We start from the raw sequence: 140,326 nt of genomic DNA, 5'->3' as shown, positions 1-140,326 counted from the left end.
TTCCAGTCTCGCTCCTCCGCTGACAGGACTTTCATTTGGCCTGAGTGTGTATTTAAAAGTGTTTATGTGCATATTTGACCTTTTAGTGACCCAGCGGCTGTATGGGAAGTTCGACTGATGCCTTGACTTACTTCACTTACCATCTCTATGGTTACTCACAGGGCTGGGTACCATTAAACGACACCAATATGGTATCAAAAGAAAAGTGCAGGTCGAGGTGGTGGAGCTTGGGGCAGGGATTAGGTCCTAGGTTTGATTCCCGGTCGGACTGTTTTCTTTCTGTGGAGTTTGGATGTTCTCCTCGTGTAAGCTTGGGGAGGGACCACTGCTGTGTATAACATCACCATGGGAGTCTGTCCAGCCACTAAATGCTGAAGATCTCACATTACTTTTCTTCTTCACATCTGTCCTTCTCAAAAAGGTGTTCTTTTTATTCACAACATCAAACCTTATGGAATAAATCTGCTTCCTGTTACCTGTTTCATGGGCCCCCTAAAAAATGTGCTTATTCATAAAAAGCAGAAAAAATCTCAAATCGGATAAACTTTACATGCAAATAAAAGCTGTATGTCTTGAAATAAAGTGTGAAAGACATAGTAAAAACTTCACTGTTTCTTAAACTCGTTTCTAGCTGCCGCAAATCCCTCATTTGAGAGCCGCACTTACGCGTCAAAGTTGAGATCCAGCCGTGCACTGTGGTCTTTACAGCGCACCATCAGTGTCTGCCCCAGCCTGGCGAGGAACTGTCCATCCAGGCCCTGTGTCCAGTCACTGAAGACCCGCCTCATGGTCTCATCCAACAGCTGCACCGTCTGAGCGTGAGTGACCAACACCTGCTTATGACTGTCCGTCTGCGGCAGGAACACGGCTTTCTGCAGCACCTGGAGACCACACCAAAGTGTGGACAATTCATTTACAAATCATTTAAAGTCTGGAAACTTAAGTATCCATCCATCCATCCATTTTCTTCCGCTTTATCCGGGGCCGGGTCGCGGGGGCAGCAGTCTCAGCAGAGATGCCCAAACTTCCCGATCCACACACACCTTCTCCAGCTGTTCTGGGGGGACCCCGAGGCGACACCAGGCCAGCTCGGAGACATAGTCCCACCACCGTGTCCTGGGTCTTCCACGAGGCCTTGTCCCACTAGGACATGCCTGGAACACCTCCCGCGGGAGGCGACCAGGAGGCATCCGGAACAGATGCCCGAGCCACCTCAGCTGGCTCCTTTCGACGTGAAGGAGCAGCGACTCTACTCCGAGCTCCTCCCGGGTAGCTGAGCTCCTCACCCGATCTCGGAGGGTGCGCCCAGCCACCCTGCGAAGGAAACTCATTTCGGCCGCTTGTATTCGCGATCTTGTCCTTTCGGTCATTACCCAAATCTCATGACCATAGGTGAGGGTGGGAACGTAGATCGATCGGTAAATCGAGAGCTTTGCCCTCCGACTCAGCTCCCTCTTCACCACGACAGACCGATACAGCGACCGCATCACTGCTGACGCCGCACCGATCCGTCTGTCGATCTCACGCTCCATCCGTCCCTCACTCGTGAACAAGATCCCGAGATACTTGAACTCCTCCACTTGAGGCAAGGACTCCCCACCGACCTGAAGAGGGGAAGCCACCTTTTTCCGGTGGAGAACCATGGCCTTGGATTTGGAGGTGCTGATTCTCATCCCGGCCGCTACACTTAAGTATGTCACACATTTCTATAGGAATTTGTGAAAGAAAGTTGATTCGAACTCTTGATTGTGTAGATTAGAATTCTTCTCTGTTTCCAGGAGAAACTTACATACAGTATCAGGAAACCAAAATCTGAAAACTGCCCTTAAATGCCAGATTTCCTGTGTGCTGTATAGAGCTGCACATTTAACCATTATCAAATTGAAATTGAGGTTTTAGCTACTGCGATTACCTAACCTCTAGGGTCTGAGGGTTGCTTTAACAGACATGTTTGCCAATCAGAATGATCGAGGCTCGCTTCCATTAGCTGCTGATCAGAAGTCACTGCAGAAGAACCATGTTTGTCTGCACTGCTGTCGCTGCAAACAAACTCCATGTGTGTCTCGCTCTGTACAAATTCCAAATTATTCCCATTGCTGTTTTGCTATCTGTGTGCAGGGTTGGGTCAAGGAAATATAATTCCATCATCGTGTTAATCCAATGTGAATTCCGTGTTAATCCAGTGTGAATGCTGTGTTAATGCAGTGTTAATGAAGTGTGAATGCCGTGTTAATGCCGTGTTAATGCAGTGTGAATGCAGTGTGAATGCAGTGTGAATGCAGTGTTAATGCAGTGTGAATGCAGTGTGCATGCAGTGTTAATGCCGTGTTAATACAGTGTGAATGCCGTGTGAATGCCGTGTTAATGCCGCGTTAATGCAGTGTGAATGCCGTGTTAATGCAGTGTGAATGCAGTGTGCATGCCGTGTTAATGCAGTGTGAATGCAGTGCGAATGCAGTGCGAATGCCGTGTGAATGCCGTGTTAATGCAGTGTGAATGCCGTGTTAATGCAGTGTGAATGCCGTGTGAAGGCAGTGTGAATGCCGTGTTAATGCAGTGTGAATGCAGTGTTAATGCCGTGTTAATGCAGTGTGAATGCAGTGTTAATGCCGTGTTAATGCAGTGTGAATGCCATGTTAATGCAGTGTGAATGCAGTGTTAATGCCGTGTTAATGCAGTGTTAATGCAGTGTGAATGCCGTGTGAATGCAGTGTGAATGCCGTGTGAATGCAGTGTGAATGCAGTGTGAATGCCGTGTTAATGCAGTGTGAATGCAGTGTTAATGCAGTGTGAATGCCGTGTTAATGCCGTGTTAATGCAGTGTTAATGCAGTGTTAATGCAGTGTTAATGCAGTGTAAATGCAGTGTGAATGCAGTGTTAATGCAGTGTTACTGCAGTGTTAATGCAGTGTGAATGCCGTGTTAATGCCGTGTGAATGCAGTGTGAATGCAGTGTGAATGCAGTGTGAATGCCGTGTGAATGCCGTGTTAATGCCGTGTTAATGCAGTGTGAATGCAGTGTTAATGCCGTGTTAATGCAGTGTTAATGCAGTGTGAATGCAGTGTGAATGCAGTGTTAATGCCGTGTTAATGCCGTGTTAATGCAGTGTGAATGCCGTGTTAATGCAGTGTGAATGCCGTGTTAATGCAGTGTGAATGCCGTGTTAATGCATTGTCTCACCTCCATGGGCCTCTTCAGGCTCTGCTTCAGGGCTCTGATCCAGTGGGCATGGGCTATGACCCGAGGCATGTAGTATGGGAAACCCCGGGGACCCTGACTCAGCTCCTTATTCACCAATCTAAACTCTCTATTCATAATGCCGTAGACTTGTTCACACTTCTCCTTGATGGTGTTTTCGATGGCCTGGAAAGAACAAACAAGAAGAACTAGAATGGGATCAGAAAAAAAGTTTAGGTACTACTGATATCGAAAAAGCATCGAAAGCACCAAGGGAAAAAAAAATCTTCTCTCTTTGGATCCAAATTTTGATGCTGTTGGTCCAGAGACAGCATGTGACCCATTTTCCCCAATTGTTTTATTTTGCCGCAATGTTTTCCCATTTTCTAACCCCCCCTCCTCATTTTATTACCTCAATTTTTGACCCAATCAAATTTTAGTCTACTTTAAAGTGATAGTCTGTAAGTTCAAAGTGAGGAGGAACAGAGTGAAATTTGAAAGTAAATAATCAAATTCCTCTCCTCTTTAACCAGAAAGCCCTTCTTAGTTTGCAAAATGAGGAGAGCGGGAACAAAGTTTTCAAAACAATCAAGCTCCTCCCCCTTCCTTTCTGATTGAACCTGACAGGCTGGTTCACAGTAAAAGCTTGTCTCATTGGTCAAGCAGGAGGATACTAGACTCTGATTAGTCGCTGAGATCCAGGAAGGAGTGACTTTATAAGAAATTATATATTATTACTTACTTTACAAATGCAAGACCAGGTTCTGACATTTTATAAAAATCTGTGATGCATTTAGACTTCCAGATTATCACTTTAAGTCGACTAAAATTGCATGTGAATTTAGTCGACTAAAACTAAGATTAATTTAGTCAACTTATTATTTTACTATCATCAAATCGAATCATATTCCTCTGCTTAATGAACAAAGCTCAGAGCTGTTCCTTTGGCTGTGAGCTGAAATGATATGAGGCTCTTTCAAAAATGTTTGGATGATTTTAGTCTCTTCTTTTCATTTAGTTTTAGGCTCATTTTAGTCAGCAAAAAAATAGCTTTTACTAAAATTATGACAAAATATTTCAGATGTTTGGATGTTTGGGAAAGAGTAAATACCTTTCGACCTGCCATCGGCCAGAAGGCGTAGAGCAGATGGACGCCTTCCTCCACTCTGTTGACCGGCCTAAAGACCGAATTGATTAGGTTCTGTGCGGTCACTTCCAGGTTCTTTATCAAGGCTTGAAACCTGAAAACGTGCAGAGACAGCATGTTCACAATGAGATTGACTAAAAGACCAATGCTTCAGTTCCATTTTGGCTACACTTTGGTCTGGATTCAGTATTTTTATGTCTTGTTTAGACATAATTTGATTAATCAAGCAATTAAGTTTAACATCTCAATGCCGTACAACAACTAAAGTTGACCAAAGTGCTGTACACGATAAAAATACAATCTAAAAGGTATAGAATCTCATTAAACAAAAAATATGTGTCAGAAAGGACAAGTCAAAGTCCAGACCTAAATCCAATCAAGAATCTGTGGAAAGATCTGAAAACGGCCGTTCACAGCTTGAGCTGTTTTGCAAAGAATAATGGGTAAAAAATCCAGTCTCAAGATGTGCAGGACTGGTAGAGACGAACCCCCACAGACTGGCAGCTGTAATCGCAGCAAAAGGCGGGTCCACAAAATATTAACTCAGGGGGTTTAGATACTTTTGCACATCCCACTTTTCAGTTTTTTACTTATAAAAAAAGTTCTAAATCATGTATACATTTCAATTCACTTTACAATTGTGTGTCACTTAGTGTGTGTCTTTCAAATCAAATTTCAATTAAATCTATTATAGAAAACGCAATCTCAATGGCCGCCGCCTGGGCGCCGCCATGTTTATTTCCCAGACCGACTTTGAAGCTAAGCAGGGAAGTGCCTGGTTAGAACTGGGATGGGAGACCGTTCCTCGGAAGCTAAGCAGGGAAGGGCCTGGTTAGGACTGGGATGGGAGACCGTTTGGGAACACCAGGAAGCCTGGCGACAGTACTGAGTGTGTGCGTGGTTGGTGGTGCTGCTGTCCGAGGACAACCCGCTGTCACAAAAACGCGAGTGCACGAGATCTGACTGCCGTGCGTGTGCGCGCATCCAAACAGGGCGATGTGTGTGTGCGCGCGTGTGTGTGTCTTCGTGCGTGTGTGTATGTATGTGTGCGCGTGCATCCAAACAGGGCGATGTGTGCGTGTGTGTGCGTGTGTGTGCGTGTGTGTGCGTGTGTGTGCGTGTGTGTGCGTGTGTGTATGTGTGTGTGTGTGCGTGCGTGCCCAAAACCTGCTCAAACACGAGCCTCTAATCAAACGCGCTGCTCCGACTTATTTATCCTCCGTGTGAGTAAAAGCGAAAATGAAACTACAACTTAACGAGCGCATGGCCTGCACTGCATTTTCTTTTTTTTTTTCTTTGCTGCTGTACCATTTGTTTTCTATTTTGCTTTGACGTATTGTGAGCCCAGAGGTACATTTAATTCTAAAGCAGCTTTGAAAGCATTGCCAATTTTATTGTAAGGTTATAAATACTGTCTAACGATCATTAGGCTATTTCATTTCAAAACCTACTCATTATTTTTTTTATTGTACACTACCGTGATGCACCAAACCGCGGGTCCTGCACCGTGAACCAAACCGTTAAAGCTGAACCCCTAATATTTATCCATAATTATTCCACTGTCTCTTGAATCCTGTTCCCCGAGTTTAGCGAAAATATTGTCGTAGTTTATAAGAAAGGAGCACGGGTGCATCAAACACTCCAATTGGAGTTTGTTTGAAATTGTTTTTTGCCTTCATTCTTTTACTCATTTGTAGTGGCCATAGTTTTTGGAATGGGTTGGGAACCACTGGTCTACAGCTGAACTGTGTGACGGGTTGGACATTTCTTTGTAATCACTCATAATCTCAGAATATCGAATGTGGAGACTAGCGAGGCCCGGCCGAAGGCCCGGTCTCTGCTAGTATATTTATGTTTGTGGACCACAGCGTGGCAAAATGTTGAAAAGTTAGAGGGGTACGGAAACTTTTTCAACACACTGTGTACATCATACTTCTACACTCAAGTAATATTTTCATCACACACTCTTCTCTTACTGAGGTCATTATTTGGGTGACAACGTTTTACCTTTAGTAAAATCATTTCAAATTAATGTTATTTATTTTATCTCTAATCCCGAATGGATATGCTGTAACTCGGACACGCCTGTGATGTCAGAACATAGCAACAGCATTGTATCCTGATTGTATCACAAGATTGAGTGAAGATTCTATGTCTGTATAATGCGCGGAGTAACAGAATAACTCCAAGTAACAAACATCCATATAGAAGCTGCTAACCCTGTAGTGCACAGCTCTGCAAACATGTTCTAAAATGTGGAAAAGGGTCAATAAAATTATGTTTTCGTTACTCAAGATGGCAGGTGAAGCAATGCCAATGGCGGCCTCTGTCACCTGATATTTTCTTGTTGAGTTATATATTATATATTTTTATTTGATTGATTTATGCTTATTTTCATAATTATCATTATTATTTTATTGTATTTTTTCAGGCAACATAAGACATCGATTAAACTTGTTTTCTACTAACGTAGCCAACATTAGCAAAAGAAGAGCAGCAGCCCATCTTCACTTGCTGCACATTATTAGATGAACCATTCTCCATCGTATATTTTCAGCTATAAATTGGATTACCTTCGTCTTATCTGTAAACACGTATTTTTATTCAGCTCGTGGGACAACAGGCAATCGCAGCACAGTCAGATGGGCTCTACCTGGTGAACTCCTCCCTCCAGGCAGTGTCCTTCACGTCCAGGATGCCTTCGCCCACAGCGTGCAGGCTTCTCAGGCCCTGGTGGAACTTTCTTTCTAAATCCAAACGGTTGCGAGTGAACTCCGGCCCCTCACACCCACCGAAGACGGGGAGGGGTTTCTGCTCACCGTCCACCCAGCGAGCAAACTGATGCTGGCAGTCACACACCTGCTCGGCACACAACAAATGGGTTACTCACGTGTTCCGAATGAATACTGTCTGCTCTGAAGGACAGGTTTACCTCCACCAACACGTTAAACCTTTGAACATACATGTCCACCATCACAAAAATGCTGGTGGAATCCAAAAGCCATGGTTTTGTAGATCTACAGAGAGAAAGGCATCTCGGATTAGTTTTTCCCACTGTTTCATCTGTTTTATCAACGTCATATTTTTAAAAATGAACGGAATCAATGGACTAATGGTAATTACGACGTGCGCTTTATAGTATAGTATAGTTGTATATAGTATAGTTGTATAATAAGGTGCTTCAATTGATCGCTGGCTGCGAAAGAAACCCCAGAGGACAAGAGCTTTACTGAAATGAACTTGACAATCGTTCCTAATTTTATTTTATATATCAGATACTGGAACACAAGTCTAGAGCGCCCTCTAGCGGCTGTCAGTCTGAAAATAACGAACCTGTGAAATGATATATTTTGATATGTAAATTGCACCTGCGTCAAATAAGTCATATACCCAGCCAAATTATGAAAAAAAGGGTAATTTATAGTCCGGAAAATACTGTAACTGATCAGAAACTCACGTTTGTTGTGCAAAAGCCGCGGGAAAGTTGCAGGCTTTTGGAAAAGTTACAATGCCACACTGATTTCGCGGAGTTTGCTTGATTTTGCAATAATAGTTAATACGCTAAACCTGACTGTGACACTAACGTCACACGTCTCAGAAACAACACATCGCTACAGAACTGTCCTCATGAAACAGCTGCTATATTCACCATCATGCTTTCTTCATGGTGCCATAGTTATTTTTTTGTTGGTTTGGTTAGGGAGAGACATTTTCTCTAACCTCCAAAAACATGCTGGTCAGGTCGGCCCACAGTGGCAGCCCGGCTCAGTCGCAGCGGCTCAGGACTAACATCTGAACAATATTTTGTTGTACAATGACAAATAAAGCACTTACTTACTTACTTACATTTTCGCCTTGACACTGTGTTTTGGTGATGACTAAAGTGACGTTTGCTTAACGCAGGTCTGAATCCCTTTTGGACATAAATGGATATAAATGACTTGTTTCTGTTTTCGTTTTCAAGTAGTTTTAGGTCAATATTGCCTCTTGAAAAGTGTTGACGGATGTGGTATGTGTGTGATCTCAAAATGCCAGAGAAAAAGCATGAAATGTCTCCTTTAACTATTAGCTTGCTAAATATTGATTGAAATAAATAAATGAATAGTGTTAGAACATACAGTAGTTGTCAGCAAACTCTACAGAAGGTTTTTCTTACGGGCAATGAATCTGAGAAACCTTCAGATAAATGTCCTTCCAGTCCAAACAACACTGGATGCAGACTGCGAGGGAGTTTTTGCTGGAGACCACATAGCCTTTGAAAATGTGGTCCAGAGAGATGCTCTTCAGGCAGATGTGAATGATTTCATTACTCATCTGCGCCGCAAAGGAAAATACAGGTGCGTCAGTGACAGACACATGGACCTGGCTCTGCCCGGGGGCGTGCGCTGCACCTTGTGGAACAGGCCCGTGATCCTGTCGCTGCTGTTGTAGTGCGGCGAGTGGTTCCAAATGACGCGGATGATATTGATGAGGTGCTTCAGCTTAGGAACCACCTGACTGGGCGTGAGCGTGGCCAGTTCCTCGCACGGCTCCCTCAGTACGGACAGGAACTTCATGTTGGACTCCGCCTGCTCAGAGCACTTCTGCACACACACACGCATACACACACACACACACACACACACACAGACACGCTATCAGTGCTTTTAAAATGATTTTGAAGTAACAGTACTCCTCCTGGACTTGGTTACTCCATCTGTACTGAGTAAAGACTTTTTTGAGCTTTAATCTATGGCATAGTTTAAACCTATTATAGGTATTATTACGCCTTACAAAATAGCTCCCCTTTTTATCCACTAAGAAAATCGACATGTTTAATTTTGCGTAATTATACTTGGATCTTGTAACTGTTGTTCTCACGTAACTGTATTTATATAGGGAAAGCGTGGAAGAGCTCTGTCGCTTCTAACTTCACCTCCGTTTGGCCCCATAGAGGAGAGGAGGAGAGGCTAAATGCAAATAACATCTTTGGTCTTTGGACTGAGAGCACGCGTAAAGACCAGACAGGTACGCATCAACTCGTCTATGCTAAGGTAAGAACATATCACAGTATGGAAGAGCTGTGTGCACTCAGTCATGCAAAAAGATCAAAGATGTTGCTAGCATTTGGCCTCTCCTAGCATATTCCTATAGCTCCAAACGGGGGTGAAGTTGTAAGCGACCAAGCAGCGACCAAGCTCTTCCACGGGTCGGGCACGCACAAAGACCAGACAGGTATGTATAAACTCGCCTAAGCTCAGGAAAGAACATATCTCAGTATGGAGAACTTGTTCCTGAACTGCCACTGCCTGGAGCAGTATTTCACTCCATTCATGCACTTTTGAGTAATCGCCAGGCACCTGTATCTCATGGGCCAGTTCAGAGAAGTGCTGTGCGAAGCGAGATTTGTTGAGCTCCAGGATGCTGTGGATGTGCTTGACTCCTGCATTCTGGAGCTGAAGGCTGAAGTCCGACAGCTTGTCCGAGCGGCTCCTCCACAGCTCGATCTCCTGCAGCAGGCCACCCGAGTCGCTCATTTTGGTTATTTCTTGTTCATTTAGCAGTTTCTTGATCTGGTCAATCCAGTGGATCATGACGGCTTGAAGACACAACATAGTAACATTACTAAGCTACAGTCAGTAAAGGAAATATATTACGATGAAGTTTGATTCTCAAAATGGGGGGTTACAACCCCCTCAGTATTCAAACCTGGCTACTTTAGTCAGATTTGATTCATAATTTTGTCCAAACATGAATTATAAAACATTTAATCTTAGATTAAGACCCCTTGGAAGTGACTGTCTCTCGATCCCCCCAATATTTAACTAAATGTTACCCTAACCCTAACCATCACAAAGGCTGCCAGTGTAAATTTATTCAAATGCAAGTCGAAAATGCTGTATAGATACAGACGGCAACGCGTCATACAAGGAGGAAGAAAACATCTCATGGGAGTCACAATTTGTCCTGAAAAACGGCACTTGTTGCTAACGTTAGCATATGTAGAATGAAGCTAACGTACCTTCCTGGTTAGCATTGTCTGTTTTTTAAGTATTTGTGGGTTGTTGAACCATTTTGCTCCTCTCCAGGTCTCTGTATCTGTATTAATAATTCAGCATTTGTTTAAGTAATTTTCTCTTCTTTAGTTTTCCCCCCTCTGGCTGCTTCGAACATGACCATACAGATGCTCATCATATAATTAGAATATCATGAAAAAGTGCATTTACTTCTGTTATTCAACTATGTTATTAAACTGTGAAACTGATAGACTCATTACATGCAAAGTGAGATATGTAGCCTTTATTTGTTATCATTTTGCTTATTATGGATCACAGCTTGCAAAAAACCCAAATTAAAAATCTCAGAAACATGGACTGTACGCCATATTATCAAAATGATAACAAACAAAGGCTTGACATATGTCACTTTGCATGTAATGAGTCTATATCGTATATTCAGTGGCGTAGCAAGGGTACCAAGGGGCCCCAAGCACGAAGGTCGGTAGAGGGCCCTCTGGTGGCCACTAGGTGTACTGCGCACTGGGACTGAGGACGTCATTTGGGCAGGAGCGGGTCCCCTGACAACTCCCATAATGCAGTTTTCTGCATAAGTTTTCCTCAGAACAGAAGACTGAGACTCTTTAGGTCATTAAGAGAGTTACAATAAACTGGTTTCATTATTAGAAACATAATCTGGTGGCGCCATGAGTAAAAAAGTCTGTCCACTGCTCATGATAAGTTAACATTAGGGAACCATGACTCACTAAAGCAGCAGCAGGATGAGGATGAACAGCGCCACGGAGCGTCGGTGGCGATGTGATGTAACTGCATTACTAAAATCCTTAGGAAAACTGTGTATGTCAAGCGTTTACTGCAGGCTTCTGAATAACAGGTTGGTTCATGGGGCCCTTGACTGTTGGGGGCCCCAGGCAGCTGCTTGCCTTGCCTTATGGCAAGCTACGCCTCTGCATATGTTGAATTACAGAAGTGAATGCACTTTTTCATGATATTCTAATTATATGATGAGCGCCTGTATATGGGCATTTGCAAAGATACCATCTGTATCTATACTGCACACTTGTAATATTGTTTAACATCACAGGAGCTTCTGGTCCTCTGTGGGACCACTGGTGTAGACTTTTTAGAGTGTGATTTTTGTGTGTGACTGCTACAGAATAGTCCTCTGCTTACTCTCCATCCTCTGCACCAGCTTGCGGTCCACGCAGGCCTCTTTGGGGCTGTGCTCAAGGGCCTCCATGGGGACGTACAGTACTGTCCTGCCCGAGTCTTTGTACACTTCATCTGTAGACACATGAGCCACATGTCACACACAGCAGTCCCTGCAACGCTCACGCTGAAGCTGGCCGATGTCAGCACATTAACACAGTACTACAAGTACAAGTAAAAGTAGTCAAATAAGAGCACCCAAGTACTTGGTGATAATACTACAAACTAGGGCTGGGCGAAGATGTTGTTAATTTTCAACGCAGCCTTTTGCTTCAACTTTCCGACACCTGGTCATCTTATAGATATCCAAAGCTGGCTTCAAATATTTCTTTGGGTGGATGCATCTCTGGAGAAGTCCGTCCTTCTGCCTTGCTCAATCACCGGTAAGTTTACGTACAGCTTGTACCTCGCCTGAGAGGTAAACCGTGGCTTCTAAAATTCATGGGGTTACCCACCGCATCCTTTTATAATTGTCTTAACTGTAAAACATCCCTAGCTACTCTATTTAAAGGGACTAGATGGAAGTTGCCATTTTTATACTCGCTACTGCCACCTCAGGTCATACGCATAACGACAGTTTCTATATTAAGCTCGTGCATGACAGTACTTTGGCCTGAAGTAACAACTTTTGAGTGACAGTGCATGATTTTAGCTGCAGTTGGGGTGGAAGGGTATGGGCTCATTCTACATATTAGGACATTGCTGGAGCAAGTAAGGGGTAGAAAAAACATCATTTTAACAATTTTAAACTCCGTCTAGTCCCTTTGACTGGTAAAAAAAAAAGATTTTTCTGAGAAAGGAGAAAGTTACATCACAAACAGTTGCGCTCAGACGATGGACTGGACTGGAGCATCCATGTCCATGTGACCTGACGGCGCCCTCTGTGTCACAGGTAGCGGGTGTGTCCTCGGCTCCACGCTCAAGCCCTGATTATGAATGACTGAAGAACCACTTGCTCTCTTTTTCATCTCGTCTCGTTAACAAAAACTCTGTTTTAGTCACATTGTCATTATTCCATACTGAGATATGTTCTAAACGGTGGCCTGTTCCTTTAAAGACAGGGGCATAACAAAGCAGGTTTATTATAGTCTTTGTTTGGCAATAACAACACTGGCGTGAACCAACAATCAAACTTTCTGGATTGAAATACTATGTCTGTTCATGCTTTGCTAAAATACCAAATGAAATAGGATCCCAGCTTTCATTTCTGCACAGCCCGTCGGACAGGCCGGTAGGACGCCTTGAGATGGTCACCATACACATGAGTTCCTGCCTGTTGGAGACACAAACCTTTCAAGTGGGTCAGAAAAACGTGCATGCTGTTGGTGTAGTCATCTTTCATGTTCTTCTCCCAGTCTGAGCTGTGGAACACCAAAGGGGCATGTATAGCCTCCATGTGTTGGAGCAAACTCTCCTTGGGATCTCCATGCACTGTGCCAAACTGCACCGCTTCGTCAAACGTCTGTGTGCTGATGAAGGCTCCCTGCTCACGGAAGAAATAGGCCATAACATCTGCGCCCTGTACAGACAGAAACAGTTTGGCGGTAAAATACTTTTCTGATTCTCATGCCTTTAGCTACCAAGCTCCGGTTTTATGGAATAAACTCCCAGCTCACGTTAAAGAAGCAGGCACAGTCCCTACATTTAAGACTAGGTGTAATGGACCTAGAGCTTTATTTTGGAGGCTTTATTCTGGATGGTTTCTTAGCGCCTAGTTGGAAGAGGAAAAAGGTTTGTTTTTGTATTATTGTTGGATATTGTTTGTATTGTAAAAAATCACTGTTGTTTGTACTATTTTAGCTTTTACAGTGGAAATGGAAGGTACAAAATAAAACTTAAATGGAAAGGAAAACCACCTATCCGCTCATCTTTCCACATGGCTGCTTTAGTAAAAGCTTTCCCTACGGTGTGATGCTTTGTGGAGCCAGGGTTCGGCTGCGAGCAGCGGTGAACAACGCCACATACACACATGTAACATCGTTACATACAACGTGTGTGCACTGTGGACATTGTGAAGACATCGCTTTCAAATGTTTGTTAAACAGAACCTAGCACTAGCGAAAGGATAATGAAGGCATATTTTGCAAAGTGACAATGAACGTTTAATATTGTGTTGGAAAGAGACTCGTGCGTACCTTCTGGTGCACCAATTGGAAGTTTGGACTCTATGGACTATGGACTTTTTTTTACTCAAATTTTCTATAAGGGATTTTAAAGAAAACTTTTATTGATGAAGTAATATTTGATATCACCGATAATTTGTGATCTTTGGTTAACACAGACTTCCCCATTCATATTTGTTGGATTTGTTGGAATGGATCAGGGAGTGCGAGCGGCTGAACGGCCAATACTCGAAGCTGCTCCAATGAAAAATGGTGATGAACAACTGAAAAAACCTGTAAGGATGAAGTGGAGACTGAAGAGAGGGAATTCCTCTCTCTGTACAAAAAAGGGAAAACGGATGTGTGTGACTCAAGAAATAAATTATAGACTTATATGTCCGAAAAAAGAAATTTGGAAATTGATTGAAGGTTTGACCCCTCCTGGAACCGTCACCTTAACGTGGTGGAGGGGTTTGAGCACCCGAATGATCCTGGGAGCTCTGTTGGCGGGGGCTTCGTGCCCCTGGTAGGGTCTCCCAGGGCAAACAGGTCCTAGGTGACGGGTCAGACAAAGAGCAGTTCAGAAGCCCCTTATGAGAGACCAACAGGCCCGGTTTGAATCGTGAGGCCGTCCTTCCGTAGACCCACCACCTGCAGGATGGATGGATGGATGGATGGATTGAAGGTTTGAAGGTTTGAAGGTTTGAAGGGATCAATGAGAACATTATGAATCTGTTCAATGAAATTTGAAAATTGATTTCCCCATCTGTAGAGATGAGAAGACGAGTAGATGCATGACAAGCTGTGACAAATGATATAATGTCAGTAGCATACAGCAGAGCTGTTGAGGATGAAGAAGACTTGGATGAAGAAGAGAGATGAGCAGAATGCATAAACGTGTAAATACAGTATGCCCATTCTGTGTTTGGTTCAGATACCTCCATATCCAACCGCTCGGATGAAGATTGCACAGCAGCATTAGCTGCCATGACAGCTGAAGCTATTGCAGATTTAGCAGCGAAGTGGATCAAATATGATTTACTACTTGAAGAAGAAAAGAAAATTATTTTCATAAGGCAGCTTGAACAAGAACAGAAAAGGGAGTAAGAGGAACACAAACATGCCTACAAAGGTCGGTGTGGCTGAAAAATTTGAATGAAGAGCTGAATACATGCACACATGATGAACCAAATATGCCTCCTGTAGATCCAAGCGCTCATATCCACCAGCGGACTCAGTTGTAAGGGACTTTGTGACGTCAACGCCTACTCCTTCTTCTGGAACAGGCAAGTGACTTTAAGTTTGAAGGGATATCAAGGGATTTTTGACATAGGGCCTCATTTCCTAATTATCCAGAGTGTTGCTGATTTCTCAAGATATTTTTTTTGTAATTCATGCAGTTCTTATATTTGAAGAGTTTCGTGGCACTAGGCTTGTGCTGGGCTAGCGCATGCCTATGGTATCAGCTAGCCTGCATTAAAAACAGTCTGGCCCGCTCCACAGAGCACCTGAGGCACTTATAACACCAGACTAACCATATAAATGTCTGTGTCGATAGAGCAATTTTTGGAACATAACTGACCTTGCATCACATGAATGATCGCATTTTGAGGGACTATTTTCTAGCTGATCACTCGGCCGCTGCGTAGCTTATACAACCATGAAGCAGATGCTGCTCAAATATAATGTATTTTAAATGCAAAATGGTTAAAATGATTCTATCGACATATGTGATTTGCCTCAGGTGCTCTGTGGAGCGTGTCAGACTGTTTTTAATGCAGGCTAGCTGATATCGTAGAAATGCACTAGCCTTGCATTAGCCTAGCGCCACAAAACTCTTCAAATATAAGAACTGCATGAATTTGAAAAAAATATCTCCAGAAATCAGCAACACTCTGGATAACTAGTGTAAGGATTCTAACGAAATATGAACAAGCCTCTGACTCATGCTTTGCTTACACGCTACACAACAAGAAGACCATGTCACTGAGATGAGCTGATAGACAAATGGTCCACACCATAATCATTCTGAACATAACGCAAAGTACAGATAATATACAAACACATAGACACAAACAACTGACTCACTGATAGGCAGTCACCCTCTCTGCGTAGAGAAGTGCAAGACTAGGATAAAAGGCGACTGTCAACGGAGTTCTGGACTTCACTTCTTCTCTTTCTCTGAAGTCACCAGCTGGTTATACAACTTTGTAACTAGGAACAATGGCAATAAAAGCCTTATCTTTGAGACGACTTCTATCTCCAGTGTATGCTTTGGCTATATCCAAAAACTGTTCTCGCGTGATACAAAAGAACCAGATCCTAACAATTGGTGCCGAAACCCGGATATCTTCGCGAGAGTAGAGGATCACTCTTATTTTTTGAAAATATTTATTGTAAAAAAAAAAAAATTTCCGTCAGTGCTGAGACAGGCCAAACAGGAGCAGACGTGGGAGCCGCAGCCTGAGCACGTGACCACTCAAAGGGGAAAGGCGCCATAGAACAAGGTAAGCAGAAAACCTTTTCTAAATTTCTGCCACGCTCTCGCGTGTTATTTCCCTATATTTGAGTGGCCTCGCTCTTAAGGTTTGGTACTTCCTATTTAAATTTGGACATACACTGATCAAAGGCAAGAGAAAGTGAAAAGATTTTTGCCGTTCCTTCTTACAAGGATTCATTTATTTAGGTAGAAATCCGCAGGGGTCAGGGACCACTATATAAACTTGCGGCGGCTGGTCAAGGACCCGGTCAAGGACCGCAAAAAAGTCGTTACTTAGATAGAAATCCGCAGGGGTCAGGGACCACTATATAAACTTGCGGCGGCTGGTCAAGGACCCGGTCAGGGACCGAAAAAAAGTCGTTAATTACGCGAAATCCGCAGGGGTCAGGGACCACTATATAAACTTGCGGCGGTCACGGACCGTAAAAAGCGGGCTGGTCAGGGACCCGGTCAAGGACCGAAAAAAAGCCACAGGCCTGAGTTTCTAAAAAAAGCGCGCAAAGAAAGACAAAAAAATAAATAAATACAAAAAATATAAAATAAAAATGTTGTTCCGTGCGCAAACACGTCGAGAAAACTAAGTTCCGTGCGCAAACACGTCGAGAAAACTAGGTAAACTAGAAAAAATGAAAACAAAAATACAAAAATACAAAAATATAAAATAAAAATGTTGTTCCGTGCGCAAACACGTCGAGAAAACTAAGTTCCGTGCGCAAACACGTCGAGAAAACTAGGTAAACTAGAAAAAAAGGTGAATAAAAAAAATAAATAAATACAAAAATATAAAATAAAAATGTTGTTCCGTGCGCAAACACGTCGAGAAAACTAGGTAAACTACAAAAAATGTTAATAAAAAAAAAAGTAATAAACAAATAAAAATAAATAATTGTGATTGGTCATGAAACAAGAATCACAGGCAATTGCTTACTTTAAATGTGAACAGGGGGACAGTCTAAATCAACAGGGGGTATGTGCATAAACTAAAACTTAAATGGCTAACTGCACTATAGTGCTATTTGGAATAAGATCTCACTCTGTGGAGGCCTGTGGATTTAAGCTCCATGAGGATCTCACAGGTTAAAAAGGCCATGTCCTCTGACTGTAGGGCCAAGTGACAAAACAATATTGTTGAAAGAGCAACACTAGTAAATAATTGAATATATGAGAATACTAAACTCTGCTGTGAAGTTTTTATCCCAAGGTGCACAGGACACGCTTGTCGAGGAACCAAAGTACAGGGTCCTGGAGTAAATACAGGAAGGAGACTCGGGGATGAGAAGATTGAACAGCCGGAGGTGGTAAGAGCCTCTTGATTATGATTTTGTATTTTAAAATTTAGTACTTATGATATACTTGGTTTTCTTGTGGGGAGGTTGTTTCAGTTTTGCCTTGTGTGTGCTGTTCATTGCAGATTTGTTTGGGTCATAGGGGAATGTTTGGGGCTCTGTTCATGGGACTGTTGGGACTGGAGTGTGGTTTGGCCTTGGTGGTGGTTTCTTGCTTAGCAGTTTTCAAAAACATTTTTTTTCTTTTTTCTTTGGATTAAACTTTGGAAGAAAGGGAACTATATTGGGTATTAATTTAGTTAAAATAACAAATAATAGTAATTGTCTCGTATTTCTGGGGATTGACCATAAGACAGATACATTTTTTGATTGGGATAAGAATTGACAATACATGTTTTGAACTGAATTGAATTAAAAAAGGCCATAGGCACAGTCATTTATAAAAGTATAGAAGACAAACCGCAAATTTACCAGGTAAGACAATTGGAAAATAACAAAGTTAGACATGGGGGTGAGGGAGAGTAGGGTAACTTCCCCATTTTTTCCCCCCTCATTCTGTTACAGATATTGGTGAGATGGAGATCATGAGGCTGGAATTCTTGGACGTGAAAGTCTAGGGTCTACATTACTGATACACAATGTTGCTAAAGTTAATCACACATGATAACGCTGTGCTTTGCTAGAAATAGTTGTAGGTTTGCTTAATTAGATTATTGGGAGGTACACGATGTTTAGTAATAAAAATAATACACTATGTGCTTTGCAAAAAAAAAAAAAAAAAAATACACGCTACATGCTGGCATTGACTGGAACTGAAAGGGTGGCAGAGCTGATTTGGGGGTGGTCAGCATCACGTTAAAGCCACGCCGAGCTATGGAGGTGAAGGTGGAATGTCACTATACATAGGATCACACACAACACAAGCTGAAATTTAGTTAGTTTAGAGTTAATTAAAGGCTAATTTAGACTGTTTAGTTTTAAAACTTAATATTATACTTACTCTTAGGGAGTAAGTAACAGGGGGATTGTAAGGATTCTAACGAAATCTGAACAAGCCTCTGACTCATGCTTTGCTTACACGCTACACAACAAGAAGACCATGTCACTGAGATGAGCTGATAGACAAATGGTCCACACCATAATCATTCTGAACATAACGCAAAGTACAGATAATATACAAACACATAGACACAAACAACTGACTCACTGATAGGCAGTCACCCTCTCTGCGTAGAGAAGTGCAAGACTAGGATAAAAGGCGACTGTCAACGGAGTTCTGGACTTCACTTCTTCTCTTTCTCTGAAGTCACCAGCTGGTTATACAACTTTGTAACTAGGAACAATGGCAATAAAAGCCTTATCTTTGAGACGACTTCTATCTCCAGTGTATGCTTTGGCTATATCCAAAAACTGTTCTCGCGTGATACAAAAGAACCAGATCCTAACACTAGGAAATGAGGCATTATGTTTAAAAATCCTGAAATATCCCTTTAAGAGAGAAAGACACCTTCCCCTCTTTAAAGATTTTGTGTTATTTATTTCTCGTGAAGCTGACATTGCCTGTAACCTTATTACACACACTGCATTCCAAAGGAGTAATGGCCGGTACTTTGTTGACACAAGCCACTTCTGACAAGAGGTCCTTAACGGCTCAAAATGTGCAAAATTGCCTTTGTATTTTTTGCAAGGAACATTCTCCTCCATTGTTTGCATGTAAAAATGTTAAGAATGTATCTGTAATGGAAAGGGCCTTGTGTTACGGGTGCCTCAGACAGGGACATGGTGTTAAGGATTACAAACGTCAACATCTCGGTGAGGATTGCGGAGGATCATGGCATCCTACCATTCTGGAGGTTTCATTCTCCCACTGGGTTTTTGAGTTTTTCCTCATCGTGCTGGAGGGTCTAAGGACGGGGGACACCCACGCAGTTCATCGCCTCCTGCTGCTGACACGTAGTAGAACTTTATGTTTGCCTGGATACTTCATTTGCCTGAACTTTACATTGTCATATTTGTTGCTCTGTTTAATTGCCTTAATGTTCAGCAGCCCTGTGAGGCAACTCCTGGTGTGATATTGGGCTACACAAAATCATTGATTGATTGATTGAGACGATGAAACTACAGATAAATAGCAGTTTATCTGTGTGGGTGTGCAGATGATGTCACAGAATGAGTTATGACCATCCATCCATCAATTTTCTTCCGCTTTATCCGGGGGCAGCAGTCTCAGCAGAGATGCCCAGACTTCCCGATCCACACACACCTCCTCCAGCTGTTCTGGGGGGACCCCGAGGCGTCACCAGGCCAGCTCGGAGACATAGTCCCACCAGCGTGTCCTGGGCCTTCCACGAGGCCTTTTCCCACTAGGACATGCCTGGAACACCTCCCGCGAGTTATGACATTTGTTATATTTTGTCATCATTTGGTTTCTCTCAAGCCCTTGGTGTGGGGCTGGGGGGGGGGGGGTTGAGGGGTGGAAGCACAGGAAGGTCAGGGAAGGGAGGGAGTTCAGCTTCCTGATAGCCTGGTGGATAAATCTCTAAAGCTCTTACAAAGTGGATTCATGCATAGAGCCGTTCACATGCAAACAAACGGCGGTTCCGGGTCATGTCGGACATTGGCACTCATACAGTTTCACACAAGGGCTCAAGGGGCGTAGGAATAAGGGGGGTAGAGAATGGAGAACGTACCTCTGATGGAATGGTGAATTCCACTTTTAGTTCCTTATTAGATCCTATGTAGACCAGCAGAGCAGTTATAGAAGTGTCATCAACGAAAGTATCCAGCGCTTTGTGCTTGTCCTCAGTCCACAGCTCCTCTTTTATGCCAAGGCAGGCCCGCAGGCGGTCTATGAAGAACTGTGAGCGAAGGAGCACAAGACACAAGAAAACTTTCACTCTACCTGACCATTTCTATCATTCACCGCCGATAAAAAAGCTTTATAATGACGTATGTGCACATTTTTGTTCAAAGCAGCCATAGGGGGAAAATAAAAACGACAATTATTTTAGTATAAGAATCAAAAAATGTATCAGTGACAAAAAAAGTGACAATAACGTGATGAAAAAGTGACAAAAATGAAACACTGAAGAAAATGTATGTAAAACTGTATGAAGTGCATGTCTATTACACCCTTCTGTGAAAAATAACTTCAATATTTGGTGGTAACGTTTTCCAGTCATGTCCATTAAATTATACAATGGTGGGTACAGTATCCAAAACATTTACTCGAGTAAAAGTAACTCAAATATGAGTAAAGAGTATTGACCCAAATGAATACTCAAATAAAAGTGAAATAAAGTACTTGAGGAAAAATGTTACTTGAGTACTGTGAGTAACTGTTTGATTTATGTGTCAGTTGTGGCATACATTATAAAAAAAAAAAAAACGATTTTATTACTATTCATTTCTAGTCAGTGATACAAGTCAGCTGACGGCACGAGCTCACTCTAACTCTACACAGGTGCAAAAAGCTTGATTTTAGCATCACTCTAATGTCGGTGTTTACCTGGCGGACAGACGCGCCTTCAGCCATGTTTCCCTCTGTGGCCGTGAGCAGCAACATGAAGAGAAAACCAGGGGAAGGAACAGGAAAGTATCTTCAGGATAACGAACTAATGCTAACGTTAGCCCTGCCGTGCGCGCGTGTATGAGCGTTACCATAGAAACTTTGGTTGCCACGGAAACCATGGTAGCACGTGCAACGATCGTTCGTCTGTCTGTACGTCCCGGGACAGTCCTGAAATCCGAACCTGACACAAATTGTCTCGAAAAAGAACGGGTTAGGGCAACGCATTTAGCAGCGCTGCGTTCAAGGCTTGTGCCCCGTTTGGCCTCGTAGATCTGCGCGAAAAACAAAGAATTGTTTATGGATTTAAACAAACTTCTGTGCCCTGAGATACTGAGATACCGCAGTCCTGAGCTGAGGCGGACTGCGGACAAGCTACAATGACAGCAGGAGCAAGTGTTTGCTAGAAACTTTGCATTTACGGACTCTGACCTGACGTTTATTCCACACATTAATATATATATATATATATATATATATATATATATATATATATATATATATATATATATATATATAGATAGATAGATAGATAGATAGATAGATAGATAGATAGATAGATAGATAGAGATATAGATATATTAATATAGATATATATATATAGCCTATGTTGACGTTTATTCCACACATTAATATTATATATATGTATATATATACCACCGAAACATAACTGAAGTGGCGGATATAAAGAAATCCTACCAATGGCTAGACAGAGCTGGACTAAAGGACATCACAGAGGCTCATCATGGCTGCACAGGAGCAGGCCTTGAGCACCAGACCCCAGGTGTAGACTGTGCAAAGAGGCCAATGAGACAATCCAGCTTTACATAACTGCAGGGTGTAAGATGCTGCAGGGAAAGCTTACATGGAGCGCCATAACCAAGTGGCTGGTATAGTGTACAGGAACATCTGTGCAGAGTATGGGCTGGAAACCCCAAGGTCAAAGTGGGAAACACCTCCAAAGGTGGTCGAGAATGACCGAGCCAAGATCCTGTGGGACTTCCAGATACAGACGGACAGAATGGTAATGAACCAACCGGACATTGTGGTGGTGGACAAAGAGCAGAGGAAAGCCGTTGTGATCGACATAGCAATACCAAGCGACTTCAACATCAGGAAAAAGGAACACGAGAAACTAGAGAAATACCAGGGGCTCAGAGAAGAGCTGGAGAAAATCTGGAGGGTGAAGGCATCAGTGGTGCCCGTGGTCGTTGGGGCACTCGGGGCAGTGACCCCCAAACTGGAGGAGTGGCTCCAGCAGATCCCAGGAAATACATCAGACATCTCGGTCCAGAAAAGTGCAGTTCTAGGAACAGCAAAGATACTGCGCAGAACCCTCAAGCTCCCAGGCCTCTGGTAGAGGACCCGAGCAGGAGGAGAAAGAGACCGCCCGCGGAGGGTGAGGAAGAGTTTTTTTTTTTTTATATATCACAAAGATAGGTTTTTACCATCTAAAGAACATAGCCAGAGTCCGCCCCATTCTCTCTCGGGCCAACACGGAGACGCTAATACATGCTTTTATCACCAGTCGTATCCACTACTGTAATGCCCTGCTTTCTAGTCTTCTTAAAAAGAGGATCTCAGGTCTCATGTCTTAATTGGTCCTTCTTATCTTTCAGAACTGCTTTTACCTTATGAACCTTCACCTTCGCTCCTCTGGCAGGAGCCTCCTAGTTATTCCTAAAGTCAACAAAAAGACTCATGGTGAGGCGTCTTTCCAATATTACGACCCTCGCCTCTGGAACCACCTGAGGAGGAGCTCAGGGCTGCAGAGAACGAAAATGTTTTTAAGAGCAGCTCAAGACCCACCTTTTTAGTTTAGCTGACTAATCTATTTTTGCTAAATCAAATCAAATCAAATTTATTTATATATGTATTTAAAACAACTGTTGTTGACCAAAGTGCTTCACGAAAGGCCTACAGTACAGAATATATATATATATATATATATATATATATATATATATATAAAAAACTCTTCCTCACCCTCCGCGGGCGGTCTCTTTTTCCTCCTGCTCGGGTCCTCTACCAGAGGCCTGGGAGCTTGAGGGTTCTGCGCAGTATCTTTGCTGTTCCTAGAACTGCACTTTTCTGGACCGAGATGTCTGATGTATTTCCTGGGATCTGCTGGAGCCACTCCTCCAGTTTGGGAGTCACTGCCCCGAGTGCCCCAACGACCACGGGCACCACTGATGCCTTCACCCTCCAGGTTTTCTCCAGCTCTTCTCTGAGCCCCTGGTATTTCTCTAGTTTCTCATGTTCCTTTTTCCTGATGTTGAAGTCGCTTGGTATTGCTATGTCGACCACAACGGCTTTCCTCTGCTCTTTGTCCACCACCACAATGTCCGGTTGGTTCGCCATTACCATTTTGTCCGTCTGTATCTGGAAGTCCCACAGGATCTTGGCTCGGTCATTCTCGACCACCTTTGGAGGTGTTTCCCACTTTGACCTTGGGGTTTCCAGCCCATACTCTGCACAGATGTTCCTGTACACTATACCAGCCACTTGGTTATGGGGCTCCATGTAAGCTTTCCCTGCAGCATCTTACACCCTGCAGTTATGTGCTGGATTGTCTCATTGGCCTCTTTGCACAGTCTACACCTGGGGTCATGTCTGGTGTGGTAGATCTGGGCCTCTATTGCTCTGCTGCTCAAGGCCTGCTCCTGTGCAGCCATGATGAGCCTCTGTGCTGTCCTTTAGTCCGGCTCTGTCTAGCCATTGGTAGGATTTCTGTATATCCGCCACTTCAGTTATGTTTCGGTGGTACATGCCGTGTAGGGGCTTGTCCTCCCATGACGGAACCTCCAGCACCTCATCTTCTGTTCCCCATTGTCTGAGACATTCACTGAGCACGTCATCTGTTGGAGCCTTGTCCTTGATGTACTTATGGATCTTGGATGTTTCATCCTGGATAGTGGCTCTCACACTCACTAGTCCTCGGCCTCCTTCCTTACGGCTAGCGTACAGTCTCAGGGTGCTGGATTATATATATATATATATATATATATATATATATATATATATATATATATATATATATATATATATATTTATTTATTTATTTATTTATTTATTTATTTATTTATTTATTTATTTATTTATTTATTTATATAATAATAATAAGAAGAAACAAAACACAATATACAAAACAGCAAAGCACTAACAGCTCAGATTTGGGCAGATATGTGCTAGACAGTGTTAAAAGCTTTAGCATAAAAGTGTGTCTTAAGCAACGATTTAAACTGGTCCAGTGTCTGTGCAGCTCTGATGTGGAGAGGCAGGTCATTGCACAGTTTTGGAGCTGCAACAGAGAAAGCCCTGTCCCCTTTGGTCACATACTTGGAGCGAGGAACCTCTAAAAGCAGCTGATCAGCAGATCTCAGAGCCCGAGCAGGGGCGTGACGTACCAGAAGCTCAGACAAATACAGAGCAGCGCCATGGAGACATTTAAAGACCACAACCTTATCCTATAATACACAGGAAGCCAATGTAGAGCAGCTAACACGGGGGTGATGTGCTGCCGCTTTCTGGTCCCTGTAAGGGGACGAGCAGCTGCGTTTAGCGCCCCCTGGAGGCGATGAATTGAACGCTGACCGAGACCAGTGTACACAGAATTACAATAATCAAGTCGTGACGTTCTAAAAGCATGAATGGCTTTCTCAAAGTCACAGGCAGGTACATAGTTTTTGCTAGGCCTATTTATTTATCTCAACACCATATTATTAATTTAATTGATATTTAACTGTTATTAATATTTATTTTGTATGTATGTACTTTACCTCTCGGTCTTAAAAAAAGTTTGATTTAAAGAGGGGGTATTGTGCTTTTTTCAATCACATGGCACCAGTCTATAGCACACTACAATGATGACTAAACCTTCTGTTGGTCTGTAAATGCAGTAAATTAGAATAACTGCCTTGTATAAAATCGCTCTCTCAAAATGGCTGTAGTGAATGTCTTGAAATAGGCCTCTGTCTCTTTAAGAACCTCTGACCCTTTCCCACACGCCCCCTCCACACGCTGTCTGTGGCATCAGTGGGGAGGGGGCTCTGCTGAGGAGCAGTGGTTGGTTACTCGGCTGGTGACGAAAGCTCGGAGGCGTCTCCAGGAGGTGGGGGCGTTCCTAGGAGGACTCAGGCAAACCTATCCCTAAAATGGCCGCCATCAGAGTTTTTACAGATTACTCAAAAATACGTGAATGTGCCAAGGCAACACTTCAGGCATGTTTTTAATGAGGGAATGACATAATAACAGGATGTAAAGCTTGAAAAAGTCGATATTGCATAATACCCCCCCTTTAAGGCAGTTGACTGAAGTCTACCATCATCCTTTTTTTAGATTTCTATAAAGCTTTTGATTCGGTGGAACACCAATTTATTTTCTCAGTTTTGGAACATCTTGGATTTGGAGTTAAATTCACCAATTTAGTCAGAGGTCTGTATCAGAATATCAGTAGCTGTGTTTTATTATCTAAGGGAACCACTCCCAGGTTCAATATCTATTCCTCAAGGGTGTCCAATTTCGCCGTGTTTATTTATTTTAGTAAGTGAAATGTTATCAATATATTTAAAAAATTGCTGGGATCTTAATAAATTGGACATCTTTGGTACAGAAATAATCATAAGTCAACTAGCGGATGATACGACACTTTTCAAAAAAAAAAAATCACAAACAAATTCCAATTGCTATTGAAAAAATAAAACATTTCTCTGATGCCTCTGGGGTAACGTTAAATTTAAATTCACGACACACCCTTAAAAGAAGTATGCAATATTCCCATTAAATCAGAAATTAAATATTTGGGAACATATATATCTGTAATTCCAATCTCACTATGAACATCCAAATTAAACTTGCTAATAGTAAATCGAAATTAAACATATGGCTTTAGAGGTATCTCTCTATATTTGGTCGTATTTATTTGACAAAAATGGAGAGTCTATTGAGATTAATTTACCCAACCTGTAGTACGCCGGCTTCAAACAACTTAATTAAAGCTATTAATACAATTAACAAGCCACACTACATCAGAAAAAATCAAATGGTCCAAGAAATAAATGATGGGGGCTTGAAAGTAATAGATTTTCAATGCCTTAATGGTACACTGAAAGTAAACTGGTTAAAAGCCTGGCTCAATTCTAATAGTTTTTGGTACTGTATCCCTAAATTTATTTTCAACAAACTAGGTGGTCTAAAATTATCGCTCCTGTCTGATTTTAATATGAATAAATTGCCAATTAAACTGTCAGAGTTCCACAAGCAAGTATGACTGTATTGGAAGCTATCGTATGTGCACAATTATTCACCACATGCGACGATAATGTGGAATAATAGGTACATACTACATAGAAATAAGTCACTGTTTTATGAAGAATTGTTGAATAGGAATATATGGTCTGTTATACACTTGATGAAAACAAATGGTGAATTCCTAAATTATGAAGGCTTTTGTATCAAATACAACTTCAATCCTCCTAAATCTGAATTTACAAAACTGTTGAAGGCGCTGCCAAAAGAATTTATATTTCAAACCCGAAACATCAACACCAACCTATAAATCCACAGCTGGGCACCATATCCATCCATGGAGTATCGCTCACGGATAAGAAATGCTCTAATCAATTCATTAGACAATGCCTTACAGAGACTTTATTCCCTGGGAAAATCAACAAAAACAACATAATTTATAAATTTGATTAAAAAATCCATTAATAAACTAAGGACACTGTACTTAAAACTTCCTATTCAACCAAAAGCCAAAGAGACACACTTTAAAATCATGAATGCTGTTAATCCCTCGAAAGAATTGCTAAAAAAGCATTTTAATATTGATGATAACACATGTACTTTCTGTGAGAACAATATGGAGACAACGGATCTTTTTTTTTTTTAATGTACCAAGACTCAAATATTTTGGAAGAACATACAGGACTGGATACAACGGCAAATTGAAATCCCAATCCCCATCTCAAGAGACAACATAACTTTTGGAACTCTTCTTCAGAACAAGAACAATGGACTGTGTTATAATTTAGTTCTCTGTCTTGCAAAATTCTTTATACATAAACAAAAATTACTTAAATCATCCCCAAACTTTCTTGTGGACTTTGACAGTTATTTAAAATCCCTCAAATATATTAGCACCAATGATAACGAATATATTTATGAATCTGTTTATGAACTCCTGAGTAAGCTACCCAGAACTGTATAACCCCTTTAAGTACATTAACCTCTAACTATACTGCACCTTGTTGTTTTATTTTTATTTTTTATTTTATTTTACTGCTTGTGAACATTGTAATCCGAACAGATCATCAATAGTGCCCTACTTGTTTTGTACATGGAATTGTAAATAAATAAATAAAAAAACAGTAAATACATGTATTCACTGCTCCCGCCCACCAGAGGGCGCTGCAGCGCGGAGCCACACCGGAACAGTCCTGTGCGCATGCTCCGTGAGTGTATGGGGGCCTGCGCTTGTTTAGAGCATAGTTTTGTCCCGTTATTGGAGCCCTTTTCCCCGCTTTGAAGCAGCTCTGAGGCCCGGAAAGCTCCAGCCATGGCCGGGACAGCGCTCAAGAGGCTCATGGCGGAGTACAAGCGTGAGTGTGGCGGGCACCAGGCCCTGTTAGTCCCGCTGTTTGAGTTAGCCCTGCTGGAGCCAGGAGCTAACGCCTGGAAACTTGTGTTTACAGGCTTGAAGTAGCATTTCACTCAAGTACAAGTCAAAAGTAATATGTGTATACGCAGACAAGGGGAGGAAAAATACTTAGTGAATGTACTTGAGCACTTACTGAGAGAAAGTCTCGTCGTAAATTAATCTAACAGTCAAAACATAAATCATATAAGTTTTTCTGTTAACTATGAGTTCACCTTAAAACCAGATTAGAAACATATCTTTACATAAGGGGCAAGTCACACAGACTTTACATTTATTTATGTGTCGGATATTAGTTTACTCGCAGTGGGACAAGGGACTGTTTGTTTTGTTTTTTTAGACTGATGGCCAATATATCGTCTTTAAGATAATATCGAAATTGCTGTCTGGATGATATGTAACTTTACAATATTGAGTTTATGTCCAATGTCCCAAAACCAACAAAAAGTTTCTAAAACACTTCCAGCTCACTGTCACATATTTCTGATGGTTTGCAAAAAATATAGTTTTATCAAGGAAAATGTTGAGATATGAATGTATTGCCAGTTTCTCCCTTCCTTTGTGGATGTTGTTACTTTTAGTGACTTGAAATAAAATATTGTATTCAATTCAACTGCTGTATAGTCCAAACAGCAGCAAGGTTTGAGTGTCTTTAACACTTGACCTTTTGATGAATAGACTGTTCCTGTTTTGTTCTTTTAGTGAGTCAGAAGGTTTGTTTACCTAAAATATTTGTCATCTAGAACCAGAAAACAATATTTACATTTAAAAAAAAAAAAATTGAACTGAAACAACCTAGTCGATAGGTCTATTCGATACCTTTATTCCTTGGATAACAGTAGTATCTAGTAGTGTTTAACGGTACCCAGTCCTGTTGATTTGGTCGGGACAGTGCATGTTAATGAGCACACATGGGACACATGCATGTAAACACGGATTGTAGCCGTGGGCTAATTTCCATCTGTTGTGTCATGTACACAGACACAGAGAGATCATGGAAACTCTAGTTGTGAAGCACAAGCTAACTGCTGCGCCACCGTGCAGTTTCAGTGGATAAATACTTCAAGAAGAGTTACCTGGCAAAGGCTTGCGACTCAAAGAAAATGGTTCCATGGCCCACTTTTGGTCCCTGTTTCAGTGAAGCGGCTGAATGATCAGAATGATCAGAAGTGGTGACTGTGAGTGTGTATGTGAATGTAGTGTACTGCTCACTCAACTACTTTGCTAACTGCTTTATATACAGTTGTGCTCAAAAGTTTAGTTTTCTTTAAAAGAGTATTTCTGTACTTTTTAACATGACATGACCATTATTTATTGAATATGAGACAGTGATACAGTGAATGCTAACACTGAACCCTGGGAATGAATGGAGAAAACAAAGCTATTTTCATGTGAAAGACTAAAAGCTGTGTGTTTTGTTCCAGAGCTGACGCTGAACCCTCCGGAGGGCATCGTGGCAGGTCAGACCCCTCACAACCCTCTCCCCTGTCCACTGTCATGTAGCTCATTGTTGTCATGGTGACCTCTGCTCCTCTGTCTCAGGTCCAGCCAATGAGGAGAACTTCTTTGAGTGGGAGGCTCTTATCATGTAAGTACTACACATTTACTGTACCAGTCCTTTAACGACATCGATACTTTAACAATACTTTTTCCGATATTTGTCGTCTCAGCCAGAAATCAGAACAATAATGTGTGGAAGATCTGCAAATTTACCATAGGTTCATCTCCTATCAGGAAATGTGTAAAAAATGGGAGAAATTGTGTGCAAGAATAAGGAAACATTTTATGGAAAAATGTGAAAACTTGGGGCAAAGTAAAAAAAAGGGGGGGCATCACAACTTGGATCTAAAGAATTATTATGTCAACTCCCCGCCATGAGGACCAAAGAGAAGCGCTTTATTGCCCATATGTCATTAATCATAGTTTGACACCAGTGAAGAGGCAGTTTTATCATGTGGAAACTTTATGAGGGAAAGTAAGTGAAAAATGATGATATTTTAGAAAAACGGGGACAGTGTACAATAAACATTGACCTCAAGGGGAGAGATGCGTTGTACCAGGTCATAGCTCTAGTGCTACTTTCCACCTGTAGTCCCTGGGCAGGCTGATGTTATAATAAAATACATAAAAACATCATGCATACATTGATAATGGCATTTACAGTTTGTGCTTGTTATCAGCTCTGTATGCAACTTATTCCACTGACGTGTGACATGTTAGTGTGACATGGGACGAGGGAGACTTAAATCCACAGCAAAATGTGTTTTGTTTTTGTGTTAACTGTGTTCTTGGGGAAATGTGGTCTAATGTGTCTCATACATGAATCCCATGGCATTTCAGAACATGCTATAGTCTGAAATACCTGAAGAATACTCTTCTCATGAGCAGATTAGGGCTCTACTCCTCCTGTGGAGATATCCTAACCTCTGTCAGCTGGAACGTTTTGACATGTGTGTCCTGCAGGGGGCCCCAGGACACCTGTTTTGAAGGCGGAGTGTTCCCGGCTGTGCTCAGTTTCCCCTCGGATTACCCCCTGAGCCCCCCCAAGATGAGGTTCACCTGTGATATGTTCCACCCCAACAGTGAGTCGTCGCTCACACGCACACACACATACACAAAAACATACACAATAGGGTAAGAGAGATTGTCAGGGATCAATCAAGGCGTGACTAGAGTTGTGGCGTCAGCCTTAGTCAGGTAAGTAATGGTGAAGAACTGAAGAGGGGCTTTCCTCCAGGAGCAGCTCATTACTGTGTCTCTAAGTGTCCGGGCCCTGTGTTCTGACACTAGCAGAGGTGCTTAGCGTGTGCTTAGTGTGTGGCTCCTGTGTGATTAGCCCTTATGGTGTCACACATGATGTCAGTGCAGACACTGTGCTGATTACAGGAGCGGCCTGTCATTATGTCTGAAGACAGGGCTGATACTGTAGTAAAGTGTGTCGCGCCAAGGTCGGGAACAAAATGATGTTTAAAATATCAATCTGTCAAAAAAATAACAAATGAACGTCAGTGCTGTGTTTTAAAATTCAGTGTCACAAAATGCAAGGTTTGAAATGTGTTGCATTTACATTGATTTTGACAGTATATGTTCATGAACACACCACACGGGATTGTAGCCTTATGAGAAAATATTTTGACCTTAGGTCAAACGTGCTGACACAGAGGGTGCTGATCATTGTGACCGTTACCATAGTTACTATCATGGCTGTTTTGAAGGTTGTGTCATAACTTATTTGATATCAAAAGGTACAATGGTTTCAAATTCAGTGTTTAAAAATACAGCCATAAATGTATTATTTTAGTGTAAAAAAAAAATGGGTGCAAACAAATTTCCTGCTGAAACAACATATTACAGCACTGCCAGCACCAACAACAACCACCCCACCCACCAAAAAAAAGACTTCTAATGCTGCAATTACAACAACTACTAGGCCCAGTACAAGCACTACAGTTAGTAGCACAGTATAGTGTAATGTCTGCAATAGCACCAGAGTATTCTAGTAATAGAATTAGTAGTATTTATCATATGACCCAGTGAATCTTTGTCTTTCAGTCTACCCAGACGGGCGCGTGTGCATCTCCATCCTGCATGCTCCCGGAGACGACCCCATGGGCTACGAGAGCAGTGCGGAGCGCTGGAGCCCAGTGCAGAGTGTGGAGAAGATCCTGCTGTCCGTGGTCAGCATGTTAGCAGGTAACACACAGCAACCACTGCTACAAACAAGTTACACATAAAGGGTCCAACCGTTTCAGTTCAGTCACTTGTGAACTATTGCTGTACAATTTTGGTCCATTTATGTAGTTAGTTCACTCATTTGACACGGACACTACTGAGAGACGGACTGTCCCATGGTGTCAACCTGTCAATGTGTTGACACTCCTGATGTTGCGATGTGGTCACTCCTCTCTCTCGTGGTTAAATTCAGTGAGGCTGATACACGAGGCCAGGAGAAATGCACTTCATTGTCTTATGGAGAGGAAATCTTTGCTGGGCAGCAGAAAGGGCTGACGACGGACGTACTGATGATTCAAAGTTGATCCATTGTTCCTCGTCAGAGCAATACTAATCCACATATAACGTTGATAGAGGGAATCTTATTTTATGGATATCTCCTGAATTTGTCGTTCAGATAATAGTAAAAACCTTTCTTATTATCTGAACGAGTGTTAAGTTGTAGGCTAATAAAGATTGTTAACAAATGTGAAAGTAGTCCTCTCATCTTGTCTTTATGTGCTGCTTGGTTCAGATGTGCCATTCATGACGCTGTATTGGCTAATAAAGTCGTCATGAGTTTAGTGATGGATTTTGATCATCTGATTGGCCGCTCACTCCTCCTGTTCCACATGAACGCGCACATAAATCCTCAGAGAATCACCGACTGATAATGCACTTTGTAGTAGCACCAGTGTCCAGCGGCTCCCTGTCTGGGTTCGGCGACCCAAATCCAAGACAAGTTCAACTAGCTTCCTCATGCAGCCCTCTGGACTTCACTTGATTTTTGAAAGTTGGATTTGCCAATAACTTATTCCTGGCCTGATGTATTGAGAGTTTCATTTAAAAAACAACTAGTTATTACAGATTTTTTAATGTACACACTTTGAAGAACAGAAAAGTTGCAGTACGTTTTGTTCTTCTATTTATGTACGTAAAATCTCGAAATCCTTTTTTTCACCAATTCATTGCAGTGTTTTTCGTCAAATGATAAAACTAGAAAGAGCCGAGGCTACGGTGTGTGTGTAAAGCCTAATCCAGGAGCTGTAAACTGTGTGTGCACGGGTTAGTTTGGGTGTGAAAGGTTTGCCTGGAGCTCTGGACCCTGTCATTAACCGTGACTGCAGTCACTCCCCTAAGACCCGCAGGCCCACACGGAGCAAGGACACACCACCAACCTCATATGACATCAGGAAATATCGCTACTTGGATTCCAGGAGTATGAAGAAGAATAAATAATCGTATATGGCATGGTCCAGACGTGGGATGGACTTCCACCTGAACTGGAAGTCAGCTGATCTTTTAATGTATTGTATAATGAAAGCTTTTTGGTTAAACACCGCTAGACATTTTGTGGGAAAACACTGTGCATCTTATTATAAAGCATTTGTATTTTTATGAACTTACAGGCTGGTTTGTTAGCGTTTTTGTGAACGTGACCCTGAGAAGTGACCCCTGCAAGTGGGTGTGAGCTTTGACACCTGACACCTGAAATGAAATGAGGCTTGTTGTGTTATTGTATTTAGTGGTTGTAATTTCACGGTGTTTGTCCCCTGTGATTCCCAGCTGCATTTGTGACTTTGTAAATGTGATTTGTCTCACAGAGCCAAATGATGAGAGCGGAGCCAATGTGGACGCCTCAAAGATGTGGCGCGAGGACCGGGAGCAGTTCTACTCACTGGCTCAGAGCATCGTCCGCAAGTCCCTGGGCCTTTAAACTCGCTGGACTCTCTCACACACACCACGGCCCCCACTCTGACACAAGTCCCTGGGATTTTAAACTCGCTGGACTCTCACACACACCACGGTCCCCACTCTGACACAAGTCCCTGGGCTTTTAAACTCGCTGGACTCTCACACACACCACGGTCCCCACTCTGACACAAGTCCCTGGGCTATTAAACTCTCTGGACTCTCACACACACACACCACGGTCCCCACTCTGACACAAGTCCCTGGGCTTTTAAACTCTCTGGACTCTCACACACACCACGGTCCCCACTCTGACACAAGTCCCTGGGCTTTTAAACTCTCTGGACTCTCACACACACCACGGTCCCCACTCTGACACAAGTCCCTGGGCTTTTAAACTCGCTGGACTCACACACACCACGGTCCCCACTCTGACACAAGTCCCTGGGCTTTTAAACTTGCTGGACTCTCACACACACACCACGGTCCCCACTCTGACACAAGTCCCTGGGCTTTTAAACTTGCTGGACTCTCACACACACCACGGTCCCCTATCTGACACAAGTCCCTGGGCTTTTAAACTCGCTGGACTCTCACACACACCACGGTCCCCACTCTGACACAAGTCCCTGGGCTTTTAAACTCGCTGGACTCTCCCACACACACACACACACACACACACACACCACGGTCCCCACTCTGACACAAGTCCCTGGGCTTTTAAACTCGCTGGACTCTCTCACACACACACACACCACGGTCCCCACTCTGACACAAGTCCCTGGGCTTTTAAACTCGCTGGTCTCACACAGCGTTGTCCCCTCTCTGACACAAGTTTACGAACCATGGTGGTAGTTGGTTCTCACCAAGTACCAGCTCATGAAATACAGACTTTACCCTCAAGAACCACCAGGACTAAAACTGAGATTGGATTAGATTTCAAAACATGACCTAAAATCAACCTAAATTGGTCATGATTGTATCGAAACTAAATCCGAAACACCCATAGCTTAAATAAATGAAAAAATAAATGGTCTCTGTATTTATAAATTGTAAAATTGTCAATGATCCTGAGCACCACCAGTATTATTTTTTTTAATCATTTTAGTCCGCCACTATACTGCACATCATACTAATGCTGTAACGTTTCATTGTACTTACATGCTGAGCCGTAACTATGAAGTGCACTAACCAGGCATCTGCTGAGAGGCCCCAATTTGAAGGAGGGCTCAGATAATGTACCCTTCTCCCTTAAAAATATATTATTTGAGAACTAATGGTATATTTTTGACAGCAGTTAAAGAACAGCTGTATATATTATTTATTATCTAAAATGCACTAGCAAGAAATTACATCTAAATTTTTCCCCCCCGTCACACGCAAACACACAAGCACACACACTTTTGAAAAGCTTGTGACGACCATGCCTCATTGCGACCATTCACACTGCAATGACTGGATTGTGATTGCAGCCTGAACCTCCAGATTCCAGCTTCGTTGCCTTTGCCATCTTCATAAACACTCAGTCCAGTGTTTGAGCAAACTGACTCCCTATTGTGTCTGCTGCGCTGGTGTGGAGGCGACAGAAGACTCCTCTACAACGTCGACACAACTGACTAATGTTCTTCAGTGTCTGCCCTGTGAGGGGTCTCCAACCTTTCTCCACACAGGCTACTGTTAAGAAATCAAAACAGCAGAGAGCTGCTTATTCTTGGGAATACACCATTTGGACTCATCAGGCTTCTGTACAAATGTAGAAAGTCAGGAGCTTATCTGTCGGAGTAGACATTGTATAAAAGGAATAGAATAATAAATCCTTGAAACCTCGCCATGAAAGGGGATGGTTTGAAGGTCTGTCTCTGTCGTTTGTCTTCTTGATTTCTTTATATCAGTCACACAAATTCCCCTATTAAATATTTATGGTATTTGTTGTAGTTTGTGGGGGACAGTAGGCCTCATGTGGATCCCCTTTTACATGTGTGGTTTTTATCACGTTTTTGTCACAATATCAGTGGTTTGTGCAGAGCAGACTTAAATTACAATCTCTAAAGAGCAACACATGGAACATACTCTGGATGGACACAAACATGGAATGAGTCTGTTCCATTTCCTAAAGCTCTTTTTGTATCGGCCACAAACACTGTCCTCTTCAAACCCTGCTGTCGGACAAGGTGGATATGATTTCTCAGACACTTTTCCTCACTTTGTGATGATGTTTCATATATATATATTATATATATATATATATATATATATATGTATAGCTATCAAACCAGATTATTTATTTTTTATTATATCTTTATTGAGAAGTCAAAACAATAGATACAACCAAGCAAAGGTCGTTGATTTATTTCCTCCCCCTACAAAAACCCACCAAAAACAACAATAAAAAATCTTGATAAAAGAATGATGGAAAAATTAAAAAGGAAATAATAAATGGGGGGGAAAAGCCCCATCCCTCCCTCCCCACACCCCTATGGTCCTGTACAAAGCATTATGACAACCCATCTCATACAACCAGTAGTCCTCCATTAGAAATAATACCCAACATCAGCCTGGCATATAGAATTCCCAATGATATTTGTAACTAGTGCTGCACAATATATTGTAAAAAAAATCTGTTTTATATAGCGCTTTCCTGGAAACTCAAAGACGCTTCACATTGTATTATTCATTAACTCCATACTTGGTGGTGGTAAGCTACTATTGTAGCCACAGCTGCCCTGGGGTAGACTGCTGGAAGCAAGGCTGCCAGTCTGCGCCATTGGCCCCTCTGACCATCACCAACCACTCACTCACTACATTCCCCCAGGCTTCCTGGTGTTCCCAAACCCATCCAAGTGCTGACCAGGCCCTTCCTGCTGAGCTTCCGAGATCTGACAGATCGGGCAGAACAGACGCGGTGTGGCCACAATACATCGCAACATTGCAATCTCACGACAAAAACTGGTGCCAAAAAAATGCTCTGAATTTATAAATGTCTAAATGTCCTCTTGTAGTTAAAACCTAGTCTTACTGTGGTGCTGATGTGTCGTTATTCAAGTTTTGTTTTGACATAATTCACTGAAAAGCAAGTCACAAGTCTACATTTTTTTCATAATTAAAATGGAACATATCGTATTGAAATGGTGAAACAAAAACACTGCACAGCGGTATCGCATATCGCAGGTTTCTGTAATACTGTGCAGCCCTACTTCTAACACACAATTACATTGTTTTAAATCTTTAGTACAGTTAATTATGGCGCCCCACATGGCATCAAATGGGAATGGTCGGCCTCTTGAATATATATATTTAATCTTTTCCAGGTCAAGAACGAGAAAGACATTGATTCCCATTCTAATAATATTTGTCTTCTAGCTATTAAAGTTGAGAAGGCAATAATATTCCTTTCATAGTTTATGTATGACTTCCAGTTAAGATAGCAAAAGGTTCTTCAAATGGCTACATCCTCTGATGGTGTCAATTCAAAATGAAAGCCTAGTAGTTTTTTAAGTGAGGACATGACGTGTCATATTGGCAGGAGACATGTGACATCTGTAACACTCATCTTTGACATCAGAATGCATTTTTTAAAGTCTTGAGTTGAGTCTTAACTTGTATTATAAATTCTACTTCCCACTGCTATTTATTTTATTTTAACAGTTTATCTACAATGGTGCCGGGGGATGTGAGGACATTAGGACTGACTTTGGAACATTCATTGTTTGATCTATCATGTATCTATGAACTTCATGTTGTGCATGATCTATGCAAGTTCTTTTTTTTCTTACCATGGTTGCAGGGGGCGGTGCTTGCATTAGGCCACACCCCCACCTCTCGCAGTGCCCTCCCTCACCTGAGTGCAGTGAGGCCAGAGCACACCTGAGCAGCTCACACAGGCCAGACACAGGAGAGGAGACACAGCCTGGATACACCTCTGACACACCAACTCTGGACAATTGCACAGTTTTGGATTTATTTTTCTCACCTCATGTGGACAAGGGCGAAAAGTGCAGGGTTCTGAGTGTGCGCGGGTCGAGGACGGAGATGTAAATCTGGGAGAGAAGCAGAGCAGGTGAGTTTGGATTTGACAGTGTTTACTGTGATTTCATACACTCCATATTATTACATGTCTTTGGCAAATGCGTTAGCCACAAGCCAAAGTCTATGACCCGGCCCGGGGCAGAAGTTCAAGCCATGGACACTCTTTATTTATATCTTGCAAAAATAATCCGTCTTGAAAAGCTCAAGCTGATTGGTCCAAGCTCAAGTTCACTGTTGTTTCGGGCCAATCACGTGGCAGTATTTTTCAGCAGAGTCGACTCGAGTGACCGATTTGGGAACGTAAGAAACATAATTCTTTTTTTAAATCACATAAAAATGACTAAACCGACACTTAAAACATCTTAACCCCCGCCTTCACCAAATGCATTTTCTCTCTGATCTTCGTATCAGCTTTACCCAAATCTAAAAGGTTACTACCGCCTATAGGCCTGTGTAACGCCTCATTTGAAAGCTAAGACAAAGCTCATCTAACAGGAGCTTTTTCCTCGCATTTTTGACACGTCACTTCTTTGACATCTGAATGAATCACTTTTTTGTTGCGTTTTCATATTTTGACACTTTTTTCAAGAAGCTTTTAGATTTCAGAAATGTCAGACTCGAGAAAAATGCTTCAGGTGGGGGTTAAGAGGTTAAAACACTACATAAGAGAAGACATAATGTAGTATGCGTCGCTCAGCTGTGATTGGCTAAAACGAGGTGCACTTGATCCAATCAGCAGCATATACACCAATAAAGTTTGTCCTCCTCAAGCGTTTTAAAGATTCATTTTACTGTGATCGTGTTATATGAATAATGTTAATCTGGCTTTTCCAGGTTATGTCACTGCGTTGCTAAACAGACCTTGAAGTAGAACTATTTTAAAGTAGTGTTTTCTCTTCCCTTTTGTGCTGACATGGACAAAGGCTCGCAAGCAAAGACCTAATGAATGATGTCTTCTGTAACATGTGTGTCATTCACAAACCTTTGATGAGGAACAGACGTATTTGTGAAGCATCATTCAAGATTATGTAATAAAAGTTTCAACAAACTCGTTAAAAGGCACGTACCTAACTTCAAAACCCTGACTCTCACCCATTCACAAACACCAGTTAATCATCCACTAATATGCTTGTTTTTCATGTTTTAGTTCACAATTTATAATCAGGATATTCAAATGGGTTCAAAAGTCAAATCAACGCACACACGCACACATACACGCACACACACGTTTGTAATGCTATCTTAGTGAGGACACTCATAGACATATTGTATGACCCTAACCCTGAGCCCTAAGCCTTTAACCCCGAGCCCTAATCTAAACCCAATTGTAACCCTGACCCTAAAACCATATCTTGACCCTCAAACAGTCCTTCAAAGAAGTGAGGACCACCCAAAATGTCCTGACTTTACAAATATGTCCTCACTCTGTTAAAAACTCAAACTGGTCCTCACAATGTCGTAATTACAAGAACACACACACACTCACACAAAATCTTCTATCTTAGTGAGGACACTCATAGACATAATGTATTACTCAGACCCTAACCCTGAACCCTAAACCCCTAAACCTAACCTTAATCCTAACCCTAATCCTAGTCTTAAAGGAATAGGCCACTGTTTTTACATACTGAGATATGTTCTTACCTTAGCTTTGAGAAAACTGTCTGGTCTTCACCCGAGCCTTCAATCACGTAAACACAGCGCAGACGGCGTTAGCATTTAGCCTCTCCTCCTCTATAGCTCCAAACCAGGTGAAGATAGAAGCTACCAAGCTCTTCCACGTTTTCCCTATTTAAATATGGTTACGTGAAGTGTTCCACTACAAAGTATAATTACACAAAATTAAACAATGTGGATTCACTTTACTGTGCGGATGACAAACTACTGTGCTGTGTTTACGTGATTGAAGGCACGGGGGAAGACCAAGACCAGACAGGTCCTAAAGAACTTGTCAAAGCTAAGGTAAGAACATATCTCAGTATGTAAAAGCGGTGGCCTATTCCTTTAACCCAATTCTAATTCTTTTTTTTTATTTTTTTATTTTTTTATTTTTTTTATTTGACAATAACAGACATAAAAGACAAACTTATACATTCCACAAGCAAAAATGACAAATTGACAATGGACAACATAGGGAGGGAAAGGAGGGGTAGGTTGGCAGACAGAGTACAACTTACAGATGCCCTAAAAAGACAAAACACACCTTCCCACATATTGACGCCATACCTGTCAACAAGACAAGACAAGACGGACAAATCATCATGCAGACATTCATAATTTATTTAACTCAGACAGTTATTTTCACATTTTCCATAAAGGCCATGAATTCTATATATTTGTTTGTTTTAGCGCAGACCATACTAAGTTAAATATGTTAGGGTGCTCTTCGCTCAAGTCTTCGAGCGCTAGAGCTGCTTGTTCCATGGAGAGAAGATCCAAGTATTCTCCCAGCCATTTATCAAGCTGAAAACAGTTATGTTTCCGCACCTTCCAGTTAATAAGGATAGTGCGCTTTGCTGAGAGAAACGCTGAAGAAATTATTTTTTGTGTTATTCTGGAGTCCACACCCTGCACATTTTTCCCCAAAATGGCTACTAGTGGGCATAACTGGAAATTGACTTTGAGTGTTTGACATAAAACATCTTTAATTTTTCCCCAAAAGTTTTTCACTTCAGGGCATTCCCAAAGTAGATGGATAAGAGTCCCAGTCAAGCCACAGCCATGCCAACATAAATCTGAGGCACAACTATTCATTCTATGTATTTTCTGTGGGGTGTTGTATGATCTGAATAAAATCTTGAGTTGTATCAGCTCGTACCCAATTCTAATTCTAATTCTAACCCTAAAACCACATCCTGACCCTCAAACAGTCCTTTGAGGTCCACCCAAAATGTCCTCACTTTACAAAAATGTCCTCACTCTGTTGGTCTACAACTCGTTGACACACACACACACACACACACACACACACACACACGCACAATTAGTTGAAATTTTATGTGAAAGACATACACTAAGTGACACACAATCGTGAAGTGAAATGTATTTTTTTACATGAATTTGACCTTTTTTATGACCAAAAAACAGAAAAGTGGGGTTTGCAAAAGTAGTATGACTTCACGATTGTGTGTCACTTAGTGTGTCTTTCATGTAAAATTTCGATTATATGTATTTGTTTGTGGTCCACACTGTGGCAAAATGTCCAAAAGTAAAAGGGGGCGGAAACTTTTTCTGTATATGCAACATTCAACTATCAAATAGCTTTTTTCCTCACACTGTGTGGGTTTGCACTCTACCTCTTACCGCCCGCCAGTTCGGCTTTACCTAAATCTGAAAGCTTCTGGACTGGAAAGCAACAGTGTATAACTGTTTTGTCGTGTTGTCGTCGCATTTTTGTCAGCTCTTTTGTTGCTTTTTTGTTGTATTATTGTTGCTTTTCTGGCACAATTTTGTGAATCTTGTCACTCTGTTATTGTGTCTTTGACGCTTTTTTGTGATCCAGCATCCTCGTGCTGTATTGACGCTTTTTTCCAAGAAGCTTTTAGGTTTGGCTAAAGCCGAACTGGAGAAAATGTGCTCGTTTACAGTGGGGGTTCAGAGGTTTAAGTGATAGTCTGTAAGATTGCAAAGTGAGGACAGGGACAGAGTGATATTTCCCTCCGGATTAGACCTGACAGCCATTCCTGATGTGCAAAAGAAGATTCAAGAGAAAGATATTTTAGAAGAAAGCAATCAAACTCCCTCCCCCTCCTCTCCTGATTGGACCTGAAAGGTCGATTCACAGGAGGACTCGTCCCATTGGTTAACGTGATTTTACTATCACATTAAAGGTGCATTATGGAACTTTTTATGCGAGAAAAAAATAAAGAACTCTATATTAGTGCGTAATTAAGCTTTTTGTGTGACCCAATGGCAGTATGGTGGTTAATATATAGCGCCTTACTTTTTTCCATTATGATGGCCTCCATGGAAAGGGCCGGTCACTAGTGCAAACCTACCAGAAACCAATTGATCCTGGAGCATCATAGAGGTCCATGGAGGCCACTGTGATGGAAAGTTAAGGCGCCATGCTGACCACCCATACGGCCGCTGGGTCACTCAGAGGTACATACGCTCACAAAAAGTTCCATAATGCACCTTTAAATAGTTCCTACAGACTTTGCTCTCCTACACTCCATTTCCTGCCTCATCGACCTCCGAAACAAGGACATTTCATTGTTCAATAATAACTATAGTTTAATCAGAAGAAGAAGAAGAAGATCTTTATTTATATATCAATAATAATCAAAGACAAGACATGTCAAATAAATGAAGACTCTTAGTCTGGGGCGACGGTGGCACAGAGAGTAGAGCAGGTCGTCTTGTGACCAGAGGGTCAGTAGTTCAAATCCCGCAGGCGCACACTGTCATTGTGTCCTTGGGCAAGACACTTCACTGTCCTGCCTCCAGTGTCAGCGCACACTGGCGATGAATGAGTGTGAGTGGTTCCTTGATGTAAAGTGCTTTGAGTGCCTAAAGCAGGTAAAGGAATGTGATATCATGTTTAATATGTCACAAAATAAACCTGTAAACTTAACGGGAGACTTTACAGTGGAAAGCTAAACTGGAAACAACAGAAGACCTAGTCTTTACAAAAACATGTTTCATTATTCACTGTGTCTTCACAGATTTATTTGGGGAAATTGTAATTTCAGGGGCCACTTTCTCAAAATGCATTTTTCCCACATTGTGGCAACTTCACATCAGTAGCTCCTACAGACTACCAACACTTTTTTCAGGAGGATTTTTCAATATCTCATCCCTAACCTGAGTTATTGGGTTTTGAGGGCAAAATTTAAATCTTTACAGATTTTTTCACTAAGAAACAGCTTATTTTAAAACTAAACATGATCCAAAATCCCTCTTAAAAAATTTAAACCTGGCTTGATCCATTTTTCAGATTCCTTCGCTGAAAATGTGGGAAATCTTGGGGCATTTTTAGGCATAAAACACCTTATTTTCATATGAAACATAAAATGACAAAATATTCCATATTTATGTCAGTTATCTACAGCATAAGTTTGAAATGAATATCTCCGTTGTCTGTGCTATAACTAAACAACAGTAGGGCGGGTGAGACGTGGGTCTGGGGGGCCCTCCCCCCTCCACAGGCACATAAAGCCTCCACTTTTTAATGCATCACAGTCAAGGTACATCGGGAAAAACAAAAACGGGGGAAAATGTTCTGACATTTTGTCATTAAAGGAAGCTTCTTGGTTGTTTCACCTCATATAAATGACACAAATGCAAAATAAATTAGATGGAAGTAAAAAAGTATTGTTCAGTTATCGGTATCGAAAACCAAGTATCAGTAAAGTACCAGTATCGAAAACAATTGAACGGTTCCCAGCCCTAGTCAGTGCTGCTCATTGTAAGGTTCATTCTGCTGAATGTTTGACCACTGTAACTACATGAGGATCAAAGTACAGCTTTATAGTTGTGTCTTGTAACTAATGCCCTCAGGAAAGATTGTTTACATATCATTTCAATGTAATGTTTTAACTGTAGGATGATGAAATGCAAATGTAATAACAAGGGAAAGGCACTTATGAGCTTATTGCTACTCCCTTTGAACTGTATAAATAATTACATTTTGGGGGGAAAGAAAACTTAGGTTTCCCTATCCAGATTTCAGACTGTGCCACAAAAGTCGGCAATCTTCATTTTTACACATTTGCAAACATAATAAAAGAAACCTTACAATCCATTTCCCCTCATATATGCTTTGTCTTGTTCAATGAAGGTTCTTGAGTCGTCTTCTGTACTCTGTGGTGGAAGTGTGGAACGTTGGTCAGCGCACTGAGGTTCAGTTCAGCCCGCGGTCTAGATAAAGACCATGGGGAGGAGTTCAGCTTGGCTAAGTCCCTCTCACCTGTAGGTAAACATCGTTGTAGTTTAAGAGTCTTTGTGTCCCGAGAGCTCTCTCAGGCTGTGGATCCTAACTGGTCTTTCACTAAAGCACAAAGGGCAAGAAGACCAACAGGACAGACAGACAGACAGACAGACAGACCACAGAGAAGAAAGGGAGTCTCCATGCCGTATGTCGCTGGGGTCTCAGAGAAACTTCAGAGAATTTTTAGACAACACAGAATTCCAGTTTACCACAAACCAGTGACACTGAGACAAAAATTGGTTCAAAGGCAAAACCCCCCGAGCCACAAACAAAGTAATGTGGTTTATTCTATTTGTTGCAAAGAAGAGGAATGCAAAGAACATTACATTGGAGAAACCAAACATGTTTTACAGAAGAGGCTTTATCGACACTGCAGGGAAAGCACAAGCGGCCCTCAGTCTGCGGTTCACCTCCACCTCAAAGCCACTCCTTTGAGGACAGAGAGGTCAAGATTTTATCTAGAGAAATGTTGGTTTGAACAAGGAGTGAAAGAAGCCATTTTTGTGAAGAAGGAGAACCCCGCCATGAACAGGAAGGGAGGACTTCCATTTCATCTTTCTCCAGTGTACAGAAACCTCTTAAAGCCCATGGCTCGGGGCTGGGTCATGTTAATGAGGCTGAAACTCAGCCCACAACAGATCAACAGGCGGGTTCTTAGCAGTGATCAGCTGAGATCCTGACACTTAGGTGTCAGATGGTACGCTAGTAGCCTGGCAAAAGCCAGACTGACTTTATTTATGTATTCATAAATACATATAAAGACAGTTTGGAATTGTGGTAATAGGACGCAATTTCCAAATCGAACTGGAGGCGGGGCTAACGATCGCGGTCTGAACGAGAGCGAACCAATCAAACACAAAGCGACTTATGCTTTGCATTCACGTTATCGCGGCTTCCAAACAAATCTTATAGCTGCGGAGAGGATATGAGGCTGGGTCCTGTGGCTCAGTTTTGTGACACGCAAGGAGGCTATGGTGACAGATACGCTGAGATCCAGAGTTGCGTTCTAGTGCATTTATTGCATTTAAAAAAGGACAAAGCTATAACAGCGCATTTAACATGAATATGACAAAATGATGCAAACCAGGAGGGATAAACGGACAAAAAATGACTTATGAAATGGGTGCGGTGCGGTCAACAAAAATTGTGGCTACCCAGACCAGACCTCTCTCATCCGGACCCCAGGTGAGTGCGCGTTTTTACACACTCACACATCCGCGTGCACAAGCCCATGACCACGTGAGTACCCCGCCTCAGAAGCACACACACACAAGCGCACCGTGCACACACTCACACAGATGCGTCTCCTACACACGTCCTCCGCCATGATTGTTTGTATCCACACGTGTAGTCGAGTAAATGCTCCGGTGAAAGCCCTCAGAGCAGCTTCTGCTGTGGCTTTAAGGACAAGTCCAGCTCATTTAAAACAGAAGAAAGGGCACTGGTCGCGGCCGCCGCCATCTTCACTGCTTTGGTTGCGGGAGGAGCGCAGGTGTTTATGGGAAATCCTAGCGCGTAAGATGACGCACTGTTAACTCCCGCCTCCCGCGCTATGATTGGCTCCCGCTGGTTTTGCCGGAGTCAGCGAGATTCAAATCACACAATTCCAGACTGTATCCCCATGTATGTCTGAACATGGAGGTCAGTCTGGCTCGTGCCAGGCGTGTCCGCTAGGGCCTAATACAACAAAGACTCTGGAACTACAAAGATGTTTACCTACAGGTGAGAGTAGCTGTAAATAAGCCAGCTCAGCTTGAACTCCCCATGGTCTTTATCTAGACCGCGGGCTGAACTGAACCTCTGTGCGCTGACGAAGCCTTTTGGATGAGAGATGAAACGTTGGACACTTCCACTACAGAGGACAGAAGTTAACCTTCACTGAAGATGGACAACTCCTACGACTGAGAGCCTACACAGACGTGTTTTGTCTTGACTTTGTGTTTGTGCTTGTGTGTCTGTTTCCTAGTTCCGCTGTGGTACGTGATACTGGTCCCGGCCCCTGCAGCAGACCTGGGGCCCCTCGCACGCACACTGACGATGGGGGCCACAGGAGCCAAGTGCAGCTGACGACCCTCATGTCAGAGCCAGGATGTGGGCCTCCTCTGCCTTTCTGCTGGGGCTGCTGCTGCGGAGCTGTGCAGCCCAGGAGGGCGTCTGGGCACCCTGCACAGGTACCACCTGACCACACAGGACCACCACACTGTACAGCATGCATGTACAGTGTATTTGTATTTGTAAATACAAATACAAATACACTGTACAGCATGCTAACCAAATCTGTCCAGTTCCCATGAGGACAGACCGGAAGGTGTAAACAGACATGTCTGCAAGGAACAGGATACATACTCTTTAAAGCAGGCGTCATCTTTAGGTGATTCTGTAGAAACAGTTCATATTTTTATAGTGCTGAGATGGAAAAATGTCCTGACCTGAAGTTGAAGTACAGATATTAGATAAAGTGTCACACACAGTGCATATGACAGGTTTCCATGTTTCTTGGATTTGGTTTGATAGGAAAAGGTGCATGATCTAGTGACTGATAGATCTTAAAATTCTCGACTGTACTGAAGTCCAGGCTTTTGTCCCGGATCCCAAAATCAGCTCATGTTGGGGACATGCTCAGAGATCGTGTCTCGAGGCTCGAGGTGGAGCCACTGCTCCTTCACATGGAGAGGAGCAGCTGGTCCTGAGCTTCCCAGTCCTATTGGGAGGAGGCCCAGACCCAGGGCACGCTGGAGGGACCGTGTCTCTGTGTCCTGGTGTCGCCCCTGAACAGCTGGGGGAGGTGTCTGGGGAGAGGGAAGTCTCTGCTCTGCCTCCCTGAGGTAAAGGGAAGAAAATGGATGGATGACTTCAGCTTGTGTTGAATAGTTTAGGAGCGGCATGTGATAAAGCAGCACTTCTTTAAAAGCTCTCCAACTGTTGGTGGCACAGCATCATTCAGGAGGTCCATGTAAAACGCTGTTCCAGCGTCACCGTCAAGAGTTCCAGTCCCAGCTCCGGCCATTTGCTGAATGTCTCTTCGTGCTGTCCATCGCCTTTCACCCTGAGCTCTTCTGTCTGCAGCGACTGTGGGGTCTAATACATAGCGACTGGCCGGGGTTTTAAGAATGTCATAGTCGTAGTTAGAACCAACACCAGGAAAGAACGGTTAAACTATCATTTCTTTCTTCATTGACTCTGAAAAGTGTCTCACTGGTACTCAAAGTATGGATTCTTTGGTATCAGTACCCGCCTTTATTCAACAGGGAACACTTTTACCAATGCTCGTCATCGTCACGCTGGGATGAAGCTGATCTCTGAAAGTGCCCACTTTCAAATGTACCTCAAGAAAACATAAAACACATAAAAAAGTGAAATATAAGTTGCTGATGTTAAATCGTGCGGTTATTGTGCTGTTGCTGCTGCAGGTCCACAAAATGATCTGCAGAAAGAAATGATCATGATTTAAATATTGCACTGTTGCCTCCCAGCCCTCCTCGTGTGCCCCGGTGTGTGATCTCTGATGTATCCGCTTGTTTTCCCGACTTGTAAAGTGCATCCGTGTGGAGTTTGTGCACGTGCGACTGTGCGTGCGCCTGCGTCTCATGTGGGACATCTTTGAGATTTGTGTCTTTGAAACCGGAGCCGGGAGCCTCCCTTCATTCATCCTCCAGCAAACAGCCGCAAGAGGGGAATCCCCGGAGCTGTGCTTTTCCTGACGCGCCGCGCAGCTCACATCAAACCTGAGCCACACCACATCAGTTCAGTCTCTGTCGCTGAGTGAACTGCGTAAACACTGGTAATCAGCCACGGTAATGAAGAGATCTGAGCGCTGAGCTGCAGGTGTGGGGGCTTCTTCAGTGCTGCAGAAGAAGAAATGCGTGGATTTGTAGGTTAATAGTCATAAACAAACATTAGGTCAGAATATGAGACATTAAGTGAATCACAAAGTATGAAAAAGTCAACGGAGTGAAACAGCAGTGAACTCTTATGGCACAGACTGTTCGGCCTGTTTCATCTTCCACTTTTCAGGGACAGTACAGTGATTTTTGCTGCCTCTATAAACGATATGTGGAGAGAATGTTCTAAGTCACGCCATTACATATTCCTGACACTCCTAAATGACATGCTGTGTTGTCTCTTTCTGAGTGTCACTGAGTCCTGCGTGTCCAAGTCTTAATCGCGTCATAACATCTTGTCTTGTATTCCCACTTGTACCAATTCTACATCCTACTCTTTATTGTAAAGTAACATCCTCAGTTTCCCCTTGCTCCCAGTCCGTCTGCCTTAATAATGCTCTTATGAATTCACTCTCATGCCTTCACTTGGTCTACTTTTGAAACGTCTGCACTCTTTGGGTCCGCCTTATCTGAGTGAGCTGTTCGGACCTTACACTCTGTCCAGAGCCTTGAGCTTATCTGACCGGCTCCTGATGGATGTTATTGTTATTAAAACTGTGGCAGCGCCCCCTGTCTGTCAGGTGTCTTGGGCAGTTCAAGTCCAGACTGAAAACACAGCTCTTCTCCTGGGCCTTCAGTACCAGTTGTGTGTACCTGGTGTTTGATTACAGCGTGTAGAGGCCGGGGCCAGAGCCAGCTCTCCTCAGCTCTGTTCTTTCTCTCGGACAGTGGAATCAAGTTTGTGTCTGTTTTGTAAGAGCTTGGAAATGCTGAATGACATAATAATAATGACAGCAGTAAATAATAATAATGCATCGGTTTTATATAGCGCTTTTCTGGACACTCAAAGACGCTTTACATTGCATTTTTCATTCACTCCATACTCAGTGATGGTAAGCTACTACTGTAGCCACAGCTGCCCTGGGATAGACTAACAGAAGCGAGGCTGCCAGTCTGTGGCATCGCCCCATCCAACCACCACTCACCCACTACATTCACCCGGGCTTCCTGGTGTTCCTAAACTTCCTGCTGAGTATCAGAGGTCAGACGGGGTCATCAGGCGGAGCAAAGACAGTATGGCCACAAACAGCACACGGCAAGCACGAGCGCTCCGTTTGTCTGCACTCGTCTGCTGAAGGCTGAAGATCAGGCCCATAACGTCATTGTGAAGCACTCTGGTTTTTAAATGTGCTACTATACAAATAAACTTGTCTAGAATTCCATTGACAAAAACTGAAACATTACATGTACATGTGTTTCATGAAAACGAAACATTTGAACTTCATCTGGGGCGACAGTGGTGCAGTTGGAAGAACGGGTCGTCTCAAGAAGGTCAGGGGTTCGAATCCCGCCACCTGAAGATGCACACTGTTGTTGTGTCCTTGGGCGAGACACGTCCTTGCCAGTGGCTGTGTACTCTGGATCAGTGATGGGCTCAATGAGCTAAATTATCGTTACACCTATCGAGCACAGAAAGAGATACCTCAACCGAGCTGTGTCACGAGCCGATCATTTTAAGAAAAATCACGTGACCAACACTTTCACTGTGTCATTTTGTATCATAAAGTGTTGTACAGCAGGGCTCGCAGTTGAACGAGACCAACACTCGGCTCATTTGGTCATTTGAGATTTATGTACCACACGCCGACCCCGTGGGTGCTGCTGAGCTTGAGCACCCGCCCCCGGCCGCCCAGATCTTTGGGCACGAGGCGAATCTGCCCTGAAAACAAAGTGATTCAATAGATAACGTTAAAGCACAAGAGCCATCTCTTCTCTTTCACATCCATACTGAAGTGCAACGCAAGAACATAGATTTAGGCTAGTATAGTTTAGATGTTTTACTGCTCGCGTAGCTCTGTAAGGAGAGCGTCTGTTTAATAATCATGTGGTCATGAGTTCGAGTCAGATGATGCTCTATGATGGTTAACTTAACATCCACAGGCAACAAAAGCAGAAATATGTCTGTTGCCATATTATTGTCACAGGAACGATTCCTTATTAAATCTTAGTCAGTGACTTCAGTTTTAGAAGGTTGTATCACTGACTCATTATTTTGTTTCTATTCTCATTATCTCATTATCGATGTGCTTCACATTTCTGAACGAGAATAAAAGAGTCAGTGTTGAGTTTTTCAGTTGCTTTTTTCAGGCTCACTGCTGCAATGCTTTTTCACCACCAGATGGCGCCTATACAGTGAAGCCTTCCAACTCTGTGTGATACAGTGTGGCACAATTATGTGAGACTTTAAAGCATCATCTGCCCGTCACTAGAATGATGCCTCTTTCCCTGCTGTGAAGAGCTTTGGGCCTCAGTAATGAAGGTCGAAAAGTGCTTTATAAGTTGAGACCATTTATCATTTGAACTTCTTCCAGTGAAGAGTGAACCGCTCTGTGCTTTGTCTCTGAGCTACAGCATATGATTAAATACGTCAAAATACAATTTTATGAATTTAAAATTGACTCAAAAGTTTATTTCAGACTAAATTTACATATTGATTTTTGTCAGCTAAAATTAGACTAAAACAAAAAGGAAGAATTGGAAGTGGACTAAATCTTGACCAACACTAAAGTCCAAATGAACCTGTGCGTGGCAAGTGTTTTACTGGGTCACTGCCCCTTGATGACAATACACCCATTGTATCTGGAGTGTGGACATGTCCTACTGTTATATTTGCTGTGTACTATACTACTATACAGTGGTGAACCCTCCTGTGTGCCCCCACAGACCTGCTGCCCTTGGACCTGTTAACCCGGGCTCTGCCCCGGCCGACACACGCTGCTTCCCGGCAGGTACAACACAACAGAACCTCATAGTTGTTCTTTTAGTCTGCTCCTGCTCTCACGTCCTGTTTGTCCAAACTCTCAGATACACATGGTCCAGTCCGGAGGCTCCCGAGGCCTGCGCGTGTCCCAGGCTTCAGCTCTCAGTTTCTCTGCCTCTCAGGTCTTTACCGGCTGTGAGTATTTTCCAGAGGAGTTCTCTCTCGTGGCCACGCTCAAGCTGCAGCAGCTCAGGCCTAAGGTGAGTGTGGGCAGGGTCCAGGTGTACAGGTACACATACTGAGGGGCCCACCGCGGCTGAATGCTTGCTAATGGCTACTTAGATCATGACATCATTTTAAAGTGGACATATCATCTTTAGGTGTTTTCTGTTCACATGGGTTTAAATATTTACCCTTTCATTGATTCCATCTGCCTCCTCTTAAAGGGGGCCTATTATGCAAAATCGACTTTTTCAAGCTTTACATCATGTTATTAAGTCATTCCCTCATTAAAAACATGCCTGAAGTGTTGCCTTAGCACATTCACGTATTTTCGAGTAATCTGTAAAAACTCCGATGGCAGCCATTTTAGGGATAAAACGCCTGATTCCTTCAGGAAACGCCTCCGACCTCCAGGATACGCCTCCAACCTTTCGTCACCAGCCGAGTAACCAACCACTGCTCCTCAGCAGAACCCCCTCCCCGCAGTGTCTAGCCCTAAGATGTAAACAGAGTCATCATGGAGGATTAGCTTCATGTGTTGTGAACCGGAGCCACAGCAGACTTTTACAAAGACACACATCAGTGTTTCTGTTACCGAAACACCCAGGATTAAAACCGGTGACAAGAACACTTATTTCAGTGTCTGGTTCTGCGCTGGGCCTTGATGATGCACAGAGCCTCCGGAGAAAGCTAATGCTAAGCTAAACCTCGAGTCATCACGTGAAAACGAGAAATATGCACACATAAAGTCAATAAAACCACCACACACATAAAGAACCGTTTAACAATGATCACACACGGAGCCAGGCTTGTTGATTTGGAAGTTTATTGCTCACATTTCATCTACAATGGGTCATAGCCGAGTGGTTTTCTCCCGGAGCTAACAAGCTAGCCGCGACAAGCTAACGGGAAAATTCACTGAATACTAGCAGCATATTATGCATTGAAAACGTCACTAAAACAGGCAACTGCTTGAAGCAGCCTTTATGATGATCACACACGGAGCCTGGCTTGTTGATTTTGTAGTTTATTGCTCACATTTCATCTACAGTGAGTCGTAGCCGAGTGGTTTTCTCCCGGAGCTAAGGCACTATTAGCCACGACAAGCTAACAACCTTCACCTTCACAACATTCATTGAAAACAGGCAGCATATTATGCACAGATAACGTCAATAAAGCAGGCAACTACTTGAAGCAGCCTTTACGATGATCACACAATGAGCCTGGCTTTACACATTTGTGGTTTATTGCAGACTTTTCATCAACAATGAGCTGTAGTCGATTATAACAAGCTAACGGGTAACCTCGAAAAACCACTGTCCACCTGCACAGATAATGTCCGTCTTTGAATCGTATGGGCTCCTGCAGATCCTGGTGTCGTCCATGGGGGTATAGTTAGAGATCCATAGGGCATGGCAGATGCAAAGAGAGAGCCTCCAAACAGCAGTTATTTTTCAGGCAAGAGCCCCTTCCAAGCGTCCGGTGTGGAAGGTTTGTCTCCAAATAATATCCTGTGTGGCCATTGTTCACAAAGTGATAAACAGTAGCTCCTTTCCAACAATAAAAATTAAAATGCACCGATCGTAGTTTCAATACTTGAGACAACGAGCGCAGTGTTGTTGTGATGCCACAGACAGCGTGTGGAGGGGGCGTGTCGGAAAGGGTCAGAGGTTCTTAAAGAGACAGGGGCCTATTTCAAGTCTTTCGCTACCGCCATTTTGAAAGAGCAATTTTATACAAGGCAGTTATTCTAATTTACTGCATTTACAGACCAACAGAAGGTTTCGTCATCATTGTAGTGTGCCATAGACAGGTGCTATGTGGCTGAAAAAAGCATAATACCCCCTCTTTAACAGTTGAACAGCAACACACAAACTTTTTATAAATTTAGATATATCATTTGAAACTTTTGTAGATTATAGTGTTTCCCACACATTTGTGTGGTGCGTCGCAGAATCAACACCACATGGGCTATTGCTTTTCGTTATTAGGTAAAATCTTGTATCTGCATGTATGTGTAGATAGGAGGTTTTAGTGGCTAATATTTTGAACTTGTGGTTAGAGATTATTACTACTGCTTTGGAGTGATTGTATTTTTTGTTATTCGCTGTCGACATGTCAACATGTCAACATGTCAGCCAAAGACCCTGTAACAGGCCGGGCAAAAAGAGGCCACTGTCCAGCCAATCACAGTCTGCAGGACACCATGGTGCAGGCTCAGCCTTCAGAAACACTGAGGAGGCACCAAGAGCCCCCACACCTGCAACACAGTGGAGGCATCACAAGAGGCGCTACAGGAAACCAAAACGAGACAAACGAGGAGGTATCCGGGCAAGACTCGCAACTAAGCCACGCAAATCTTCTATCCCTACTATTGTTCTGGCTAATGGACGTTCACTGGAGAATACTACAGATTAACTGCTAAGCTCTTCCCAGAAGATGGTGGAAGACTGTTGTGGAGTGGAGGGAGCTGTGCAGGAGGAAGAGGAAGGAGGAGGAGCTGAGCAGTGCAGGACACCACGCTCTGAAACAGGCGCTGCACCCTTTCAGAGGATCAGAGGAGACTGAAGGCAGCCAGATACGGTTTCTCTGACCTCCAAAAACATGCTGGTCAGGTTGACCCACAGCGGCTCAGGACTAACACCTGAACACTATGTCGTTGTACGATTGTACAATGACAAATAAACTTAAACTTACTGTTACAATACTTCCTAATTTTGCTGCCATGCACCGTGATTACTGAATCCAGTATTGTTGGATATTTTTGAAAAAAACAACAACTAAACACTGAAAATGTGTTTTCGTTTGTATATAATTTATTTACATGAGCCTAATTTTATACTTAGTTAGACTGTCCTATTTATTTTATTTACAACATACGTTTTTTTGTTTTTTTTCCTATTTGCACCTAGTGCTAATATTGCAGGAAATGTCTGCACTTTGGTTTGTATTGTTAACACAAAATATAGAAATACAGTAAAGTAAAGAGGAATGTGGAATGTGGAATATGCTGGAACATCTTCAACAGAGACCTTTTTTTTGTTTCCTGTTTTTCTCAGGAGGTTTTGTATTCTGGTCATTGTTATGTTACATCAAATGGTCCAGGCGGTCAATTATACACAATCGTATTAAAACTTTTAAATGTACAAACTATGAAAGCCATGGGTCTCTGAATAAGTGCTTTCACAGTCCGTCCGCCCTCGGTCAGGGCTCACACTGTTTCCTCTCCTGTTTCCAGAGGAATGAGTTTGTCCTGTCTCTGCTGGAGGGGGGCGCTGAGGACAGGCTGCTGCTGGCGCTGCGAGTGTCCAGGGCCCAGCTGCACTTCCTGTTCCTCCCCCCAGGCTCGGGGAGCAGGAGCAGGGTCACATTCGAAGGCGTGGGGCTGGACGATGACCACTGGCACACGGTCAGCCTGGCTGTGACAGGACATTACTTCACCCTGACCCTGGACTGTGGGGCACCTCTGGAGATGTGAGTGACCCTCTGCATGGAAACATACAATATTATACTACTTTTTTTCACACACTTTGAACATGTTTTGAATCATGTTATCAACAACAATGCACCTAAATATTTTTTTATTTTAATTTTTTTTTAAGTAGTCGTTCAGTGGATTGGATAGAACTCCTCACTGAATACATTGCACCTACATTTAATCATAGAAAGAAACTACACAAGTGAGTGGGTCTAAAAACACTCTGCTATGTTTATGTTATTAAAAAAAATGTTAAAAATATACGTCACAAGGTAATCGCGGAGGAGCTACAGGCTGCGTCCGAAACGAGCAGATTGGTAAGAGCTCTTACGCCAAACCGGATGTGCGTCAGCATCCGCCATGACAAGATGCCTCCGAATTGGTCTGTCAGTTAGGAAGGAGTTAGGAAAAGGAGCCTCGATGCTAACTATTTATTATTGACCTTTATTTAACCAGGAAAGTCCCACTGAGATTAATAATCTCTTTTTCAGAAGAGTCCCCCCTAGGGACCTCTGGTGCTAACTAACCGGTGATTAGGAGCTATGTGCCATCCCATAAGCCACTGAGCCAATCCCCCCTCCCCCCTCGGCCCAACCTTGAGTGTTTCATGCGCAACAACTGTTGATTGACAGGAGCACATTTAATAATGAAAAAAAGTAAGATTCTGCACAAGCCAAACTTTATAAAAGTGACAAAATCCATGTTGTCGTCGCCACAGCTCAGTCACATGTCAGTGTTAAAGAGTAAACTCAGTAAACAGATTAAATGCTTTTGTTTTCATTTAGTAGAAACTTAAGCCACATGGATCATTTGCATAATGTAGCTTTATGAAACAGCTGTTGAAATAAAATAACACTAAAGGGAAATGTTTGGATCATTTGGATTTGTTTTTTCTCCTTAAAGGTCTTTGTTTGGACACTTTGTTGTTGTTGGACACTGTACAGTAGGGGGCGACATGCACTTTTGTTTGGCCTGCACTCCACCAATAACTTTAAAGAAGAAGAAAAACAGCTGTTGGTGATGTCACTTCCCCTTCCCCTGTTTAAGGACGGACGGATTGTTCAAAATGCTGCTGAAGCTCCAGTTCACTAACTGCACAGAGATCTCACAGTCGACCCCATGAAAGGTTAAGGAGTTAGTTGCTAGTGTTAGTGCTTAGAGGCTACAATCTGATGGTTTCAGACGCAGCCACAGAGTTGTTTGTATGATTCTGGCTTGTGTCAAGAGGACGGGGTCGACTTTAAAAAGGCCTTCCCGTGGCTTCAGGTGCAAAATAGATGTGATAATTCTCTCACCACTGAAATATTATGGAGGGACAAAGTGCAGCACGGGTTAAATTCATCAAAAGTCAGACTCCACTGATTCACCACGGACTCACCACGGCTCTGCTGCGCTCACAGTCCCTTTGGACACCTTGGAAAACTCACAGCTCCAAATGCCGTCACACTTATATTCATGTGCACTCAATAGTCGGAACATTACAGTGCACTGACTGACTGCCATCTTTAACTGACCGTTTGTTCTGTTCAGAAAGCACAGCCAGCCCTTCCCTCGTGCGCTCAACACCAGCGGCACTCGCTTCTATGCGGGCAGCAGGGGGCAGCGGAGAGGAGCCTTCTCTGTAAGTCTTCTTCACATCGGTTTGTGTGTGTAAGGTGATGATGAGGGGACATAGACCATTCCTTTTAAGGCGAGACACTGCAGGTGAATAGGGAAAAAATGTATATTTACAGATATCAATTTGAAACTTTTGCTGTAGATTACTGGCATAAATGTGAGAAAAAATACATAGCAAGTTTTCTCTCATTTTATCGTTTCATATAAGAACAAGGTGTTTTATGCCTAAAAATGCCCCAAATTTCCCATCTTTTCGGCGACGAAATCTGAATAACGGATAGAGCTACATTCAAATTTATGGTTTCATTTTATTGATAAATGGGTTGCCAAGACTTTTTCAGAGGAGATTTTGGATTTCTTGTTTAGTTTTAAAATAAGCTTAGTGGAAAAATTTGTAAAAAAAAATAATTTTCGCCTTATTTTTTGACATTCAAAACTCAATAAATGGGGCTAGGGATTAAATCATAAAAAATCCCTCTGAAAAAATCTTGTTATATTATATAAATATTGTTCAATCCGAGGCTGGAAAATTTGAAGTCTTTAGGTCCTACTGACGTGGACATAGTGTCGCCACAATGACAGAAAAATGTGTTTTGAGAAAAAGGCCCTTGAAATTGCATTGTCCCATATAAGTCTATGGGGGAACATTGAATCAGCGCAATATTTAAGCATGTTATTGTGAGGATTAGGTATATTTTTGGTTTCCGGGTGAAAGCTTGTATGTTCAGAGACCAATTTGGCCCAAAACCTGAAAATTGAAAAAAAATGAGTTTTGCCTGTAGTGTCTCCCCTTAATTCATTTCAAGGACTGGATTCTATAGTCATTAAATATGTGTCTGATTTGTTCCGAGTTAGCCATGTTATACGTCAAAAACGGACTTGGAGAAGTATTTTGCTAGTAGTAGTGTTCACTCAGGCTGTTTCTTCTGAAATAATAGAAAGTATGTTTTTTTTGGACTTTGGAAAAGACAGAACCTGGAACTGTCCACATTTCCAAAGTCCAGAAATCACCACAGTTGTGAGCTGTTCTGCGCTCATCACCGATTTGCTAGCATGTGGGTAGCTAAATATGAAACCTTGTATTGTGTGTGTCCTCCTTAAAAGAAAGCACAGTCCTAGTTAAGGCTGTAGTAGCGAACACTCCACATGTGGGCAGGGGTTTGTCGTAGAGATGCACCGATCCAGCTTCTTTGCTTACGATACCGATACTGGGGGTTTGAGTATCTCCTGATATCCGATACCAACCAATACCAAGAGACTGCCTTAAAAGTAGCTTGCTGTGAGTGAAATTTCTCCATTATAAGATCAATACAGTCTTGTCATTACATATCCAGGGTTTTTCTGTTAATAAACTGTAATGGAAAAATAGGGGCTTTTTTACTCTAAATATCCTCGCCATCAGTTATTCTTTACCACCATTTCATACCCTAGACCACTGTTATTTTATTACTTTAGGTGACCCGGTCAAAGTTTCTGTCCGAGCCTGATTTGTTGCAGCTAGAATGATGCAAGCTACGCTATTTTGCAGGGCGATAAAAAATGTGTTTCTCCAAGTTCGGAGGTTCAAAAATATTAGGTGCAGCATGTCCATATTCACTTAGATTAAAGCGACCCTCAGCTATACTCCTGGAATGGATTTTTGACAGTACACTGCGTTCAAAATTATTATCCAAATTGTATTTCAGTGTCAAAAAGGTCATAAAAAAAAGTTTTTCAATGAAACTCATGGATGGTATCGTGTCTCGGGGCTCTTTGAATCACTGAATTTAATCTCAGAGACCTGTGATGATTAATTTTCAGGTTAAGTCCAGTTAAGAGAAAAACTACTGAAAAAGGACGTTCCACATTATTAAGCAGATCATCATTTTCAAGCAATATGGGAAAGAAAAAGGATCTCTCTGCTGATGAAACGTGTGAAGTAGTTGAATGCCTTGGTCTAGGTATGAAAACTTTCGATGTTTCATGAAAGATGAAGCGTAATCATCGTACTGATAAGAGTACTTATTGAAGCTGATGAACAGAAACGGCTGCAGTGGCTCAGAAATACCTGAAGACTCATTTTCAAACAGTCTTGTTCACTGATGAGGCCGTGTAACCCTGGGTGGTCAGATGGATGGAGTAGTGGATGGTTGGTGAATGACCACCATGTCCCAACAAGGCTGTGACGTCAGTAAGGAGGGGGCGGAGTTTAGGATCCCTGAAGGTGTGAAAATGACCTCTGAAAAATATGTGGAGTTTCTGACTGACCACTGTCTTCTATGCTACAAAAAGAAGAGCCGTGTTTTCCCGAACAAGATCCTCTTCATGCATGACAACGCACCATGTCCTGCTGTAAAGAAAACCTCTGCATCACTGGCTGCTATGGGCATAAAAGGAGAGAAACTCATGATGTGGACCCCCTCCTCCCCTCAACCCTATTGAGAACCTTTGGAGCCTCAACAAAAAAAACTTCTATGAGGGTGGGAGGCAGTTTTCATCCAAACAGCAGCTCTGGGAGGCTATTCTAACATCCTGCAAAGAAATCCAAGCAGAAACTGTCCAAAAACTCACAAGTTTAAATATAACTTGACCTGTTGAGATGTTTTTGATTGAAATAGCTTTTGATTTCAGTAAGTATGACCTCCTAATGCTACAAATTCAACAAATTACCATTTTCAGTTCTTTACAAGCTTTAAAATGTATTGAAACGATGAGTTGTGTAATAATTTGGAACCGTAGATTTGGAGTTTTTGGCACATCTAGCGATACAATGTGGGAATGCATCAATTCCGGTGAAATGGAGTAGCTGAGGGTGGCTTTAAGTCCGGGAAAGTTGTTTTTTTTTTTAAACAGGTATCAGTTCATTATCGGATATTTGGAATGGATTCTCGATACGATATTTTCTCTCTGATATCTGTTACCAGTGTGGGATCAGTGCTTCCCTAGTACTTTGTTGATGTGTGTGCTCCCAGGGCTTGCTGAGGCAGTTGGTGCTGCTCCCCGGCTCTGACGCCTCACTCAGCCTGTGTCCCTCCTCTGACCCGTCGGTGTCAGAGCTGTCTGTCCCCGCGGCGCTGCAGACCAGCCCAGTGCAGCCGAATGGACCGGCCTACCCCTACGGTACGTCACACGGCCCTTATATGATACCTATACTAAAATATTTGCAGTTTAGAACCAATATATGTTGTCTAGAACCAGAAAATAGAACAATGATGGAATCGGGTTCATCTCCAATGTCAAGAAATGTGTGGAAAATGGGGAATAATATGGAGAAATTGTGGCAAAAATAAGGAAAATTGTGCTAATATTTTTGGTTGTGAAAAAGCAGGGCAAAACCTGGGAAGAAATGGGGAAGAAATTGGGTAAAAAAGTGGGAAAAATGGGAAAGAATGCGGGAAAATAGGGAAAATATCATTCGATATAAATAATGCTGCGTTTACACATAGGCACGATGCGTTACGAATGGCATTTTTTCGTCATTCGTGACGTTCGTAACATGACTTAACGCGTCTTAATGGGATTCTTAACAGAACGCATCAGTTCGTGACATTCGTGATGTTCGTGGAGAAAGTTTTTGTCTGTCAAAAAATCTTCCACGAATGTCACGAATCACCCTCTGTTCGTGGAGTTCGCAGCGGAGCGTGTCCTGTCGTGATGAGTCGTGGCGCTTCGTAATTCAGCGTGAGGGCATTCGTAGAGCATTCGTAGAGCAGAATCACTGTTTTCACTCACAAAATTGATGTAAACACACGCTACGCCGAAAAGTACATTTTCGGACCTGCAGCAGCAAAAGGAAAGTCACACACACTCGGCCAGTCCGCGCTCCAGGCCCGGGACAGCACCTGCCGCCGCCGCTCCTCAGGTGCTTTTCCTCCTCCTGCGGTCGTTCCTCCTGATGTTTGGGAGCCAGTCCCTGCCACCCCTATTGCCCCCCCGCTGGAGAACCCCACTGTTATATATTTGTCCCGATTTTCCCCGCGTTTGTGGGGAAAAAAGGACAGTAAGAAGTGCCTTTCCCGCGGTCCCTGAATGCATCTCCCACGCTGCCTCCACTGACCAAAACAACAGCGCATGGTTCCAGCAGCTACACTACAGATAAGTTAAGGCTTATTTACAACCTTAGACGCGTAAAACAAGCGGCGGTGGGCGCGGGGCACGTGAAGACAGGCCTGTGTTGTGGATTATAAAGTTTTTCCAACTGGAGCTGAGGACTGACCAGACGAGTGAGAATCATTGGATAAAGAGGTTTAAGGGCAGCAAGTTCTACGACGGATCCTCAGAAGATCGAGTGCACAGTGAGTGTAGTGTTTTTATGCTTATTCTGTGGAGCAAAGTCAGCCCAAATTGTGCGGCTGTTGCACGGACTTATCTGACATGAAGCGCGTGCGTTTGTTGATGCGTTTGCCCGTGTTACGCATTGACAGGAGCGGGGTTGAACTGGTGTGACTGTCCCATAGACTGAAAAACTATTGCTATTCTTCAGTATATGGACAGGCCCGACGCTGGTGTATTTGCTTTTTGTTTAACCCGATTTGGCGAGAGCCCAAGGAGTCAGGGGCGCACGGCGGAGCGAGACGTCCCTGCTCCGCCTCAAACCCGGTGTGCGCGGCAGCGATCTTGTCCACATTCGCCCAATTCTTGACAGATTTTTGACAGAACGCGACAATTCCCAATAACTCGCAGCAGCTCGCAGCAGAACGCAACAGAACGCAACAGAACGCAACAGCGCGCAGCAGTGCGGGACGCATATTCGTGACCGTGCGTAATAATTCGTGCCATTAATCGTAACACGCAGTAACAGGTCGCAACAGTTCGTGGCGGCGCGTGAAACCTCTGCCCCGAATCACCCACATTCGTGATCCTCGGCCACGAATGTGGATTCGTGGCATTCGTGACTTGTCGTCGTTATGTGTAAACGCAGCATAAGATAAAATTGTGTAAAAAGGAAAGAATATGGAAAACGTTGGAAGGAAAAATGGGAAAACATGGGAAACGTATAGAAAAAAATTGGGAAACATTTGGAAGGAAAAATCAGGATAAAAAATACCCAGCCCTAGTCAGAGTGTACTAGACTTTCCCTGTTGTTGCAGAGGCGGAGGTGCGGGTGACAGCGGGGACTCGGCCCGTCTGCTCCGGGCCACAGCAGGGCCAGCTGTGGTTCAACACTGGCCTCAAAGCCTTGTACCTGTGTGAAGGATCACATTGGACCCCCCTGCTTACCAGTAAGGCCCACTCGCTTCTGTCACGGGTCAGCGTTGGGTTGAGATAAAAGTAGAAGTGTCCCTGACAGCAGCAGCACTGTGACTAATCGCTCATACCCCGGATGAGGAAAGTGGGGTGTGAGTTTACCCGTTTTCACGTGTGTTTGTGCACTTCAGGTAAGCAGCGCCTGGATTACGTGGACGACTACCAGGACCTGTACACCAACTCGGAGACCTTCGATGCTGAGGTCTTCACTATCCCCAACGAGGGGCTGTTCCTGGCCACAGCCAACAGGTAACACACCACACGACTGGGAAGGTATGCAGAGGGTACGGGGAGGGTATGGAGAGGTTACACAGAGGGTATGGAGAGAGTGTGGAGAGGGTATGCGGAGGGTTTGGAGAGAGTATGGAGAGGGTATGGAGAGGGTATGGAGAGGGTATGGGGAGGGCATGGAGAGAGTATGGAGAGGGTATGGAGAGGGTATGGAGAGGGTATGGGGAGGGCATGGAGAGAGTATGGAGAGGGTATGGAGAGGGTATGGAGAGGGTATGGGGAGGGCATGGAGAGAGTATGGAGAGGGTATAGAGGGTATGGAGAGAGTATGGAGAGGGTATGTGAAGGTATGGGGAGGTTATCGGGAGGGTTTGCAGAGGGTATGAAGCAGGTATGGAGAGGACTCTATGAGAGGGTATGGAGAGGTTATAGAGGGTATGGAGAGAGTATGGAGAGGGTATAGAGGGTATGGAGAGAGTATGGAGACGGTATAGAGGGTATAGAGGGTATGGAGAGAGTATGGAGAGGTTATAGAGGGTATGGAGAGGGTATGGAGAGGGTATAGAGGGTATGGAGAGAGTATGGAGACGGTATAGAGGGTATAGAGGGTATGGAGAGAGTATGGAGAGGTTATAGAGGGTATGGAGAGGGTATAGAGGGTATGGAGAGAGTATGGAGAGGGTACAGAGGGTATGGAGAGAGTATGGAGAGGGTATAGAGGGTATGGAGAGAGTATGGAGAGGGTACAGAGGGTATGGAGAGAGTATGGAGAGGGTATAGAGGGTATGGAGGGTATGAAGAGGGTATGTGAAGGTATGGGGAGGTTATCGGGAGGGTTTGCAGAGGGTATGAAGCGGGTATGGAGAGGGTACATCTAACCACTGCTGTCCTGTTTCAGAAACTCCCACTCCGGCTCAGGCATTTACAAGTGGACCTTAGGCTCCTTTCAAAAGTATCAGAACATCAGTACCCGGGAGGCCCGCGCCTGGAAACACTTCACCATCAGCAGCAAGGTACAGGCCTTCATGTCTCAGAATACACCGCCTCCTATAGACCCATAACGCACTCTGAGGGGCACCACAGGGATGCCAGGTGAATGACATGGTGTTTATGCAGCTGTATCATTAGTGCAGTGTAACAGGGTCTGTCTTTGTTTCATCCTTCCTAAACTGCTTTTGGAAATGGATCTGTTTCTTGTCCCGTCTCTCTGTCGGGACGAAGCGTGTTGGTGATGTGTGATAATATACAGTTAAATGGGGGGGCACACTTTGCACACTCTATACAGTCAGAGATTCTCCAGCTGCAAAACAAAAAACAGCCTTGTAGTCTGATGATGGAGGGACATACATATCCCAGCATGCCTTTGTGTGCCCTTGTCACGACCGGCTCAAAGTCTCAAAGCATTAAGTGGGTAACCTGCACACAGGAGGAAAAGGGAGACAGACTGACCCCCACCCACAAGCTTCTAAGCTGCACCTTCATACAGTACTTAGTTTGATTCAGATAAGCCATGTGTTAGACCAGTGTGACAATCTGAGACACATCTCTGTCTGTCTGTCTCTGGGCGGCTGTGGCTACTGTGTGGTTCATTACGTTCTCCACTAAATACTGTAGGAGGTTAAGTTGTAAACAGCAGAGTAACAGTACTAAGATAAGTGTTACTCTACTGAACAAGCTTCTGTGACTAGAAGCGAAACGTCCTTAACTTTACCAAACCCAGTCCAGTCGATGATTTAACCTTTTTATAGAAGATAACATTACTCAAGTAGAAATGGAAAGTAATTCAGAGTAACAAAACTGATTATTTACGATAGCACAGTGGTTAGCGCACATGCTTCGAAGCTAGAAGGTCCCGAGTTCGATTCCCACCTGGGTTGGGGCCTTTCTGTGTGGAGTTTGCATAGGTTTTCTCTACCACTAACAAGTACAATAGGTTCCCCTCTGGGGCCAGGAGATTCTTAATCTCAGTGGAACTTTCCTGGTTAAATAAATATATAAAATACAGATAAAGGATCACTTCAACAAACATTTAGATGCAATATTTACAATACTCACCTGATGAGCAGGTTCGGGCAAACAAAAGTCAGAGAGGAGGAATCATTGGCCGCTTTGGGGGTCACAGTGAGTATTGTGTGGTGCAGTATAGAAGGCCACACTAATGGATTCAAATGACTGAATGCTAATTAATGATCAATTACTCATCGTGCTAAAAAAAAGTCAAATAAATGCCACATGTTCCAGTCTAGAAACAAACTCTAACTCGCGGCTGCACATATCCGGGGCCTTCTTGCTGTAAAGATTGAGCGCTAACCAATGCAGAAACACAAGCTTTACATCTTTCATGTTCTGCTTTTGTCACATATAGATGTACAGTGGAAAATAGAACACATGTTTTTACTCTGGAGTATTGTCAGTTCAAATAAATATTACAAGTACAAGTTAAACGTACTGTGATTAAATGACTTGAGGAAATGTAAGTGAGCAGTACTGAACCGTCTGTGAGGCTGTGTACTCCGTCACGCTGGCACTGGGGTGACCTCAGGGCGACCTGTGCACATGAATAGAAGCAGCTGAAGGCGGAGACTGTAAAGGCAGCGCTGGGACAAAGGGACAACATTGTTTGAAGTGTGTTTGTTCAAGAGGACAGGCCCATCTCACAGCTGCTTCTGACATGCAGGGCCCTCAAGACACTGTGTATCAGCCCCCCTGGTAAATATGAGGAACACACGTCTTTTAACCTACACTCTTCAGCTCATTATTCACAGTGTCAGTTATTGTCCCCCTTTACTGACAGCAGAACTAGTCTGATTAAAACGCCACAAAAATGCATAAAAACACCTTTGCAGCACTCATATTATCTTAGTGGGGGGCTTCTTGAAGCTCTTGACTCTAAATCAGGGCTCTACTGTAAATCTGGTCCTCCGTCATGTATCCGACCCTGGCATATACTTACGTAAAGGCGGAAGTCAAGGGAAAAATCCTACAGAAAATCCAATGAAAAGAACTACATTCACACTTCCTTATTTGAGCAGGGAGTGGACAGAACGCAGCGAAGAGTTAGATTGTCATCATTTCATGACATCTCATGGTGTTTAAAGCTGTGCGCTCTCGTGCGCTCTTGTGCGCTCTTGTGCGCTCTCGTGGCGTGCACTGTTGTGCGTGTGCGCTCTCGTGCGCGTGCACATACGGTGTGCATGGAGCTCCTCGTGGGCTTCAGTTCACCAGTGTTCACCTTGCCCCGTATGAACACCCTCACATTTCATCACAGACATGTCTGTCTCTCATCACCTCCTCTCATCAGTGTGGGCAAAGTAACTTTCAAATTGTAACATGTTCTATAGTAGATACAGTTTTAAAAATATAATATGTTTGTTTTACATGTAAGTGTTTCAAAAATGAGTTACACTTTGAGTTACTTTTGGCAAAATACAAACTGAAAATAGTAATAATGTCACCGAGCAAAAGTGCAGTCAAAGATGTTCTTTTCTCCTGTTTTGTTTTGACGACTTTGACTACACTTATACAGTTTGTCCCCCTCTGCCTCTCTGTCCCTCTCTGCCTCTCTGTCCCCCTCTGCCTCTCTGCCTCTCTCTGTCCCCCTCTGCCTCTCTCTGCCTCTCCCTGTCCCCCTCTGCCTCTCCCTGTCCCCCTCTGCCTCTCCCTGTCCCTCTGCCTCTCTCTGTCCCTCTGCCTCTCTCTGTCCCCCTCTGCCTCTCTCTGCCTCTCTCTGCCTCCCTGTCCCCCTCTGCCTCTCTCTGTCCCCCTCTGCCTCTCTCTGTCCGACTCTGCCTCTCTGTCCCCCTCTGCCTCTCCCTGTCCCCCTCTGCCTCTCTCTGTCCCCCTCTGCCTCTCCCTGTCCCCCTCTGCCTCTCCCTGTCCCCCTCTGCCTCTCTGTCCCCCTCTGCCTCTCCCTGTCCCCCTCTGCCTCTCCCTGTCCCCCTCTGCCTCTCTGTCCCCCTCTGCCTCTCCCTGTCCCCCTCTGCCTCTCCCTGTCCCCCTCTGCCTCTCCCTGTCCCCCTTTGCCTCTCTGTCCCCCTCTGCCTCTCCCTGTCCCCCTCTGCCTCTCTCTGCCTCTCCCTGTCCCCCTCTGCCTCTCTCTGCCTCTCCCTGTCCCCCTCTGCCTCTCTGTCCCCCTCTGTCCCTCTCTGCCTCTCCCTGTCCCCCTCTGTCTCTCTGTCCCCCTCTGCATCTCTCTGCCTCTCCCTGTCCCCCTCTGCCTCTCTGTCCCCCTCTGCCTCTTCCTGTCCCCCTCTGCCTCTCCCTGTCCCCCTCTGCCTCTCCCTGTCCCCCTTTGCCTCTCTGTCCCCCTCTGCCTCTCCCTGTCCCCCTCTGCCTCTCTCTGCCTCTCTCTGTCCCCCTCTGCCTCTCTCTGCCTCTCCCTGTCCCCCTCTGCCTCTCTCTGCCTCTCTCTGTCCCCCTCTGCCTCTCTCTGCCTCTCCCTGTCCCCCTCTGCCTCTCTCTGCCTCTCCCTGTCCCCCTCTGCCTCTCTGTCCCCCTCTGCCTCTCTCTGCCTCTCCCTGTCCCCCTCTGCCTCTCTGTCCCCCTCTGCATCTCTCTGCCTCTCCCTGTCCCCCTCTGCCTCTCTGTCCCCCTCTGCATCTCTCTGCCTCTCCCTGTCCCCCTCTGCCTCTCTGTCCCCCTCTGTCCCCCTCTGCCTCTCTCTGTCCCCCTCTGCCTCTCTCTGTCCCCCTCTGCCTCTCTCTGCCTCTCTCTGTCCCCCTCTGCCTCTCTCTGCCTCTCCCTGTCCCCCTCTGCCTCTCTCTGCCTCTCTCTGTCCCCCTCTGCCTCTCTCTGCCTCTCCCTGTCCCCCTCTGCCTCTCTCTGCCTCTCCCTGTCCCCCTCTGCCTCTCTGTCCCCCTCTGTCCCCCTCTGCCTCTCTCTGTCCCCCTCTGCCTCTCTGTCCCCCTCTGCCTCTCTCTGCCTCTCTCTGTCCCCCTCTGCCTCTCTGTCCCCCTCTGCCTCTCTCGGCCTCTCTCTGTCCCCCTCTGCCTCTCTGTCCCTCTCTGCCTCTCTCTGCCTCTCCCTGTCCCCCTCTGCCTCTCTGTCCCCCTCTGCCTCTCTCTGCCTCTCCCTGTCCCCCTCTGCCTCTCTGTCCCCCTCTGCCTCTCTCTGCCTCTCCCTGTCCCCCTCTGCCTCTCTGTCCCTCTCTGCAACTACAACTAGACTCAAACTACCCCCTTTTACTGAAAAACATTTCTGTTAAAGACTGCTAGACTTAAACTCAGAGGGCGGGTTTGTCTGTCTGTGTTAAAGGTGGATATGCCCCACATTTAAGGAGTCCCACTGTGCACTAGTACACTTGAGTTCAGAGCTGTGAGTGTTTCCTCTGTGCGGCAGGACTTCCTGGTGGTTGCGAACTCGGCGGAGGTCCAGCCCGAGCGGTCCGTGCTGTACCGCTGGAGCCCGACCCGCAGACGCTTTGTGCAGCACCAGACCATCGAGACGCACTCCGCCCTGGACTGGGAAGCCTTCAGCATCCACAACCACAGCTTCCTGGTGGTGGCCAACCATCGCAGAGGTACAGCCCCCCCCCCCCCCCCCTCAGCAGAGCACGCGTCTGCTGTTTGAAGTGAGGAGTGATTTCCGGCTGATGGTTTGCAGCCGAGGCAGAGATAATGTCCGTAAATGAGCTAAGTGCGCTCCTTCAAACGCACGGCCGTGTCCGGGCTTGTTCACAGGGCTCTGCTCATCTCTGATCAGCGGATGATGCAGCTGCGCAACAACCACAAACCACAACAAGAGCCTGCCCCAGCGCTACAGGGCCCCGGTCTGCTGTGAAGACCTCCGACGCCAAGAGGAGGAAGGAAGGAAGGAAGGAAGGAGGGAAGGAGGGAAGGAAGGGAGAGGAGATGTGCAGGGCAAAAACACTAAATGGGAGACTAATGTGGTCTGAGACTGGTGCCCCTGATTAAACCTAAACATGAGACGCTTGAAGTTAGTGTGAAAATAACAAGGTGTTCACACATTTATACCTCTGTTATTATATTGAAATGGGTCACTGAAAATGTTCAAATGAAAAGGATCATGGAAAGTGACCACAGACCCAACATTGAGCCACAGACTTCCTTTTCTTCAAAACCAGTTCTGTCTTTAATTTATGCAACGATCATGAAGACACAAATGTTAAAACAACAAACTCCATATCCTATTCCTATACTCAAAATCAGGATGTTTCCTGGTGGGCCGCCCGATGGCTGTGCTTTTGGGCCGGCCCATCAGAATAAAATAATGACTGAATAACAGCCTCACAGTTGTGCTGTTCCAGGCTTTAGCTGGGCTGCAGCAGGACCTGGGCTGCTGTCCATGTATAAGTTTAGTAACACAGGGAGATACCATTTGACGTTGAACTAACTCGGAGGGGTGTTTAAGTGGAACATCCCTCCGCTTTAGTTCAAGTTGGTGCAGTCCAAACTATGGTCTGTGCAAGTAAAAGGGAAAAAGGCAGTGACAGGTGGAAAAGTGGACAAATAATAAATATATATATAATATAATAGAGTTTTAACAGGCTCTGACTGTCTGTGTGGAGTTTGCATGTTCTTCCCGTGTCTGTGTAGGTTTCCTCCGGGTACTCCCTGTGACTAAAAACATGTATAATAGGCCAGAATGAATGGTGTGTGCGTGAATACATTGTGGTGGCGCAGATGTGTGCAGTCACGACAGCGTCTCTGTCAGTCTCCCCCAGGGGAAACTGAACACCACTGAGTATGGAGTGAATGTACAATTGTCTCATGTAAAGCGCTTTGTGACCATGTCTGTGAAAGGCGCTATACAAATAAAGATCTTCTTCTCCTGCAGCGGCCCATTTGAAAAGAGAAATTGTTCGAAAATTGTCAAAGTGGTATTTGAACTAGCTACCCCGCTAACCAGTCTTTCTCTAAATTCCCAGCATGCCCCTGTTCGACTGGTTCAGGAATGATCTAAAGACAGAGTTTTCAAAGTCCATCCAGAGTCACTCTGACCTTAACAGTCTATAAAATCTTTGAAAGATCTGTCTTTACACTTTTCTCACAGTGGTGATGTCTCTGACGCTGAACACCTTGTACTTCTGGACACTTCAGATCAGTTAAAGCTGCTCAAAATGACAGCAGTGATAGATAATGGATTCCTGGTGTTTCTGAGCTTCATTTTTCTTCAGTCTTTGACAGTTACTTTGCGTTTTTTTTCCTTCTTACGTCCCTGTTGGCTATTGGCAACAAAACGTCTGATGGTTCTGCGTCCCATCCCAATACTTTGTGGACATTCTAAAAAATCATCACCGCCATCACCTGGGACGCTTCAATCCAACAGCCTTTAGGTTTTACACCGTTTGTCTGAAAATGTGTAGAAAAAAATATCAATATGTTAAAAAAATGAATTTCCGTACTAACTATGCGTGCAGTGTAGTAATCCAGACGGACGCAGGTGTTGTGGAGCTGAGTAAATAAACCCAGAGGATTCCAGTCTCAACCCCAGCTGACGATGAGAGGTGGATGACTATCGAAAAAATGACAAATCTTATTGTATACGTGCTCAGTTTTCACAGATTGTTGTTTTAACATTCTACAATGCCAGACCAAAAAAAGAGACCACACGCTCTAATATTCGCTTGTAGCTTTGATTTCAGCACCATTCGCTGTGGCTTTGGTTCAAAAAACGTCTGCAACGTCCAAAGATCCAGCATCACGTTCATTTCTCACCAAGATCTTGTGTTGATGACAAAGCCTTCTCCAGCACGTCCCACAGATTCTCCATTAGATCTGGACTCTCATGCTCCCTGATCCACTCTTTCCCAATGTGAGCCCCATGAATCCTGGAATATGCCCATGATGGAATAACCTGGTCATTAAGAATGTGCCTAGACCTGACAGTTACATCCAGGTGCCAGCTTTTTTCTCTTCTGTCAGACAGTGTATTTTCTTTTATTGTGATGTAATTGTAGAGTAATCACTGGGGAAAAAAATGCACCAGTTGGAAAGAAATGTGACTCGATTTTTGATTCGATTCTTTTGTGTGAATCCATGAACTTAGACATATCTTTATACAAACATCAGCTCAAACAAAAACAAATGCTTTCCTCCAGTTTCATTTACCACGGAAAATCTCCCGTTGTCTCAACCAAACTCCAAAACTAGGTTCTGTTTCTTGGCTGTAAACCTGACAGTTACAAAGTCCTAAAGTAGAGATTTGATTAAATTTCAATGCATTTCCCAGCCTTATATCAGACTGCAGCATATGTGAACAGTATCTGAACGTGTGTCCTTCTGATTCCATGTGTGCAAGCTGCAGACTCCAACCACAACATCGACAGTGTCATCTACAGATGGAACCCTCAGTCCAAGGTACGTCAGGGATGTTCTGTCGGGATATGCGCGAGTGGGGCCTGCTCAGTGTGTCCTCAGGGAGGGTCGTCACTGCCTTTTCCTCTGCCTTTCAGGTGCCTTTTTGTGTTTGTTTGTATCTGAGCGAAGAACCGGAGGTGCATATTGTTACGAGACGTTCCAGCCCTATAGCGTTTTGTCACATCAACCCAATATACTTCCTGTGAATGTACTGCAGCATAAAGATATCAGTAGTTAGTCAGGACTGTATGTAGAAACATCTGTATGACCTCCCTGACACCTGTTCAAAAACAACACTGGCTGATTTCGTGAGCTCTTCGTGATCTCTGCGACAGTGGTGCAGACGGTAGAGCGGGTCGTCTCGTGATCAGAAGGTCGGGGGTTCGAAACCCGGCTCCTGCAGGTGCAGACTGTCCTTGGGCAGGACACTTCACCCAATGCCTACGTGTAAGTGGTCGGTGGTGGTCGGAGGGACCATTGGCGCAGATGTGAGCAGCCTCACTTCTGTCAGTCTGCCCCAGGAGAAACTGTGGCTACAAATGTAGCTTACCACCATCACCATCAGCATGGAGTGAATGAACCCCCCTCCCTTTCATGTGTGAAGCTTTGGGTGTGACTTGTGTCTTATGAAAAGCGCTGTACAAATGAGATTCCCTTCCCTTATTGGAGTTGAACACTATGCTGTCAAATCCCGGATCTGTTTGAAATTGAAAGTTCCATCCCCATTAAACTGGGGAAAGCTGGTGCAATACCAACGTATGGGGAGGTACGTTTTGTCATTTCATGGCATTCATACCTTTCTGTGGTTTCTTTATCATTAACATCTTATATGATGATGTTTAGTGGCCACTGGATGTGTATCTGAGCCACAAAAATCAAAAATTGAATTTAAGTTAGCATTAAGCTCAGAGACACTAATCTAAAGTAAAATCTCCAAAGGTCTGTACGTTCATTAATGATTCCTAACAAGGCTTTGATTTAATGTTGTCAATGGTTGACAACAGCAGAAAACATCTGGATGTTTGATGGCTAATGCTAAATCTCCTGGACTAGCCAACTTGCTAACTGTCTGCGTACGTTAGGATTGAACGCCATGTCTCCTTTTTATTTCTATTTGACTTGCTATTAGCATTAGCCTCACTGGCCAATCACAAGATGGCCGCCACGTTTGCCAGGTCCATGAGCGCCATGTGTTATCTAGAGTTTTATTTTATTTCTTTTATTTCAAATGTAATAAATGTAATAAATTAAGTTTACTATACTATACTATACTATACTATACTATACTATACTATACTATACTATACTATACTATACTATACTATACTATACTATACTATACTATACTATACTATACTATACTATACTATACTATACTATATTAAATATTTATTTTATTTTTTTCTAAAGGATTAAACTGTTGCCATCTCGACCCAGAAATGTTTTTTTGACTAATCAAAGGATGGATTTGGGTAAAGCCTGTAAAAGCTGGAGGTTTGGATTATCAGATGTCCAGATTGCATGTAAACGCCAAACATAATCTGGCCACACCTGTTTTCACCTACTCTGACCATGATCTGACCCTGCTGTGTTTCAGCGGCTGGAGGTGAACCAGACTCTCCGGACGGTGGGGGCCTATGACTGGGAGTTCTTCTCTGTGGGACAATACCACTTCCTGGTTGTGGCCAACACCTTCGACGGCAGGACCACCTCTGTGAGCTCCACCATTTACGTTTGGAACCAGGGAAGCTTCCAGCACTTCCAATACATCCCAGTGAGTGGGACCGGCTCAGGGTCAGCTCTCTCTGGTCTGGGGAGGGCTTATATGCTTTACACACTTGTACAGTGCTGGGAAAAACTACCTTCTAGATTTCATACATGATTCATGACACTTAAATGATTCTGATCATCACGTCCATTTTCAAATCACACAAAGGGTCAGATCTTCCGCCTGGCGCCGTCCATGCGCAACTCAAAACACAACGTGATACAAGCGAGATCTTGCTATTCCATGTGTGGGCACAAGAATCATAGAATGTCCCTTAAACTTAATATTTTAAAGGAAATTTGTAAATGAGGACTACTGTTGCAAGGAATATATGATCCATATAGTAATAATATTCATGTATTCTCTTGAAGTTGTACTTTACCTCCATGATAATGTCTGCGGTGGTCACTGTGTGCAGACTCAGGGGGCAGTGGACTGGGAGGCCTTCTCCTTCGAGGGCAGGTACTTCCTGGCTGTGGCCAACAGTCAAAGAGTGTCTGAGAGAGGCCCGAGCAACTACAGCATCAACTCCACTGTGTACGAGCTCAACCCCCTCACACAGAGCTTCCTGCGCTTCCAGGACATCCTCACACACAGGTGTGTCCTCACTAGTACATCCTCACACACAGGTGTGTCCTCACTAGTACATCCTCACACACAGGTGTGTCCTCACTAGTACATCCTCACACACAGGTGTGTCCTCACTAGTACATCCTCACACACCGGTGTGTCCTCACTAGTACATCCTCACACACAGGTGTGTCCTCACTAGTACATCCTCACACACAGGTGTGTCCTCACTAGTACATCCTCACACACAGGTGTGTCCTCACTAGTACATCCTCACACACAGGTGTGTCCTCACTAGTACATCCTCACACACAGGTGTGTTCTCACTAGTACATCCTCACACACAGGTGTGTTCTCACTAGTACATCCTCACACACAGGTGTGTCCTCACTAGTACATCCTCACACACAGGTGTGTCCTCACTAGTACATCCTCACAAACAGGTGTGTTCTCACTAGTACATCCTCACACACAGGTGTGTCCTCACTAGTACATCCTCACACACAGGTGTGTCCTCACTAGTACATCCTCACACACAGGTGTGTCCTCACTAGTACATCCTCACACACAGGTGTGTCCTCACTAGTACATCCTCACACACAGGTGTGTCCTCACGAGTACATCCTCACACACAGGTGTGTCCTCACTAGTACATCCTCACACACAGGTGTGTCCTCACTAGTACATCCTCACACACACACAGGTGTGTTCTCACTAGTACATCCTCACACACAGGTGTGTCCTCACTAGTACATCCTCACACACCGGTGTGTCCTCACTAGTACATCCTCACACACAGGTGTGTCCTCACTAGTACATCCTCACACACAGGTGTGTTCTCACTAGTACATCCTCACACACAGGTGTGTCCTCACTAGTACATCCTCACACACACACAGGTGTGTTCTCACTAGTACATCCTCACACACAGGTGTGTCCTCACTAGTACATCCTCACACACAGGTGTGTCCTCACTAGTACATCCTCACACACAGGTGTGTTCTCACTAGTACATCCTCACACACATATCTGTCCTCACACACCGGTGTGTCCTCACTAGTACATCCTCACACACAGGTGTGTTCTCACTAGTACATCCTCACACACAGGTGTGTCCTCACTAGTACATCCTCACACACAGGTGTGTTCTCACTAGTACATCCTCACACACATATCTGTCCTCACACACACACAGGTGTGTCCTCACTAGTACATCCTCACACACAGGTGTGTTCTCACTAGTACATCCTCACACACAGGTGTGTTCTCACTAGTACATCCTCACACACAGGTGTGTCCTCACTAGTACATCCTCACACACAGGTGTGTCCTCACTAGTACATCCTCACACACATATCTGTCCTCACACACCGGTGTGTCCTCACTAGTACATCCTCACACACAGGTGTGTCCTCACTAGTACATCCTCACACACAGGTGTGTTCTCACTAGTACATCCTCACACACAGGTGTGTCCTCACTAGTACATCCTCACACACAGGTGTGTCCTCACTAGTACATCCTCACACACATATCTGTCCTCACACACAGGTGGGTCCTCACAAGTACATCCTCACACACATACAGTATCTGTCCTCACACACAGGTGGGTCCTCACAAGTATCCTGATCTCCCAGGAGCGTCCTTTCTAGCATCCTCACCAGTGCTTCCTTGTCTGTTACTGTAAATCAGGGGTAGGCGAGTTTGTGTCATGGAGGGCCGATTTTCTTCATTGCCAAAACACCAAGGACCGAAACACACTTGTGGCCCAAAGTAAAGCACCTGTCTTGTGCAAATCTAAGTTTTGCAAATAACATATTACCTAATGGGGTGTTTTGCTGGGAAATGTGAAAATATTGAAAGTATTTTCCACATTTTAGAGTCCTTTTCACATATTTGGTCTCTGATTTATGAATAAATGTTTCTTCAAAATTCCCTTGGGGGTCAAAGGTTTTATGCTAGGCTTGACGTTGCCGACCCCCTGCTGTAAATGATATAGACTTCTCTGTGTTTGTCCCCTGTGCAGCGCAGTGGACTGGGAATACTTCACTGTTGGAGAGGAGAGGTTCCTGGTCGTGGGAAACTCTCACGATGGCAGCTCATACTCTCTGAACAGCATCATCTACAGGTGAAAGGTTGAACTACAGGCACATGGGCCCCAAGTCTTGCTGTTTATTTAGCCTTTTTTTTTTTCTTTAAAAGGTGGCAGGGCTACGAAGGCTTTGTTCCCGTCCATAGTTTACCCACGTTCGGCTGCAGAGACTGGGAGCACTTCACCACCACAGACGGGTCATTCCTGGTGTATTCTAGTGCCACCTCCAGGCTCAGCAAGGTGTTTCGCCTGAAGACCTACTGACCTGCACTTTATATCATGGATGCCCTCAGAAAAGCAGAGTTTTAAAAGAAAATATATTGACAATAACTTATATCAGCTTTTATCTGCAAACACACATTTGGGCTCAAAGCCTCATAAACTGATGACACAGTAAGCTATTTTAGACAAATGACTCAACTATTTAATAATGTACAAAGTCATTTATCTTGGTTTATCTATGCCCGACCTCATCAGAAGCTCGGTTAATGCCTGGCAGACCGTGAGGGAATGGGTTTGGTGTGTTGTGTGTATGTGTGTGAGTAAGTGGTTGGTGGTGGTTGGAAGCAGCCGCATTTCTGTCGTAAATACCCATAACCACAGAGTATGGAGTGAATGAGAATTGTGTCTGTAAAAGGTGCTGTACGAATAAATACCTTACCTTATCTTATTAATATTTGTACAAACAGATGTGCTATCCATTAAGTTATTATTGTTGCATATTATGTATTTGATTCTGAAATGAACTGATCTGTTTCTATCTGCCATTTGTTTGTCAAGTTCCTATCAGAATATTTCACGTATGTATGTGTGTATATGCACGTCTGTGGATCTCCAGATCTGGATCCAGATGAGTTTTATATTGTGGACCTTTGTGTGTAGATTAAGTGGGGCAGACGACACCCACTTAATAACTCCACATAATCTGGGTCTGGAAGAGGTGAAGGCACTCATGCCTTCTTGATGTAAGGCGAGAGAGTGCTTGTCAGTCAGCCAACAGGGCGCTGTAACTACGATTTCAGACCAGTTTAAAGTTTTTACCTGGTCAAGACAGATTTGACTTGAAGCTTAGGGTTATCTTTAGAACTGAGAATGGCCGTCATTTTAGCTCTACAATCGACATCATCCAAGAACTTTGTCCTCTACGACATTTCTAAACCTGAATATCTCCCACCCAATACATACTACTGTATTAACTTCTTTTGGCCTCTACAGAGATACCAAATGTGAAGGGACCCAGCTTTGGTTACTTTCTTTTTTTGATCAAGGAAAATGGCAGCTATCAATCCAAATACATTTGATGGGAAGAAGAAAAGCCTTTTATTGAGCAAATTTTGGATTGAAATATTGTTGGCATAATTCATATAACTAAGTGTCCTAAGAACACATGAATGCACAGCATGCTCATTTTAACTGTATATTATCAAAGTATTTAAGTGTTTAAATATTGTCCTCTGTCGTGGATATTTGTAGTTATTTTGTTCATTTTGATGGAGGAAAAAACTACAGAGATGGATGAAGACGACGCCGCTCCCCCATGTCAAAAGAGGAAACTCAGCCAAAAGAGCCTCTGAGACACTGTGGTCCATCCATCTTCCAGAAAAGAGCAAAACCTGTGCACAAAGTGCAAGGTGCAGCTCTGTGTTTCCAAAGAGGAATTACTTTTTGAAGTATCATTTGAACAAAGCGTAACCAAGTGATGATGGACAGTTTTTAGACGTTAAACTCTTTGTTATGTTGACCTTTTTTAGGACTAGCTTCACTTTTACACATATGCCGTTTACATGATATCTTCATCATTATAGTCAGGAGCATATTAGTCTTTTTATCTTATTCTCTTACAGCTGGTGTGGTGTCCTGTTTAAACAACTCTTTGGAAGGATGAGAGTTCTGGTAAGAATCAAAAGAACTCCTGTTTCTATCCACACGTCGACAGAAATGTAGCTGTTTTAATGTTGAAACTAGAGGTTAATGTTCATTTGATTTAACAAATGGTAAAATAGAGCCATGACTTGAACCTCAAAAACACTCAGAATGGAATGTTTTTAATCTTATTTTATTTTTAATTTACATAAAAATGAATGGACAGGAAATAGTCGTTGTGTAACAGTGAAAAATGTAACAGACTGGTTAGGTTTTCAAAAGAATACATCTGTACAGTACAAATAAGACTATGGTTCTGGCCTGGCAGTGGGCTGTTGGAGCTGAACTGGCATCACTCATCTTTGGTTTGACTGTTCATTGGCTGAGGGTCATGCTGAGGCGCTCCTCCCTGAGGCTTTGGTCCAGTCGCTGCGTCTCCAGCTGGAGGACGGTGGGCGTGGTGCGTCGGGACACCACGGTCAGTGAGGTGGTCAGGTCGCTGTGTAATGACTGCAGATGCGCGCTGTTCTGGGACAACTGTTCGATAAACTCCGTCTTTTGCTGACGGTTCAGGGCCACAGAAAGGCGGAGCCTGTCCACCTGAAACACAGGGGGCGCCGGTGAGGGAGTCCTGATACAAAAGATCAGCCAAAGAAGTACTGCTTCAAACGGATCTCTGAGAAACGAGTCAGGCATTCACAAAGAGCTGGAGTATGAGTGAAAGGGTCCGGAAATCTAACCTTAAATTATTCAAGATGGAAGCTAATAGATTTGAAGAAGCATTTATAACTACAGTATGTGAAACATTAAGGTCATTATTAGTGTCATATAAGAATTAATTTTACGTTAGGGTTGCACAATTGTGACAAAAAAAATAAAAAATTCTTACACATATTGCAATTCATTTCGATTTGCAATTTTTATACAGGATATGTTTATAGACACACGTGAAGTTTGTTTATAGTGACTGCAGTGCAAACAGAGATGATTCTGCTGCAGACACTTCTGATTGGCCAACAACCAAAGGAAGTGAGCCTCGATCATTCTGATAGAAGAACATGTCACTCAAACCCCCCCAAAAAAACCTCAGCCCCTCGAGGTTAGGTCACTATACCAGCTAAAACCTCATGTTGATAAAAGTTCATCCTGCGGCTCTAGTTTAAGCAGAAAAGACAACAGCTAAGCCACACCTGGACCTGTTCCATCTTCAATAGCATTAGTGCTTTAGTGCTGGGACTGACCTGGGCCTCGAGGCTCCGCACCCTGGCCCTCAGCCGCGCCTCCTCAGTGTGGGTCTCTGTGGACGGGACCTGTACTTCCTCCAGATCCACAGAGGGCAGGCCAGACAACAGCTGCTGAGTCCTGGACCGACGCTCCTCCACCTGAGCCACAAGGTCAACAAGAGGACACAGGCAGCTGAGTCTGGACATTTATCAACCTGCTGACGGTGTGACGAGAAAATATGTGTTAACTCCGCTTGTCTGAGGGCCCCTGCCTGTGTGTGTACCTGTGTAAGGGCCCCTGCCTGTGTGTGTACCTGTGTGAGAGCCCCTGCCTGTGTGTGTACCTGTGTGAGAGCCCCTGCCTGTGTGTGTACCTGTGTGAGAGCCCCTGCCTGTGTGTATACCTGTGGGAGAGCCCCTGCCTGTGTGTGTACCTGTGGGAGAGCCCCTGCCTGTGCGTGTACCTGTGTGAGGGCCCCTGCCTGTGTGTGTACCTGTCTGAGAGCCCCTGCCTGTGTGTGTACCTGTGTGAGGGCCCCTGCCTGTGCGTGTACCTGTGGGAGAGCCCCTGCCTGTGTGTGTACCTGTGGGAGGGCCCCTGCCTGTGTGTGTACCTGTGTGAGGGCCCCTGCCTGTGTGTGTACCTGTGGGAGGGCCCCTGCCTGTGTGTGTACCTGTGTGAGGGCCCCTGCCTGTGTGTATACCTGTGTAAGGGCCCCTGCCTGTGCGTGTACCTGTGGGAGGGCCCCTGCCAGTGTGTGTGTACCTGTGTGAGGGCCCCTCTCAGGCTGCTCCGCTCCTCTCTCAGCCTCTCGTTGTCCTTCTGCAGGCGTGTGATCTTCTGGCTCCGCCGTCTCTGCTCCAGCTCCAGCTCAGCCACCGCCCGCTGGAGGACGTCCAGTCTCTCCGCTGGGCCCTAAGGAGCCGGACAGACAGAGTTCACACGTGTGATCCGTGTCCCAGTCCCACATCCACCTGATCACATCCACTGTGACTGACCCCTGCTGCTTTAGGACTCACTGTGACTGACCCCTGCTGCTTTAGGACTCACTGTGACTGACCCCTGCTGCTTTAGGACTCACTGTGACTGACCCCTGTAGGACTCACTGTGACTGACCCCTGTAGGACTCACTGTGACTGACCCCTGTAGGACTCACTGTGTCTGACCCCTGTAGGACTCACTGTGTCTGACCCCTGCTGCTTTAGGACTCACTGTGACTGACCTCTGTAGAACTCTCTGTGAGTGATCCCTGTAGAACTCACTGTGACTGACCTCTGTAGAACTCTCTGTGAGTGATCCCTGTAGGACTCACTGTGACTGACCCCTGTAGGACTCACTGTGACTGACCCCTGTAGGACTCACTGTGAATGGCTCCTGCTTCTGGGGGCCCCTGTGTCCCTCCTTGTCCTGGGAGTGTGTGTGGGACAGCAGGGTCAGCAGCTCTTGGCTCCGTTGGCTGAGGGCCTCTTTGAGACGCTCCCCCTCAGCGTTGCTCTCCTGAAAGTCAGAGCAGAGGAGGTTCTGGATCTGGAGCACTTCAACTTTCCTGATACTTCAGAGAGTTTCAGCTTCATTGTTAAAGGAATAGAAAGAAGGTTGGGAACCACTGAAATAAAGGACCCGGCTTCTCGCATTACGAAGCATCAATGACATTAATGAGCACAATACAATGAAAATATTAAAAGCATAATTATTACTTTGGGGCTCGTTCTTATGAATGTCCACTTTTTACATAATATTTTATCAGCCACTCCATCCTGAGCTCTGGCTGACGACAGCAGCAGAGGATTGTGGGTCAATTTGTTCCCTTTACCACCGACACAGAGCAGGAAGCTCCAGGGGAAGGTGAGAAGGAGCGATAGGAGGCAGGAGGAGGAGGAGCTGAACAATGCAGGACACCATGCTCTGAAACAGGGACAACCAATGGCCGCTGGCTGCTCTGCTTCGAGACCACAACACTAGGGGCCGCCATTGGTCCGCCATTGCTGTAGTACCTCCATATAGCCGCTAATCTCCCATTAGAAAGCATTGCACTTTAGAAACATTAAAAACAACTTTAAAGCCTGGTTTCTAATTTTCAAAATTTTCTAAACGCTGGGTTAGCTACAATTACAGGGACCAGGCTGGTTTTCTTAAGAAACATTTGAAAAATCTGGTATACTAATGAGGGCCTGAGTTTGATTGACAGGCCGTTAGCATGAGAGCTAATGGGGCGGGCGCGGCTACGACCGAACTACGTGCCCCGCGAGGGTCCCTTATGCCCCTTTTAGGAACTTGCTTCGTCAGAGCAGGGTAGGAGGAGTCTGTAAATCCGCCATGATGTCCCCCTCAAACTTAGTTATTTTGGCAAACGGGGAGGAGTGAGGAAGACTGAGGAGGAGTGAGGAGGAGCTGTCTATTACAGGGGTGTCGCGGGCCTTAGTTTGGACACCCCTGGTCTATTATTTCATGGGACCAACCCGGGAGGCGCTGCATTGTTTCAGAGGAGACTGAAGGCAGTACTCCGGTTTCCCCGACCTCCGAAAACATGCTGCTCAGGTCGGCCCGCAACGGCTCAGGATTAACCCAAAACCTGAATGCTATTTCAACATACAATTGCACAATAAAGTACTACTTACGTACAGTACTTACAGTCGCTAAATCCACATTACGATGCTTCTTTCCATCTAAAATATTCACTACTTTAGTTCTTTCATGGTTAAAAAAAAAACGTATTCTCCAGCTAAGGAGCTCTTGTTTACGATAAACAGCGCATGTTGAGGGGAAATAGCGTCTACATGCCGTTATATCCTGGTTACTGTTGGAGAATCCAGGTTTGTCATTATTACCGGTAAACTGATATTGTCGGATTTCCAAAATCGAGAAACTGCAATAATTAAAACTTCCAAATGATATCTGGGAGCCGCTGCAGATCCACATACTGTTATTTACACTTACACACCTGAAGCTACTGGCATGACATTTGAGCTTTAAATCTAGGTGAGTTACTAATAATTTTACACTGCTTTAAAGAACATACCTGCATATGGAAAAGCATTCTGGACTCTTGTTTGAGTTCAGCAGTTGATATTTGACAGTTACCTGCAGCAGTAGTTTAAGTGCAGAAATCTCCTCCAGTCCAGAGCGCAGGCCCTGTCTCAGCTGCTGCAGCTCCAAAACCTAAGTTTACAGAAGAATGTTTGGCCACTTTTGATCTCTTCATAAATGACAAAGATTAGAATGAAAATGTGACCAACAAATCACAATCTCTGTGTAAGTACCACTTGTTTGAATACTTTTACAAAGCGTTGCTGTCATCAATGGTGTGCATAAACGTGCACGCTCTCGTGTACGCTCATACCTGAGCTGTACCAGCGGGTGAGTCTGGTTAAGGGCCTGGTGACTTTTATCACGATACGTATCACGACACAGTAATTATGAAGCATTATGTTTACTTAAAAATGTCCAAGGTTATAAACCAAATGCTATTTGACATTTATTGACGTGTTAAGACTGAAATGCCCATTAACACAAAAAGTAACAAAGTGCTGCGTAACTGTCACTGGAAAATAAAGGAGTGCAGGATAAAAATGCCTACAAACACAAGTATTGAAAGCGATAACTGGCAGCCGTGGCCTCGCCAAGGGGGGAGAAAGTCTTTTTGGGGAAACACAGTTTTTTACTCTTTTTAGCCGTTTTCTGGCGGAATATACACTTATTTATCACATACAAATAAAGTCAAGTCTAAGTCGGGTCCAGTTGGATGTTTCTCACAGTAGATTTCCCAGTAGAAGCGAAAAACCATGTTAGCATTCTCTGTTATTACGTATTTATGGGCTGTTGAACCACTTTGCTCCTCTCCATGTCTTTGTATCTGTGTTGGGAAGAAAACTACAGTATATTCATAATTCAGCATTTATTAAAGTAGTTTTGGAGTAATTATAGAAAAAATGTTCTCTTCTGTTTTCCCTCTGACTGCGTCAGACATTACCATGAGGTGTATTTCTCTTGATTGTTTGACATGTCGGTTACATCACAAGGCTGAAAAATATCATTATACTGTATCTACGAGCCAATGTTTGATGTTTGTTCATTTTTTTTTTCTTTATTGCCTTTTTGTATGAGTGTGTGTAAAAGAAAAAAGGCAATAACATATTTAAAAAATATGTGTGTTTTTTCCACTGACCTGTGATTCCAGATTGTGCTTCAGTTGCTTGACGTCTCGCTTTGCTGCTTCTCTCCTCTTCAGCCCCTGCTCAACCTCCTGCTTCAGATGGCCCTGGAGCTGCTGCGCCTCATCCAGCCTCCTCTGAAGATCCCTGACCGTCTCCTCTTGGGTCTTTCGAGTCTCCTGCTCCTTGGCCACCTCCTCTCTGACCTTCCTCAGCTGAATGCCCATCGTTTCCTGCTCCACTTCACTCTGCCGCTCCTCTACGTTCTTCTCATCGTTCTTCAGTTTCAGAGCCTCGTCCAGCCTCCTCTGAAGATCCCTGACTCTCTCCTCTAGTGTCCTTCGGGTCTCCTGCTCCTTGGCCGTCTCCTCTTTGATCTTCTTCAGTTTAACGTCCATCCTCTCCTGTTCCAACTCTCTCTCCTCTCTCTGCTGCTCCTCTATTTTCCTCTCCTCATTCCTTTGTTCTAGCGCCTCATTTAGCCTCCTCTGAAGATCCCCGGACTGCTTCTCTAGTGTCCTTTGAGTCTCCTGATCTTTGGCCATCTCATCTCGGACCTTCCTCAGCTGCACGTCCATCCTCTCCTGTTCGTCCTCTCTCTGCAGCTCCTCCAGGTTCTTCTCCTCGTTCTTCTGTTCCAAGGCCTCATCCAGCCTCCTCTGAAGATCCCTGACTGTCTCCTCTAGTGTCCTTCGGGTCTCCTGCTCCTTGGCCATCTCCTCTCTGATCTTCTTCAGTTTAACGTCCATCCTCTCCTGTTCCAACTCTCTCTCCTCTCTCTGCTGCTCCACTAGGTTCCTCTCTTCATTCCTCTGTTCTAGCGCCTCATTCAGCCTCCTCTGAAGATCCCTGGACTCCTTCTCTAGTGTCCTTTGAGTCTCCTGATCTTTGGCCATCTCATTTCTGACCTTCTTCAGCTGCACGTCCATCCTCTCCTGTTCGTCCTCTCTCTGCAGCTCCTCCAGGTTCTTCTCCTCGTTCTTCTTTTCCAAGGCCTCGTCCAGCCTCCTCTGAAGATCCCTGACCGTCTCCTCTAGTGTCCTTCGGGTCTCCTGCTCCTTGGCCACCTCCTCTCTGACCTTCCTCAGCTGAATGCCCATGGTTTCCTGTTCCACGTCTCTCTGCCGCTCCTCTACGTTCTTCTCGTTCTTCAGTTTCAGTGCCTCGTCCAGCCTCCTCTGAAGATCCCTGACCGTCTCCTCTAGTGTCCTTCGAGTCTCCTGCTCCTTGGCCATCTCCTCTCTGATCCTCCTCAGTTTAATGTCCATCCTCTCCTGTTCCAACTCTCTCTCCTCTCTCTGCTGCTCCTCTATTTTCCTCTCCTCATTCCTTTGTTCTAGCGCCTCATTCAGCCTCCTCTGAAGATCCCCGGACCGCTTCTCTAGTGTCCTTTGAGTCTCCTGATCTTTGGCCATCTCATCTCGGACCTTCCTCAGCTGCACGTCCATCCTCTCCTGTTCGTCCTCTCTCTGCAGCTCCTCCAGGTTCTTCTCCTCGTTCTTCTGTTCCAAGGCCTCGTCCAGCCTCCTCTGAAGATCCCTGACCGTGTCCTCTAGTGTCCTTCGGGTCTCCTGCTCCTTGGCCATCTCCTCTCTGATCCTCCTCAGTTTAATGTCCATCCTCTCCTGTTCCAACTCTCTCTCCTCTCTCTGCTGCTCCTCTATTTTCCTCTCCTCATTCCTTTGTTCTAGCGCCTCATTCAGCCTCCTCTGAAGATCCCCGGACCGCTTCTCTAGTGTCCTTTGAGTCTCCTGATCTTTGGCCATCTCATCTCGGACCTTCCTCAGCTGCACGTCCATCCTCTCCTGTTCGTCCTCTCTCTGCAGCTCCTCCAGGTTCTTCTCCTCGTTCTTCTGTTCCAAGGCCTCGTCCAGCCTACTCTGAAGATCCCTGACCGTGTCCTCTAGTGTCCTTCGGGTCTCCTGCTCCTTGGCCATCTCCTCTCTGATCTTCCTCAGTTTAACGTCCATCCTCTCCTGTTCCAACTCTCTCTCCTCTCTCTGCTGCTCCACTAGGTTCCTCTCATTCCTCTGTTCTAGCGCCTCATCCAGCCTCCTCTGAAGATCCCTGGCCATATCCTCTAGTGTCCTTTGAGTCTCCTGCTCCTTGGCCATCTCCTCTCTGTGCTTCCTCAGTTCAACATGCATCCTCTCCTGTAAAAGTTTTGTAAAAAAAAAAAATCATAAATTGCTGGACATTTACGGCCCAGCTCCAACGTGACCTAACTGTGTCCCCAGATCTGAGGTCGGCATGTTCAAATCAAACATTGCTTTTACAGAGAACAATTGACCTTTGGCAAAGCCCCCGGGCCCTTGGATATCTGCAACTATCGAGGCTAAAGCTCCAGTCTCTTGTGTCATGTTCTACTGGGTTCTGTTCTTATGTTAATGTTATATTGAATAAATATGGGCTTTAATGTAACTAACGTAACAATTATTTGTTAATCTATCAGGATGTCAGAATTGATTAATGTTACTCTAAATGTATTTTCTGTATTTTCTATGTGCATTTGAGGGACGGACGTTGCAAATTAGCCTTGGCTATAAATGTTGTAGTGTGGTACATGTTTATTGTTCACACATGGCCCTATCAAATACATGAATAAATAAATGAAGCTAAACCTAAAGGAGCCAAGCGGCTACACACTGTCTGTCTCCCCCGTGGCTGTTATTCAGCGAGGTCACATATTAGTCATGATTATCCAGCCGCGATATCACGCGTGCTATCAGCATTATCAAGGCTCTGCTCAGGGTCAGGGCAGCTCCACTCTTCCTGTAGCACTTACAAAGTAAACATGCAGATGCTCCAGGGGCAGAAACAGCTTTTTAGAGACGATGTCCAGCAACTCAGCTCATGAAAGTCGTGGCAAACGACAAGACGGATTGTAAACTTGGCTTACAAGTTAGCGGGGGAAAACCACTACTTTATATGGCAGAAGATCTGGGGAATGTCTGGTAGCAATGGTTGCTATGAGGTACGATTGGACAATGACGTATGGGGAAAGGTTTTTGCAAAAGGTCAATAACAATGACCTTGAACCTGGATATTTAAACAGCTCAAGCTACACCAAGTAACTTATTCAGTCTCTGTGACAGAGCTTCCAATAAGATGTCAAAGAGGGCGGTGACCATTGTGACTAAACATCATCTTGAAATCCAGGCTTTTGCATTAGACAGAGACAGAACTCATGTGCTCAGTGATGGAGCTTCTTTCTGCGTGTCTTGTCAGGTGTTTAAAATGACTGACAGTCACATACAAACTAAACCAAACTAGTTCAATCAAACAGGAATTCTCAGACATTCTGATAGATTAACAAATAAATGTGAGTCGTTTTGAACACCTGTGCACTGCTACCTGTCCCCACCCACGTTGACATCTCAGTCCCCAACTTTGGCTCAGAAGAAGTGATTTGGTTCATCATGAAACATGGGCTGTTTGAATGAAGACATATTGAATGTACCTGGATTTGTGAGGATTCCAATTTGATCCTGTCCAGCTCCATCCTCTGCTTCTCCACCTCCTTCTCCCTCCTCTCCTCCGCCTCCCTCTCCTTCTTCCTCCTCTCCTCCACCTCCCTCTCCTTCTCCCTCCTCTCCTCCGCCTCCCTCTCCTTCTTCCTCCTCTCCTCCGCCTCCCTCTCCTTCTCCCTCCTCTCCTCCGCCTCCCTCTCCTTCTCCCTCCTCTCCTCCGCCTCCCTCTCCTTCTTCCTCCTCTCCTCCGCCTCCCTCTCCTTCTCCCTCCTCTCCTCCACCTCCCTCTCCTTCTCCCTCCTCTCCTCCGCCTCCCTCTCCTTCTCCCTCCTCTCCTCATTCCTCTGCTCCTCCAGCCTCTTCTCTCTCCTGGCCTGGTCTTCATGCCTCAGCTGCTGTTGCTTCTTGTCTTCCTCCCAGAGTTCTTGGATGTTGCTGACTTCTCGGCTGAGGAGTGTGACTTTGGATTGGAGCTGCCTTTTCTCGTCCTCACTTCGTCTCATCCGCTCCGCCATATTCGTGGCCTCCTCTGTCAGCCTCTCGCACTGCTCTTCTAGTTCCTTATTTCTTTGAGACACTTGCCGTTTCTCCTCCAAGTTGGCCTTCAGCTCTGATTGGCTCTCCTGAAAACATATCCATTAAGAAAAACATAACTGTGGATTATAAACCTGCCTTGATAGTTTATCATTTGGTTTGCATCTCGTTGTGTGGTTGTAGCTCCCTCTGGAGGCAGCACTGGGAGTACTTATTTTAAGGCCCTGCAGGTGAATGGGGAAAAAATGTATGGCAAGTTTTCTGTCACATTTTCATACAAAAATAAGACATGTTATGCATGAAAATGTCCAAAAAACCTGACTAGATGACCTAGATCAGCAATCACTGTCAGCACAAAAACAGTTCATTGGTGCTATACTAGTCGTCCTGAACTTGTTTAAAGTTCTCTCAAATGTACATTAAAAGTAGGTGATGCGAAGACGTATTTCCAGTGGATTTAATAAGAAAAAGGAGACGAACATCAGCCACATGACGGCAGAGAGACGCAGCTGCTTTGTCCAAAGGCTGTTTGCGGTTGAAAAGTGGCAGGAAAAGTGATTTGTGTGAACTTTTGGAGATAAAATGTGCTTTTTGGCGTTTGCGTGGGGCTGCTGCCTTTACTTGTGTGTTCATGCCACCGTTATGACAGAGAAATGAAAAGAGATGTAGCTATTTTCTGTTTGTATATCGCTCTGTTATTGGCTGCTTTCCGTGTGTGAAGCTTTGGGTCGGTAAATCTGTAGATAGTATAATAGATAGATGGTGAAGTAAGTGAGAGCAGTGAAATATAATATATATATATATATATATATATATATATATATATATATATATGGAAGACAGACTCACCTCGAGTTGCTGATTGCGTTCAGTCAGATTTGCGCCGACTTCATCGCGCTCCTCCTCCGTCTGCCTCACTCGTCTGCGCAGTTGTTTCTCCGTGTCCTCCATCTTGGTTAACCGGGCCTCTGCGTCCCGCCTCTGCAGCTCCTCCCCGCGCTGTAGCTCCGCCCACCTCACTGCCTCCGCCCTGAGAAGCTCCGCCTCCTGCTCCAGCTGCCGGACTGAGCTGATCTGGTTCTCCAGACTGTTCTGTAGGCGCTGCAGCTCCTTCTCCCCCTAAGGCAGGTCCACAACGAAAAGAGGAGTTTCTTTGGACATGGCAGACATATGGCAGGTGAAGTCATTGATTATAAGATTGGCTAGTCTTCTCCCTTAACATCTTTAATGTCGAAGTAAAAAACACACCAAACTCTCTCTTTACGACTTGGGATTTTTTCTAAAATCTCTCCAATCCTATCCATTGACAAATAATGTTTGGTATCCGTGACGCCCCGATCTCCCCGACAACACTTTTTAATCCAAATATGGACCAAAGGAGATGTTCATTCTACTTTAGTAACTCCTACAGACTCCAAACTTTCCAGTCTGTAGATGTTACTTCACAATATCAAATAGCAAGCTAGTGCACCAAACAATATTTTGAAGCTTTCTTCAAACGGATTTTTCAGAATCCAATTTCTAGCCTTATCTTTGAAATAAAAAAATATGGGCACATTTTGAATTTTTACAGCTCCAAAAGCTCCAAAATCCCTCTGAGCAAATCTTTGTAACCACTATGTCACCAAATACAAGCATACATTTAAATTTTAGCCATTTTCACGCAAGAAATGTTTAATGTTTTCACGTGGTTTGAAGCTGAATGAAGTGGGTGAATGGACATGTGGGACCTACCTGCTCTCTCTGCTCCTCAGCCACGCTCAGCTCCACTCTCAGCTGCTCCACCTGTCTCTCTCTCTGTTCCTCGGCCACGCTCAGCTCCACTCTCAGCTGCTCCACCTGTCTCTCTCTCTGCTCCTTGGCCACGCTCAACTCAACTCTCAGCTTCTCCACCTGTCTCTCTCTCTGCTCCTCGGCCACTCTCAGCTGCTCCACCTGTCTCTCTCTCTGCTCCTCAGCCACTCTCAGCTGCTCCACCTGTCTCTCTCTCTGCTCCTCGGCCACTCTCAGCTGCTCCACCTGTCTCTCTCTCTGCTCCTCAGCCACTCTCAGCTGCTCCACCTGTCTCTCTCTCTGCTCCTCGGCCACGCTCAGCTCCGCTCTCAGCTGCTCCACCTGTCTCTCTCTCTGCGCTCCCTCCTTTTCAAACTCCTGGATCCTGACCTCAGACTCTCTGTCCGCTCGGAGTTTCTCGTCTTCCGATGCCCGCTGTTCTGTCATCATCCTTCGCATCTTCTCCTCCATGCCGTCTCGCTCACTCTGTAAGCCGTCTGTTTTTTTTCTCTCTTCGTCCAATCTTTCCAACAACATCTGCTCTTTCTCTTTCAGTTCCAAAACTTCTCCTCGAGAAGCGGCTGCTGCTCTCCGCTCCTTGTGGTTTTCCTCTTCAATCGCTTGATTTCGACGTCTAGCTGCTTCCAACTCTGCCGCCGTCTTGCCTCCTTCCACACGTAAGAGCTGCATTTGGCGAACTTTCTCCTCAATGACCTTTTCCAGATGTTTGATTTGCTCCGTCAATCTCTCCACGTTCTGCATCTGGTCATGCATTTCCCTTTTGTGGACAAGTTTTTCCTCCTCTAAAGTCTCCATTCGTTTAGTTACCCCCTGAATCTTCTCCTCCATCTCAGCCCGCTCCCTCTGACTCCTCTCTAGCTGTAAACGTTTCTCCTCAGAGATCGTATTGGTGGTTTCAATCTGATCCAACAGCCTTTGGATCTCTTCTTGTTTTCGCGCCTGAAGCTTCTCCAGGTCATGTTCTCGTTGCGTCTTCTGTTCTTCTAACCCCTTGACTCGCTCCCTCAGTTGTCCCACCTCCTCTTGGTGCATCCTCTGCTCCGCCTCCCTCCGATCTGTGTGCCGTTTCTCCTCCTCAGCTCGTGAGACTCTTGCTGCGTCCTGCTCCTCTCGTGCCTTCTCAAGTAGGTCAGACGTTGCCGTGAACTTCTCCTCCAGCTCCTCTCGCTCAGTGCGTAACCCCTTCATTTCTTCGGCCTTCTCCTGGTTCTGCTGCTCCAGCGTTTCCATCCGGTCCAGCAGTTGTTCCAGCTCCTGCTCGCGTTCTAGCTGACGGTCCTCGAGGCTCCTCAGTTCCTCTCTTTGTGCAGACCTTTCATTTTCGATCGTTTTTATTCTATTAAAGGCGTTTTTCAAATGCTCCTCCATTTGAACACACTCTTTCTGTAACCTTTGCAGTTCTAAATCTTTGTCCTCCTTGACTTTCTCCAACGTTTCAACTTGCTGGAGTAGCTTCTCCTGCCGTTCTTGGTCATCTTCTCCTTTCTGTTCCATTCTGGCAATCTTCTGAAGCATCTTTCTGTCCTCCTCAGCCAAGATCAGGCGTGCTGTCTCCGCCTCAGTGCATTTCTGCTCCAGGGTCCGTATCTGTTGCCGCGACGTCTCCAGCTCGCGAGTGGTTCGGTCCAACTCCTGGCGGGTCTTCTGAAGCTCCTCGCTCACAGTCTGAAGTTCACAGTCTGTGCCTTGTTTCTCCGTTTCCAGAGCATCCAGATGGCTCCTCAGCGCCTCCACCTCTCCATCCCTGGTGCCTAGCTCCAAGTTTAGATCCTCAAGCTTCTTCTGCCATGACTCCTCCAACAGTGTCTGGTCTCTGGCCTGCTTTCCCATCGCTTCTCCTCTTTCTCGATGTATCTTGTCGGACCTCTCCAGCTCTGTCTTCAAACACTCAATCTCTCCTAAACAACAAAAAACACACAATATCTTGTTAAAATTGACATATTTATATACCAACTTTTAAGCACCTTATAATTGATATCTTACATTTTAACAACACATAATGAGGACAATCTATCGCCAAAGATGGTTTGGTTAGAGCACTTGATTGGGGCTTTGTTTTTTTAATGTGTCCTAATGCAATAAAAGGAGTGAGTGCCATTGACTCCTCCAAACTGAAAGCTGCGTCCCTCAAAGTCATTTTTGAGTAATACACAACACGGAGCCGAACACCACTGTTATACCAGGACTGCACCACGTCACTGGTTAAAAACCAGGACTAAACCAGGACTGAATAAGAAACTAGAGCTCTTAGATAAAGAGAAAAGCAGTGACAACACGAAACACATTGGCTATTTACCTTTAACGAAAGCCCTGCAGAGCCTGAAGTTACTGCTGTTGTTTACTAAACTCCAGCAGCACCAAATGGATTCACCGGAGGGGAGGGGATCAACGATTGTTTTTGGAAAAAGTGAGCGCTCACTCTGCATTAGCCTTTTTTGGAACAGTTTCGGTAAATTATTAGTGACAGAGTAAGCACGCTCACTATGTAACAGATCTTTGACGTGGGAAGTGCTTTCACTTTGTCAGACAGCTCAGTGTATTTAGAAAAGTTTCTCTGAAAGAAAACGTGATGTGGATCTGGTCTGTCTGTGCAGCTCAGGAGGTAATAATGTCCTTTCTCTCTTTTTATCGCTGCTAAGTGGGAATTTAAGCAAAAAAATGAGGTTACAGGTGACGCTTGCTGCGGCCTGTTTTCTTTCTGTTGTGCTGTTTTAGGATTTACTCCTGAACTATACATACTATTTATATTAAAATAACATGGGTATCGAAAAAAGTACTGTTAAGGCACTGGTACCGAAAGCAGGTATCGTTAAAGTAGTGGTATCGAAAAAACTCACGGTACCCAGCCTTAATCAGAATGATCAAGCCTCGCTGCCTTTGGCTGCAGCCAATCTGAGGGATCAAGTTTGTCTGCGCTGCGCTCGGACACACTCCACATGTGTCTCGCACAGTCCGAACTGCAAACTATTCTCACATTCTCACTCTTGTTACAAACGAGTATCATGTATCACTCATGTATCATTGTATTAACAGACAGAGGTGATTCATGTAAATATGAGGCGGATTTTCATGAAACAAGCAGTGTGTAGCAGCTGTGTGAGAGCGCCACATTTATTAGAGAAGATTAAAACTAAGCATGTTTTTCTGGCTCCTAGAATGCCTCTTTGCCTCTGTCAGATTTGAATCTTGTTGCTAATGAAGCTGAAATGTAATAACTGAGTACTATGATGTTTATACACAGCTCGATACTCAATTACATAAAAAGCACAAAAAAAAGAAGTCAGATCAGATATTTTTATAGTTGAGAAATACAAAAAAACTTCACTGGAAGTGGAGATGTTGATAAAGGCAGCCAAATATAAGATTCAAACAGGTCACCCACTGCAAAAAAATACTTTTCTACATCGAGCTGCTCAAGAGCAGGTTTTGGGTCAATGGAAACAGTTCAATCCAAAATGTCACACAGAGTGGTTTACACTCTTACAAGCACAAACATGGTGATTATTGTAATAGTGCAGAGCCATGTGGAGGACTGTTCTATCATGCAATCAAATCCAGGAAACACAGATATCGGTGCTTCAGCTGTACTACTATTCTAAGTTTACACTAAGTTTTTGTTAAGGGAAAAATGTTATAACATGGTTACAGTGTTCAAAAGTTCAACCTTGCATGTCCTCTTAATAATGTGTTTAGAGTCATGTTGTGCTAGAGAGCCACTTTCCCAGAGAAAGCAGCACTGTGGTGTTGGGTACTGACCCTGGAGCGTTCTGTTAAGGTCCTGAAGGGTCTGGAGATGGGCCTGGAGATGGGAGCCCCTCACCTGAGACTCCCCCAGGTCCTCCTCTGCCTGGCTGAGCTGCTGCCTCAGAGACACACACAGAGCCCTGCACAACAACAGAAGACAGGAGGATCAAATCACGGAGACGAAGATTTTCTTTATTGTAAATAGACTGAGGGCCGAAGCCGCGGAGTATTAGGCCAAAGTAAAGCACAACACTGGAAAAAATGACCATCTTAAATTAGATACATGACTTAAAATTGCTTGAGTTACAGTTCTTCTATGTTGAATTTGAGTCGGTTTGAACTAATCCAAGATACAAATGCTAAAGCGCCAATGGAACAAGAAAAAGACCCACTTGAAATCAGACAAATAATTGTTTTTCACTTGAAATGACACAAAATTATCTGAATTAAGAGAATAACAACTACTAGAGATTTTATCTCGTCTAAGACCAGACCTAATCAACTCAAACCTTAGATTTAATCTCTTAATTCAAGAAGATTTATGTCATTTCCTTCTTAAAACAATTATTATTTTCCAGTGCACTTCTTTGAAATGTCAGTATTGTACATAATATATGACCTAACTGGGTGTATTGACAGTATTTCTACCTTCTACCATCAAAATAATGTTAAAAGTATTCTCTGATTTGTGTAATAATGTTTCTCAAAATCATCTTGAGGGCCAGAGGAGCAGCGCTGGAGGGCCGGATTTGGCCCCCGGGCCTGACATTGCCTACCCCTGCCAGAGAGCAGTTTTGAGGATAAAGAGAAATGCGAAGCAAAGAAGAAACAAAGAAGAACTACTCAACTAAACCATGTCCAGTTAAAAATCTAAGCATCACTACGACATCTGACAGTAGTGAGAAGTAGCTGACAGCAGTAGTAGAAGTGAGTATCTGAACTTAGGGGTTAGTGATATGGCAAAAATAGAATATCATGATTTTTTAAATATAAACTGACATTTTCAAATACAAATTACACACTAAAGAAGGGGGGTGAGAGGAGAGAGAGGAGAGAGAGGAGAGAGGGGAGAGAGAGGAGAGAGAGGAGAGAGAGGAGAGAGAGGAGAGAGAGGAGAGAGAGGAGAGAGAGGAGGGAGCGGAGGGAGCGGAGGGAGAGGAGAGAGAGGAGGGAGAGGAGGGAGAGGAGAGAGAGGAGACAGAGGAGAGAGAGGAGAGAGAGGAGGGAGAGGAGGGAGGGGAGTGAGAGGAGAGAGAGGAGGGAGCGGAGGGAGCGGAGGGAGAGGAGAGAGAGGAGGGAGAGGAGGGAGAGGAGAGAGAGGAGGGAGAGGAGGAAGAGGAGAGAGAGGAGAGGAGAGAGAGGAGAGAGAGGAGAGGAGAGAGAGGAGAGAGAGGAGGGAGAGGAGGGAGAGGAGAGGAGAGAGAGGAGAGAGAGGAGAGAGAGGAGGGAGAGGAGGGAGAGGAGAGAGAGGAGAGAGAGGAGAGGAGAGAGAGGAGAGGAGAGAGAGGAGAGAGAGGAGAGAGAGGAGGGAGAGGAGAGAGAGGAGGGAGAGGAGGGAGGGGAGTGAGAGGAGAGAGAGGAGGGAGGGGATAGAGAGGAGAAAGAGGAGAGAGAGGAGAGAGAGGAGAGAGAGGAGGGAGAGGAGGGAGATGAGGGAGAGGAGGGAGGGGAGTGAGAGGAGAGAGAGGAGGGAGAGGAGAGAGAGGATGGAGCGGAGGGAGAGGAGAGAGAGGAGAGGAGAGAGAGGGAGAGGACGGAGAGGAGAGAGAGGAGGGAGGGGAGTGAGAGGAGAGAGAGGAGGGAGAGGAGAGAGAGGAGGGAGGGGAGTGAGAGGAGAGAGAGGACGGAGAGGAGGGAGAGGAGAGAGAGGAAAGAGAGGAGGGAGAGGATGGAGCGGCGGGAGAGGAGAGAGAGGAGAGAGAGGAGGGAGGGGAGTGAGAGGAGAGAGAGGAGGGAGAGAGGAGGGAGAGGAGGGAGAGGAGAGAGAGGAGAGGAGAGAGGAGAGGAGAGGGGAGGGGGAGGAGGGAGAGGATGGAGCGCAGAGAGGAGAGAGAAGAGAGAGGAGAGAGGGAGGAGGGAGAGGAGAGAGAGGAGTTAGGGGAGAGAGAGGAGAGAGAGGAGAGAGAGGAGAGAGAGGAGAGAGAGGAGGGAGAGGAGGGAGAGGAGAGAGAGGAGGGAGAGGAGGGAGAGGACGGAGCGGAGGGAGAGGAGAGAGAGGAGGGAGAGGTGGGAGGGGAGTGAGAGGAGTGAGAGGAGGGAGAGGAGAGAGGAGAGAGAGGAGGGAGAGGAGGGAGAGGTAAAACTAACAGTTTGTCACTGAGAACTCTTACATTTTCAAAGACATGGATAGACAGCGCATTTGTGGACACAGTTCAGGATTTAAATTCGATAAATGAGAAGGGTGCTGCGCCTGACAGAACTGTACGGATGAAGGACACACTCGCTTCTTCGCACATGGCCCAGGTAAATAAACACACAATGTGATCCATGCACAGTGATGCGCCGTTAGGGGAGAAAGACACAAACATGTGTGATGCTGAAATGGAGACAGAACACTGGGGGTTAATGTTTAAAAGCTCTAGATGGAGGAGCCTGGTCGTATATGTGCAGTGGGGAGGAGTGGCCCACTGCCAAATGAGTAACTCGCATTAGCGTCCAACATTGCGGAAGTTCTGTTTCCTTCACAGACAGTAGCAGAAAAAGAGTCCACTGTGCAGAAGTGTTTCTAATATGGTCATATCGCCCGGCCCTACCTGAGCTGCAGCAGCTCCTCATGCAGCTGCTCGTTCTGCTTCCTCTCACTGTCCTGCTGCTCCTGGATGCGGCGGGATTCCCGGAAGTTCTCCTCGTGGCTGCGCTCGCTCCTCCTCACCTCCTCCCCCCTCAGCCGGGCCAGCTCCTGGGCCTCCTGCAGCTCTCTCAGCAGCTCCGCATTCTGGGAGCCCAACTGCACACAACCCACCTTTCAGGTACTCGCCCAGGAAAACGGTATGGAAGATGAAACTAACAAGGTAAATGTGTATAGTTCTATCCATCCTATCTATCCCGCAGACAGCAATGTCTTTCTCTGTCTGGCTCAAAATCGCCCTACCTTCACTGCCAAGCAGGGTCCCCCCAGGCAGCAGTTTAGGCCCCATTTTATTTAGTGTATATATTAATGATCTGCCCCAGGTATGTGCAAAAGTGAACATACAGCGATACAGTCATAGTGTGACTGTTTAAGCAGTCACAAGCAGTTTATTTATGAAATAAACACTGTAACTCTGAAAAGTCCATCACACCAAAATGTAAAACTCAGATATGGACCTCTGAAGCCACTGTGACTGAAAGCTCGAACAGCCACTGGGTCACTGGTTAGGTTTACATGGACAGAAAAGTCAGATAATCAATAATCAGATCTGATGCGTTTACATTCACTTCAGAAATCTGACCATCCAAAACTCCACTTCTACATGTTACAGTTGGGATTTTAGAGCAACTAAACCATCTCCTCACCCCCCCCTTCAGTCAGGCCCACCACCACCCAGTGGATACAGCACAGGTTTAGAATAAAAAACCAGCAGGCAAAAGCAGTGCTACAAAGTGTGGAACACATGGCACTTAATATTTCTGAGGTGAAATCTCCACTGGACCAACCAAACCAAAATCCAAGCAGGACAATAACTAACAAATGCTAACAATAACAAAATGGCTTTTGATCAGCATTAATATTTGCTTAGTAATGTTCATAGTTTAAACTTGCACTATAGCATTAATATTTATTTTATTTTGCATCTTGTTAAAGATGCTAGTCTTAACAATCGGTGATTAGCGCTGCATAACAAAAGGCAGGTGCCATAAAATATTCTCCTCATGCAGCCCCCCAGCCCCCCCCTGCTGCCTCCTAGAAGCGCCCCTGCTGAAACTCAATTAACAATAAGCCCATGTCTACATTACTCTGATGATGCAGTGTGTGCTGGGCCTGCTCACTGACCTGGCTGAGCTGCAGCAGGACGTCCCGTTTGTCGGAGGCCAGCGCGGAGCGTAGGGTCGACATGTTATCCAGAGCATCCTGCTTCTCGTCCAGCTGTCTCTTCAAAAGCGTCTCGGCAAAGGACAACTGCACCTCGGCCTCCCTGCTCTGAGGGAGACACACACAAGCCTTTCAATGGATTCTGCTCCTTCCCTTCGGGACAAGGGTCTCCAAACTATTTTACCCAGCGAGCAGCAGAAACGTCGGAGAGATACTTATGCTTCAAAGACACTTGTGTAAAATACAACTTAGGAAGGAAACAACTTGAGTTTTGTCCTTCTTTAGTATATTGAGCCAAATGTTTGCGGATTGTGTTCAGCATAATCAGAACAAAAAGAAAATGCATCTAAAATGTAGAATGTGGAAATGTAGAAAGTGTTTGACGCGTGACCTGGAAAGGGCTGGAGAGCTACAGGTTGAAGATCCCTGCTTTGTGATCTCAGGTTTCATAACTAATGAAAGTGTAAAGAGGTCTGGCTCACCTTTGTGAGAGCGTCTCGAGCATCTGCAGCCTCTTCCTCTGCCATCTGCCTGTCCAGCTGCTCCTGCTCCAGCGCCACCTACAGGAGACACAGCCAAACAACATGAGCAGCACAACAGAGAGGTCCTGTTCTACGAAAGGCCCGAGACACGATTTCTTTCTAGCAGTTGAACAAAGTTTGTTCCATCCTCATCCAGAACTATGTTAACTTAGATAATTGTGGAAAACATTTCTGTGCATCTAATTATAAAGCAACTTCATGAACTTGCAGGTTAGTTTTCTGGCCTTTCTGTGACCCCTGAAAAGTAAACAAAAACATCAGGTACAGGACTTTAAAGCATTTACTCTGATATTTCAGAGTAAATGCTTGAACTTATTTCAAATGTGGACTGGGCTCAGAAGCACAGTTTAAGGTGAGAGAATCTAAATCATGGATAGAGCCGGGTTCACGTTTACAGTTTTATTTTGTTGATATATTAGTATAGATATATATATATAGCTAAAAAGATATGCTCATAGGAGATTTTGGCTATGTTTTTGAATCAACTAGTTATTAGTGACAAAATCTGTAAAATACCAATTTGGAATTGTTTTTGAATTAGATATTGACTAATCCTTTTGAAAAAAACTTCAAAATATTGTATTTAGTACAAGACGGGAAAGTCTGATGACATAAAGGTCTGCGTGTCTGAAGTAGAGTAAGAGTGAGACCTTGAGTCTGTGGATCTCCAGTCTCTGCTGACTCTCCCTCTCTGTCAGCTGGACACTCTCCAGATGCTCCTGCTCCACCCTGGAACACACGGCGCCATGTCAGTGACATGATGCTGACCTAATCCGAAACACAAGTGCTTGTACCTCCTTTGGGCCTGCTCCTCCAGTTCCCGGCTCCTCCCCTCCTCTCTCTCCCTCTCTCTTGTCAGCCGCTCTCTCTCCCGCTTCAGCTTCTCCTCTCTGAGCTGCAGCTCCTGGAGCTCAGAGCGTAGGGCCGCACATGTCTGCTGCTCCCTGTCACAGCACACATCAGGCAGAGGTCCACATGGGTACATTTAAGGGGCATAAACTCAGGGGCCAAGCCGATATGTATGGCTTTAGTTAAACTTTATTTCAGCCATGAATGACTTCATTTATGAAGCTTTTAAAAGAACGTACTTTTGTGGATAAGAGACTTCTGTGGAGAGTAAAAGATGAGAGAAGTATTCTCCTGCTTTAGCTGCTGTTAGCCTCATACAGCTGCATCATAATGAAGCACAACAGCTCAGAGTTAGCCTTAGGCCGTTTTCACACATGTTGGAGCGCCTTGTAGGTCGGTCCGAGACAGCCCTAATTTCAACTACATTTACTCAAAGTTAGTTCAGTCCGTGTTCACATGCGCCTGCACCAGACCATCAGCCATGTAACAAGGATCAGCTGTTCAACAAACTTATTCCCATGACAACGGGCATCAACCCGTTAAAGCACTGACTCCGATCCACAGAGCGGCTCAGGCCGCTGTGCTGCAGTTGGATTCACGCTGACACAAAAGTGCCGCTCTCGAGTCGAGAGCCCTTTAGGTCGACCTAACAACAGCCTGTGTGAAAACGCCCCAATGTGGACCTGTTTTCTTTGTTTAGTTCTAGTTATGCTATGTTCCAGATTAAATCCTGTTAGCATTGTAGCTACTGTTGGACTTCATTTAGTTGGTGATGTAGCAATTCCACGCTTCCCCCTAAATATTAGGCCTAATTCCATTGTTGAATTGTAACAGCTTGATTTTAACTATCCAAATCCAAATAAATCCTGTTTGCACAAAAGTCTGTGTGTAAAAATGAAGGGTACAAGGTACAGGTTCCAGAGTGATGTGATATTTCAGTGACAGATGAGAGACCTGTGCAGGACGTCCTGGGCCTCTGTGAGCTCCTGCACTCTCAGGGTCTTCTGCTCCTCCCAGTGCGTCTGCTGTGTCTCCAAGTGTCTCACAGAGGTCTCCAAAGATGTCCTCTCCTCAGCCAGCCCACGGACACGCTGCTCTAGGATCTAGAGCGCAAGAGTACAAGAACTTACAGTACATATATCCAGTGATATATGTCATCAAGTCAAGATCCCCTTAGTGCAAGCAACTAGGACCAGGTACTGTTTTAGGACCATCTTCCCCCTTGGGCCAAAAGGAGCAAAGTACTAAACATGGCTAAATGACTTGTGTGTGATGGGACTAGATGTGGGCAATGTATCATCTACCAGATAATGTCCAAAATGCTGTTTGAAAGATATGCAAATTTACAATATCAACTTTCTCTTCAATGTCAAGACAAGTGGAAAAAAGTGAGAAAATTTGGAGGAAAATAGGAGGGAACAGGGCAGAAATGCGGGGGAAAGCCCTTTGGGCCCTTTGGGCTTTCATTGCTGTAATTAAAAGCAAATTAATTGGCCCCCCGTGTGCTATGATGACTTCAACTGTGCCCGGACAGAAGGAAGAATTCAGTGCTCACAGTAGAGCTTCAGAGCTCCTTACAGACGCACTGGCTAAGGTGGTTGGTTTAACCTGAGGGGTGTAGTGTCTGACCTGCAGTTGGTGGTGGTTCCTCTGGAGGGCGCTCTCAGCCTGACTGATGACCCCCAGCAGAGAGGACAGGTCTAGGGATAGGACATCCTCTGAGGAAATGGGCGGTGATGGACAGCTTAGCAGGCGGGCCTAGAAAACAGAAGCTGGGTGAGCCCGAGCAACAGTTGTATACACTAGTATAGCATCTACTAAGAGTACACTACAGGAGTACAGAGTCTACTAAAAGTATACTACACTAGTATAGCATCTACTAAGAGTACACTACAGGAGTACAGAGTCTACTAAAAGTATACTACACTAGTATAGCATCTACTAAGAGTACACTACAGGAGTACAGAGTCTACTAAAAGTATACTACACTAGTATAGCATCTACTAAGAGTACACTACAGGAGTACAGAGTCTACTAAAAGTATACTACACTAGTATAGCATCTATTAAGAGTACACTACAGGAGTACAGAGTCTACTAAAAGTATACTACACTAGTATAGCATCTACTAAGAGTACACTACAGGAGTACAGAGTCTACTAAAAGTATACTACACTAGTATAGCATCTATTAAGAGTACACTACAGGAGTACAGAGTTTACTAAAAGTATACTACACTAGTATAGCATCTATTAAGAGTACACTACAGGAGTACAGAGTCTACTAAAAGTATACTACACTAGTATAGCATCTACTAAGAGTACACTACAGGAGTACAGAGTCTACTAAAAGTATACTACACTAGTATAGCATCTGCTAAGAGTACACTACAGGAGTACAGAGTCTACTAAAAGTATACTACACTAGTATAGCATCTACTAAGAGTACACTACAGGAGTATAGAGTCCACTAAGAGTACAATACAGTAGTATAGAATATACTAATAGTACACTACAGGAGTACAGAGTCTACTAAAAGTATACTACACTAGTATAGAGTCTACTAAGAGTACAATACACTAGTATAGAATATACTAATAGTACACTACACTAGTATAGAGTATACTAAGAGTACACTACAGGAGTACAGAGTCTACTAAAAGTATACTACACTAGTATAGCATCTACTAAGAGTACACTACAGGAGTATAGAGTCTACTAAGAGTACAATACACTAGTATAGAATATACTAATAGTACACTACACTAGTATAGAGTATACTAAGAGTACCCTACACGAGTATAGAGTCTACTAAAACGCAAACTCAAGAGCTAATGAATTCAATCAGACTCTTTAAACTTGCGTGTGTTCAGTCAGACTGATGCTCTTCCTTCAGAGGTGCTTTCCTCGGCCTCTCTGTGCAGATTGTCCGTGGAGTTTACTGAACGGAGCTGCACATCCTGAGGCAGAGCTGGGTCAGTTGTGAATTGCTCTAGGCAGACTTTTGATTAATTGAACCCTTGCATCCCTTTGTCCCTCAATAATATTTCAGCGGTGACAGAATTAATCACTTATTTTACGTTACAGGCACAGAAGGACATCCTACAGCCCAACCTGTGCTGTGCAGCTCATACCGCGGACAGAGCTGGACAAGGACAGCGATAAGCTTACCTCCTGTCTGAGTTATTGTGCAGATGAGTGAGGTAGGCCTACGTTTTTACCTGTGGCTCTCCATCGCCACTTTGTTGGGGTCTTTCTCACGTCGGAGTTCTTTCATTAGAAATAGCCAAGCGTTTTAAGGCCCAGTCACTCGTATTAGAACGCTAGGAGTGCTTTGATATATACTTCTAGAAGGCTACATTGTCATAGATAAAATAACACAATATTCATTATTTTTTAATGGCTGTCAATTTTTGTTAATGGCTGATATTTTACAACCCCGTCGGCCAAAGTGTCTGGCAAAATAAAAGACTAGCGGAACCTCTGGTTTCAAGTGTCCCAGAGTGTGCACCACACTCTTACCCCTCTCTCTTGTTTTGTCAGACAGTAAAGACATCACAACATGATCAAACTCTTGTACTGTGCGTGATAAAGCAACATCCCTGTTGCGACGGCTGTATAGGTTCACATACACAACCTCAGCCGTGCTCTCCTGTGCCCACGCTGTGCTCCGAGGTTTGGTCTGGACTGGACAGCTTTTAGGTTCAGAATGAGCATAAGGGCCTCTGAATTAGAGATACAATGTGGCTGCCAGTTAGTAATTTTGCAATAATGCAGTTTTTATCCAAAAATTCTTTGCTACCCCAAGGGGTATTCAGTCCATGTAGCACAGTTTGGAACCACAGGTATAGAGAATTTAAGGAAGAACAGGAGAGCTGCTACAGTGCATGTAGAGTATGTATGCTGGCAGTAGAGGTCAAACTAATATTCTCCATCATTTACAGAATATTTTTAGCTATGATGGAAATTTTGAAGGCCGCCCGTCATTTTGACGGATTGAAGATCACGCCGTAAAGAAAGTCTATCTCTGAGTGCTGTCTAAAGCGCAGGGCGTGTGTAATGCAGGCTTCAAACATGCAACATGAGCCACTGAACATTACTCTGTCTGTCCACTGGAGTTCTTCATAAGCTTCAGTTTGCATTTGTATAAGTGTCTCTAAAGTCTCCTCACCAGCCTGAGCAGTGCCTGGCTCACAGTCTGCAGGGTGGACTGGCTCTCTTTCAGTCGGTCACACTCCTGCTCGTGCGCGGACAAACACTGGGAGGCGCTGTCGGGTCTTCAACGCACAAGACAAGAATATGAAAACAGAGAGCAGGGTGAGAACATGTTTATGTAAAAAGTTGGTTAAAGAGTTGGTTTCAGTGTTCAGCTGGTTTCTTAAAACAGTCAGTAAGATTGATTACATTTAGAAAATGATTAAACCAGCCTTAAATGAGTTGGCTAATAGATGGAACTGAAAAGTATAAAAGTATAACGCCCCCTTTGGGTGAAACAGAGAGATCTGTAGCTTTAGATAATTGACAGAGAGGATGATACCACTTTTGAACAGAGCTGGACTCCCTGTGATCATTAGAGCAGTAAGATTTGCTTGTGGAACATTTTTGTCATTTATAATGTCATTAAACAGCTTTTATTCTTTCTCCTTTATAGTATTGTCAATCAAATGTCTGCAAGATGTTGTAGTTTTCTTTATCGCAAGAGGAAAATGTTAGCAAGTGTGCATGTCCATGGTTCAAATCAAAACAAGCTCTTCATCACAGAGCTGCACTAATTATAGAAACAGTGAAACAAATCACCAGTGTAATGTTCCAGCAAGAGTGATAATGTCTAAAAATACAAGTCAGTAGCAGATAGAAATGTGCCCAGGCCTTAGATCCTCCTACATGGCAAGGACAAACTCAAAACAAAGATTACCTTTAACATATGAAGACGTAGTAAAAAAAAATAAACAAGGCCTAATGTTTAGCACGTTTAACAAGGCTGATTGTATAAATCTATCACATGGCCACAGTGTGGAGCCGTTCACCCAATAATGACCCATTGGAGCAGGAGGAGATGAACGGTTTGAGCTATGATCATCCATTGGCAGTGAACTGAAATATTTATGAGCAAGACTTGGCCATTTTCTTGAGGATGTGGAGCTGGTTTGGAATATTTTGTTCCGAGAATGAGAAAAAAAAAAAATCTAATTTTTTGTATCGCTCGCACAGAAAGGGTAGGGGACTTGACGCAAAGGCAAAAGTGCCCGGATGTTAACTCCATCTATTGGCTGAATTCTGTGGTTTTGAAGAATCTTGTGTAGTAGGGCTGGGCACCGTTAAACAATACCAGCATGGTATCGGGAAAAAAAAGTTTAGCTACTACTGGTATCGAACTACTTGTATAAAATAATCTAAATAATCATTTTACAGAATTTTAGAGTACTGCATCACCTCCTGGTCACTGGCAGCTGAAACAACACTCAGTCAATAAAAATCCTCGACAATAAACCTTATTCATTTCATCACTGCACTGTTTTAGATAAGCAGAGTTTACTCAGTTTTGATCATTTTGTTCATTTTAAAAACTCTTGTTTGATATACAAAGTTTTGCACAACTTGGCGCCTCCTCCACTTCGGGACTTTATAAAAGTGAAGACTGTGAGTGGGACGGGCACAAGGGCCACAGCTCGAGGAGACTGCGAGGTAGGAACAAGCTTCCTCTGTCCTTAAGAGAGTGTCCATCACTGGTCACTTTCAAACTGCACCTTAAACAGTGGATGAAAGACAATCAACTGTGTAACCACTTTTAATCCAGCCCCTTACTTTCATGCCTTCCTGTATTGAATGTAAATGTAAGTTTTAATTGTTTCTGTGTCACCTGCCTCGGGACTGCAGAAATGAGCATGTTTGCTATAATCTGGCATATTTACACTGTAACTACAGTTCATTAATATGCACTGTCCCTATTAAATAAAAAAAAAAGCTATCTTAAAAAAAAAAAGCTAGCTTATAAGCTATCTATTTTTAGTTCCAAGTGTTGATGCTGTTGGTCCAGGGACAGCATTACAGGAAGTGATTTGGTTTCAGCTCAAATAAAGGATTTTTTTTTTATTTTTGTTCAATTTACTTTTTTCCCCCCATTTCTTCAATTTGTTTGGCACAATTTTCCCCCATTTTTTTCTCTCATTTTTAACATTTTTTATTACTAATATTGTCCCTATTTTTCCTCTATTTTCCTCAATTTATTCAGCATTTTCCCCCCATATTTTAGCCCAATTATAACCCCATTATGTATCATTCAGGTATCGGTATTGAAAACCAAGTATCGTTAAAGTACTGGTATTGTAAAAATGCAACAGTACCAGCACTATTATTTCTCTTACTGTAATATAATGTAGGCCATATTGGCCTCCACATCCCAGTCCTTCTCCTGAACACTTACTTCTGCTTCAGCACATCCAGCATCTGTCTGCCCTCAAGTTCTTCCAAACAGAAAGTCCCCAATGTGATGGAGGACGGAGAGGGAGGACGCGGAGGAGGGGACATGCCTGCGACCAGTGTGGAGGACAGGGGAGGAGGGGACGGAGTGGGTGGGACGGAGGAGGGAGGAGACACAGGTTGAGCCTCAGGAGGAGAGGGAGGAAGGTGAGGAGCCATGGGAGCAGGCTCCTTGCTGAGCGTGAGGCTGAGCGAGCTGCAGGTGGACATCACGGAGGTGGACAGACGAGAGACGTCGGCTCGCAGCTGCCATAGGTCCCTGCGCACACACGGACTGTTCAGACAGGACATGTATCAGCACTGGTGAGAAAAAGGACAAGAGACACTTACCTGTCTGTGGCGGTCTTCAAAGTGTAGCAGTGGCGTTTGAGCAGTACCACAGCCCTCCACAGGGACAGAAGGACGCTTTGTTTCTGGCTCCTGACCGTTACACTGGTCTGCATCAAAAACAAAAAACAACAACTCAGAAATAACCCTCTTGCTCCCTAAAGGTGCGTACACACACCTAATTGGTGGAAATTGTGTTCACTTCAGGAGGAGCCACTGCTGTACAATTCTCCCACACACATTTTTGAAGTTGTGAATGAAAATTGTTTCCTGATTCTGTCATTGTGCTTTAGTGACAGTGGAATAGTTTCCTTTTCCTTCCTCTGACACTAAACCTCGCCCAGATTTCATCCCTCTTGCCTGTCCTGGAGACTCGGATATGCCCAGGGGCGAGGCTAGGCCTAAAACTTGTATTCAAGTACCCCTAAAAAGGTCAGGCCAAAAAATAATGAAAAATGAAGATGTATTTTGTACTGCTACAGTATATTGTTCTTGGTTGATTTAATATAATACGCTTGTTTCCAGAAATAAAACATAAAACACCCCTCTTCACTAAATGATTTAGTCTTGATGTTTCGCTTGCTGTAGCTGAGCTCCGTATGGAGTTTAAACTTTACTGTCTTCAACAGCACATACAGAGTAAATAATGATTGTATGAATGTGAAGATGTTATAAAGAGGCTCTCCACAGCAGAGGACAGGGGCGGGGCCTCCACTGAGAACCACTAACACCTTAAGTGCATATGACAGGTTTTTCTTTTTAATTATTCCTATTGATTTTGATCTAATTATATTTGTATGAAAATAAAGTATTGATGTTTCATTGGTGACACAATACAACTAATTCACATTTTATTTTTTAATTTTTGTTCAAATTCAAATGTTTTATTTGTCAAACCATGTAAATGATTTGTAATGATATTTCTCTCCTCCTTGATTGTGGAGCGGGGTTGAGGTAAGAGGGGTGGTACGGAGGGCAGGGAGTTCAGCTTTCCGATGGCCTTGTGTATGGAACTGTTCTGCAGTCCACTGGACAGCAAAATAAAAAGGTTTAGGTTCTACTGGTATCAACAATGGGAAAGTATCGAAAGCAAAACAAAGTAAATCTTCCACGTTTAGATCCACGTTTTGATGGTGTGGATCCAGGCACAGCATGAAAGGAAGTGACTTGGTTGTTTCAGTTCAAATAAATGGGAATCGAACCCGGGACCTTCCAGCTGTGAAGCACGAACGCTAACCACTGTGCTACCGTGCCGCCCAAATTTTCCAATTTGTTTACCCAGTGTCGCTACATTTCCCCCCCAATGTTTATACAAAACTTTTCCTTATTTTTGCCACAATTTCCCCCATTTTTCACACATTTCTTGACATTGGCGATGAACCTGATATTGCAAATTTGCAGATCTTCCAGTATTCTGTTTTCTGGTTCTAGACGACAAATAATTCAGTATCGATAGTGAAAAAAAGTATTGTTCAGGTATCGGCATCATAAACCAAGTATCGTTAAAGTACTGGTATCGTAAACAATATAACAGTGCCCAGCCATAGTCTCCCGGCTCCTTCCCTGCCACAGAAGTCCTCCCTCGATTCCTAGTTCCTCCCTTACTTCCTGCTTCTTCTTCTAATTCATAGGACTTAAGCTGTAGATTTGGGTAATGCCTTACTGGAGAATGTGTGCTCGGTTAAGGCGGGGCTAAAGTTAAATAACTTAATCGAAATGATATTCAGAAGCTGTTACAGTAACACACACACCTCTCTCTCCAGCTGCCAATCAGCCTCCCGTAGCTCCGCCTCCTTCAGCGCGCTGGTCCAATCAGCTGTGAGCTTCTGGAGATCCTCCTTCAGTGTGACGTTGCACTGCTCCGACTGGCCGAGCTGGTCCCGCAGAAGACCGTTAGTGAGGGTCAAAGCCTCAGACCTGGAGAAACATAGAAACAAAGCAATGGAGCGACTGGAGACAAAACAGTGGAGTCGGTCAAAACTGTGACACAGACCTCTGCTGTTCCTCTTCCAGCCTGATGAGGGCAGTCTCCAGGGTATCACTGTGCTCGTCTTTGAGTCTTTGCTGCAGAAAAAGATTCAAACATCAATGAAAAGCCTGTGAGATATGTTTGTAGCCATGTTAGCTACGTCACATCCAGTGTCTCAATCCCAGTCTTTAAACCAATGCATTCAAAATGGCAGCCACAGCTTATCTGTTTTGCTTTGGTTCTGTGCTTTTGATTTTGAAAGAGACGAGACACTGGCTGCTGCAAAAATGCGTCTGTATTTGCAAAAACAGGGGTTTATACATAGCCACAAGTCAAAGCAAAACTATGTTATTAAGGCCACAAAAGCAAAATCTGTGCATATCTAATTTCTTAATATTTGCAAACATTCCATCAGAGCAATGAGGGGACAATTCTATATTCAAAAGCAAACTGGACACAAGCGGAAGATTTTATATGGGAGAGAACATACTTAGCCCAACTTTAGGGGAGTATATTTATAGCCAGTGCAAATACAAAAAAAAAAGGCATTCACAAAATCGTAGAAAAGTTCCAAAGTCTTTATTTTACACGGCTGGCTGGACAGGCCTTCCTCCTCAGGACAAACTCCACATGGCTGACTCAGGCATTTTAATTTTTCAAATGTCACATGTACAAGTTTACAGAAATCTAACTGTCCATTAAACCCGGGATATTGGGTTGCTTTAGTAGAAAGACTTTATAAGTCAGTCTCAACCTCTAGCTGATTCTTGAATGTGTTCCATTCCACAGATTTTGAAGGCATAGCCTCTCTGTAGTGCACAGCTATGCGTATATTGGGGGTTAGCCGTACGAATAGCTTGTTTGTGCTCTGCCAGTCTCATTTTAAGTTTTTAACTTAGTACGGCCTATATAAAATCAACCATGGACATTCTAGTCTATACAGACGGCATCTCTGGAATCACCCATATATGGTCATGCTTGAAGCAGACAGTGGGGCAAAACAAAGAAAAGAATATTTAAACTTTCTACTGTATATTTACTCCAAAACTAGTTTAACAAAGGCTGATTTATCAATATAGTTTTCTACCCAACAAAGAAACAGAGACTTGGATGGGAGCAAAGTAGTTCAACAGCCCATAAAACATACATGCTAACCCTAGCTACTATTGCCGATTTTTCACAGTACTTATCTTAGAGTACTGTCACTCCTTAAAATGCTCTGATTTTGTAAAGGCTTTTTAACTTTCCTATTCTTCCTTGAGTGCCTCACTTTTTTGCTTTTGCACCGATTAACAATGGTCCCTGTTTTGAAAGTATTATATTTACGTATATTGGATGTGGAGTAAAGGTAAAACAAAAATAGTTTAAAACCAAGTCAACAACTCTGTACTATGCCGGTGACAAACTTGCGTAAAAGCTACATCCGGTCGTGCTGTTCAGAAGGAGACAGCCTCGGCCAATAGGGTGACAGAACCATGGTCTGACCTCTGTGTCGATGAACTGAGCGTGCTCCTGCTGGACCTGGAGCTCTAGGACCTGGAGCCTGTCTCTGTACTCCAGCACCTGAGGAACACAGCACAATGAGCCCCGAAAAGTTACAACTAAACAACCAATCACAGAAGGCCAACTTTTATGATGTTGTGGAGTCAGATGCACAGGCTCACGTGAAAATAAGTAAATGATGAATGAGCCATGAAATCAACCTGGCATCATTTAAGACAAATAGTCTAATAATATTACGGTCAAATCCGGTGGTAACTCTGAAGATGAACAGACAAACGTCCTGAAAACAATGATGTTTAAAAGGAAAACATTTAACTTCGTCTATGTTTGGCAGCAGGAAAACATCAAAAATAATCTGTTGTTTTGTTTCCAAAATGTCATTTTATTGTTGGCAACAGCAGATTTGACAAGAATGAATTTACAAAATGTTTAAATGTGAGTAGATATCACTTTGATTTTTTTTTTTTTTAAGATAAACCAAACTTTTTTTATATTAAAGTATAGATTTAGACAGATTTTCTTTATATCACTGATGATAAACATTTTTGTCACTGCAAAAAGTAATTTTTTCCACAACTTCTATAGCAGTTTTCTACCTTTATCAGGCCCAAAGCGCTTTACAGTAAGGAACCAGTCACCCATTCACGCTCTCATTCATACACCAATGTACACAGACACTATAGGCAAGGAGGATGAAGTGTCTTGCCCAAGGACACAGTGTGTACGACAGTGTGTATTTGCGATTAAAGAAATCTAATTTACTAAACCTAATTTACTTGAATGAAAACAGCTGTAGTTTTATCTTAATTTAAGTGTAAATGGGGGGGGGGGGTTGGGTGTGTGCTGTGAGGTGAGGTGAGGGCATGGATCTATTATAATGAACGGGTGAGGGAGGTGTGAGGAGCAGCGCCGGGCTCCTTCTGCTGTTTGCGACTGTGGTGCACATGGTGGCACATCTAGAGGAGCTTATTAGTAATGCACTGGTGCCAAAGGAGCTTTAAACAACCCCAGACTTGCAGAAATAATCAGCAGCCTAAATAAGATAGGTACATTTTGCTTTAAATAAGTATATTTTCCCTTGATTTGAGTAGGTAAGTAAGATAATCTGCCAATGGAACAATTCCATTCAGTCATTCCATTGGCAGATTGTTCCACTTTGCAAGTCAAAAATACTCATATTAGGGTAAAATATTCTTAATTCCAGTCATTTTAACTTTTTGCAGTCTTTGTGAGGAGTGTAGTGTGGGATGAGGAGACCGTATGAGGCCCAGACCTTGTTCTTCAGGCGGTGGATGAGCAGAGCCTGACGCGCCTCTCTCTCTCTGCCCTCCCTCATCTTCCTCCTCCAGTCTCTGCGCTCGCCTTCCTCAGTGGGAGGCTGTGACACCGACTCGACCAGCTGCACACACAGGAGAGAGAGCTCAGGATCATTCCAATAATTCACTTACCCTTTGTTTGCATGGCATACCGGTTCTTTAATGATACTTGGTTTCCGATACATGAATGATACAGACAATAATATTTGTCATCTATAACCAGAAACCCGTGTCGAATGAATATTTCCTTTGATGAAAATAGGGTCATTGTGGTTTTAAGACTTTAATGAGCCGTAACCGGACCTCTGTTCTGGAGCAGTGGTTCCCAAAGTGGGGGTCGGGACAATGGGAGCACCGTAAGGTGGTGGAAGGTTAGGACAATTCGGAGGGCCCAGGCTAAATTATTTTATTTTTACATAAGTTAAATGTGCAAGGGCCCCTCATGCACTCAATGTGTATTGTGCCCGTGGGACTAATAAATGGGGTATGTTTATTGGGTTATATCTTATCTGTAAAACATGTAGGGGGCCCAGGAATGTTTGTTTCCATAGGGCCCAGATTTTCTGGCAGTGCCCCTGGTCAGGATCCCTCTGGGGATCGCCGGGCCATGGGTGGGAGTCCCCAGATGATTTTTGATAAAAAACAAGAAAAATTATTCTGTTTTTAGTATATTTTTGAGTGTAATACAGCATATAATTTGTGAAATTCATTAAAACCAGTCATTTGATTTTAAATGTTTTTTCTGCCCTAATGTACCATAAGAAGGATAATTAAACAACGGGGGTCCCGAGTTGTTCACGTGCCAAAAGGGTTTGGGAACTCCTGTTCTAGAGCATGCCCGCCCCTCTCTTCCCTTCGCTCTCTCACCCTCTGGGTCAGGGCTTTGTTCCTGGACTCAAGCTGGTCCTTGAGAGCCCGGGTCTCAGCCAGCTCCTCCTGCAGGCGGCACACTTCCAACTCCATCTCAGCTGGACAAAACAACAATCAAAATATAAAGCATTTTGAAGAGGACCATATGTCATGTGTGTGTGGAACATTTCAGGTTCTGACACAACATCACAACAGCAACAACGACACTGTCACTAAAGCTGACACATAACACATCAGCAAAAACTACACTGTCACGAAAGCTGACACATAACACAACAGCAACAACTACACTGTCACTAAAGCTGACACATAACACAACAGCAACAACTACACTGTCACTAAAGCTGACACATAACACACCAGAAACAACTAAACTGTCACTAAAGCTGACACATAACACACCAGAAACAACTACACTGTCACTAAAGCTGACACATAACACACCAGAAACAACTACACTGTCACTAAAGCTGACACATAACACACCAGAAACAACTACACTGTCACTAAAGCTGACACATAACACAACAGCAACAACTACACTGTCACTAAAGCTGACACATAACACAACAGCAACAACTACACTGTCACTAAAGCTGACACATAACACACCAGAAACAACTAAACTGTCACTAAAGCTGACACATAACACACCAGAAACAACTACACTGTCACTAAAGCTGACACATAACACATCAGCAACAACTACACTGTCACTAAAGCTGACACATAACACACCAGAAACAACTAAACTGTCACTAAAGCTGACACAAAACACACCAGCAACAACTAAAGATGACACATAACACACCAGCAACAACTAAACTGTCACTAAAGCTGACACATAACACATCAGCAACAACTAAACTGTCACTAAAGCTGACACATAACACATCAGCAGCAACTACACTGTCACTAAAGCTGACACATAACACATCAGCAACAACTGTCACTAAAACTGACACATAACACATCAGCAACAACTAAACTGTCACTAAAGCTGACACATAACACACCAGCAACAACTAAACTGTCACTAAAGCTGACACATAACACATCAGCAACAACTACACTGTCACTAAAGCTGACACATAACACATCAGCAACAACTACACTGTCACTAAAGCTGACACATAACACACCCGCAACAACTAAACTGTCACTAAAGCTGACACATAACACACCAGCAACAACTGTCACTAAAGCTGACACATAACACACCAGCAACAACTGTCACTAAAGCTGACACATACCACACCAGCAACAACTGTCACTAAAGCTGACACATAACACACCAGCAACAACTGTCACTAAAGCTGACACATAACACACCAGCAACAACTGTCACTAAAGCTGACACATAACACATCAGCAACAACTACACTGTCACTAAAGCTGACACATAACACATCAGCAACAACTACACTGTCACTACAGCTGACACATAACACACCAGCAACAACTAAACTGTCACTAAAGCTGACACATAACACACCAGGAACAACTACACTGCCACTAAAGCTGACACATAACACACCAGCAACAACTGTCACTAAAGCTGACACATAACACATCAGCAGCAACTACACTGTCACTAAAGCTGACACATAACATAACACATCAGCAACAACTATCACTAAAACTGACACATAACACATCAGCAACAACTAAACTGTCACTAAAGCTGACACATAACACACCAGCAACAACTAAACTGTCACTAAAGCTGACACATAACACATCAGCAACAACTACACTGTCACTAAAGCTGACACATAACACATCAGCAACAACTACACTGTCACTAAAGCTGACACATAACACATCAGCAACAACTACACTGTCACTAAAGCTGACACATAACACACCAGCAACAACTAAACTGTCACTAAAGCTGACACATAACACACCAGCAACAACTGTCACTAAAGCTGACACATAACACACCAGCAACAACTGTCACTAAAGCTGACACATAACACATCAGCAACAACTACACTGTCACTAAAGCTGACACATAACACATCAGCAACAACTACACTGTCACTACAGCTGACACATAACACACCAGCAACAACTAAACTGTCACTAAAGCTGACACATAACACACCAGGAACAACTACACTGCCACTAAAGCTGACACATAACACACCAGCAACAACTGTCACTAAAGCTGACACATAACACACCAGCAACAACTACACTGTCACTAAAGTATATTTAGACAATACAGTGCGTCAGTGTGTGTAACATGGAGTGGAGAGGAGCAAAGTGGTTACAGTGCAGTCCATATACATGATGTATGTAATAATGTAAAATCAGTCAGTGAATAAGTAACGTGACATTACTTCCATAGTAGTGAAACCTTTTGGCTCCTCACCTTGTGTCGTTAATCTGATCATGCTCCGTTATCCCGTTACGAACCGCTGAGAAGGCGACTTTCTGCTCACGCTGCAGACATGGCTTCAGTTCGTTAACGGAGACTGTGGAAACAAAGGGATGAAAAGTGTAGAGATGAACATGGCTCAGAGCGGGTCTCAGGCTCAGACCTAAAGCTGAGTTTTGGCAGTTAATGTGAACAGCTCACAGCTCACAGAAAGAGGAAACAGAACGATGCGAACATGTTCACAGCCACGGTACAAATACCTCTTACACAGTGAATGTCGCTCACTTGAATCTATGAAAACCCATGCAGTTTGGACGATCAAACACTTTTATCCACTTTTATCAGAGCTTCCACACAGTGGACAGAACATAAACACGGGCAGAAACTACAGGCGCTGAGTTCAAATTGACCTTTCACCCTCCGGCGGAAGTGACGTCACAAACATGCGCTGCTGTAGTTTTTTGCAAATCGTCGCATGTGACATTTCATTCTTGTAAAATTTGAATTAAAAAAGGCATTTCAAATGACTGCTGAAAAGTACAGTCTGAGCTGCACAAAACTTACAGAATTAAATGATAATGTGTATGATAACAATAACAAGAGGGCATCAACGCACACAGATCATTTTTATACAAGGACTTTGTAATTAAATTATTAAATTATTATACATAGCCTATATTGTATTTTTGTTTTATCTTTCATAAATACATCTAACATGGGCACATTGTTGCTTCATTCAACCCAAAATCTCTTCACATTGCTGCATTCATAAAATAAATGTTTTGAGATTTTGAGATTCAATAGCAATTTGTCGAAACTTAAGATAATATCTTGACATTGGTTTCTATTTTCTAATTCTTAGAAATTCATTGCAAGGGTGCATGATGAATATTATGGTCACATGTGTGTCGATCTGATATCTGCAAGTAATGAAGAGTCCAGCACCAGTGCACAGTTGTCTGTCCAGGACACCTGTTACAGCCTGACCCTGACCCTAACATTGGTTCTGGGCAAACAACTTTGACATTGATCCTGGACCCTTCATTTCTTGGTGATATCAGGAACACTGTCGCATGTGACTGTCAGATGATGTTTCTAGGAGTTGGTTGAAGTAATCTCCCCTAATATGAATGAGTGACTGCAATTCAAATGGACTCAGTTCATGTCGAGCCCAACACTATGGTGTTCTTTTCCACCAGAAGTCCTACTACATACGCTGTCTCCTGACGGGTCAGACTGTTGGGCAGATTGGGAGGAAATGATCACTTTGTATTTCAAATATTATATTAATGCATTTCGTACATCCTGGACAGGGTTTTAATTGATGTACTCACTTATTTTTTATTTAATTTGTATTTTATTTCTTTTTGGGATTGTTTTCAGTGTACTTGTTTTGTGTATGTTATTACTTGAGGGTATAATTGATAATATACGGAGCCCCTAAAGTTCCTTAAAGTGAGAAAAAATAAATTGTGTGCAAAAGAAAGAGAAGCCCAATGGAGGCTGAACAACTTATACTATCATCTTGGAATGCTTGATGCTATAGCGTGCTTCACAGCTAGAAGCTCCCAGGTTTGATTCCCACCTGGATTTAGGTTTCCCTTACCACTAAAGACACACATGTGGTGCACTCTCAAACACACATGTAGTGTGTGAATTTAACCACACATCAGCAAATACCAACAGAAACAAAGTTACAGACAACTCTCATTCAGAGCTCAGACTATCAAACATATAGCATTAACTACACACAAGAAGTCTCTGTGACCTTGGAGTTCATTCAGAGTTATGCAGACATGATCAAAATCTAAATCAATAGTGTTACTGTGATCAAACAAAACAATGCATTTAAAATGTGTTGCTCATCATTTTGTTGTTTTCTTGTCTCCAGACATTTCATCATCAACTCCAAAAAGGCTCCAAGGCAGGTCGAGGGAAAGTCATCTTGGAGAAAAGTGGTTAAAAAAATAAAACAGTGACCGTCAATCCCAATGTGGAAACCCTGAATAAAAACCTGACTGACCACGGAAGGGGATTTATCCAACTGACAGAAGAGTAAAACATGTCCACTTTCTCTTAAACATGTTTTACTCACTTTCTTTTAATGAACAGACAAATATGGAAATGTTGGAACATATTGTTCTTCAAAATGTTTAAAGATTTGTAGTTAAAATGTTTTGGATAATATGTTTTGATATTCTACATTTGAGATGTGTTCATTTGAAAATGTTCAATAAAGCTCTGATTCTAAGGATTATATTTGAAGTCTTATTTTGAAAAGCCCAGTGACTTCTATCAGTGTGATGCTGTAGGTAAATAATATTGTAGTTTACCATTAAATGTGATTACAGTAGTTCACCGTCAAATTATGCCAGAACATCTAACGGTAACCCCCCATTAAAATATAAATATTTATGGTTGAATACTGTAATATTTATACGGTTCCAAGCTGTTATTTGAAGTACTATCACAATATTGTAAATGTACACGTATTGTTCTTCCAGCATGTGCCAAAAGGCTGTACTGTAAGTGTGGTGTAACCAGAGTGCTGACCACACACACAGCAGGCCGCTGGACAAGCCTCTCCTCACTGGACGAGGAGCATCAAGCTGCCGCTTACCCAGTGGGCAGAGGACTTCAGAAGAAAACAGACTCGCCACATGCACAGTGGCTCCGGGTGTGAGAAGTCATGGAGACGCCTGTGATTTTCCCAATACCTGTTTTGATGTTTTGGTTCTTCCGGGGCCCAACATTTGATTTAAACAATGATCTCCATTATAACAATATACGCATAAAACATGTTGCATTATACAATACATTTCCCATCCGCGCACACAATTCAGAACTCAGGTTCTAATCCCGCCTCATGGAGGTGCACACTGTCGTTGTGTCCTTGGGCAAGACACTTCTCCTACCTTGCCCACAGTGTTTGCGTATGCTGGTGTATGAATGACAGAGTGTGGATCCCTGCTGAATAAAGCACTTTGAGGGCCAAATGGAGGTGGGAAAGCGCAGACAGTGTTTAATTCATCATTTAAATACAATAGTTTTTTCTTCTTTTTCCTTTGTGTCTGGCCACGTGTCGCATGTACACAACGCTCTGTTAGAGGATGTTCTTTCAGGCTGTTTGATTGTACTTCTTATTATTTGTGGAAGCTTATGAATTATAATATTTTAGTTTGTGAAGCCTGACTTTAGAGTTGGTTTCATACTCACTGCCTAATGAATCAGTGCAAAGAGATTCTTTTCAAACATAAGAATAAAGAGTTTTGACACACAGTGCACAGTGTGGACGTGCCTCAGTCTATCCTGTTGGGTCTTTTATTGTGAAGGTCCCGGGTCCGGACGCTGACAGCCTCCACCAGCCGCTGGAGCAGGAGTCCTCCCGGTGCCTCCCGGTCCCTCCCGGTCCTCCCGGTCCCTCCGTGCTGCGGTGTCTGCCCCGGCTGTAGCGGTTGTAGCGGCTCCTCACCCCGGCGAACCGAGCCCCGGGTCTGCGGCCGCACCAGCACGATACTCATCCCGATCGGTAAGCACGCGCGTTGTCCCGGTGGCTGTCGCGCGCGGCGGCCAGAGCATCCTCGCGCGCCACTCCCTTCCGATGCACGCGCTCACCTGACACGGACGCGCGCACTGCACCGGATGTCTCTCTCTCTCTCATCCACAAGGTCAGACGGATTCTGACCCGGTCCAATGAGGCAGGTGCGCGTTTGGACCGGGATGTGCGTCTGTGTCTGTGTGCGCTTATAGATGTGTGTGTGTGCGTGTGTGCGTGCGTGTGTGAAATGCATGGTCCAGACGACAACAGAGAGCAGGAGCGGCGGGGTCAGCATTAACCACTCCTGGTCCTGGTCCTGGTCCTGGTCCTGGTCCTGGTCCTGGTCCTGGTCCTGGTCCTGGTCCTGGTATAGCCCTGGTCCTGGTCCTGGTCCTGCTCCTGCTCCTGCTCCTGCTCCTGCTCCTGCTCCTGCTCCTGCTCCTGCTCCTGCTCCTGGTCCTGGTTTAGCCCTGATATAGCCCTGGTATAGTCACAGGCACTGACATGTAAACGTGTAATCATATGACCATTCTGAGCATTCTGGGTTTGGTAGAGCGGGTCGTCTCATGATCGAAAGGTCAGGGGTTTGAATCCCAGCTCCTGAAGATGCACACTGTTGTTACGTCCTTGGGCAAGACACTTCACTCTCCTTTCCCCCAGTGTCTGCGTACACTGGTGTATGAATGAGAGAGTGAAGTGAAATGAGATTTATACATGATATCGAACTTTTTTTATGATTAAAATCTGAAAAGTGTAAAAGTACCGGCTCCCCCTTTCCTTTTAGTGAAACAATTGCCTTCAGAAGTTTCCTGATGATTTCTGAATGATCACATGTTGACCCAATGACTAAATCGAGTCTACCTGTGTGTAATCTAATGTCCGTTCAAATACAGCTGCTCTGTGATGGTCTCAGAGGTCTGTTAGAGACTATTGTGGAGCAGAAGCATCATGAAGTCCAAGAACACACCAGACATGTCCGGGATAAAGTTATTGAAAAGTATAAAGCTGGATTAGGTTATAAAAAGATTTCCAAAGCTTTGAACATCTCTCAAAGTACAGTTAAATACCCCATCCAGGAATGGATAGAGTATGTCATCACTGCAAACCTACCAAGACCATGATGACCCTGGATGAACTGCAGAGAGCTACAGCTCAGGTGGGGGAAACTGTCCACAGAACAACTATTAGTCATACACTGCACAAATCTGGCCTTTATGGAAGGGTGGCATTTTTAAAAGAAAACCATAAGAAGTCCCGTTTTCTGTTTCCCAGAAGCCTCTTGGGGGATACAGGAAACATGTGAAGGAGGTGCTTTGAAAAAAAATGCTATGTTTGACATAAAAGTAACACTGCACATCACACTGAAAACACATCCACACTGTCAAACATGGTGGTGGAGCATCAGGCTCTGGGGGTGCTTTTCTTCAGCAGGGACAAGGGAGATGGTTCGAGTTGATGGGAAGATGGATGGGGCCAAATAAAGGACAATCTTTTCTTTTCCAAAGCCCACTTTTCAGTTTTTTATTTATAAAAAAAAGTTCAAATTCATGTATAAATTTCATTTCACTTTGCGATTGTGTGTCACTTAGTGTGTGTCTTTCGCACAAAATTTCAATTATATATATTTATGTTTGTGGACCATAGCGTGACAAAATGTCCAATAGTTAAAGGGTACTGATACTAATGCTAATACTAGTGCTACACCTGTTCAATGGAGATCTTCACACAAAACCCTCTACATTCAAACGTTATACAATATACAATATAAGAAGCGCGTTTGTTGGCCCTGCACTAGACTAGGTCTGCACAGCGAAGTGACGAGTGCAGAGTCCAGGACACATGGACTCCTGTTTGCTGACCCTTGGTGCTGTGTCTGTTTTGTCACAGGGATGCAGCGTGTCCACTGTTCGGAGTGACTGGGGTCCAACATGGCGGCGGTGCTGACTCTTTGTTCACTGTTGCTGCCCGCTGTCATCGGTCAGTTTTTTTCACTCACTTCTAACTTCCACAGTTTTAGTTTTCTTATGTAAGCATGTTCCAACCAGGGGATCAACGACTACTTACTTTTAGAGGTCGACTTATCTGTCAAAATGGTCAAAGTGGAGTCGATGTGATGTCGTCATCATATTAACAGTGGAGGTATAACACCTCATGTATATCAAGTACATTGAGTACACGTCCAAATCATATGATCATATGATTTGTCAAGTGACCGGACACAGGTCGTTCTGATAAGAGGACACTCGGCTCCTTTTTGGAGGAGTCCACCACGAGGACATGCTGACTAAACAGGTGTGTTAGCGGAGAGCAGCCCCACAAGCAACACGCACTGAACCACCTCAGGTCCACCTTTATTTAGAACAATTGTACAATGATATAGATGTTTGTCAATAAAAAACAAAGCGGCAGTGAGACCTGATGTGATTATGTTGGCAATGGAAAAGGCCTCACTATGAGTTTGAAAAAGCTGAAATATATAGTGATACATCTGAATCTGAATCACTAAGTAAAATATGAGTGGAAATTATTTTTGTTTAAAGTTTTATCCGTCTCTGAAGTGAAACCCCCCAGTCTCTGATGAGTGACCCCCTGAATGTGCCCTACCTGAGTGGAAGTGGGAGAGAGAAGGTAATGGTCTGTGCTTCTGTGGCAGGGACACGGTCTGAAGTGAGAGAGTGTGCCTTCTCGGACCACCAACAGCAGCGCAGGGCGGGGTCACCGAGATCAGCCAATCAGCTGCGAGGACAGCAGCGGGACAACGGCACAGTGCGCTGCAGCCGCGGTTTGTCCTGCTTTGGGCTGTGGGAGCAGAAACCTGGAGGAGAGGTGCTTCTGCTCAAGCAAGGTGAGAGCCCAAGTTAACTGCTCGCTTCAGGTTGTACTTTAGTTAACAGATTACTGTATGAAATATGAACTCCACTAAACGGTAAATGGTCATGTTTATACAGACCTTTTCTACCTACAAGGAACCACGCACCCATTCACACTGGAGGAAAGGAGGGTGAAGTGTCTTGCCCAAGGACGCAATCACAGCCATAGCCCTTCTATGGCTGTAACCTTTCAGATGGGTGGCTCTGTGAAGTAGGATTAAACCACATTGTACATGTTTGATGTAAACAATACGAGATACGTTGTATATAAGGTTAAATCATCAACTGAACTGGGTTTTGGTAAAGTTGAGGTTGTTTTCTCTTCTACTCACAGAAGCTTCTTCTTAGCTCTTAGGTCATGAAAAAATAAGACCCAGGCTGCTCCCAGGAAGAGGAAACCAAAACTGCCAAACATCCCTTCTCAAGTTGTTTACAGTATCCCTCAACCAGCATCTGCTCAGCTGCTGAGTCCCTGGGCATTGACGACCCATGAGCCTTAACAAAAGAGTGTCGTTTGCCTGATCTCAATACGCCGTTATAGAGCGAGGACCAGGCATGCCTCAGTCCTCCACCTCTATTGAGACTGGGTTTCTGGTGTTTTACAAGGATGTAGCTTCTTTAACTCCCCGTTCGTACCATCTCTTTTCCCTAGATAGTATTTTAAGCTCTTTGTCTTCAAAAGTGTGGTTAGTGGCTTTCAGATGGAGACGGAGCCGGCTGAGGACCACTGCTGTGATCCCTGCTGTGCTGTGCCATTCTTTTGAAGAGAGTTTGCTTGGTTTCACCTATGTAGTGCTCACTGCAACCTTCCTGACACCGAGTAGGGTGAACTACATTACTCGGTTTGATGCTCGGTGTCTTGTCTTTAGGACGGACTATCGTCTGTCTTAAAGTGTTGACTTGTTTGAGATATTGGGATGTTGTGTTGCCTGAAAATCCTCTGCAGCTTTGCTCCTACTCCTGCTACATAAGGGATGGCCACTCCTTTCCTGGCTCTGTTTCCTGTCTGTCCTGGATTTTGCTTCTTTGAGCTTTCTTCACTTTATCAAAGGACCACAGACTGTCAAAGCCTTGTTCAGATGCTGTTCTTCCTTGGTCTTTCCCTCTGCTGTTGAAGGTACTTGGGCTCTGTGCTGCAGTGTTCTAATGACTCCTAGCTTGTGTTGAAGAGGGTGGTTTGAATCGAAGAGCAGGTATCGATCTGTGTGTGTGGGTTTCCTGTAGACCTCTGTCTGAAGCTGACCATTTGACCCAATGATCACAGTCCAGGAATGCCACGGGCTTATCCTTGGCCTCCTCACGTGTGACCTGAATGCTAGGGTTTACTGCATTGATGTGAGCCGTGGAGGGCTCGACATCATCTTTCTTGATCTTCACCCACGTGTCATCCACATATCTGTACCAGTGACGAGGAGACAACTTCCTCCATGTTTAAGCTGACCACTGGTGGAGACAGGGGAGCCCATTGCACAACCATTAATCTGCTTGTAAAAGTTCCCTCTGAACTGGAAATGGGTTGTGTTGAGACATATCTCCAGCAGTTGGCAGATGTGGTCCAATGTAAGTGTGGTCCTCTCTGTTCACCTGTATCCACCCCTCTGAGGTGGGGATATACTTAGATGAACAGAGACGTTACATCAAAGGATACCATTGTCTCATCTGAGTCCAACCTTTTCTACTATGGATACTCCCTGGATGAATGAGAGCCTTCACAAACAACACGAGATACAGCACTGGTCAAAAGTCTCGGCTTTTCTTGATTCCTTTTATTTCTATCGTGTGATTCTCATTAAAGACATTAAACTATGAATGAACACATGGGATTATGGTAAGAATAACTCCATATATGTTTTTTATCTTAAATTCTCTTCATCCTTGGCCTTTTCTCCATGAGCTTCATAAGCTCATTCCTGAAATGGTTTAACGACTGATTTATTTAACATTTTGGAGGTTGACTTTTATAGTGTTTACAACCTTTTTTATGTTTCTTAAAGGTGAGATTTGCAGGAGCGGACTGGCCATGTGTCCGTTCTGGAAGAGCACAGAAGGGCTGCCGGGCCTCAGTTTTCTCCTTATGTGTACATAAAACCAGGGGGCGCTGCGTCACGATACGGGCGGCCATGGACCACTATCTCTGAGTCAGAGCTGGACTTTTGTTCAGTGATTTGTAAACTTGGATGAAATATTGTCAGTTGTTGAACCATGGGTAAAAAAGACTGCCTCATCTGCAGCATACATTTGAACACCAAGGTACTTCTTACCTCAAAATACAAAATAATATTGCACTAAAATAGCTGTTAGACAATTACTACAGCTTAAAAAAATCCACCTCCACTTTCCAAACCAGGCTCTGTTGCTGCCACAGGAGGAATAGACCAGACAATTAAAAAGCTGCAGGATGTAGTAGATTGTACAAAAGTGAAATTGCAAGTTTAATAAACTTTCAATAATAAATATTGTTTCTTAGTCCCATGATGTTCCTTGAGTGTGACCCCCGCCCCTCTCCTGTCTGTGCCCAGGCTGCTGGACGTCTCAGCCGAACTGCCTCTCAGACCTCTGCCTGGTCACAGCTCCTCCAGCTCTCATCCACAAGGGCAGCTTCAGGTTCTGCTGCTGCAGCGGCGAGCTGTGCAACACTCACTTCAGAGAGGCCCCGCCCACCGCTGCCCCGCCCGTGCACCGACTACCAGGTGAGGCACAGACTGCTCACAGCACACGCCAAATGTCACTTTTATTAAGGGCTTATATTAGGCTTTCAAAAATCAAAAACAAACATGTGGTGTGTTGTTTCATTCACACATTTCACTAATCCTGCTTTTCCCTTTCACACACTAGGACTGGTATAGGCAGGTTTCATAGATATTTCAGTAAAGCATTTAAAGGACCAGGCCACTGTTTTTCCATACTGAGATATGTTCTTACCTGAGCTTAAACGAGTGGACACCTGTCAAATGGTAACAACATCTCTGGTCGTTTTGCATGACTGAGGACACGGAAGACCAGACAGGTACACATCAACTCGTCTAAGCTCAGGTAAGAACATATCTCAGTATGGAAAAACGGTGGCCTGTTCCTTTAAGTTAGCTCAATTTATGTTTATTTGATACCCAGTTTGGTCCTGATTCCATTTTGGTCTAGTCCCGCTGTCAAATATTTCCTGGGATGGTTTTTGGTGTGAAAAGTTTGAGAACTGCTGTGTCTTATGGATTGGAGTGAATCACTTTTTGGATCGCGGTTTGGACTGAATTTGGGCTGAAAATCTTCAATGTACTGAGTGTTAAGTTCAGGTGAAGTGAGCAGAGTAACCTGTCACATATGCTTTATTCTTATGTGATTCGCAGATGGCGGTGGTCTGCCTGGAAACAGTAGCGCTCTCGTTGCCGTGGGAACCGTGGCTGTGGCAGTCATCGCCGTCACGCTGTTGTTCTGTGGATACACCCTCCTCACAGGTTTCTGTGGAATATTCTGCTCTTTTAGATGACTTTTGTTACTTCGGTCAGTTTTTAAATCAATCAATGAATGGATCAGTCATAAAGCAGCAGGGGCCCCTGGAGGCCCCTCCCCAACTGACTCTGTGCATAACGTTCGAATAAAACTAATTGTTGTAGCGCCACAACCCGCACAGTCATGTCCGATTACAGTCCAGCACACTTGAGTAAAAGCACTGCGTGGACACTGCTCGTCTCATTCATTAGTTCAGCCGATCATTAGTTTGACTCTTTATGCCTCAGTATTAACAGACAAAACACATATTCAATCTCGTAACTGAAGAACGTTTATTCGGGTGACTCACTCTGCAGCTTGCACTTTGCCTCCCCTCACGCTTCTCCCTCGCTCAGCCACTCTTACACCCGGGGTGGCGTCTCGGCAACAGTCAGAGTCTTGTTTATGAACAGTTTCTCCCCTTTATCCCATGAATCCATGACTGCTTAAAAAGGCATGTTGTTTTTGGATCTAATACTGTAGCTATGCTGCTAGCGCAAATGCCGAAAGCTGTTGCTACATTAGCCTACTTGTTTATTTGTACAACTTTGTAATTATTAAAGTGCTTTGCGGGTGATTTATCCTTCAAGCTTCACTCTTTTGCATTCTGGGAGCAAGCAGGAGGGGGAGGGGCCTGGAGGAAGCTTCAACACCTCTTTTAGTATCGAGGAATCGATTATTTTGACATTTTTGAGTTGTGTTCAGGGACATGTATAGTAGAGTATTTATCGTGTTAATAATGGTGTTCTGCTCTGCCCCGTCTGTGCAGGAAAAAAGAAGCTCAGTTCCTCATCTGTAAATGTCCTGGAGGCCTCGAACACACCATGTGGAGACACAGACGATCTTAGACTGTGGGAGGTGAGAGTGCACGACAATAATCACCTCGATCAGCGAACCCGGACCTGTTTTCCTAAATGTTCTGGAAGAACACATGTTCTGGAAGAACATTTAGGCCCTGTCTCAATTCAAACCCTAGCCCTACATTTGAGCCCCTCCCCTAGATTTTGCGCGTTCCAGCGGAGGGGTAGGGTGTCCCAATACTGTAGGGAGCAAGAGGAAGTGTCCATCTCCCCTTGAAAAGGCCCCTCAGCAGTTAGTCAGCTAAGGAGCAGACTTGCGGCCAAGGGATAGTCCCTGAGATGGCAGTTACCGGTGGAAGCGACAATTACAAAGTCCCGGTGTGTGCCCCGGTGTGTGCAGCGGTGTGTGCCTCGGTGTGTGCCCCGGTGTGTGCCCCGGTGTGTGCACCGGTGTGTGCCGGTGTGTGCCCCGGTGTGTGTGCCGGTGTGTGCCCCGGTTTGTGCCCCGGTGTCTGCCCCGGTGTGTGCCCCGGTGTGTCCTGGTGTGTGCCCCAGTGTGTCCCGGTGTGTGCCCCAGTGTGTCCCGGTGTGTGCCCCAGTGTGTCCCGGTGTGTGCCCCGGTGTGTCCCGGTGTGTGCCCCGGTGTGTCCCGGTGTGTGCCCCAGTGTGTCCCGGTGTGTGCCCCGGTGTGTCCTGGTGTGTGCCCCGGTGTGTTGTTTCGTGCTTATCCAGGTTCTCAATCTACTGACTCTGATTGAAGCTTTCAGTAACATAATGGTCTGAAGCTGAAGCCTTTCTCCTGTGAGGACTGTTGCTCGTTTACGTTCTACTTATGTGACAGAGATGATTATTGAAAACAGTCATGCATCATCTTTAATCGTTTAACTATAGACTGGATGCAAACTGTATGAACTGAATGTGCAGGCCGTCTTGTTTTAGACACAATGGTAGTTGGCAGCTTTGTTGAGCAAAGTGCCAAAATGAAACGAAACAACATACCTGAAACATCAGGACCATGACAAACATACGGCCAACGTGTCTGCTGTTTTGTATATTTCCTCTCTGTTGATTTATCAAACGTAGATAAATCAACATGGCACACACATCAGGCAGGAGCTACGCCGGAACTGGCATTTTCACACGTGAATGAAAATAGTATTTCTTGTTATTGTAGTTTATGTGTATAAACTGTGTATTACCACTATCTACTAGACACCCCGATGTTGCGCGTGTCGTAAGGAACGCGTTCTCCGCACCAATTTGCATACTAGTGGTGTCCCATTTCTTAGGGTAAATTCTTCACTTGCACTTCCTCCATTGAGGGGACTCGGCTGTGGAGGGAACTCATAGTGAGTGTTCTCAGAGTAAGTGAGAGAAATGGAACTGGGCCTTGCTTTGTAAGTGCTACAGGAAGTGTTAAGTTGCTCTGAGCAGAGCCTTGATATTTGTTATTGTCACTGCACTGATAACACACGGGACATTGTCACTTAAATATATCATGTCTATGCTGGAGAATCATGACTTTTATGTTTTCCTCACTGAGCCACAGCCACCGGGGAGACAAAGCCACTACAGCCTCTCTCTCCTCCACAGCAGGAGCAGGGGCAGACCTCAGACTGTATTTGAATCAATACTGGACTAAAATGAGAAGGAAACTTAGTGCAAGAGCATGACTAGTCCACACGATGGTGCTGGTTGTATTCACGAGATGGAGAAACGATTCATTATTTTCCCAAAGGCACATAAAAACAACTTCCAGAAGCCATCCATGAAAACTACAGAGTACAGAGCAGGTGACATTTAGCCTTCTCTAGCGCCTGCTCCTCTCACAGAGAATGCAAGTCCCCTGACTTTGGAGCAAATTTTGACAATGTTTTGCAGTTTCTTTCTTTTTCAGAGGCAAACCATTGACTTGGCAAAACAATGAAAAAGTTAAAAGGATAAAAAGCAGTAAAAGTGTTTTTTTTTTTATTGCTCTTTTATTTACCTTAAATAGATCATTTTCCTTATTCTCTACTGGCCACGTTTAAGAATGGAGTTTGTATTTGTGTTAAACCGCAACTTGCTATCAATCCAGGTACCAAGATACTTGAATTTCACAACTTCACCCAATATGTTATGAATGACACTGCTTCCCAGAGAGGATGAAGACCCACATCTTCAGTGTCAGCCCTGGAAGAAAACTGTAAAAAGCCAAAAAACAAACAAATCTTAATGCCATGTAAGGTTAAGGAAAACTGCTCAGACCTGGATCTGTACTTGTACTTCTGCCAATGCTAGTGCTACTTCTGGCCTCTAAACTACTCCTACTACTGCACATTACTTCAAGTTTTTAATGGTAATATCAGCAATTATCAGTACTGGACCCATCTCAAACATGTCTGCCATAGGCCATGGCCATAGTAATATGTTGAAACAATAGCAGTTCTGGCGGCCATCTTGTGCCTAGCCCTTTTAACCCAGTGCAATGTAATCAAATGGAAACACTACTTATTTCCTTGATACTGTTTTGATCTATTTTTAGTTATTTCATGACTCTTGACCTTACTTCAAATCTCAGATTCAGTTTCATAGGAGGCACAGACTTTAGCTCCATTTGTTCATAGATTTCCTCTATCAAACTATTCAAATCATTCACTTCTATTTAGGCCTATAGCAAAAATAACATTTGCTTCCTACTTTAAAACAGTATTTCTGTACTTCACGACATGACCAATATTTATTAACATTGGACAGTGATAAAATGAATGCTAACCACTGAACCCTGGGAATGAGTGGAGAAAACAAAGGGCTAAATGTGGCTAAACAACACGACTTTAGCATGTTACTAGCATGTTACTGCATGTTGCCTGCTTTGACCTCTGACCCTGTGCCCTGGCAGCTGATTGGCCGCGGGCGCTTTGCCAGTGTGTACCGCGGCAATCTGAGCGATCGCATAGTGGCAGTGAAGGTGTTTTCCTCGGCACAGCGACAGAAGTACACCAACCAACGCGCCATCTACCGCCTCCCTTTACTACGGCAACAGCACGACCTGGCCCACTTCCTGTCTGCGCACGAGAGGAGCGATGGTGAGGGCTGTGTGCAGCACCTCATCGTCATGGACTTCTATCCTCACGTACGTTGGACTGTTACAGGGCTGTCTGTCTCACTTCCTGTTCTCTCTGTAGGGCTGTCTGTCTCACGTCCTGTCCTGTCTGTCTCACTTCCTGTCCTGTCTGTAGGGCTGTCTGTCTCACTTCCTGTTCTCTCTGTAGGGCTGTCTGTCTCACTCCCTGTTCTCTCTGTAGGGCTGTCTGTCTCACTTCCTGTCCTCTCTGTTGGGCTGTCTGTCTCTCTTCCTGTAGTCTATGTAGGGCTGTCTGTCTCCCTTCATGTCCTCTTTGTAGTGCTGTCTCTCTCTCTTCCTGTAGTCTATGTAGGGCTGTCTGTCTCTCTTCATGTCCTCTTTGTAGTGCTGTCAAAGAGCATCTGGCTGCAGTCGATGGAGAGTCACGTGTTTAGTGGAGCTCCATTTCTCCACAGGAAATAACGTCAGCTCCACTTTCTTTCCCGCAACATATATTTAAATTAATTTCAATAAATGCCTTTCGTGCACTCCACTATCCTTAGGTTTAGGATTAGGGTGAGGTTTTTACATACTAAGACATGTTCTTACCTTAGCTTAAACGAGTTCTTTAGTACCTGTCTGGTCTTCACCCGAGCCTTCAATCACGTAAACACAGCACACACGGCGTTAGCAAGTTCTTCCACGTTTTCCCTATTTAAATATGGTTAAGTGAAGTGTTACACTACAAAGTATAATTGCACAAAATTAAACAATGTGGATTTTCTAGGCGGATAAAAGGTAATAATACCAGGAGTAGTTCGAAATCCGTGCAGTAATATCTTCACTTTACTGTGTGGACGCCAAACTACTCCTGGTATTATTACGCCTTATAATATAGTTCCACATTGTTTAATTTTGTGTAATTATACTTTGTAGTGTAACACTTCACATAACCATATTTAAATAGGGAAAACGTGGAAGAGCTTGGTAGCTTCTATCTTCACCTGGTTTGGAGCTATCGAGGAGGAGAGGCTAATTGTCTGTGCTGTGTTTACGTGACTGAGGGCACGTGTGAAGACCAGACAGGTACTAAAGAACTCGTCTAAGCTAAGGTAAGAACATGTCTCAGTATGTAAAAGCGCTGGCCTATTCCTTTAAGCTAGCGCTGTTCTGCAGAGGTGACGTCATTCCTGTGTCTGTCTCACTTCCTGTTCTCTCTGTGGGGCTGTCTGTCTCACTTCCTGTTCTCTCTGTGGGGCTGTCTGTCTCACTTCCTGTTCTTTCTGTAGGGCTGTCTGTCTCACTTCCTGTTTTCTCAAGGCTGTCTGTCTCACTTCCTGTCCTCTATGTGGGGCTGCCTGCCTCCCTTCCTGTTCTCTTTGTAGGGCTGTCTGTTTCACTTCTTGTCCTCTCTTCATGGCCTGACTCTGTCCCACTTCCTGTCCTCTCTTTTGCGTTGTCTGTCTCACTTCCTGTCCTCTTTGTAGGGCTGTCTGTCTCACTTCCCGTTGTCTTTGTGGGGCTGTCTGTCCCACTTCCTGTCCTCTTTTCATGGCTGTCTGTCCCACTTCCTGTTCTCTCTGTTGGGCAGTCTGTCTCACTTCCTGTCCTCTCATCTCTGTCTGTCCCACTTCCTGTTCTGTCTGTAGGGCTGCCTGTCTCACTTCCTGTCCCGCTCGTGTATGGACTGGGTGTCCTGCTGTAGGATGATGTTGGGCGTGACCAGAGGACTGTCCTTCCTGCACTCGGAAGTCCACGTTGGAGGTAGCCCAGTCCCAGTCTGACTCTGTTTTTTATTAGAAGTCGACCGATATATCGGGCCAATATTTGGGGATTTGACAATATCGGCTATCGGACTTTATAGCGCCGATAAAAGCCGATATCTCTGAAAGTGATAGACACTTCCCATTTGTTGAGTTGGAATGAGGAGTCCTCCCGCAACTCCCTATACGCCTCAGGAAAACGGAGAAACATCGCCATGAAAATCGGTTAGCTACAAGTTTGTTAAAGGGCCTAGATGCAAGTTAGCCATTTTATACTCACTACTGCCACCTCAGGTCATGCATGTAACTGCAGCTTCTATATTAAGCTCGTGCATGACGGCACTTCGGACCCGAAGTAACACCTTTTTGAGACAGTGCAGGATTTTAGAGGCAGTTGTGGTGAACAGGTCTGAGCTCATTCTACACATTAGGACATGGCTGGAACATGTAGGGGGAGGAAAATACATCATTTTGACATTTTTAAACTCTGTATAGTCCCTTTAAACAAAAGTATCACTAAACCTCAGTCAATATGGACATGCTACTTATTTTTATAGCACAGAACCAGGAGAATTCAATCACTGAGTTAGTTTTCAAGTGTATTTTTGATCGCTGCACAAAATGCCGTGTCTAGCAACAGTATGCTAATGCTAACACCAGCATGCTAATACTTTCAGCAATTAATCAAAGCTGGGACAGAAGCTATGATTGAATCCCCTAAAGTGATAAAATGAAATAGGCCACTGCTGTAGTGGCCAAGTATTCATGTTATTATAGGATTATATTATATACAATATCGGCCATGCGACATTGGTCAATAAAAAATCAGCATTGACCCATGTCAGTCAACCTCTAGTCTTGATGGTTCAGTGCTAGTCTTACTGCTGGCTCTCTGACTCTCTGGCCACTCTAATCTTTCTTGGAAATGTAACCGGATGCTCTACTCTGTCAGCGCCCTGAGCAGAGGTGGCAAGTCCAGCTGTTTATCGCTCCCAAACTCTTTTCTATGTACTTTCACTTGTATATATGAATATATAAGGCTTCACAGCCAGAAGGTCCCCTGTTCCTTTCTTTGCATGTTCTCCATGTGTCTGTAAGTTTCCTCTGGGTACTCCGGTTTCCCCTACCACTAAAACATTTACAATAGGCCAGGATGAGTGAGAGTGTGTCAAATGCAAATTAACTCATGGCAACAATCCGGTGTGGCGTGTTCTGCCCCAACCAAATAAACCAATGAATAAATCAAATATTATTTTTTCTTCCAAATGCTTGCACTAGCCACTATCCAGCTTGTATTTGTCCACAGTTGCACTGCTCTTGCAATGGATTTATTTCACAGAGATGCACCACCACAATCGATTTCAAATGAAACAACGAAGATGAACATAAACTGCAGACTTTCAGCTTTAATTTGAGAGTATTTACATCCTAGTCAGGATTGTTTAGAACTTAGAACTGTTTGGTACCAGGGGAGTTGCTCTGGGATGGATGCAAAACTATTTGTTGGAGTGAATGCAGTGCGTAAAAATGGATCAGCATGTATCAAACTGTTTAGAAATTTCCTGTGGAGTGCCCCAAGGTTCAATTTTGAGTGCAAAACTATTTAACTTATATATAAATGACATAATTCTCAGCTGTTGAAAATTACGCTATGTTGTTATATATGTATGTATATTCAAATGCAAATTACTGTAATTTAATCCATACTGTCAACGAAGAATTAGAATGGACACAAACAAACTATCCTTAAACCTGGACAAAACTAAAACTATGTTTTTTGGAAACTATGAAAACAAAACTGAAAAACAATTAAACATAGATGGTGTACAGATTGAAACAGTATCAGAATACACATTTTTAGGTGTAACAGTGGACAACAAACTATCATGGAAGCCACACATAAGACATGAGGAAGGGCGTAAGCCCGAAACGTTACATGTGGTGTAAGTAATAAATACTTTTTTCTGGGAGCTACTTAGTTGTGCGGACTTTTTTACTTTTTCATCAACAATAATGTATTGTCATGTAATATTCAGAAATTCTTGTGTAAAAATGAAGGGCAATATAATCAAAGGGGATGTGGTCACTTTAAATGGAGGGATCCACCACAGTGTGTAACTTCTTTAATATCCCAGCTGCAGCATTTGCCCACACAGGAGCCAAGATATGATAGAACCAGAGCTTGGGTTATTTGTTTAGTTGCTTTCCGTGTTAAACAGTGACTTTGTCTTTTTGTCATTTGCAGTAGTCCTGTGTATTTTCTTATAATGGAGACACCATTGAACAGTTTAGTAATGATGCTATCCACATGTGTCTTCCAGGATAGTGTGTTATCTAAAGTGATAATCTAAACGTTTTGCCTCTTCGACCTGCTCCACCGGAGTAGCAGCACCTACAGTCAGGTTCAACACTGGATTTGTTTTTATTTGTGATTTGGAGTCAAATATCATTGTTTTTGTTTTCTTACATTAGAACTAATTTGTTTGAAATGATACACCGGACAACTGCCATGACTCCTTGTCTAAATTTGCACTGAGCTCCTCAGCTGTTGTAGCTGACATGTACACTGTAGAGCAGTGTTGGGAAAGTTCATTTTCTACATGAACTAGTTCAAAGTTCAGTTCACAAGTTTCAAAATGAACTAGTTCGTTCATAGTTCATAATTGTTTAAAGTAAATAGTTCGTTCATAGTTCCAAAAATGAACTAGTTCATAGTTCTTTTTTTTTCCTTTTTTTTTTTTTGCTGCGAGCTATTATTGAGGCATGAAAATGGATCGGGGTGAAAAAGGTGAGAAGTATATTTTCCCCTTAAAGCAACGATCTTAAGTATTTTGAGATGCATTTTTGCCAACCTTGGGAGAGCTGGAGAAAGTTGACTTCAGCCATGAGTCAAAAATATTATGGCCTCGTCACTTAGTGTTAAAGCTCTTTCATGTCAGCCTGTCACTGTTTTATGAGTGGATTTTGGATATCTTTGCTAATCATGTTTTATTTTATTATTATTATTTTTAGTTTAATTGGAAAATTCTTAGTGGAAAATGAGGCTACAAATATTGAATTGCATGTGTGTTAATTTGGTAAACTCATAATGTGAATAAAATTGTTGTAGGAGCTAATTTGTTGTTAAAAAAAACTCCACATTGTGGCTTTATGCAAATGAGTGGCACCGCGGAGCAGAGGGAAAGGGAAACTCGCTTCGTAACCTCACACTGTGGCTGCTGCGGGCACCGTGCGGACCCGCTGGTTACCGGTGTGCCAAGGCACGTGCCAGGGCATGTTCCAGAGCCATGAACAGCAGAGTTCAGCGCCACAGAACTGGACACAGTCGGACCGTGGGCGCGGGGGCGGAGCGGAGCAAGCGCGAGAGCTACACCGTGGACCCGCCAGAGTTTAGACGCTGGTAAACTCTGACGGCGCGGCGGGGTTTTATATTCACCGATATAAGAAATCTGGCACCATAATGAACGAACGTAAAAAGAACGGGAAATGCCGTTCACAGGCACCAGAATGAACGCGTTCATGGTGTCGTTCATCAGGCAGTAACACTGTGCGTTCAGTTCACGTTCGCCCAAAATATGAACGCGTTCATGAACTTTCGTTCAATGAACGCGTTCAGGTACATCACTGCTGTAGAGTCATCTTCATACCTGGATATTCTTGCTGCATTGAGTACAGTAGGTAGGCTAAATCGTTTGTGTAAATGGTAAACAACAATGGTCCAAAACAGCAGCCCTGAGGCACTCCGCAGCGACCCATTAAAAAACACTTTCTGCATCCTGAAGAGCAGACATTTGAAACCTATAACATGTCAGTTTGCTTAACACAAGTTTATGATCAGTAAGATCCAACACTACAGCGTCTATCTACATCCTTTAACCAGTCGTCTGTCATTTGAACCAGAGCTGTGGCTTTAGTTATTCAAACACAGCTTTTTTCATCATTTTGTGGCAGTATACTTATTGGTGACTGTTTATTTATTTATTTTTTTCACTGTTTTACACTTTTGTGGCACAGACTTGGTTTCAAAACTTTTATTTACGATATGACACACGACTGGGGCCATGTCATTTGCTATTAGTTTAATTTCCTTTCATAATTGTATTTAGTATTAAAGGAATAGTATTATTCATAGTGACCTGCATATTGTCTCTTAAATCACATGTTTTGTTTATGAAGTACCGTAATTGTTTAAATCATTTGCAATATCAGTAGGTTTAGTTTGTAAAACTGACCGTCTTTTTCCAAAAAGCTAACCAGCTAACCTGCTTGTTTTTTCCAATTAATTATTTCAGGGTACTCCATATTTTCCAACCATCAGTAATAAGTTTCCATTTTGTTTTCATAATGTAGCTTTTCATTCTTTCTATTCACTTTTGTGACCGGATTTCTCTATCTTCTATAATTCTGCCTGTCAGATTCATTTCACGATATATTGCTTCCACTCTTGAATGATTTATTTTGTCCATTCATTCCTTCAGCTCATTATCTGGCCATGGACAGCTTTGTTTTCTGATTGGTCAGCTCTATAATCGATATCCCAAGAGTCTCCATGGTCCAAGGAAAGAGCTGAGAGCAGGGTCAGGGGGAGATGAGTGCGTGTGTGAGTCATGATGACATAACTGTGACTTAGAAACAGAAGCGTCACTCTTATGAAGGAAATGGTAACTAATTGCATTACTGGTTACTGGACAATCTAACGCAGTTACTCACGCTCGCCATTATTCGCAACAGTCTGGAACTGTCTCCCGATTTAAGCATATGGGTCAGGCCTCTGCTCTGACAATGTTCAAATCCAGACTGAAATCGATTTACAATGCAAATGACACTCTTCTCCAATTGAGTTCATGTTTTGTGGATGTATTTTTCTTTTGTGTGGCTATAAAGCACTCACTGTGGTTTCAGACCAGTCCAAACCTGCGGTGGTCCACAGAGACGTGAGCAGCACCAACGTCCTGGTCCGCTCTGACCTGTCCTGCGTCCTGTCGGGCTTCAGCCTGTCCATGTCCCTGAGCAGAGACCCCAGCGCTGGACACGGAGACCCGGGCAGCGTGGCCATCTCCGAGGTGAGCACCGTGCTCCACTGAGTTTGGAAGTGCACTACTGGAAAGAAAAATAATGATTAAGAGTGAAGGCAGGACAAAGGCTCACCAGCTCTGTGGCAGCAAACGAAACACGCAACTTATATCACTATTTATCTGAAACGAAAAAGTACTAAAAACAGTTTGAAGTATGTTCCTTCTTGTGACACATTGGTGCACAGATGAGTAGGTTTTTTACTTCCTGAACCAGAGCGGTATTGGAGGTGATGAATGAATACCTAGTTTAGTTTAAATGTCTCAAATTGAGCATAATCATTTCAATTTGAGTTGTTTCGACTATTTAAGATTTCGTTAAACCTTCGATTATTTCACTTGTTCTGAGACACCCTTTTTGCTAAAACATAGACAACACAATTATATTGAAAGAACAGGCCACAGTTTTTCCATACTGAGATATGTTCTTACCTGAGCTTAGACGAGTTGATGCGTACCTGTCTGGTCTTTGTGCGTGTTAGCATTCAGCCTCTCCTCCTCTCCTCTATGGGGCCAAACGGGGTGAAGTTAGAAGTGACCAAGCTCTTCCACGTTTCCCCTATACGTTTCCGCGAGCTTTTACACGATCCAAGTCTAGTTACACAAAATGAAACATGTGGATTTTCTAAGCGGATAAAAAGGGGAACTCTATTGTGAGGCGTAATAATACCTTAGGAGCACTTCGACGTCCGTGCAGTAAAGTGAAAATGCTCCTATGGTACTATTATAACCAGTCACTCATTCACTCTCTCATTCATACACCAGTGTATGCAGACCCTGGAGGCAAGTAGGGTGACGTGTCTTGCCCAAGGACACAACGACAATGGACTCAATTCAAACCCCCGACCTTCCGGTCATGAGTGCTTTTCCGGACAGTCAAAGTCGCTTTATAATTTTGTGCATTATTCATTCACTTCATACTTGGTGGTGATAAGCTACTATTGTAGCCACAGCTGCCCTGAGGTAGACTAACGGAAGCGGGGCACCCAGTCTGTGCCATTGGCCCCTCCGACCACCACCAACCACTCACTCACTACTTTCGCCCAGGCTTCCTGGTGTTCCCAGGCGGTCTCCCATCCAAGTACTGACCAGGCCCTTCCTGCTGAGCTTCAGAGATCTGACAGGATCAGACAGAGCAAAGGCCGTATTTAGATGTTATCCATTAATATACAATAAATATTACACATATGCACTTTAAATGTGTGAATTCATCATGTCTTTACATGGACGCAAGACGCTTGGGGGGTTTTCTGTTAGTAAAGGGTCCCCGGTTCTAAAATGTTTGAGAGCCGTTGCTTTGCAGCTGCTCTACTGTATTTCACACAATAATATTTACTTTCCAACTTTTCCGTTTCGATTCCATAACATTTGATATTGCTCTAAATTGCTGATATAAATCCGCACAAAGTGTGCATCAGACATTGCTGGACATCTTTTGACATCGTGTTTGATAAACTTTTATACAGTTGTTCCTTACAAAAGACATGCAGTTTTACTTGATCTTTTAAAAAATGAAATTAGGACGTGGTGTGATTTTGTTTTTATGGGTTTAGTTCTATTTGTGTATTGTAATACTGTGCAGATATTTTTAACTGTCTCCTCCAAGCAACGACTGTTACTGCCACAGGAGTAGCCCCGCCCTACAGATGTACTCATGGTGGTGTGTGTGTGTGTGTGTGTGGCAGGCAGGGGCTCTGCGGTACCGGGCCCCTGAGCTCCTGAGTGGGGCCCTGGACCTGCGTGAGTATGGCACAGCGCTGAAGCAGGTGGATGTCTACGCTCTGGGACTGCTCTTCTGGGAGAGCTTCAGGAGGTGCCATGACCTGTTCCCCGGTGAGCACAAGACTGTGTTGTTTTCTCTTTGTGGATAACTCTGTGTCTATCTCAGTATCGCTTTATGCTCCACTCTTACCAATATGCCTCACACAGCAGTGCCTTGGCTCTCTAAGTGATGACTCTTTAAACTATTTAAATGACCATGTTTTGTTCACAGGGAGGGCTGCTCCACACTTTGAGCTGGCCTTTGAGTCAGAGCTGGGACCGGAGCCCATACTGGAGGACATGCATGAGCTGGTGGCCAGGGAAAAGTTTCGGCCGCACTTCCCCTCGGAGTGGAAGCCCAACAGCCCGGTCAGTATGACCCCCAGCCTGCTGCCGTTAGTCACACACAGAGGTGCTGCAGTGACTCAGGTGTGTGTGTGTGTGTGTGCAGGTGCTGCGGCTGCTGAAGGAGACCATGGAGGACTGCTGGGACCAGGATGCAGAGGCCAGGCTCAGTGCCCAGTGTGCCGAGGAGAGACTGTCTCAGCTGTCACTACTCACTGTCCCTGCGGCTCCCACACCCAGGTGACCACTGTCCTCCACAGCAAACATACATTACAGAGAAGCTGCTGTAATGACACATGTATAAAACACATCAGTAGTAGCTATGCCTTTATATGTCACTCTGTCACCTCTGTACACTTTGAGATTTTATTTGAGGTTCAATTCCCACCTGGACGGGCCTTTCTGTGTGGAGTTTGCATGTTTTACCCATGTCTGCGTAGGTTTTCTCTGGGTGCTCCAGTTTCTCCTACCACTAAAAACATGTACAATAGGCCAGGATGAATGAGAGTGTGTTTAAGAATGTGCATGGAGGACGACGGATGGAAATTAGCCCAAGGCTACAATCTAGTGTGGCATGTTTATATGCATGAGACCCAGGTAACACTGAAACACGCCTGCGTTAGAAGGATGTGGACTCAAATCTGGAAGAGGAAAGTTCATTTGACCAGGGAAATATACTCAACCATAGATACTCAAACATTTACACTTTTCACAATTTGATGATGTCACAACCTCACATGGAGGGCAGGGACCAATACAACTGCAAAAACAAAGACAAATGAACAGAGGGGGATAGTACTTCTAATGTCATTGTAATTACCAATACCATCCATCATAATGTGTGATGTTAAAGAAGGCATTTCTTTTTGTATATCCCGTTCCCTCCAGTAACCAGTCTGATGGGAGTTACGCCTCGCACACCCCTGACCAGGCGAGTGGAGCCCAACATCTTCAGGAGCGATCAGTGATCCACATAGGCAGAGCTCAGGAAGAGCAGGCGCAGGTATTTGCACAGTTCATATATCCATAATCCCTACAATACCAAGGTTTAGTTGACGGAGTACATAATGAAGTGCCTAAATAGAATAGATCTAAGCACTGCTTGGCTCCCATGCTTTTCACTCTGTTCAACAGATTGAAACCAATTTGATATCTGTGGTAAATAGTTAGTGTAGAAGTCCAATATGTATAACGGACATTTGATGTAAACTAAGTTTGCAGTTAACATGTTCTGTGTAGTACATGTTTCTTCACTTTTTGCAGTAGGCCGTATTGTGTAGTAACTTTGGCGCCTGACCATTATGAACTGAATCTGTAATCGAGTAAATTTATGGTCATTTGACGTCTGATGCTTACGTGAACTCTGCCACAGGTTTGTGCTTTCTGTGTTTTTGTTTCTCTGTAAGGAGACAATAACATATTCTATTCTATTCTACCTTTTCTGTACAGGTCCTACTCCAAAGACCCTCCAGTCTGCAGCTCCTGTCCTCTGCCACATCCAGAGAGAGGCAGGGGCCCCCACAGATCATTGCCCCGCTGAAGGAAAGGCCTGGGGGCCCCCAGTCCAGAGAGAGGCAGGTGGAGACGGGAGTGGCTAAAATGAACACAGTAGCAGTCCTTGCCCGAGCCCCTGTAACTGTTACCATGGCAACCAACCGAAGTGCGGCATTGATGACAGACGGCTCCAGTGCCGGAGCACCCACTCTGGTCACTAACAGCCTGATGGTGCGAGGACTGACCAACCAGGCGGGGCCTCAGCCGGACGATCTCTGCAGGTGAGTGAGGGCGGGGGGCCACAGCCGGACGACCCCTGCAGGTGAGTGAGGGCGGGGCCACAGCCGGACGACCCCTGCAGGTGAGTGAGGGCGGGGCCACAACCGGACGACCCCTGCAGGTGAGTGAGGGCGGAGCCACAGCCGAATGACCCCTGCAGGTGAGTGTGGGCTTCTAACCCAGTGCAATGTAATCAAATGGAAACACCACTTATTTCCTTGGTTTTGATCTATTTTGAGTTATTTCATGACTCTTTGATAGTTGTGACTGACCTTATGTCCATATATCAAATATTATTCCAGTTTTATAGGAGAAACAGACTTTAGCTCCATTTGTTCATGGATTTTCCTCTGTCAAACTCTTCAAATCATTCACTTCTATTTATATAAAATATAACATTTGTTTCCTACTTTAAAACAGTATTTCTGTACTTAACATGGCAAGACCAATATTTATTGAAATGGGACAGTGATACAGTGAATGCTAACTGAACCCTGGAGAAAGCAAAGCTAACATCCACGAGCAGCATCACGTCTGATCTAGGTTTTTTTAATTGTCTCTGGAAGGACCCCTTCTTTATAGCCCAACAGTTCTATGCCAATCCAAAGGTGACCCAAAGTGTCAATGAATTTATGTGTCTTTCTTCTTTTTTCTCCTGTGGACCAGGAGCTCGGAAGAACTGACCTTGCTGGAACAGGAACCAGGGCTGAACTTCCTGTGGAGTCCAGACGAGGATCAACCATTACTGAAGAACGAGGTGCCGCCTGCTGGAGCCCACCTGTCAGCACAGCACTCCAATGCCAACAACAACAACAACTACTGCAGCCACAGAGAGAGGACAGGACACTCTGATGGGACATGTCCTCCAGGACCCTCTGTCCCGGCCAAAGCACAGCTGTCACTCTGCGCCCCCACAGAGACACGCTCCAGTCATGTAGTGCACCTCACAGAGGACAGCGCCGCCTCAGACATGTCCATAGAAATCTCTCTCCAGCCTGATGGACTCAAACTGAGCTGTAGCGATGGAGTCCAGATGTCCACATGTGAGAGACAAGACACAGCAGTGGTATTAGTGGACACTGCAGACATTATCAACACTCAAACCTCTGAAGATCCATATTCTTTCACAGTTAGACATGTCCCTGACTTTTCCGCCACCTCATCAACTGTCCCAAAGTCTCCAGCGTCCTCAGTGCCCCCCGCTGGAGTCTGCCTGTCTCCACTGACCACATCTTTAGATTTAATCCAAAGCAGCGCAAGCCAGCAAAGAGAACGGCGGCCTCCGCGTCCCTGCTCCCTGGACCTGTCCTCGCCCTCGGCCGTCACTGGTGAGTTTGGACAAAACTGCCTTCCTCTTAAACTGAGAAACGGCCTGTCCAGGTGTTGTACAGAGACTGCAGAGAGAGAGCGAAGGGCCACGTCTCAGGGGGCTTGACTTGATTTGTCTTTTAAAGCTTGAAAAAAACAAAAAAAAACATCCTAAACACTTTATCTTAGAAGGAACAAATCTCTTTCCCCCAAATGTATGCCCAGAGCTACAGGAGCGGAACCGCAGTGTCATGTGTCTAAAGCGCCAGAGCCACGTTCAACAGCAGCACACTTCTGTCTCTCCTCTCTGTTTACACATTGACTGCCATCCAAGTTTTCTGTCCCAGTCCAGAGCAGAGCCACCAGGCTGGACGGGGTTGTAGATAGATGTAGTGTGTGTGTGACGGCGGCGGCAGCACCTCGTCTATATCTCCCCACACGCTTTAAATCTGTCCGTGTTGGTATAGTGCTTAGATTTCCAACTGGAGTCCACACTGAATCAGCAGACTGGACTCTGGATTTTGTTGCTTGTCCAAATATATTGATGGACACATAATAGAGTGCAGTGTTATCAGTATGTTTTTTTAAGGTACAGTGAAAGGTGAGCACTATAGGAGTCAAAGAGGTATACGCCTAAAAGACCCAGAGATAGACGAGGCCACACAGAAAGAAAAAAGAATCATGTTTTTTGTGCTCAAAGAACAGAAATGTATCCATGGCTCATGATACACACATTTATGTGCAGATTTTACCAACACATAAATACACTGAATAAAGCTACATTCAAAACAACTATTGAAACTAATGAAATAGAAATAAAAGCACAAATTTAACCCTAAGTACCAATTTTTGATACCAACTAAAGGGCCAGCTGAATTTTCCTTTGTTTTGCTCCAAAACGCAGGAAATCTGCCTCTAAAATCCTGCACTGTCACTCAGAAAGGTGTTAATTCAGGTGTGCCATCATGCACAAGCTTAATATAGAGACTGCAGTTACGCATAAGACCTGAGGTGGCAGTATTTAATATAAAATGGCCAACATGCATCTAGTCTCTTTAAAGGCACACTGTGTAACATTTTGGACTATACTGTTGCCATCAGTGCAAAGCAGCATCTTTATGTCCAGCTCGACACAGAAAAGTCTATTTCTGCAGTGGGTAGTAAAAGAATGGATTTGGATGAAAACCTGTTTAAATCTGTTTAAATTCTACTGACTTAAAGAGTAACTAAACACCAAATCCACTTTTTTTTTGCTGATAAACGGTCTAAATGGTTGCTGAATAGAGTTAGCTACATGTCCCAGTCAATATGTTGACATTTGGTGCAAACTTGTTCAAAATCTCACTTTTGTGTCTAAAACCGCAGGGTTAGCGCCTCTGCTGGTTTCACGCAGCAACTACATTTGATATTTTGTGGTTGGAGGAGAGTGTGTCCACGGCGTCCACAAAACGTCATCAGTTCTGCCCTGGTTCTGCCTCTGTGCCTCTGTGGCCCCGCCCACTCACGCCTCCGTCACGTAGCAACCAGGACACGCGTCGCGCAGTCAAACCAGTAGATGGCGCCCCTGCGATGCTCACACTTCGGCTGAGGTGGTGTAGAGGAATAAATCCCTTAGAAAAGCTACTGTGCGATGCTCTCTCTCTGTTCGCAGTCACTGACAGCGAGCGAGTAGATCTTTTTTTTTTTTCGTAGGATAGTTGCTACTAGTGATGCGCGGGTTGCGGGTTCCACCGTTGTCTTTAAAGCAGGTTTTTGGCCTAAATATACATCGGATTTTCATAAAACAAGCAGCGTTTTGCAGCTTGTGATCCAGAGAACGCTTTTGTGGAGCTCATATCTCCTGTTTTCCACCGTATGTGCGACTGTGTGTGACTTCGGTTAGGCCCATCTCTGCTCTCTTCCTCTCTCCCTCTTGCCCAGCGCTCTTTGGAGGGAGAGAGAGAGAGCGAGAGCGCGCGATGACACGCCGGTGCTGTTCATACGGATCATATTTGTAACGCGTAATATTTAATGATTGCGGGGCGGGTTGTAAACATAGAACAACGTTGCGGGGCGGGCTGAGTCGGGTTAGAACCTGCTCCAAATGCGGGACCCGCGGGTTGAAAAAAACCCTGACCCGCATCACTAGTTGCTACATCAAGCAATCACAAGTCATGAGAGTGCACCAACTCTCCTACGAAAAAATAAACCTTGCGCACAGTCGTGACAGCGGTAACAGCAGTCTGTCAGTCCTGTCAGATCTAGGGGCTTGGTCTGAGACTGTCAACAGAGCAGACCCCGCCCACACACTCACCCCCCTCGTCTCCCCCAAAGCCTCCGAGACCACCCCTTTCTCAGCACTTTTTGACTTGTGTTTGTGGGTGGGGAAAGGCTCTGCCACGCCCGTTTAGTTGCACTTTAAGTCACATCCTCACGGAGACGAGCTGGAGACGTCCCCACTCCCAGTAAAGTTACAGTCATGTCTTAGGAGAGCTGAGCCGCTCACAGCAAAGGCACATGTTTGTACATTTATGAGGTATTTTTCAATGATGGAAGTTTATTTGTATGGCACATTTAATGTACACGTAACTCTGTGTTCCTCACAGCAACACCAGACACCCAAACACACACAAAAAATGCAATAAAAAGCATTAAAAACACAATAAAATGACATTAAAAACTTACATTTAAAAAATATGTGTGTAGGCTGTTCCACACTTTTTTGGCGGAGAAAGTAATTACCTATTCTACGAGAAAATAAATCGATTACAACTACTTAAATGTCTGTGGTCTACACAATGTCTGCTTTAACCCCTCAACCTCCACTTTCAAAATGTGATTAACACAACTAAAAAGCAACAAAAATAACACATTCCCCTCGACTACAGGGCCTTTAATGTGCTTCCTGTTTGTGCTTCTCTGAGTAGGAGCTTGTATCAGTGGCTGACCGCTGTGTGTATGACCTGCAGATGGCGCTCCGCTGACTGACTCGGGCCTCAGTGCGTCGGGGGAGAAGATCCGCCGCAGAGTCAAGACGCCGTACACGGTGAAGAAGTGGCGTCCGGCCTCGTGGGTGCCCCCTACTGACCACCAGGCCTCGTCCAGCTGCCCCAGGATCGGCCAATCCAAGTCCAGCGTGGCTGTGTTTCTGCTGGGGGGCGGGGCTACAGACGGACTCACCAGTTTCTGAAAACATTCCCCCTCTGTCTTCCCTTTGGTTCATGCCACGTCTTCATAATCCTCTGCAGTCTGGTGCAGATCAGCCTTTCACAAACAGAGCACACCCTTTATCTGTGGCTTTTTCAGAATGCTCCTCTCCTGCTTATGTTGTACACTCGTCTTGTGTTGTCTTTTGCATATGAACAAACCAGGGGCGTCTCCGTTTGGTCCAGGTGGAGCAGGGGGAGAGAGAGGAGCGGGGAATGGCGGTTTAAAAAGCGCCGCAGCAACAACTTCAAGGCTAACCCCCAGATTCCACGTCTTCCACCTGTTTGCTCCGCTCCAGGCCACCTCCAAATGCTTTACTATTCCCTGTCCCGTTCCACGCAGGGAATGAGTCTGGTCACGGAGCAATTGGAGCAGTTTGAAGGGGCGGGCCTAACGCGCACAGATTGTCAGTGAAATAAACCAATTGGCAATTAGCGGACATGACGACAAGTCCAAGTCCAAGTCACAAAGTATGAACTGAATATAAACTCACGCGGAGAAGGTTGAGGCAAAACCCTCGATGACTTCATCCATGATTAGTTTTAATAATAATAATAATAATGCATTGGTTTTATATAGCGCTTTTCTGGACACTCAAAGAAGCTTTACATTGCATTATTCATTCACTCCATACTTGGTAAGCTACTATTGTAGCCACAGCTGCCCTGGGGTAGACTGACGGAAGCGAGGCAACCAGTCTGCGCCATCGGCCCCTCTGACCACCAACCACTCACTCACTCACTACATTCGTTAGGCTTCCTGGTGTTACTAAACGGTCTCCCATCCAAGTACCGACCAGGCCCTTCCCTGCTTAGCTTCCAAGGTCTGACGGGATCGGCATAAATGTGGCCATAAAGTTTGGCTAATGTTACCGTTAACTGAACTAACAACATAGTGGAGCAGCGAGTGACGGCCGTGATTGGTTCAGCCTGAGCCGCCAATCAGACACCTGTTTACCGTGTATGGCCACACCCACTTTCTTTAACGCAGAAAGAAGTGGGTGTGGTTTATCAGGCTACCAAATGGCAGTGACATCAACGCCCAGTCCCTCCTCTTCAGTCTGCCGCTGCTGCTCCATGCATGAGTTTGTGAAATAAAACTCCTTATAAAATAATAAATATGTATTTAGGGGCAGGTCACTGAGGAGGTCGCGTTGAAGCTAGACCACTTCTCTTTCACT

At 44.3% G+C, this 140,326-nt stretch overlaps 5 protein-coding genes across 7 annotated transcripts in view; 3 read left to right on the top strand and 2 right to left on the bottom strand.

Annotated features, from left to right (window-relative positions):
- Window positions 1–21,018, bottom strand: part of dnah2 (dynein, axonemal, heavy chain 2) — a gene marked incomplete at its 3' end in the record, with an annotated part of 104,648 nt that extends 83,630 nt beyond the window's left edge. Inside the window, exons 1-12 of the mRNA XM_079563752.1 lie at window positions 20,927–21,018; window positions 20,109–20,276; window positions 12,821–13,049; window positions 11,495–11,605; window positions 9,665–9,903; window positions 8,717–8,908; window positions 8,482–8,639; window positions 7,258–7,342; window positions 6,979–7,184; window positions 4,290–4,419; window positions 3,182–3,364; window positions 667–881 (exon numbers count right to left, since the gene is read on the bottom strand). Of these exons, the coding sequence (XP_079419878.1) occupies window positions 667–881; window positions 3,182–3,364; window positions 4,290–4,419; window positions 6,979–7,184; window positions 7,258–7,342; window positions 8,482–8,639; window positions 8,717–8,908; window positions 9,665–9,903; window positions 11,495–11,605; window positions 12,821–13,049; window positions 20,109–20,276; window positions 20,927–20,983 (1,973 nt within the window). The 5' untranslated portion in view covers window positions 20,984–21,018. The remainder of the gene's footprint in view (window positions 1–666; window positions 882–3,181; window positions 3,365–4,289; window positions 4,420–6,978; window positions 7,185–7,257; window positions 7,343–8,481; window positions 8,640–8,716; window positions 8,909–9,664; window positions 9,904–11,494; window positions 11,606–12,820; window positions 13,050–20,108; window positions 20,277–20,926) is intronic.
- Window positions 21,019–27,421: 6,403 nt separating this feature from the next.
- On the top strand, window positions 27,422–33,305 carry ube2g2 (ubiquitin-conjugating enzyme E2G 2). 2 transcript variants are annotated; one of them, XM_079562459.1, is made up of 7 exons: window positions 27,422–27,588; window positions 29,069–29,104; window positions 29,187–29,232; window positions 30,108–30,226; window positions 31,197–31,337; window positions 32,960–33,066; window positions 33,130–33,305. In XM_079562459.1, the coding sequence occupies exons 1-7, from the start codon at window positions 27,546–27,548 to the stop codon at window positions 33,133–33,135; spliced, it is 498 nt and encodes a 165-aa protein (XP_079418585.1). In that variant the 5' UTR covers window positions 27,422–27,545; the 3' UTR covers window positions 33,136–33,305. The 2 variants fall into 2 exon arrangements, with proteins under 2 accessions (XP_079418585.1, XP_079418584.1); XM_079562458.1 differs by having other exon boundaries at window positions 32,960–33,305.
- An 11,789-nt stretch (window positions 33,306–45,094) lies between these two features.
- tspearb (thrombospondin-type laminin G domain and EAR repeats b) lies at window positions 45,095–73,790 on the top strand (the record flags this gene model as incomplete). Its single annotated transcript, XM_079563751.1, has 15 exons — window positions 45,095–45,176; window positions 49,611–49,675; window positions 49,752–49,907; window positions 53,108–53,343; window positions 54,878–54,968; window positions 57,916–58,063; window positions 60,034–60,165; window positions 60,322–60,439; window positions 61,320–61,434; window positions 65,759–65,939; window positions 68,687–68,739; window positions 70,337–70,513; window positions 70,926–71,104; window positions 73,104–73,205; window positions 73,280–73,790. The coding sequence occupies 15 exons, from the start codon at window positions 45,095–45,097 to the stop codon at window positions 73,431–73,433; spliced, it is 1,989 nt and encodes a 662-aa protein (XP_079419877.1). The 3' UTR covers window positions 73,434–73,790.
- A 1,459-nt stretch (window positions 73,791–75,249) lies between these two features.
- LOC306968403 (uncharacterized protein) lies at window positions 75,250–110,292 on the bottom strand. The gene is made up of 28 exons (XM_079563750.1): window positions 110,196–110,292; window positions 107,813–107,913; window positions 106,903–107,028; window positions 105,612–105,689; window positions 104,151–104,221; window positions 103,909–104,074; window positions 102,161–102,267; window positions 101,775–102,089; window positions 99,522–99,627; window positions 96,982–97,110; window positions 96,307–96,455; window positions 95,298–95,447; window positions 95,154–95,232; window positions 94,444–94,521; window positions 93,923–94,069; window positions 92,703–92,896; window positions 89,962–90,089; window positions 86,347–88,103; window positions 86,146–86,250; window positions 85,261–85,530; window positions 84,159–84,500; window positions 83,868–84,059; window positions 80,422–82,560; window positions 79,338–79,415; window positions 77,619–77,753; window positions 77,022–77,171; window positions 76,274–76,414; window positions 75,250–75,632 (listed from the first exon to the last, which is right to left on the bottom strand). Exons 1-28 carry the CDS (start codon window positions 110,215–110,217, stop codon window positions 75,408–75,410), a joined length of 7,680 nt encoding a protein of 2,559 aa, XP_079419876.1. The 5' UTR covers window positions 110,218–110,292; the 3' UTR covers window positions 75,250–75,407.
- A 5,335-nt stretch (window positions 110,293–115,627) lies between these two features.
- Window positions 115,628–139,450, top strand: LOC306967725 (bone morphogenetic protein receptor type-2-like). Of its 2 annotated transcripts, none has more exons than XM_079562874.1 (15): window positions 115,628–115,716; window positions 116,393–116,584; window positions 119,129–119,299; window positions 119,951–120,058; window positions 120,862–120,950; window positions 123,774–124,007; window positions 125,588–125,702; window positions 130,604–130,764; window positions 132,459–132,606; window positions 132,767–132,903; window positions 132,986–133,119; window positions 133,768–133,882; window positions 134,329–134,654; window positions 135,319–135,980; window positions 138,909–139,450. In XM_079562874.1, the coding sequence occupies exons 1-15, from the start codon at window positions 115,668–115,670 to the stop codon at window positions 139,127–139,129; spliced, it is 2,862 nt and encodes a 953-aa protein (XP_079419000.1). In that variant the 5' UTR covers window positions 115,628–115,667; the 3' UTR covers window positions 139,130–139,450. The 2 variants fall into 2 exon arrangements, with proteins under 2 accessions (XP_079419000.1, XP_079418999.1); XM_079562873.1 differs by having other exon boundaries at window positions 130,586–130,764.
- Window positions 139,451–140,326: the final 876 nt, after the last annotated feature.

Source organism: Gobius niger, assembly GCF_951799975.1.
Source record: "Gobius niger genome assembly, chromosome: 9".
Taxonomy (NCBI): domain Eukaryota; kingdom Metazoa; phylum Chordata; class Actinopteri; order Gobiiformes; family Gobiidae; genus Gobius; species Gobius niger.
Note: the sequence above shows the minus strand (reverse complement) of the source record. Positions and strands in the feature narration are given on the sequence as shown.

Excerpts from the sequence above, each read along its gene's own strand:
- ube2g2 (XM_079562459.1), top strand. The coding sequence starts at position 27,546 with ATGGCCGGGACAGCGCTCAAGAGGCTCATGGCGGAGTACAAGC. Across the intron at positions 29,105-29,186 it reads TCCGGAGGGCATCGTGGCAG|GTCCAGCCAATGAGGAGAAC; the intron begins GTCAGACCCCTC and ends CCTCTGTCTCAG. Across the intron at positions 30,227-31,196 it reads TGATATGTTCCACCCCAACA|TCTACCCAGACGGGCGCGTG; the intron begins GTGAGTCGTCGC and ends TTTGTCTTTCAG.
- LOC306968403 (XM_079563750.1), bottom strand. The coding sequence starts at position 110,217 with ATGATCAGATTAACGACACAAG. Across the intron at positions 105,690-106,902 it reads TCCACCGCCTGAAGAACAAG|GTGCTGGAGTACAGAGACAG; the intron begins GTCTGGGCCTCA and ends TGTGTTCCTCAG. Across the intron at positions 95,233-95,297 it reads GAGGAGCAGGCCCAAAGGAG|GGTGGAGCAGGAGCATCTGG; the intron begins GTACAAGCACTT and ends CGTGTGTTCCAG.
- LOC306967725 (XM_079562873.1), top strand. The coding sequence starts at position 115,668 with ATGGCGGCGGTGCTGACTCTTTGTTCACTGTTGCTGCCCGCTGTCATC. Across the intron at positions 119,300-119,950 it reads GCCCGTGCACCGACTACCAG|ATGGCGGTGGTCTGCCTGGA; the intron begins GTGAGGCACAGA and ends TGTGATTCGCAG. Across the intron at positions 124,008-125,587 it reads TCATGGACTTCTATCCTCAC|GGCTGCCTGTCTCACTTCCT; the intron begins GTACGTTGGACT and ends TTCTGTCTGTAG.